The sequence below is a fragment of the Pangasianodon hypophthalmus genome, chromosome 5 (genome assembly GCF_027358585.1).
Source record: "Pangasianodon hypophthalmus isolate fPanHyp1 chromosome 5, fPanHyp1.pri, whole genome shotgun sequence".
NCBI lineage: Eukaryota > Metazoa > Chordata > Actinopteri > Siluriformes > Pangasiidae > Pangasianodon > Pangasianodon hypophthalmus.
In genome coordinates this window covers 10,321,485-10,452,182 of record NC_069714.1, presented here as the reverse complement: position 1 = coordinate 10,452,182, position 130,698 = coordinate 10,321,485, and the positions used below count along the sequence as shown (strand labels likewise).

Genomic DNA, 130,698 nt, shown 5'->3' with positions numbered 1-130,698 from the left:
CAAAGAGCCACCATAAATGTTCTTAAACCCACAGTGAGACGAGAGCCAGCGGCCCACTCCAAACCACAGGCCTTTGTTTAGGAGGGCACTCTGAGCCGCTGAAGTGGGGGGTATGAATACGTCTTGAAACAGGCATCAGCTCTAAGCTGACCTGCGTGGCAACATGACACACTTACACTCATTCTCTCTTTCAGAAACACACACACTGCAGGGGATAGTGTTTGTCCACTTTGTTGTAAGTAAATAGCCACAGTTTCCCGCATTTTGCACTGCTTTGTTGCTTCAGCCTTGTGGCTTGCAGAGATTCCCGGGCAGCAGACGCCATCCGTCGAGCCTATGAATTGCTCGCTTTTTATCCTGAACATGCCCAAGAACTGGGAGAACATGCCGCTATTGTCCTCATACAAACCTTCAAGCCTGCCCCTTGTTAAGAAAGCTCCTTCCAAAATAAATCTCCAGGATCTTATTTCAAACGAATTAATGCTATTTTGACACTTATGCTTAATTTTTTTTTCTTACGAATAGGTCCTATGGAGCTCACTGTTATTTCTTGTCTCTGTCAGTCTTTTGTCTCCCACTGTTGATGAGGTCTTGGCAAGTCAGACCAGAGGGGTGGGAGTATGAGAGCCGGGTGGAGGGGTTGGATGGTTAATCGTTCAGTTGGTCACTATGGTAATGAAGGCCTCAGCATAGTGGTTCAGCTGGATGTGGTATGATCGATCGTGTCTGTGGTGAGAACTTCAGGTTGCAGCTCCGTGCCAGCCAAGGGATGCAGACAAAAAGATGGAGGCCACTGCTGTGACCAGCCCAAAAGGCTGACAGTAAGCTGCCTGCCTGGCATTTGGCCCACACTTCCACCCCACCCACAACCCACTTCTTTTAGCCTTTCACTCATTTATTTTTAATTTGTTAATGGTTTTTACATTGTTTCTCTCTGTCTCGGTTTCTAAACTCCCATCGTGTGTCAGTGATGGAGGTGGCCCGGTGGCTTGTCAGCCGCTGCAGTATTTCCCACACTGAAACAAAGTGGCTGTGTAAGTGAGCTACTCCGACAGAACGCTGGGCATTAAGTCAAACAAGCCAGTGGGTTTAAAGTAGAAATGTAAGATGTGATAGATGCCTGGGTTGAGGATTCTGGCAAAGCTGTCTTAAGTCTTAGAGAGCTTACAGAACCCTTTCCTGCTTGCCATGTCTATTCTGTGTCTGTCAAAATGAAGACGAAGCATAAACACACCTCAATTCAGGGTTCAGATCATTCTGAGCTCTGGGAGCTTGTCTCATGGTCTTTTCCTAGCACTTAGTACTTAGCTAGCCTTCCTTTAATATTTCCCTCTGTTTCCACATTAAAAGGCACACTCTCAGCCATTGATATGACTGATCCTAATATAGCAATATTGTGTCTTTTATGTATGTGGCCTTTTCCTTGTCATTTGTAGTTCATTCACTTTGATCACTGAAACTACTGGCCTACACCTTGTGGCCTGCATTAAAATAAACATTGCTACATATTATAATTCACTAGTTAATATTTTTTACATTGTGATAATTATGACATAGCATCCATATATTTAAGGGAAAATAGAATATAACATATTCATGCTTATATTTTTCTTATATTCTCTCAGCTATCTTCATGGGGAGGCACCTGGGAGGCTACAGCTTTGAACTTTCAATTTCACATGTAATTCTTCTTAAAACACACACGCTCACACGTCTATTCGCGTGTCTGCTTGTGAGTGTGGATTAGTGACAATTTTTCATGACATTTCTATTATGCTTACTTAATATAATAATACTGCATAATCTCCTCAACTCACAAGGCGGAATTATTTAAATACATTTACTGGTATTCCCAGAGAGAGTTCATTACAATTAACGCGATTAGGACCTCAGCAAGGCTTGACTCAATTATAGCTAGACTCTAATCACTTTATATTCTCTGTTATGTCTTTCATAAATGAGCTCAGATATAAATCCGCCGGAGAGAATGCGTGTATGCAAACCACCGGCAGAATGAAATTAAAACGAAACGCTTAGCATATTTTCATTAATGCCAATGGGGCCCGTGTGACAGGGCTCATTTCTCGCCCGGGGATCTGCCAATAATGACTGCATTGTTTTACGAGGCTGCTAATGACAATATGTGACAAACTAATTTCAGCACAGATAATTCATTCCCCTGCAATAAAACCCAATCGTTTACGGCGTGAACAAGGGGCGTCTTAAGTCCGAGGCGATTTAGAAAAATAACACGTAATTGAAATTAAATTCAATCCAGAGGCAGCGAGGATAAAGAGTAGGGAATGAACCTCACTACTGTCCAGCACGGGTCAGTTTTCTGATAGACCTACATGATATAGCACAGTAGAGAAAGAGAGGGAAAAGTAAGGGATACTGCACAGAGGTGCTGAGAGGTGAACATACACACCCAGCAGAGCCGGGAATAAAACATTGTACAGAGTTGTTGTGATGCCTCTCTGTTTTATCCACAGCACTACAGGAAATTCTGTGGAAGTGGCTAATGGCCTGCATTTTCATAGTCTTGAGTAATTTGACTTATATTCAGTTGACTTGTATTCATTTCTTTTTCTCTGTACAGTTTTTCTCCCTGCTTTATAACATAGACTTTATTTTGACTCTTTTTTAAGATGTCATATGCATTTCCTGCTACTAGGTATTGAAGTTGATTTGAAATGAGACAGCTTACAATAGGCCTACAATATGGGATAAAGCACGAAGAAGCCAAGCAGAACGGACACACTTGGACTTGGACGGATTGGAGTTGCGCATTACACCGAGTTGGATTATTAATGGCCTGCAGATTTCGGTTACATAATGTGTTTTGATTTGTTATAGAGGTCCGAATAATAGATTAATAAATGGATTTAATTTTTTGTCATTGTACCTGAGTGTTTCAACAAAAATATTTTACTCTACAGGCAAAAAGGTTAAGCCATGTTTCTTTAGAATATGATATAAGCCTTTTTTTCCCCCTTTCCATGTAGATAGTCAACATCAAGATTATTTCAGCAATGTATTTTTTTTTTTTTTTTGCTAAGAAAGCTTAGACAAGGTGGAAATTCAGAACTGTCCACATATATCTGAATTCACACTGCATGAATGTTCAGTCAAGCTCAAACCAGCATTGATGTTTCAAATCATTTTTATTCATTTTAAGAAGGCTAGAATACAATTTTCAGTTGTCAGTCTCAGCACATAAGGGTTTATAGTCTACTTTATACTTTGTTATAGGTATTTTGTTATGGGTCTGTTGTGATAGATACATGTTATAGGTATGTTATTATTGGCATGTTATAGATACTTTGTTATAGGTATATTGTTATAGATAGCTTATTATGAGGATGTTGTTATGGGTATGTTGTTATAGATATATGTCATAGGTATGTTGTTATGGGTATGTCTTAGATATTTTGTTATAGGTATGTTATGTGAACATGCGTAAGCAGCTCTGCAATTTTTATTTTGGCTTGGAAGTCTTGTCTAACCCACCCCAAGGCATCAACATCAACGCTTTTCCTGTTAAGTGAGGTGCCTCTCTCTGTCTCGGTGGCTCATCTTGTATAAGTCCTGGGTCTTGTGAAACTGGGGGACATTGTGTGTTGCTTCCTTTGGGCAGACATGGCTGTGTGTGAAACACTGAAACAGAGGCAGATCAAAGCAGAGAAACTTTCCCCTAAAGCTCACTATAAAGCCACGGGTCCTTTTGTCTGCTGTTGCTAGGATTCAAGTCAACTAAAGGAAGGGGTTACGCTAATCACACTCCATATATCCCCAAAGGTTTCCACAAACTTGTACATTTTTACTGTGTTGACATACCTGATAGTTACATGTGAGTTATTCACTTCACACTTTCAGTTCCAGTCTGTTGTTTAAATCCATTCTGTCCTCTTCCTATTATTATTATTATTATTATTATTATTGTTATTATTGTTATTGTTGTTGTTAATAATGATAATAATAATAGTAATAATAACAACAATAACATTATTATAATAATTATTATTATTGTTATTGTTGTTAATAATAATAGCAATTATAACAACAACAGTATTATTATTATTATTATTATTATTATTATTATTATTATTATTATTATTATTATTGCTGTTGTAAGGAAAGATCACAAGAAAATACATTCAAAAACATCCGGAGTTAAGTACAAATTGTAAGTTAGTATGCATTAACACAATTTTAGTGTTCATTTAAAAATGTGTCATTATTTTAAACAATTGTTCCTTCAAATGAAAATATGTAGGCTGTAGGCTATATAAAATTATGAGACGGAATATTTCGTTTTTGTCGGTTGTTTGTTTATGTTGCGGGTTTTTTTTTCTTTTTCTTTTTTGTATGTTTATTAATTTGTTCGTTCTGATTTTGGATTATGCTTAGCTTTTTAACAACAACAACAACAACAACAAAATATATATATATATATATATATATATATATATATATATATATATATATATATATATATATATATATATATATATATATATATATAAAATACAATCCTAGCTTGCACGTGCTTTATAAAGCGAAGGTTTTTTAGTTGTGTAAACTGTAAAAATGTAAAAGTTCTTTAATGAGCAGGTGCATTTCCTCCCACTCTTCCTCCAAGCTCATTTTCTCATCCAGCTTTTCTTCAGCGCCTTAAAAACCTGCGGCTGCCCCAATTTCCCTCCCGTTTATTCCAAAATGGCTCGAGTCTCAGAGAGGGAGAGAGAGAGAGAGAGAGAGCTGGTACATCATGATTTTGCGTGTTGTCTATTACAGCAAATTGTAGCTCATGATCACACAGTTGCTGATAAATTAGAGAGAAATTAAAGCGAGACAGCGTTGTTTTTCATGGCGGAGATGAAATAAATACGCGTTGGAGGAGCAGAGAGCTTGCTGTGTGATTTGACTGCTTTGTGCAGCTTCCACCTTCTCACCCACTGATTTTCTGATAAAAGAGGAACAACGCAGGCGCCACGGCTGAAGATGTGTGCCGCCGGATGCTGTCAAAATTGTGGAAGCAAGAGAATGGGTGTTCAGAAAGGAGACACTGAAGGATTCATTGTTTCTTGCTCATTCGGGCTGCTAGACATGTGGAGCAACTCAACTTTACCTGGCCTATGTTTTCGAATACATGCAAAAAAATAAAAAAATTATACATACATATATATATATATATATATATATATATATATATATATATATATATATATATATATATATATATATATATATATATATACACACAGTGTGTGTATATGCATATATATGTATGTACATATATATATGTGTGTGTGTGTGTGTGTGTGTGTATATATATATATATATGTATGTATATATAAAACTGGGTGGCTTAGTGGGATTAGTATGTGCATGAAGCTCTTATCATATCGTGGGCAATAATGTTCTAGCAGATTTAAGTCCTTAAATCTATGAAGCGCGCATTAATTTAAAAATCTGTTCCCTCAATGTCCTACCGAGAAACAGAAGTTTGAGGTTTAATTTATTAATTAATTTATTTGTACTAAAATCTTACTAAAAACCTGGAAATGCAATATTGTAATTTTACTTTTTACATCTATATCACGCACATCTAGGCTTTATTTCACTTGCCTTTAACTTCGTCTTATAGGGTACCATTATTTATGAAATACATAGCATGAATTTCTCCAAGAGAGTGACGTCACAAGTTCATAATCCTGACTATCATGACTGTTATAAATATTAAATAATCATGCTTTTTGAATACTTAGTAGTCTATAATGATCGAATTCGTTTCTGATACTGATTACACACCCTTGCTCATAATATTTGATGCTAAATATGCCTATATGGTATTTATTTATTTGATTTTTTTAAATAGCCGAATTGTACTTAATTAGCCTGGTTGGTCAGATGACTAGTTTTCTCAGGTTTTGAACGGCGCGTGCCGGTGTGCTCGAGTTTTTAATTGTAGTGTGACACCAGATCCTCTAATCCAATTACACAAGTTGGTCCTATAGGCTGTTGGCGGGACTTTCAGAGATCTCCACCTTCAACACCCGCGCAGGGTTAATTGGCTAATTTACACAACTTCTCGCCTCCTCCTCGATTCCTTCTAGTATCAACAATTTTTTTGTCATCTTATAAAAACCTATGAAGCGTTTTGTGTTCTCACTATATCTTACATTCTAGATTTGTGAGTTTTTTTGCTTTAAAATATTTTTCTAAGCATGACTGCCCCGACAATAATAATAATAATAATAATAATAATAATAATAATAATAATAATAATAATAATCTTTACGAATGAATAAGTAAAAAAATCGAATAGATGAAAAAGCATGATGACATTAGTAAAATCCTGCGTGGTAGAGCTGCTGAAGAGTTTTCCTTTGAATCTGTTGCATTGGAAATGATTAATTTCACTCATTCTGAAAGAGAGATTTTGCCTGATTAATTCGTTCTTTCATTGGATTTAAACAGCAGGTGAATCTGTTGGTTTTAAGTTCAACACAGACTAAAGCATGCACGTTTTATTCTGTAGGTTTCAGTACACTGGTTTAGGTTGAGCTTAATTAATTAGCCTAATAAACCACTGCTGAACTAGACATACCTGCATCTAATCTAAAATTATTGTCTTTATGCACTTAGTAGCAAGAGCAGCGAAAGCTTCAAATCAACCCCCCTGTCGGTTTTAAAGCAACTATGAATTCATGGCACTTAATTAAATTGAATGCACACGGTGTGTGAGGCATGGCATTAGAGGAGCACACAAGGCAAAGGAAAGGGGATAGGCCTAATGAACCACTTGACCTCTGAAGTTCCCTCGCGCAGTGTGCAGAGGTAAAGTTTAGCAGCCCTCATCACTTTACTCCAGTCCTCCAGTAACACACTCACAGCAATACCACAGTGCATCTGGAAATACATACACTGAGCCAGTATTTTCTGGTTGTTCAAATGTTTACAAATTGTTCTTTAATTTGTGTTAGTTTTCAGTCTGATTTAATTCTCAGGAATTATAATATGATTTTTTTTTATTTTGGCATATGGAATGATCAGCATTATGATATCTGAATAGGCGATTTGTACAGACTATTAAATGTCAGTTTTACCACGCTATAAAATAAACGATTTGAATAGCTTAGGTGCTGCTTGATTTGTAGCTTTTGTGTGTTTTATTGTGCAATGGCAAAAGCTTTCGGTGTGGTGTGAGTCTCTTACAGCCGCGCAACAATAGTGGAGGAGAGGGAATGTGCTGCGTGAATGGATGCGCCGCTTGTCAGTGTCGGTACTTTTTTTTACGCTTCTTTGCAGCACTGACATCTCTAGCACTCTGCAGACCTGAATAACAAATCTGAACACCCGTCGCCTGCAGCACGCCTTCTACTGCTGACGGAAAATGGGGCAATAATGCAGGCTGAATCTAATAAACACGCTGTTTCGGTGTTGCTTATTGCTGGAACAGTCAGCTGTCCGGTCCGGACATTTTGCGCGCCCTTGTGTTCAGGCTGAGGTTTGTGCGCGCGCACGGGCTTGCGTGTGTGCGTGTGTGTGTGTGTGTGTGTGTGTGTGGGTGTGTGTCATGTATCTGAGAGTGGATGCTCAGGTAAGGAGCTCCGGGAGTCTCAGCCCTAATGAACACTCCTCTGGGGGGGCTTCCTGTGTGGAAAGGAGGCTTCACCCTCCTACTGTAACGGCAGGGAGCTCCTATACAGTCACACACACACACACACACACACACACACACACACCAGCCACTGTGCTGATGCGAGCAGGCCAGTAGAGCAAAGCCCAGCTCCATGCCAGATTTGGGATCTGTCTCACATCAGCACCAGAGATTCCGTAAAGATACTCTTCTCAGCAGTCTGCATCCACATGAAGGTGTTCTTCAATATTCCTTAACGATGATTACAAGCTCTTTTCTGCAGATACCAAAGCAGAAAGAAGCACCAACGTGTGGCGCTGCAATGTCACAATGTGATGAATGGCTCTGTTCAACACCAGTTTCATAAAAGCTTAATGGTCATATTTAATTTGTAAGTAATTCTTTTACAATAGGCTGTTTTCCATGGGCTAAATGGAATACTTTATTTCAATAATATAAATATATAATATATAATATATAATATAAATTCCATTTGAATTATGATAAGCCTATTTCTATCCTGTAAAAATGTATGAAGGAGACTGGGGAACAAAGGAGAAGCAATTAATACTTTCAGAGATTATTACATGTGACCAAGATTAATTTGGCCCGTTATTTTAGTGAAACATTCTGTCATTTACCATTGCAAATGTCAAGACAGGGGCAAAGGTGGCCTTCCCCTAAGAGTTAAGCCTAATTATACAATTTGTCTTGTGACTGGGACAGACCACTGTAAAGTCTCCATTGGGACTACTTCTTCAGCTGGCCGATTCCATCACTGCTGCTGTCACCCCTGGTATATACTTGGGCTCACTGGCTGACTTCATTCATCTCTCCTTCCTATTTACAGGAATTAGAGAAGACTTGAGGCCAGCAAAGTGTTTTGATGGTTTTTACTCATTTCGCTGCAGTTTCCCACTGCTGAGGAAGTAGATTAATGTCACATCATTTGGGTAAACTAACATCAGTGGACTTTGAGTACTGAGGACTGACATGTCTCCACTTACTAAGCTGTTAAATGCTATTTCAATTGTGAGAAGGTAATACACCTGGTTCTCATTAACAGGGTTTCTTAAACAAAGATCTACGGCGCTTTCCCAATATAAAATATAATCAAACTTTCTGACACCTCTCCAGACAGATTTCCGCAATCAAATCATAACACTCAATCAACAAAGTGTGCTTACTATAGGATGATATGAGTATGAACACAGGGACTATTTTCATGCTTCTCAACACACACTTCTTTATCTTTTGCAGATCTTCTTGGATTAGGCTTAATATAAGGTTCAGGTGGAAAGTGTTAGTATATAAAAAGGAATATAGGTATAAGATGTCCAGTAGGGACAAACTGCTATACGTGATCCACCATTTGCATATGGAATCCAAAGTATGAAGTCACAGCTATGCAACTTTGTCTCAATCCTGCAGAGGTGGAAAAGGCCGTAAACTGCGGAGATACTGTGTGCACTGCTTGGATTTCCTGTTCAAAATGCCACAGTGCAGGTATGAAAAGAAGCCATCAATGGCACAGGCAGACCTTAGGTCTATGAGGTATAGTTATTACTGGTTCAAAGCCATGTCTAATGGTTGTTTCAAGGTCAGCTGGGGACGGAGAAAGCAGTCTGTGATGTTTAAGAACATCCAGCCACCTGAGTAAAGCCGTAGCAGGGGGGCACGTGGCCTGTGACGCAATCGGGACAGTTTAGGGGATTCTTCTAAGTAAGCTTATGTGCTTATCATGCTGGGATTAGTGCCCCATTGAAGAGAAGACGGGTTCGAGACATTTATGGATGGTAAACTGCAAACTAGCAATGCAAAGGCTGCATAACAATGCCGTAAGAAATCATACAGGATGTGATCGGATGCTGTATGCAGTATTAGTTTTCTTTTTGATTTGTGATTGTAATTGTGAACTCTTTCTATTCTGACTATTTTTTCAAACTCTCTCTCTCTCTCTCTCTCTTTCTGTCTCTTTCTAACTCCCCTTTATGGTGGTCCAGCTGAGCAGGAATGATTTCTTCACACTCAATCTTGACCTTTTCGTCTATGAGGGGCTTTACAGCTGCATTCAGAGGCACTGCTGTGGTGTGCATGATAGTTTCTTAGAAAGGGGCCTTATTTCACAATCTATGATAAAAAAAAAAAAAATGAGTCATTACAACTACAGTTTCAGAATAAATGTTCATGTTTTTGATGACTTTCTGTAGCATGAAGCAGCCAACTGTATTCCAGGATTTATGATATTTTTCCCTATTCTTTTTTCAAGTCATAATTTATAGTCCATACAGATTCAGATCTTCTGAATATAATAAAATTCACTGAATTTGATATTAAGAGAAAAATAACACACACATACCCCTAGTGGAAAATAACCACAGACTACGTATATCCAGCTATATCCATAACCTAGTGTACATGCGTGCCTGCATTCTAAACTAACATATATATCCACAGTGCTAGTTCAGCTACTAAACAGTGAACATGCAACATCTTTTGAATGGTGTCCTATCCCTGGATATGGCAACGCAAATTCTGCTGAGCGTTTACCATCTGGATGGAAAATGCTTCTGTTGGATGAAGGCCTACATTTAGAGGCTTTTAAACAGACCCTGTCAAACACAAGTCGAGTGGTGAAGTGCTAGTATGGCTCTGAGATTTTCAGACGGATGCTCGATGGGCCAGGTATGAGGGACTGGCTCCAGTGCTTGTCCATGGACGACCTTGCTCTCCTCACCCCAAGCTTTGGAAAACCTCCCAGTCCTGTGGCTCCACATTTGGACATGCACCAAGTTTGGAGGTCCACAGATGTTGCCGGGAGGCCAGATATTATGTCCAGCAGACATGCAAGATGATTCATATGTTTTCAGTATCAAAGGACCCTTGCTTGGACTCTGCGGATGTGATTTTCAAACCACAGTACAATATGAGTGGACACAGTGATCCATTAAAATCATTTTCGAGCATAGGCGTTTTCAGGCCAGTTTTTAAAAATGAATTCATATCTGATTATCTGTATTTGTAAATGATCAAATGTATTGCCTTTGTAATGTATGCAATCCTTATTTCATCTCTAGCTCCTGTAATTCATCTTTATCTGTCTCATTAAAGTGAGTTTTTTTTACACTATCCTGACAGCATTAATAATTTTGTACAAAAGCATTAACTGTATTACATCTTAGAAAACATCTTAAGATCTCCAGGAACCACAGACTATGCAGTCCTTGAAGTATAGCAGGATCCAGATTTTGCAAACTGTAGACTCAAACCAACAAGTTCCCAAGCACATATACATTATCAGTATATAAAATCAGTCATGTCTTTCAGAAATGTTTTAAGGAAGCAATAAAAATAACTATCAGTAGGAAAAAAAAAATTACAACTCTTTAAACTTTATTGTGTTTGCCTGTTATTTATGAAGTCTTACACAAAACTCGTACAAAGCATGGCTGCAATCCTGGTAATGATATGAACCCGATTTTTTGAAGCTGATCTCCAGCCTGCCTGACTTTGTCCTAACATCAGGATTGTTAGCATTATAACTCACGGAATACACCAGACAGGTTTCAGATCTCTTGGTGAGCATGTTAGCATGTTGCATTCCTCCCTAATGAGAATCCTCTCTCCTAGAGTTAAACTAATCAAAACTAACTCTGCAGTGCGCATAGACTGATGATGAGCAGTTTGGATCAGCAGATGGATCATAATATATATACATATATATATATATGTGTCTCAGGAAAAAGCAAGCTAATTGCAAATAAATGGTGATGTGCTCGCTGAGTAATTGATTTAATGAATTTCTTATGAAACTATTAAAGGCGGGTGGAGGTCAGGGAGTGCCCCCCCGGAGAGCCCGGCTTCTCCTAGACCTGGGCTTTGCGCAAAGACATCGGGTTGCTCTCGCAGCTGCCTGAACACCAAACGGACAACTTCTACTCCGAATAATAACTCGACTCGAAAACTTTCCCCAACAGCCTAACATCTGAGATTCCTCCTACCTCCAGAAAGGCACTACAAACAGGACTATCAGGGGGGAAAAACAAGCGCACTACACTTAGCCATCTGGATGTTTTTAAAGAGACAAGTCATAAATATACTCACGGGTTAGTGCGTACAAGCGACGTTTATTCCCGTTAAAATGCTTTCGGTCCAGGAAGAGGCGTAGTGGGGTTTGTTTGTTTTTTTTTTGTTCTTAGTGCTGATGATGATGTTTTCTTTTTTTAATTAAATCTCGATGCCGACCAGAGAGCTAACATGTAGACTACATCTGCAAGTGGATCGGGTTTTCTCACTTATTCGGGAGACTTAAGATAGCAGGCAGGTAGGGTGCATGGAAGAGTTTGGCAGACTGCCTGGATTAGGCAACGTGTGCCCATTTTCTCGGATCTTTCTAACAGCTTCTGTTGTGAAACAGAGAATTTTTTTTTTTAAAGCTTTTTCACATCGACTTTCCCCATTTTAAATTATAATTATAAGCCATCAAGGGTTAAATTATTGTATATCTATTATACACTATTTACAAAGAACCAAATGTGGTAAGCAAAGGCAGCAAAGGTGTTGTTTTGTGTGTGTGTGTGTGTGTGTGTGTGTGTTATCATTATAGATGCTTTATTTACATGCCTGTGTGTAGGTGGAGTTAGACATAAAAACTCTACAATGGTTCTATTTTAATCACGCATTTTGCTATGTTGAATGGCAGGCTTTGTGCACTTTTAATTAATGACTTGTAGCCATTGCACAGGAACCCAAGGGGACCATTTCACACAAGAAGCCCATGCACAAACATTAGAGCAAGATCTTGCAACTTTTGTGGCATTTTTCTTCTTGTTTCTTACTCCACTAAACTCCATTTTATTCATATTCCTGTTAAAAATGTGTGTTAATTGAGCAATGGGCATGGAGTTGTTTTTAAAGTTGTTTTTGTATAAGCCTCACTTGATCTATTTCTCATACACACAAACACACACACACAAAGATGTTCAAGTAATTTTACCAGATTTTTTTCCTTGATGTTCTATGCATAGTTTTCCTGTGAAATGACAGATCACTCATGAGAGCTTGCAAGTGTTATATTAGAGCCATTTAAACTCTTACTGCAAAAAAAAAAAAAAAAAAAAAGTTCAAAAGTGCAAAATGTCTATGACACTTCGGGTCCATGTTAAATGCAATGTGAAAGGGGTGGTGTGAAATGGGACTAGAGCACAGTAAACACGAGCTCCTCCAGTGTGCTTATTCTGTCTAATAAAGGCGAGATGGGAAGAGATCTCGCTGCGTCTTCACAGTCCTTTTCGGCTTTGTCTTTTCACAAGTGGCGTCTGCAAGTCTGACTCGCACAGTTACTGATTTGCAGGCTGCATGTTAACGTGGCCCGTGTAAGTGATTTCCACGGGCAGGAGAGCAAATCGTCGACAAAAGGAGCAGCTTTTCGATTCAACGCCGTCGTTAGGACAACCTGAAAGTATTCCTCAGATAATCAGCTCCACTTCAAAGCGTCTCCCATTCAGCAGAGACTGCTTCAGCTCTTTTATAAACTTCCCCCTTTTTCACTCCGAGGGGACCGTCTCTTTCATTAGTTTTCATCGTGTTTATTTTGCCCCATTCATAAGACACTTGTTTTAAATAAATAAAAGATCACTCTTTCACTTGGCCCATAGTAGTTCGAATACACACACACACACACACACACACACACAGAGAGAGAGTTGGGCCGCACGACTACGCTTGTTTCAAATTAAACCTGAATGTACGCTTGGGATTTAAAGGAGTTTGGGAACAAACTTGTGAGAGTGCTTCTGCTGAAATGCAAATTGACTTGCACTAACGTGGCATGAGACTAAGGTCAGTGCAACTGTATCTTAATAGAGGGTTTCGAATTGAAGGAGGGACCAGGGAGGCAGGGAGAGGGGATTTTTTTTTTTTTCCCCCAAAGTGCACTTGAACTTCACACCATCATTGATACACCTGCTCACAGATGTGATTTCTAGGTTTGCTCATTTGCACTAGACTAAAGCAAGGCGCTAAAAGGCAAATGTGACATCTTCCTCCAGCCTCGCTGCATACATCATACATGTTATTCCATGCTATACCTATAGCTCTTATTGTGTGGTTGCCTACAAGATGCTTACAATTTGTCTACATAGTGTTGACATCAGTGTTTTGTCATTTAGCAATACTTCAATTAAAAACAATTTTTTGCAAAAATCACTGAAATCTGTTTTGTTGTTTGTTGTTGATGTTGTTTTGATGAGCATCCTCCTCTTTCAGGCAGTTTCATGGATCTTCTACAGGACATATTCGGATGTTAGTGTCTGGGCAATCACCATAGAAATCCTAACGCACCATGAAGAGTGTCAAAGCTCCAAAAGGCTTTTGGCTCTGAAGTCTTGTTGGCTTTGAAGTGGTGCAGGACTGGAGTTACTCGATTCGGATTCTGTAGTGTGGACAGGGGGCACTTTGAAAGTGTACTATAGCGTGTTTTAATGGAGGAAATAAGGATGGGGTGAGGGATGGGGGGTTCATATTCACAAGGCAAAATTCCCTTTATTGTCAGACAGCTTTTATGTTCTGTTTCCCATGACTGATTTGTGCATTGGTGACAGTGCCTTTCTTTATAAGATACACCACTGATCAGCTAGAGACTTTTCCATTAGCAGATATATAGGAAGGTTGGATTGATTATTGATTATGAACTTATGAACTTAACTTATATAACTTCTGAAAAAAAAATCATACAAAATTTCAGTACATATTATGACATTATGACAATTCAATTTTTTTTTTTTGTAATTTGTTCAGTATAGTCACCAATGCCTTTTTAATCATTTGTATATCACAATATTATCATCTTATATGCTCTAAAAATATATACAATAAATTAAGATACTATTTTGTTTTTGTTTTGCTAGTTCTCTGTTGTATTAAATCTGTAATTTAAAAAAAATTGGCTCTCCCACACTCAAGTCTAATATCTATTAAAATAAAATTATATATATATATATATATATATATATATATATATATATATATATATATATATATATATATATATATATATATATATATATATGAGACTTTAAAAAAATCATAGATCATAGTTTTCCTGCTTTTTTTTTTTTGTTTGTTTTTTTAATTCAGGTCCATAAATTTATTCATATCAATTTCATCACGAACACCAAAAATCTCGACAATCCTCTTCATTCTTTCCCCCAGCACATTGAACAGCACCATGCACCGCAATAAAAACACACAGTTACTACACAGGGCATGCGAGGGACTCTTCACATTACACATAGGCTAAGTCTATTCAAGTAAAACCTTTTTTTTTTACACAACACGATAAAAATCACTACATTTCACCAAAATTAATCATATTATTCTTTGGTGTATCTGTAATTCCAGACCAAACATTATTACCAGCAAATAAATTACAATGTACAAAATTGGTTGGGACGTTAGCACAACATTCACAAGCATCGACACTATGAGGCTTTTTACACATCATTCAGGGAACAGGCCCGTCCACTTTACATAATTTAGGGTCTCAGAGGACATATTCGTACTCTTAAATTAGAGTTACATTGGATTTTTTTTGCATAAAATACAGTCTAAATAGTCCTTAAATACCACAAAAAATCTCCTGACCACAGTTATTGTATAAATTTTAAAACAAGTACTCAACAATTTCTAGAATAAACAGTTTTCCCTCAGTAGACTCTCAGGAAAAAAAAGGTACTCTCAAGTGGACCCCTTTGTGCCTTTAGTATGTATATTTAACCTGGAAATGTGCATATAGCCTAGTGTACCTTTACTCTAAAAGGTCATTAAGGGTCCAATGATGTACGTTATGTCAATCTTTTTTGCTACATAATTGCTACATAAAATACATTAAATGTACACTATATGCACATTTCCAGTTGAAAGCTACATATTAAATGTTCAAAATACAAGGTGTACCACCCTAGCGACAAAGAAAGGTACAGTTCATTACCCTTTTTTTTCTAAGATTGTACTGATATAATAGAAGTGATAGACATGCCTGTTGGAACATGTTTCTCATTGCAAAAACATCAGGAATGTTTACATTATAGAAACACTTGGTAAAGGACAATCGCCCCACAGATATTCATCAGTCCGTCACTATAAAAGACCTCTGGGGAGAAACATAAGCTATAGAAAACTGTCCAGTCATTGATACAAACACATCAATCACCGGTTATTGTTTCATCTGAACAATGTCGGTGTCACTTAATAGGCTGGATATGACTTAATCAGCTGAGCCCACACAGTCCTTTTGGCAATGCAGGAAATAGTATCTTGGTTCAGAATTGGAAAGCAAAGGGTGTGAAATGATCCCGTGTTTTGTTGATGAGATGCACCCCTTGTATGTCATTAAATAAAATAATTTAGTTAAAAACGACTGTCAAACACATTTATTCGAAGTTATTAATGCGTTGATCATTATGTAATAGGGTCTAGTGGTACATGAACGCGCTATGCGCAGCTTAAAGGCAAAGGGCAGGATAGGGTAGGATAGGGGAGGTTAGGGTAGGTTAGGGCAGGTTAGGGTAGGTTAGGGAAGGTTAGGGTAGGTTAGGGGAGGTTAGGGTAGGATAGAGGAGGTTAGGGTAGGTTAGGGTAGGGTAAATGAGGTTAGGGTAGGTTAGGGTAGGATAGAGGAGGTTAGGGTAGGTTAGGGTAGGGTAAATGAGGTTAGGGTAGGTTAGGGTAGAATAAGGGAGCTTAGGGTAGGTTAGGGTAGGTTAGGGTAGGGTAGGTTAGGGTAGGATAGGGTAGGATATGGACTGATGGCACATGCTCTTCACCATCTGACATCCGCGGCGCTGTTGTGTGTTTTTTTCGCCAACACTTCTGAGTAGACTACTGCGCCTCAAACACATGATGTTACAGATGTATAAAAACAGTGTCTGGGAGGGATGCAACATAAATATATCCCTTGTGCTTCGTATCAGAGCATCGTCCTTGGGTCTGAATGTCTAAAAGAGTCCTCGTCGTCGGATTCGGAGGTTGGCACATCGCTGGAGGGGGTGTGGAGATTGTTGGGGACAGCACTGCCCTGGCATACGTACCACTCGTTGAGGTTGGTGACCTGCGGGGAGAGGTTGGCGGCGCGGCTCCGCTGCGGTTCTGTGGAGGGCGCGAGCGCGTCACCGAGCGCCGCAGAGGAGGAATGATACCCGGCGGCCGAGCTGGAGGAAGGGGGCGGAGGAGACTTGCAGTGCACCTTCATGTGTTTCCGCAGTGAGCTCGGGTGCGTGTAGGACTTGTCACAGCCGCGCACTTTGCAGTAGTACGGCTTGTCGCTGGTGTGCACGTGGGAATGCTTCTTCCGGTCACTGCTGTTGGCGAATTTTCTGTCGCAGCCGTCAAACTCGCATTTGAAAGGCTTCTCACCTGAAAGCATAAATCAGACAGCTTCATAAATCATTTGAACATACAGTAGTTCATTATCATTGTGAGATATTTTGTGAAAGTTTATTTGCGAACCATAAGTATTCAGTTAATTATAACTAATATAGCTGCACAACTAGAAATGAATTTTTACATTCTAAGCTGAAGAGATAAGAGCATGACTCAAATAGAGTAAATTTACACACTGTATTTAGGAGAAATCTTTTTATGCTTCATTATTCCGTACAAAAAAGGGTACTAAACTCTACCTTTCCTTGTGCTACTCAGAAGTGTGCACATTTTCTACTTTTAGTATGTATCGTTTTCCTAGAAAGCTGCATATGTAATGTACCTTTAAAACTTCTAGCAACGAATTACAGACCTTAAATCATTTTAAATGCACACTACATCCATGTTTCCAAGAGAAGGATACATAGTAAAAGTACCACCCCAGCGACAAGGACTGTTTAGTACCTTTTTTCCCTGAAAGTACAGATACTTTAGCAGTCAGCTGAAAACTCACTACACGTGCTATGACTGCCACCTTCATGCAGTAACTTTTCATCTGCACTACGTTGCTTTGTGATGCGTGTAGCTCTTTACACATCCACATATCACTTTCAAACTAAATTATTTTGTTACTTAGCATAACATCCCCCGAGACTGTGGACAACATGAGGGTGTCCCATAATTCCCCCCCCTTCTTTGCCTGTAAACATCATGGTGGGTGATATTGATCTTTGCGTCACTAGCAGCAAAACACTGCAGTCAATTAGGAGGTGAGACTGTCAATCAGGCCTAATGCCTAAATACACAAATAGCACACATACAATATCAGGATTACAGGAAGTGCATGATCCCAATGGCACGAAACATACACACAAGCTAATGCAACCACTTATTGTTTTAATGTAGAATAATTTAAACCTGGAACATTGAACCATTAGTATAAAGAAAGATTAAATTGCAGCCACTGAGTGCGCATGTCATTGTAAACAGGTCTATGGGTCACAGTCTAATTGGGATAGCACATGCTCCTAGCAGTGTTAGAGACAGTAAACACACTGCATATTAAACATCCAAACAAGAACATGCCATTACTAATCCCACACCAAACCCACTCAGGTAGGAACTGTTAGACAGCCTGGAACAAAATAAACTCTTGAAAATAATGAGGCCTTCATGCGCGCTGCTGGATTAGGTAACAGTATGCCCTGTTGTGAGATTTCAGATTAACAAATATCAGGGGGAAAAAAAGCTATTTAATCTCAAACCCGATGTATTTAGTGATGCAATTGCTTTTCACCGAGAACCTGAGCAGGTTAGTGCAAATGCATGAATGATTAAGGCTTTGCTACTATGGATCTATACTTCTGGACATCATGGGTGATGTTTTGTCCAGTGCTATCGTATATTTAGCTTGAATCAGCAAAGCCAGAGGGAAGGAAACAACCGAATCAGTTTGTTATCCTATAAAATCCGAGAACACTTCCGGCTGTATTAGGACTTTTATCAACTTGATACGTGTGGATATATAATATCTCTTTTAAAAGGGAGTCTTTGCTTTGTTTACTAATCCCTGCTTCAAAAGTCCAGGACTCTTGAGGCGCTCGAGTTACTCTTTAAAATTCATTCTTGGAAGCAGAAAGTGCACTATAAAGCTACAAACCACTGGAACATAACCCTACTGGCAACTTATATCCATAAGCATGCCTATATGTTCACCATGTCCCTGTGTAGATCTAGTGTTGGGTGAAACATAAGAAGAAAGAAGCAAAAGAGTGACTGTGTCTTAGTAGCTCCATGCGATTACACCGTTCCCCGTGTTATTCACCACAGTGTGGGCTGCAGCGTGTGGACTAACACAAATCACTACTGCTAACTGTGTAACAACTTCTGTTCCGCTCAGTCTAGGCTAATGACGAATAGCTTCACTGACCTGTGTGAGTCCTCTTGTGAATCTTTAGGTTTTCCGAGCGTGCAAACACTTTTCCACAACCAGGAAAAGGGCAAGGAAACGGTTTCTCTCCCGTGTGAACTCGGATGTGGTTGATCAGTTTGTACTTTGCTTTAAACGCCTTGCCCTCGCGCGGACATTCCTCCCAGAAGCAGACGTGGTTGCTCTGCTCGGGTCCGCCGACGTGCTCCACCGTGACGTGGTTTACCAGCTCGTGCATGGTGCTGAAAGTTTTCGAGCACGGCTTCTTAGACGTTTGTTCCTGGTCAATCCATTTGCAGATCAGCTCTTGTTTGATGGGCTGCCTCATGTACCTCAAAAACGCCCCCGTGGCTCCATGAGGGGCTGAAGCGAGGTTCACATTTAAGTTCATGGAATTGTAGCCGTGAAGGGACGGTCCATAGTGCTCGGGCCTGTGGCCGAAGTGTTCTGGCCGGCCGTAGATGTCTCCTGGAAGACCCAGACGCATCTGTCCGTTGAGAGCATGGTGATGGGCACCTGGGGCTGCCTGCTCGTGGATTCCCGTGAAAAGTGGATGGGCACCACCTTCCGTGTGCCCGTAAGCACCTGTTGGGGAAATGAACATGCCATGGTGATGAGGGGAGGAGGCGGAACTATGCTGGTCGCCAAGTGCATGCATAGCAGAGGCTGAGAGCTCTCTCCTGAGGATGAAGTCCCTGCTGCTTGCGTAGCCTGAGTGGGGGTGAGCCACGGGGAAACCAACTGTGGTCTGAGAAGACGGGAAGGATGCCGCGGTCTGGGCTTCGGGATGGCTTTGAATGTGCTGCGATGGACTAAGTTTGAGAGCATTTGTCTGTGCCATGTGCTCGGGTCCAAATGGAGTGAGAGCCACTCCAGGGTCGTTGCCCATCTCCCCAGGGTGGAGGTGGGCATGGTGGGAGTGAGGGTGATGCCCCCCTATCCCCGGGAAGCCTGTCATATTCTGATGAGGAAGGGGTTGAGTCGCTGCCAAATCCGCTAATCTTATCGCCGAATTCCTCTTGCTCAAAGAGGGCTCCATATCTACACCGTCATGTCCACATTCGCTACTTTTGTTTTTGTTTTTTTTTTCACTACACGCCTTCTAAAACATTAAAATATATGCATATAGCCATCTATATAACTTCTTTTGTCCTGCCTCTAACTCTGCTTGCTCCTTTTCCCACTCTGTCCTCAAGCGATTGGCAGAACCTACAACAGTTGGAGGACACAGTGGGGAATACAGTTTAGAAATGGCACTGCGGGTATTGGACAGATTTCGGTGACTGGCAGTTAAAGGAGCGAAGCGATTGGCTGTCTTTCAGTGCGCAGGCTCAGCGGGGTTCCGCCCCCTCACTCCCATCACCGCTGTCGACTCCAAAAAGTTGTACTCACAAAGTTGTGTGTAAGGCGCTGTTTACCAGGACATCCAAATGTGGACAGAGGCAGTTAATATACAGAATAGCTTTATTTATTTATTTATTTATTTATTTATTATTAATAGCCTAGGGTATAATTAAGCTAAGAAATGAAGCACAATCGACAGGTGAATGTAGGTTACTTAATAATGACTGTGTAAATGAATCTAAATTTTCACTTGTAAATACAGAAAATATATCTAGATTAAATAAATAAATAAATAAATAAAGTCCTGTATTTAATTAATAATCTCTTTGCCTAGTCTCGAAGTTTGCAATACATCTACGTTGTACAAAATAAAAAATATATCATTTGTACAGGATTTTTCTCTCTTTTATCTGCATTTTGTAATTTTTTTTTTTAAATTCTAACATTTGTATTATTGTCAGTCACCATATCATTTGTTGTATATTATTATAAAAGCAAGGGTATTTTTTAATGATTGTTAAGCCCAGATTTAAAGTATGTTAGATCAAAAGAGAATGGCAGAAACAAAAGCTGCGCTAGGAAAAATAAATAAATAAAAATTTATTACCTGCTCAGTAACGTTCAGTTCCATATTTTTAGGCTGATTAAATAACTAAACGCCATATAGCTAATAAGGCAGGTGATTTAAAAATATTTAAAAATTGCCACTGTCTTCACATCTTTACGACATGACTAATCCTGTTAATTGATATTTAATACATTTAATGATATTTAAATATTTAATTCAACGCTTTGGTCTCTAGAGAAATACACGTAAATCTCCACATTTTTTTTTCATGTTGTCTACTCTCTCTCTCTCTCTCTCTCTCTCTCTCTCTCTCTCTCTCTCTCTCTCTCTCTCTCTCTCTCTCTCTCTCTCTCTCTCTCTGAGTGAGAGTGTGCGTTGAACTTTATGATACAAGCCCACACCCTTTTAAGGCTCCTATTGAACACAGCAGGGAGTGCATCTGTCATCGCTTTAATTTGTCTTGATTCAAAATCATTCTCAAAATTGATTTATGTTAATAATTAGACAATATTTGATGAACCTTAGTGAAGTATTTCAGGTTGACTAAAACGCCATCGATGCTAAATTACTCGCCTAAATGAAGGTCATGGGCTTCTTCAGGTTATAACCCTGTAAAGCCATGACTGCTGTATGACTTAAAAATCAGACATTCAAAATTAATTACGCTTTTTTTTTTTTTTTTTTAAATCCAAGTTGGATTTAGCCTAGACATATCAAAACTGGCTATTAGATTAAATTAACTTGCAGTTAATCACTCAGGTTATCATCAGTTATGAAACAGTTCAAATGTTTCATGCGGCCTCCTTTTGATTTCTTATTATTATTTAAATCTGTTAAAATTCCTATATATTTGTTCATATCTATAAGCGATATAATAGAATGCATTATTAATGTATTATTATTATTAGTCCCTATATCGTTGAAGAAACTGAATTATTTCGATGGTCATTAGAAACACAAGAGAATACGCAATATTTAACCTCATTCTGCGATTGCGCCGCGTGCGCGTGTGAGTGTGTGTGTGTGCGTGTGTGTGTGTGTGCGCGCGCGTGTGTGTGTGAACATATTGCTAGACTACATGCAGTAACTCCATGCATGGGTTATTTAGTACAATGTGATGTGCATTAATTTTTTGGGCGCCATTTCATCCTTATTATAAATCTTTATGTAATAGAGAGGTTTTGTTTTAATAGGGCTATTCTTTACATAGTTTATTCAAGGGGCCACATATGAGGTGTTCACAGGCTGGAGGTCAAACACCCATGAAAACCGCCAAGGTCAATGAAAGTAAGCAACAAACCGTCAACATATTGATGATGTCAAATCGGAGGCATATTTTGTAGTTGTGTGTAAAGTGGTGCTGTCACACTGAAACTCCGTATTTATTGTGAGTTTTATGTTGCCTCAGCACAGTAAGAAGTACGGTGAAGAGAGCTTGTGATGGTCAGCATGCCTGTTTGAGTTTTAATACCTCTGTGTGGACGTTGGGAAAAATGTGGTTTACCATTTTCAGCATTTCTTTTTTTTCTTCCCCGCTTTGGAGAGCAACAGAAACTACGACTTGCTGCCCCAGGCCGAATACGTCGCCGCTCTTTCTAATTTCTTCTCCTTCTTTTTTTCCTACCCATGGCAAGGGGGAAAGGTTTTGTGGTTTCCTTGAGAAATAAAGAACTTCTCAGAGAGGTCGGCAGACGTGACTTTGAACTTGGATCAGATCCTGTGTTTCCTGCGGAGAGGGAAGAAATGGTCTTGGGAAGAATGGTCTATAACGTTTAAGCTGCAGGGCTTTGAGCTGAGACGCACACAATCCCACAAGTTTTACACTGCTTCTGCTCCTTCCGCCCTGGCTCTTACCGTTTCACGCGACAAGGAGACAAGATAAAGTTTGAACCGTGTTGGAATGGGACCATGTGGAACTAGAGCTAAATGAAAGTGTAAGTAAAAGCTCACTTTTTTTTCCCGTGTGGGACTTTTAACCCTAAACACATCCCCAAAGAATTTACTTTTATTGGTTTGGGGAACCGCGTGGCAGTAATATTTTTTACACATAGGCTATGATCACTTTTAGTGTGATGGACTGGACTGGGACTGTGTGACTTCACTTGTATATATATATATATATATATGTGTGTGTGTGTGTGTGTGTGTGTATATATATATATATATATATATATATATATATATATATATATATATATATATATATATATATATATATATATATATATAGTCCAACTTGTACGAGATAATTTGAAACTTAAAATATAGCATTAATTTATTGTTAATAATCACTGATAGATTATGTGTATAGAATATGTATGAACATGGTGTTCAGGTACCATGTTACCTGCAAAACAGGCTAACAAACTACAAATACATTTTAGTTTCATGAAATCTAATACACTCCTTGTAACATTTGTTTGTATTTTTGATATATATTTATTTATTTTTTTGGTTCTCTGGTCATGGTTGTCCGGTTGAAACAAAATTCATACCACAAGCAATCATCTAAAAAAGAAAAAGAAAAAAAAAGGGGGGGGGGGAATACTCGTTATCTGAAATAGTGAATATACTTTGTTGTATTAATGCTCATAAAAAAAATCACAGCCAGTTTTCTACTCTCATGTCTGAGCAGTGACAGTACTTGTAATAATTTGTGTTCTGCATATCAGTGCAGTCTGAAAAAGACTCAGTGTGTTATTGCCATTGGCTGCTGCTCTAATAAACCTTTTCCAAACTATGCTTTTAAATCTACACTGAGGCAGCTCCTGTGCGGATACTCACCTACAGTACCAGTCATCGAGTGACACGGCTTTGCATTTTACTCAAGCAGCCCTTGTTTGAATGCTGGATTACAGTTTTTACGCATTAATTAGATTTGCCTATAACAAATCTCATCGGGTGTTTTTTTTTTTTTTCAATTAATTAAACAAAATGGCCCAGCAAAAGCTTGAACATTTCACTGCTGATGGCTGCAAGCAGTATAAAATGGTTAGTCTTCAGTATTCTAGTGTGGACTAATGTTGCAAACGCTATCATAAAACGACAGTAGCTTTTGTTGCTTTGATTTCCGTATATACTCAGAAAAGGCTCGCCGAAAAAAAAATAAATAAATAAATAAATAAAAAAAGTAGGCGGTAATTGTCAGTGGAAAAATGGCGATCGACTATTAGTCGCCAAAGCAGCGCGTGCTATTGGAGGGACCTATGGGATTGATGAGGCTCGGGAGCCAATGAGACAGCGCCAAATGAGTGACCACTCTCCAGTTAAAGGGGGCGTAAGAAGAGGTAGTGCCAGTCCACTGAGAAAGACAGACCCTCCGAGATAAACACAGAAGAGCGAGAGAAATAAACATCCCGATCCGAGATGCTTCAAGAGCGCGCCGCGCGTTTAAAGAAGACACAGTAAGATAATCAGGCGTTTTTTTTCCGGCTCGTTTTAAACGGGAACACGCTAAGGAATCTTTTTTTCTCTCCTTTCCCTTTCACTGGGATTTTAAGTTAGAAGTTATACTCACGAAAAAAACAAATCTAGGCGATCTGAGTAAGAACGCTTCTGTTTTTTTTTCTTTCCCGTGTGTGAGGATTAGTCCATACAAGTTTTACCTCATGTCGTGTTTCCAAATCTGGAAGTTATTACTTCCATAGCTAACAGCCCTCTCTGTTTATTTATCTGGCGTTTATCTGGGCCGTTACAGGTAAACTGCATTGAGCAAAAATTGTATTAAGTGAGAAATAATGTTACTGGACGCTGGTCACCAGTTCCCTGGCTTGGGAGTGGGAACATTTGCGAGGCATCACGCGGCGAGCGACATGCAGGACAGGGACTTGAGTTTAGCGCAGAACAGCTTCGTTGACTCTGCGCACATGGGCGCTTTTAAACTGAACCACGATCTCTCCCCCGGACAGAGCTCGGCGTTCACCTCACAAGCCCCCGCTTACCCCGCCGCGGCACTGGGCGCGCACGCGGCTCATGTCACCTCGTACGCGAGCTCGCCGTTCAACTCGACGCGGGACTTCCTTTTCCGCAGCCGAGGTTTCGGAGAATCGCCCCCGGCCAGCGGCCAGCATGCCATCTTCGGCCCCACTGCGGGGTCCCTGCACCATTCCCACGCAGACAGCCAAGGCCACATTCTGTTCCCCGGGATCCACGACCAGCACGCCTCGCACGGATCCCCAAACGTGCTCAACGGGCAAATGCGACTTGGACTACCGGGTGAGGTATTCGGACGATCAGACCAGTATCACCAGGTCTCAAGCCCTCGGACCGACCCTTACTCAGCAGCCCAACTCCACAACCAGTACGGCTCCATGAACATGAATATGGGGATGAACATGGCAGCGCATCACCACCATCCTGGTGCCTTCTTTCGCTACATGCGGCAACAGTGCATCAAGCAAGAGCTCATCTGCAAATGGATCGATCCGGAGCAGCTGAATAACCCTAAGAAAAGTTGCAATAAAACTTTTAGCACAATGCACGAGCTTGTCACCCATGTCTCAGTTGAGCACGTCGGAGGACCGGAGCAAAGCAACCATGTGTGCTTTTGGGAAGATTGTCCGAGGGAAAGCAAACCTTTCAAAGCTAAATACAAATTAGTGAATCACATCCGCGTGCACACGGGAGAGAAACCTTTCCCCTGCCCGTTTCCTGGTTGTGGCAAAGTATTCGCACGATCAGAGAATTTGAAGATTCACAAGAGGACACACACAGGTAATTATGACAAGTTTGTTTATGTTTGACTTGTGTTCATGAGTTAGTTAGTTAGTTGCTGCGACTCAATGTTTAATGCATGAATTAAACTCTCCAAACTGTTATTATATTACATTTATTAATAATAAGCGCTTGCTATATATATATATATATATATATATATATATATATATATATATATATATATATATATATATATATATATATAAAACTTCAGTGTAATTAAGATTGACATTGCATTTGCATCTTAAAATATGTGAAGAATCGTGTTCAGTGCATATTGCGGCCACGCTGCTTACACTCCTGGAAGCGATTACAGCTCAGTCTAAATAAACGCAATGAATTTTCATCACTGTGATAAATTATGTAAGAGACTGTCGAGGATTTGCTGATTTGCAAACTTGAGCCGGGTCGCTGGCGACGCTGGGGCTCGTGTCGTGTTAGCGCAGCGCGCGCACAGCGGCGCCGTAAATCTCTTCAGCCGCTTTAATGTCTCCGTGGGCCAATGCTCGCGCGCCAAACTCGCTACGTCAGGACTTCCAAATTCAGTTTACTCAGCCCAATGAGCTATTCCTGTTTTTAAAAAGTCTGCCCAATAATTAGCAGAATCGACTACAGATTGTAAACTCGTCTTTTTCGCCACTTTTTGGGAATATCTGAGTTGAAGGCCTATTGCTTTCCTTAATAGCCTGTGCGTGCTTCTATGAGCTGGACAGGCCATAATGCGGAATTTACTTAATTTCTTGTCACACTAATCCACTATTCACTGCAACACTAAACCTTGGCTTTATCGAGCTGTTGACTGAATTTTATTGTTTCTAAAAATCGTCTTAGCCTAATGCTTGTCAGCTTAACCACAGTCAGTGGAATGACTTTGTAGCTAGTTTATGAAGTGAAAATAAGCAGCGCTTAAATGTCATCTATAGTTGGTGCTCATATTTTTTAAACACCACAGCTGACAGTTTAAACTACCATCTTGAAACATTTATCATTAATTTGTGAGAACACAGTCTACTTGTGAGAAGAGTCGATTGCTAGAGGTAATGAAATACAGTCGTCCATGTACTTGTGCTTTAAAAGATCTCATGCGTTTTGACACACTCGCATGCATTAGCCTGCACGGGTACACTGTAGCATTGCAGATGAAGATTAAATCACTTTGGGGGTGAATTTATTTATTTTGAACCCCATGTACACTGCTGATAAGGGTGAGCATTTGATACAAAGCTTTTTTTTTTCCTCACTATTTTTTCCTACAGGGGAGAAACCATTCCAGTGTGAGTTTGAAGGCTGCGACAGGCGCTTTGCAAACAGCAGTGACCGGAAGAAGCACATGCACGTGCACACGTCGGACAAACCGTATTTGTGCAAAATGTGCGACAAATCCTACACTCACCCCAGTTCTCTTCGAAAGCACATGAAGGTAATTCTTTGCAAAAAAAAAAAAAAATTATGTACAAGATACAAACCATGTACAAGTTTCTGCGGCTTGTCATTGTTATTGATGACAATGTTGTGCATGGTGCAGACTAACACACAGCTGATGCATGCCAAGCAGTGTTTGCTCAGGTTAATTAATTGCACGAAATGTTTTTGTGCTTTTTCAGGTTCACGAATCTTCCCCGCCAGGGTCCGACTCGTCTCCGGCAGCAAGCTCTGGGTATGAGTCGTCCACACCCCCCGGGCTGGTGTCGCCCTCCACCGAGACCCAGAGCAACACCAACCTGTCGCCCTCGTCCGGCGTACACAGCTCAAACGCACACAGCGGCCTGTCGTCCAACTTCAGTGAGTGGTATGTTTAGGACTGGATCAGTCCACAAAGAAGTATTTCACACACACACACCCACACACACACACACACAGACCGCTCCAGTAAGACCTGGGGTCTAAATGAGACTTGTACAACTACTAGGCCTAAGCCTGTATCTTGCGCTATTCTCCCGGGAGTGATCCTCATCAACCGAAGAAACGTGCACAAAGAAGCACTCCTTCTTTTGTAAATACTTTGCACCCTTTTCCCAGTTGCTGTAATAGATTTTGTCAAGTTTATAATTTTTTTAATTTTTTTTATTTTTGGTGTATAGATGTCGCTTCAGTGGTAGCTATTTCTCTAACCGGACTTTTAGTGCACATATTACGATAAAAGTTGTATATGGTCATAAATATTGTGCTCTCATTAAGGCAAGCTGATTGTACCTAAAACATCTATTAACTGGTATGAGTGCCAAAGTCAACACTTAACGAAGACGGACACAATATTTGCTTGTGAATGTATATTTTCGTTTGCTGGGCTTAACTTGTGATGTTTTTGTGCTTTGCAAGTTCGAATTGTGAAATATATTTGGAAGATGTGAGGAAAATAAACGTCGTGCAGTTCAATTTTCTGCTACCACACCCTTCCTTTTGTAAATATCGACTGCCATATTTATCCATTTGTAATTAAATTATGGTATTTACTTGCAACAGATGAAACAATATTTATAAAGAATGTTTCTTTACTATAAATATGTACAATTATGAGCTGAACAGGGGCAGGTGTTTTGTTATGTGTTTTTGTTCAAAGTTCAAGAGGTGTTTTCTCCATTATTGTGATAAAAAAATTACTGCATACAAATATAATAAAATGTGGTTCAAGTGTTAAACTGTATATATTTTCTCGTGCTTTTTTTCCCCTCATTGTTGTGCATCTGTACATTTTGTTCGTCTGGTACGAAGTGGCAACCTTTATGTGGTAACCTTTATTATGGTAACATAAAACTATTCGGGTTTTTTTTTTTTGTTTGTTTGTTTTGTTTTTATTTTTTGTTTTTTCAATTGATGAGGTTTCATTGAAATTTTCCTCCTCTACATTACTCCGTCTAGGAATTGGTTGGGTTATTATAAAATGAACATCCATCCATCCAAACTTCCAAAAAAAAAAAAAAAAAAAACAATAAAAAATACAGAGGAAAAAAAAAAACAGTGCATTGTTAATAAAACGTGTTGCTGCTGCTGATGCTTAAAAGCAGGGCTGGGATTGCACGTGCATGTACCAAGGACGTGATTTTGTTTTATTTGGAAGACTTTTGTCCAGATTCTCCCGCTTTACTTGTGTTTATTTGAGGTTAAGCAGCATATCCATGAACATGAACATGACAACACTGCAGTGCTGGGCAAGAAGCAGCCGCCTGTTTATATAGTACTTTAAGATGACAGAAATATGCAATAGTTAGCATTGAATAGATTGTGAATTTGTGTAAACTGCTATTCATATTGCATTTATACCTCATCAGAATGGCTAAAACAACACATTAGCATTTATATGACTAGTGCATTTATTACATTTAGAAGCAGTTGTTCAGTATTTAAGATGTTTCCGAACAACACAGAAGTAGCTGATAAGTGGCAGATCAGTCGGCAAACACCTTTAACGACAACAACAACAAAAATCTCTTAAACTCACCTTCTCTGTACTTTTGGTGACTGAAAAATCTCCACAGTCACATGCTGACTACAGTCGAGGTAGACCAGACGAAACATTTGCGTGTGTTTTTTTTAACCAGCAGTGAAGACCCCTGCTATGAAAAATGGTAGGTTACTTCTAACCCCACGTCAGAACAGCCTAGTACACCAACTCTACTAACTACTATGAAGCGTCACCATTTTTATATGGTCTAGATATAGCCGAAACATATTTATATATTTATGTATGTCAAGCCTGCGGTGTTTCCCAAAATATCAGCTGTGAAAATTACGACAACTGTCACCCAGTGCCTTTGTGAAACCCTACGACAAAAGTGTAAGCGAGAGTGTTACCGAGTGTGTTATCTATACTTAGATAGTATCAAATGATGGGTCTAGGCAGATGCCATATAAAGAAATGGCATGTGTGATGGAGCTGCTGTGTCAGGCAGTCCACTCCACTGGGCTAGATGGACTGCTTGACTGTAGGCTTGTTACTTCCAGCCTCCATGACTGGGCTGTGTGCTGACCTGTTGGAGCTGATCACCTGCACTAAGCGTGACCTGAAGGGAGCGTGAAAGGTCAGTGTCACGCAGAGCGCAGCCGCCGTTTCCTCCATGGCGCACGTGCTCTATTATTGATCCGTGCATGCAGAAACGCAACTCTGCACGGGCCAAAAATATAACTTGGGCTAATAGTTATAAGAATTCAGGGGTGATCAACTACTAGCTTAATGCTGATTAGAATATGATGCACTGTAATAGCAGGCAAAGTTTGTCTCTACCTGAAATAAAAATGAAAAAAAAAAATAAAATAATAATAAAAATAAATCACAATTTCATGTGTTTCCTATAGCGTGCAGGCGTATAGATGTATTATCGCGACAAATCACATTTCCCTTACACTAGTGCGCACTGAGAATACGTGCAGACTTTGCAATGTCAAAATGTCAGATTAGATTTACGTGAATTATCTACGACCAGCTTTGTTTCACTGTCTATCGGAGCAGACTTTTCCTCCCACGCGCTGCGCTCACTAGCATGATGCGCGTACACGGCAGCGCTACATCCGAGCGCGCGCGCACACACGCACACACACGCGTACACGCACACAGATACTAATATACCGTCGTTTAATTATTTATACCAATAGCTCCCATTTTTATGGCACGGCAATAAGTCACCTGTACGTACCCAATATAAAAAAAATAGTTTTCATTATGATGATGTGTGTTTAATAACGTTTTCGAGCCCGTGCGTTAACTTGGACTATAAAAGATCTGGACCATCTGCGATCTGTCCCCACTCTCAATCATTAGAGTAATGGCTGGCTTAATTTTCCACCGATTGCATCCACACCTGCAAGAACATGGACGCGTGTGGCCATGAGCACACACCTCCCCCTACTTGTCTAATACACAGTGTGCACACAGAAAACACTCAATCTGGGAACATTTTAGCATTCATAATTAATTGACAAAAAATGTTTCAATGAGTAATTGTATTATATTTTTCTTTATATTTGTGTAGCTGGATTATCACTTCCTGTTTGAATGGGAACATGACAAAAGATTAAATTATGAGAATTGTTCATGTGTGTGAATTATCTTTTATTCATCCTATATTAGCTTATGCCAAGTTTAACGTAGTAAATAGTTCCTTATCTCAGTAATTCATTTGTAGTCATGTAAAACGAAAAAAAAAAAAAAATTCTACTTCAAACCTTAATACGCAGAATGCGCGCAACTTCAGCACTGTGCATGAGAGCCTACCGACCATGATGTGCCAGCCACACCCAGACAGAAAGCTGCATTTCAAATGTCTTAATCTTTTAATATATAAATCATAAGTCTGATAGCACTGAATGGGAATAAACGCTATTTATAAAACTGTCAGTGCTACACACACACACACACGCAATTCGTGGTTGAAAGCCTCTCTGGATGTCATTTAAATAGGATTTTTTGTTTTTTTATTTAAATTTTTTTTTTTGACAAATCAAACAAACAAACAAACAAACAAGAACAAGAATTTCTAAATTATGTGATTACTCTGTAGTGACCCTCAGAGCAACAACGGACAAACTTGCACAGAACTGTAATTTCACAACACACACACACACACAAACACACACACACACACACACGTCTGACGTTTTAATTTTTTTCCAGTTTTTCCAGTTTTCCAAATAAATAAATAAATAAATAAATAGGTAGTAAAAAGATTTCGTAGGCGTTGTGACCGATGACCTCGGTGACCCTCACTTCAACCCGCGCACAGCTGTATTGTATAGTACGTCACAACCTCAGTCCAGCTGTGCTGTGGTCACTTGAGATGGCGCGCGGGGTTTTGGTATTTATTTGCCACAGCACTGTCCGGTTTGAGACGCACATGGTTCAACACGCAGAGTGGACTTCATAATGCTCTCTGCATCATGTGGACATTTTATATTAATAAAAATCTGTAAAGAAATGAGTCAGTATGGCTGGTGCACATTATGTGTTGAACCACAGCAGTATGTCACTGGCGCCAGTTTATTGTGTTTATTGTCAGCCTCCATTTTGGTGGTATCTCATTACCGTTAGAATGTATGGGAAATAATAGAACAAACAAACAAACAAACAAACAAAACGGTGTACACTCTCACTATACTGTGAGTTCTCATAGTACACTTTTCCCCCAGTAGCTCAGTAACCCTGATTCAGTGATGAAACCTCTTTCTCGAAGGACATTTCTGCTCATATTTGATTGATCACCTGCACTAAGCGTCTATCTCCATGAGGTAAATACACACTGAAATATATCCGTGCTATGCCTATGGGATATCGCAATATTATCAATGCAGCTTTCAAAAGAGTAACCTAATTGTCACGTTTTGGCATCTAACGTTCTCTTCACAATTGATGAGAGGAAAAGAAACAATTTTGTTTGCTTGATGATCATGTCAAAAGGGATATCTGCATGAAGACTAGCAAAGGGGGACTAAGCTATTAATTTAGAGAGAGTACAGTGATTTTAATAATTAGTGTTTATAATAATAAGTGAAGTATATATAGTGCTTGTATTGATTGTCATCTATATTCTGACTGAATTCCATGAAGTCACAGTATATATATATATATATATATATATATATATATATATATATATATATATATATATATATATGTGTGTGTGTGTGTGTGTGTGTGTGTGTGTGTGTGTGTGTGAAATAGTGACACACACAGTGACAGTGAGTAAAAGTGTGCATATCTTAATTTGGATTTGACTATAGTCTAAAATTATCTGTGCACAAAAATGGCCTTTGCTTTCAGTAGTAAGAGGAAAAAATCTCTCCACCAGCTACCAGTCAGTTTGATCATAAACTGTTACCTGCCAAAGAGTAAATGTGAATTGCATAATTTTTGTAGTCTACTTAGCTTATTTTAGGGTATTTAGTAATTATCATTTGCTGTTATTATTTTGCTTTTTATTCTCGCCATTCCCTAAGTGTGAATTACCTGCTTGTTATTATTTCTTTTTATTAATATGTGAAAATAAAAAAAAGTTTTTATTTTCTCTATTCTATTCTATTCTCCTTTATCATTATCACATAAACATTAAGAATGAAATGCTTATTGAATGATCTGAATTATTTTTGTTTGAAAAAATATTAAACCTAGTATTTTCGAATATTATTTTTTCACCTTCCTTTTGCCTCCACAATCATTAAATATAATTATGAATATATAAGAAAATTATTTTATTTTATTACTGAAGATATGAATTACCTGTGTGACTTTGGATCAGCAATAATCGTTCTCAAGCATTATTATTATTTAGTATTCTTTGATAAATTTTGACTTTTAGTCTTTTTTCCAGATTTCTGCACCACTTCCTGATGTTACTCTTTGTATTTGTACAAATAACAGGTTATTATCAGTTTGATAAAGGTTTAAGAATATTCTCCTTCCTGGTTTTTCTAGTGAGTTTCTCAGACAAATGCAGGTTAGTTTCTTCCTTGGACACTTTGTCTTATGATTTCACAAAAAGTGAATTTGTAGAAAGCAGTCATAACTATCTTAGATCACCACGACGCTTTAAATGTGTAGCAGTCGTCTATTCAAAATAACATCTTGAACAGGTAGGTTTTTCAGTGTACCAGTGACAGTTAGGCTCCTTTTTTATCCTTTTTTCCTGAATTAGGCTTACCTCAAGCCCTCTTTCTCTCTCTCTCTCTCTATTGTGTTTCTGTGGAAGTCTACGTACAGTTTTGGCACAGAGCTATGACTTTCATGATGTGTGGCGTGGGTGCACACTGCCTTTCTCTCAAAGCTCAGTGTGCTTTCCCTGAGCCAGTGGGAATAGCCACATGTCTGGCCCAGAGAAACAAAGAAAAAAGGCCAATTCCTGAAGGAAGTGAGTACTGGCAACACCCACAAACATGGCATGAACATGACCATGCCATAGCTTCCAACATGAAACACTCTCTCTTTTACATAGATTAAACTCATACGAGTTTTATGTTTTTTTAAAGCAAGATTTGTGGCTGTAAATCACAAAGCATAGTGAAAACTTTGTTATTTCTCTATTATTAGTCAGAATTCTTGACAAATTTTTTCACTATAAAAAAAGTGTGTGCCTTACCTAGTCAAAGCTCTACAAAAGAAAATTCTTCCATATTGCATATTATAGATTATCTACAGTGGTTTAACTGCTAAGCAGCATTCCAAATTAGTGTAGAGTCATCAGAATTTATATTAGCACCGTCATCTGGTCTTCTTATAAAAAAAAAAAAAAACACTTTATTAGCAGACCAAACATTATATGCTAATTTTGCTAGACAGCTCATTTAGCATAAAAGATCAGTTATTAGCAGGTTCTTACTTGCGTGTTGCGTACTGTTCTGTGTTGCACCATGGTCCTGAAGAAACGACATTTTGTTCCAATGTATACAAGCTATATAGAGGAATGACAATAAAAACTAACATGACTTGACTTGACACACCAGTCCTAGATATGGGGAGCATTTAATCATTTCTATTATGGTGGAAAATCTCAAGGTGTCACTCAGCTATGTAAGGGTGCATTATGAGACTTTGCCCCACTTTGTTAAAGTAGGCCACAACAGATTAAGGAAATTTTCAATTTCCCTGCACCTATAAAACCAGAGTCACACCTCCACTACCTCATGGCTTTGATCCTTAAACACTGCAGCTCTCTGCCTCAGGGAAACATGGGGCCTAAGGATGCTCTTCCAATTCTGTTTACAGGGTCCTAATGACAGAAAGGAATGAGCCCTTTTCTGTTCTTTCTTCTGTTCTAGCCATTTTTTGTTAATGAATCTGCTATTAAATTTGCCCTGGGTTATATCACCAGTACTTTATTTCTTCAAGCAGCCATTTTCATTCTTAATTTGCTCATTATTGGATTTAAGAGGGTCAGTTGGCTATTCTCATAAACTTGGTTTTCCAAAGCAAATATAACCCGGGTCTCCAAAAGCATTACAGCTTTAAGATTAGGAAAGAAAGTGAAAATGTAAGGAAGTGTTATTTGTGAAAATTATATAAACACTACTAGTTTATGACTTTTGGAAGAGTCCAGAAACAAACAAACAAAAAAAATGTGGAATGAATATTTTAAGATTTTTTTTTCTTAATTGTCTTTAAGGGCATTACTGATATCATTGCTTCTCCACAGAACCACTGAAATTGCTGTTCAACCCAGAATGTTGTAGAAAGAAAACTTTTTGATAAGATATATAAGTTCCAGCTTTAATATGCATACCATATTCTTCTCCCATGTGGTTCATCTTTGTTTTAGCTATATTTAAAAGAACAAAAAGAGCTGTAATTCAGCAAGATTTACATGAGTTCAGAGAAAAGAGTGTTGATGGCTGCCTTCGTGATAAGAAGAAGAATCTCAACCTCCTCCCTGGCCTCTCACATTCAAGCCTCTTCCCAGCTGCGTGCTGTTTACTTTTTTCCCCTTGACCACCTGACAAAATCTCAAAAGCAAATGGAAGAATCCTGGTGGATTGAAAGCTCCTTTACACCAAGGATTTGGTTTGATATCCTTGTGAATATCTAATGTCTTGCAACTTTGTGACTTTGCCCACATCAAGAGTTTACAAGTGGCAATCCACAGGTTATTTAAACAGCCAAAAAATGGTTGAAGATGAACATCAAAACAGTAGCAGTCTGTGCAAAATGGATTCCTGTTCAAAAAGTTGCAGAACTGATCCTAATTTTTTATTTTTGCTCTCTGGTCTTCTCAAGAGGAGGCCCAACGCCTGCAGAGCTCTCAGAGTACAACAATAACATCTTTGTCTCATGTAAATATTAGTCCAATTCGATACTTTTTCTTTAAAAACAATACTGAAGGCACTAGGAAGAAAAGATGTATCAGTGACGCTGATCACTACGTTTCACATAGTATGATGTGCTGTAGAATTGTTCATTTCTGTTATATTCCTCATTGTATATTACACCGCATGGGGTGCATTTTAGATCGCTCATCAATGTTATCAGCACAAAGCGATTGGTTTGAAGAGATGCTGCTAGGGTTAGTGGGCTGGAAGGAGCTAATTTGATTGACTTTGAATGCCTAATGTCTATGCTGGAAGCCTGGATTCCCTTGACAGTCTATGCACTCATGGTCAGTGAGCTCATCAGTGGCTAGTCAAGTAGCACCTGACACATGTCAATTTGGAGAACAACAGCACACACAACTTTGAGCTAATGCCCAGAGTGATTGTGATTAGAATGAATGGGACAGATTGTATTTGATGACAGTTCTGCAACGTGTGATGATTCCCTCATGACCTCAGCTCAAACGAGATGCTGCTATTGGGACATATTATTTGCAAGACAAAGTGAAAATGATGGTAATTACTAAATGTTTTACAAAGTCAACAGCTGAGTTTGGTGAAAATTGCTTAACACATCAAATCCACAAGGATCCTAATTCTTAGCATTTATTCCCATAATCTGAAACAAATCTCTTATTTATATACAGTGTTTAACATTTCAAAGGCTTATGATGGTAAGAGAAGTATAGCATTGTTAGCTGTAAATTAAAGTTAAATGAAATATTCTTGTTTGCACACAGATTACTGGTATTATACCAGTGAGAAACAGGTTGAAAGACAACTGGTATGAATTTTCTAAACAAAACAAAATGTACTTTAAAGATTTAAAAGATAATGTCAGCTATACGTAAGCATGCTTATAAGTAGTGCATCATGGCATTGCATCTGGCCTAACAAGATTGAATGAAAGTGTGGCGATTTAGTAGTCTTCTGCCTTGTTTACCAAACTGAGGGACATGTGCAGGGGCTGTGCTCGGTTATTTTACAGTGTTAGTAATCCAATCGATACTGACCAGTCTGTTTTAAGTCAGCAGTGGTGCTTGTGATCTGCTTCAAGGTTTTGTAATTTTACACTCAGTGACTAGATATAATCTCAGTGATTATATTAGATTATATATTGTATAGATTATATTACATATTGATTATATATTGCTTAAGTAAAATGATTAAAATCTTCCTTTAATTCCTCAAATATTCCTACTTAAAAGACTCTGGCTTGTTTACATTTGGCATGTTATTTAGTCCTTTAGTCAATCTGTTTTCGTCTCCAGTACAACCAAGCAACAAACTGTGCATTAGCTCAAAATCTACAGTTTTCTTGATTGATCATTGGTTGAAAAAACAGCCATTACTGAGAAAATTGTGAAAAAGGATGCAAACAGCTACATACTATCAGCGGCACATCATTCAAGGTAGGGCTTACTGCTGCCACTTGTTCAGAGCATGCATGTGAATAAACTGAGGCCCTGAAGAGCCCAGCACGTGCATTGGTAAATGTGTGTGCTGTCTCTTGACTGTCTCATCTCTGAGACATGACCCTTAAAGTGTTGATAAGCAAACAGCATCTGGGTCCAGGGGAAATGAGCGTGCTTATTTCCCACCTTGCTGGCCTCGTGCGGGGAGTGTGGGTCACAGTGGTCTCTGGTGAGTGTTCGGCCAGGCTTGGAGCCGCACACAAGGCCTCATGTCCTCCTCTGTTGGCAAATAAATAGGAAACACAGTTAACCGCTTTTGGCAATAAAACACAAGGGAGAGAGAATTGTATGACAAAAATTTCACACCTGACAGATGCCTTAATCAAGGAAACAAGGAGAAGGAAAGCTTTTTGATGATAGAACAGAATTCAGATGTGTGTAGGTGTGTTTTTAATGCCCAGTTTACTGTGCTGTACATTTACCTACCAGACACTGCACAGTCAGTGCACCCCATATAGCAAATTTTATTCTGGGAGTAATTAGAGATGACATTTTAACAAAATAGTACTAATTGCTTGAAAAACAACAATTGGTCTAGCTTCCTGGTGTTTTGTGTGGTTTGAGTTCAAGTCCATCCAGAGTAAGTGTGCATGTTAGATATCGTCTATTTAATTGAAGGGCCCATGGTACATTGGTGTGAAGCTGAGAGGAATTATTAAGCGTTAAGCAAGGCCCTTCTGGGAATTGGGCCCTAATCAAGAAGCCAGGAAGCGAGCTTGGAGGCTGATGAGAATTATGATGATTATGACATGTCAGCACATGTCTGTAGGACAAGTGGACAGACGATGAGTTAATCAAGGGCTGGATTAAATGGCTCCATGCTGCTCGGAAGCCAACCCCAGACTCCATGTTAGTCTTCACTGGCAGCGTCCCCTTATTAGGTCAGGCTGTGCCTTAATTCTGCGTGTATATGTGTGTTTTGGAGGTCTGAATTATTCATTCTTGTTATATACTCTCTGATCAGTGTGAGGGGCTCCAGGCCATTCTGAACAACTTGGGCTGTCTTGGATTTGATGGGTGCAGATTTAGCTAATTATTGTCCTGAATTTGATTTGATGTGTCTGATTTTGTTTTTTAATGGGACTACACAAATAGATGAGCTAAAACATGATAAGATTCTGGAAAGTATGTGTAAAAATTGTGCTGTGCTAAAACTGAAGCTAAATCTAAGCTAAATAGAGATCCATCAAAAACCTAATCAATTTAAAGACCAATGTACTGTATATTCCTATTGTTACACCCCCATCGTCAACCTCCTTCTGTGTCACCAGCCACTTGACACTTTGACGTAATCATGTGCAGGTCAACCACAGAAGGATGCTCTGTCGTATGTTACTTATTTGGAGGAAGAAAAGATTCTAGGTTTTCTAGATTTTCACAGTTTTGCTTTTTGACAGCTTGTCAGTCAAATAAGTCTGACCCCTAGGTTTGGTGTTGTCATGACATCAGCTCATGCATCAGCTCACACAAAACTAGACTAGCATGAAAGATAATATCAGATGTTTCAGAGAAACGTTTTGTTTCTTTTAAAATCTATTTCACTGGTTTTGCTCTTTGAGTTTTAAGTGAGTTATTGTACATGGTCCTCATGATCACTTGTGTAACGTTTGTCAAGTTTCATTTAGGTTTAGTTATTCTTTTTAAGTTTGACATTTTGCTATCCACATGCACATAAAATTACATGAAATGTAAAATGTTATTACTTACTTGAAATGTAAAAAGCATTCTGGATAAATACGGACATGGCCGTCCTGTCATAATTTGAAGGGGGAGAAAAAAAGGTCATAAGAATCTTGAAAAGAGTAACTTTTCCTCCCTTACAGTATGTTCACATAAGAACTGCCACACAGACTTCAGGTTTGTGTTTATGTGTAGCCGAGACACATATTGATTTGCCATTTGGGGAAAAAGAGCAAACTGATGCTTGTACAATTGCAGTGGAGGAGCAGTGCTATTTTCTGCAGCTTACTCCTTTGCCTAGTGCTTACTGTATAGGTGATTTCATAACTGCTGGCTCCTGCCAGCCACAGGAGGAAGAACTCTCAAGCAATCAATAACTCGAATAGTACCTGACTTCTGGGGTATGGTCTGTAAAGCACACACACCTCTATTTTAAAATGTTTTGCTCTTCATGGAAACTACACTCTTTGTTTTGTTTTGGAGAAGACCTGTTCATTAGCCACCCTGGTTTTGTCTCAGCACTGAGCTAATTGATTGGACCTCACATATGTTAATCCGTCATCGGAGGGAACAATGCCCTGTGCGCTTGAATTTACTCCCCCCTCATCACTAATAAAGCCACCTTCCCTGCTGACGGAAAATTGTCAGTTTACCTCAAGCTACAGGGGGCTCAGCAATCAGACCTTAAAAAAAGCACTGACAGGTTAACCTGCTGTGCACAGGGGTCTCCCAGGAGAGGACTCCTCTACAGTTTTACATGCTACGCTTCTGGAGGCCAATGAGGAACTCACCACATAATGGAGTTGTTACCAGTCACTTGAATTTAACCTTTGCAGACCTTGGGAAAAAAATGGAGGTGCTTAAACCTGCATTATGCTCTTTTCCCCTCCCAACACTCCTCAACCTCTGTCTCCTTCATTTGGTTTTTATTAGCAAAAATGCAAACCATGTTTTTACTATCCAAGGACAGGAAGCACTTAACAATGATCGGAGACTGAAAATTATAGTACTGTGGTTGTGAGAAAACCATGTCAAATGATAAGGAGATAACAATTATGTTATAATCTAATCAACATGAAACTTTTGGAGCAGTTTAAAACTATTGCTGTGAGGAAATCAGTGGAAATGAGTGGAAAAAATCATTAGATGTTGCACAAGTTAAAATGAAATGACAGTTAAGTGTTGGTCTTTGATTGTAAAGAAAACAGATGTACTGAGCAAGAGTTGTTTTGAGTACAGAAGACAATCTTCAGATAAGGTAGCACTCATCTATTCTTAGATCATAAAGTAGAGTTTGAATAGCCAGTGGTGGTAACAGGAAAGTAACAGGAAATGTGTCCAGCTAAAGTACTTTCTGAGCTCCATTCATGAATGTGTGATACATTAAGTATACAAAAGAATACATCTGACCAGGAATTTATCCACTCTGCCCAAGTAATAGGCACTTAGTGGGATTCTTTAGGGTACTTCACAGGTACTTTTGGAGGAACTTCACAATAGACTCCACATTCAGACATAGGTGTACAGCATGCAGACAATGTGCCTAGACATTATCAGGACATCCACCATCATTTATGATGCAGATGTGTCTATTGTCATGCATTATCCACTGCAAACAGCACATCCTACTGAAGGGAGAAATCTGAAATGAGCGCTAGACTTCATTTCCTTAAAGGATTGTACAATTATATTGTATAATGCAAGACATTTCCAGTGACTTGTGCAAATTACATGGCAAGTATGTGAAGAGCTGTACATTTACTGCACATTAAGGGTCAGACATTTGACTCGTAGCCACACTGATTCCTGGGCGTCTGGCAAATCTGTCTATTCCTAGGAATTAAATTAGCATTGTGTTTAAATGAAACATTTGCACAGTTAAATGATTAAGAAAAAGGGGTTTAAAGAATAGATTAATTCTGGGAGATATTTATGAGACTATAGTTATTAAAATTGGATATAGATTTGTCTTTCCCTGGTACAGTTATAGTTTGCTTGTTCCTTTTATCTAATACTTTTTTTCAAGTACAGAAACATAGTAGTGCTTCTATTTTGCATGCTCTAGCTGTCTTTCTGTAAGGTGTTAGTTTTCTAAAAATCACTTATCTGGAGATAAGTTTTTCCTGCAACTGACCAGCTTTTTCCCTTTTGAGATAATGAGGAGTCAGTGCACTCTGGAGGTTGATTCAGTATTGATATCATTCCTATGGATTAAGGTTGACGAGAATATGAGGTACTAATAGATTGTCATTTTGATGGGGGAAAAAAATCAGACAAGAAAATGTGCAGAAACATGACTTTTATCATGATTATAAGCTCCATTCCACTTAAAGACTTTTTAACCAACTGCATTTGTGTGTAATTGAAATAAAATGAACATATAGTACTAAACTATATAAATCGTAAAAGGTAAATTGTATGTTTATGAGTAGGATGTGTTGAACTAAGGCTCTCTTTGTTGGTTTCAATTAACAGCCATCTCTTTATTAAGCTTTCAAAAAGCTGATCTTTAGGACTCCCCTATGGAACATGTTGTACACCACTTAAAGCATGCCACCTCTCCATAAAGGTGGAGAAAGTAGAGGCAGTAAGTCATTTTAGCACCTCAGTGCAAAGTGCTGAACAACTGGCTAATAAACACCTTGTCTTCCCTGCCACGTTGATCCAGTTGTTGATAGTAATTCCCAGGAATTTCTCCCCTGAGTTCAATTGTCTGTCACTTAATTAGCTCCAGTTTTATCACCACATGTTCGTGAGGTGTGAGATAGGTGTCTCTGTTTGTGTGTGTGTTCATCATGTGTGCCAGGCTTTATAAGTAGGTGTTTGTATACACAGCACTTGTTTAAGCAATTGTTTATTTGTTAATGTGTATGTGTTTTGTGTCAATGAACAAATTGGTTGCTCACACATTTGCACATTGTCAGCATTATGATAATTGTTTTTTTCTCCTTGTTAGTCTTTTGAACATAACATTTAAACTGGAAAAAACTGATAATTTCATCCTGCTTTATTGAATTTTCATATATCTCTAACCTTTGAAACATGTTAATTACTAAATAAAACTTTACAATAAATATGTAGAGACATCCCTCAGAAAATCTTTCCTGGTCACGTGAATTGATTAAGCTTTTTGGACTATGCTTGGATGTGTGCCTGGCTTTGACCTGATGGTGTGCAATGATGTTCACTACACTTATTTTAGTCAATTCATTTAATGATCCCTTGCCACCCAGGGGGTCAATTGGAAGCACACCATGAATGTTGTTTCTTCAATCTGAATGTATGTGGTGATCAGACTACTTTTCCAGTCCTCTCCATTAAATCTCCACTTACCTCAGGCATGCAAAACAAATGTCATTAATATGTTTTGCTGTCAGATTAGTCGTAACTGCTAGAATACCATCTTTCCACTATTAATGTAGATAATTGTTTGGCAGTTGGCATAGCAGAAGAAGAATAACATTATGCCATTAATATTTTATGAAAGTATTTATCCTTTCTTTCTATTTTCTTCATCCTCCCAAACATACCTTTCTCATTTTGTCTTTTTTTTCCCTCTCATTTTGCATTTCTTGAGCATTTCAATCAAAAGAAACCAAACAAGCAAAACTTGTTTTGGTGTGTGTATGCCTTTTTTTCTCATGTTCCTCGTCTGCTCTCAGGTGACAGCAAAAATGGCTGCCAGTGGCCGGTACTTTTTGGCTGAGCTCCTGCGAAATAAGCTAGAGGAATATGACGGCAGCCGCCTGGGTCATGGAGCCCAAGCTGTGCTTCTGAAAGGCCCTGTGCTTAGCTGAAGCATAGAATTAACCACAGCCCAAAAGCAAAGCCCCTGAAAAAAAGAACCAAAAAAAAAGAAGGAGAGACAAAAAAAAGCGGGTGAGACAGAGCAGGCGACAGCCGTTTGATATCCCACATTAGCTGTTGGGCTGTGAGGCGGGTGTGCGGGCGTAAAGGCAGCCTGAGCTCATATCAAAGGAGGCCGGCGGCATTTGGCTGAGCTGGTGGTGGCTGCTGCAGGTGGCCCCTAGATTCAGCCCTCACCACGGGGTAGCAGCTCATCCCCTGAACTAGCTCAGAGAGAGGGAAAAAGGGAGAAGGAAAGAAAGAAGGCAAACACAGACTCAAAAAAGAAAACAACAGAGCAAGAGGAGCTAAGAGACAGTCGTTGAACAGGGAGCTGGATAGTGAGGCAAACCAGTGGTTTGGCTTCTCAAGTTCAGAATGTGAAAGCCACAAAAGATCGTCTGTGACCAGATACCAGAAAGTAGATCTTTTCTGACCAAAAAAATGTGAACAAATTTTCATGCATTTTATCAGTGCTTGATCGCAACCTCAACAAAACAAATTTTGAATCCAAACTCAACGATATCCAGCCCAAACCAACAAACTATCAACCGGTGACTGAATAAAGCCCTACACTTGTAATGATACCTTGCAGTGACAATGACACGTGTCATCGGATCATCAGAAAACAAAACTGATATGGATAATTAATATTAAAATTGAGTTTAAATTTTGCTTTAACAGAGTCACTTATCAAAACCATCACAAATCCTCGAACCTTTTTTTTTCAACACACATTTGCTGACCTTCTCATATGAACCATTGCATTAAATTTGATAGATTGTGGGACTCCCTCTTTGGCTTTTGCATATGGCTGGCTATAGATTGTGGGGGGAATAGCAGGGAAGAATTAATTATTTAACAAAACAGGAAACAACAAAACCTCAGCAGGGGGCAACACAGCACATGTGAGAGAGAGAGAAAGAGAGAGAGAGGACCTGCTCTTGTGTTAACTGAGATTATTCCGCCTTGCTAAAATATGGTATGAAAATTTGGCTGCGGCTGAGGCTTCCAGACTCTTGATGAATATTAAATGTGTTGAACTAAGATGTCTGTAGTGGAGCAGTGAAAATATTATCCTGTGAGAAAAAAGATTAAAATGGCTAGACATTGAGGAAAATAATTTTTTTTTCTTTTCCATTTACTAAAATATCCTCTGAAGAGATTTTAAAAAAAATTGCAGACACCATATAAGGCATGCCTTTATATTTAATGTATTCAATAGAATGTTGAAATGTATTCGATATTAATCTATATTAATGATTCATATAGACCATAAATGACCCTAATTAACATCCGGACAGTGTCATGATTTCCTCAAGCAAACAGCATTGCCAAAATGAACAGATTTGGTTTGCCTAAGTCTCCTGCGTACACTGCCAAATACTGAATCCAAAGTTTGCATTTTGTGATTGGGTCCTGTGTTCTGAATTTTAGAGCAATTACTCTGTAAATAAATTCTTTTGTAGATTCTGAGATCCATCTGTGAAATAAGTAGTGTACTAACTGACCTCCCTGGGGCTGGATTCAGTATTTGGCAGTGTACGCAGGAGACTTAGGCAAACCAAATCTGTTCATTTTGGCAATGCTGTTTGCTTGAGGAAATCATGACACTGTCCGGATGTTAATTAGGGTCATTTATGTTAATTGTCTGCTGGAGCGCAGTGTCACACCAATCATACATACTGCTTTTTCCCAGCTGTGCTTCAGTCACCATGCAGTAAAAGAGACACTGTAAAATTCCCCTGGAAAATATTTACCAAGTCTCATATCGCAGCTCTGATTTTGGCCTGAAACCTATTTTCCTAGTATTTCGAAATATTTCCAAAGCAAAGAGCTCTGCTTAAAGACTGCTGAGTTGGTTAAGGATGGATTCATATTTCTTAAAGCTTGCTTATGATATATTCAGATTTATATGTACATAATTGCCATATTTGTGCAAAACTCTAGCTTGTTCAAATTCATATTAGATTAACTGAGTCACCCTTAATTTTTATTTCTACTAGGCTGTAGAAACATTTATCTAAGTTGCGTTTTATCAATAAATTGTGTATTTTCTTCTGCATTATTAGAAAATCATAGCAGATGGTACTAATTATCTCATAAAATATGTAAGTGTCATGGGTGGGAGTGTCATTTGTCCTTTATATAGCTTTTAAAAGTTGTTCTAAAAAAACATACAGACAGCCTCCATGATAGATAATGTTCTTGGATGCCTATGGGTCATTAACCACAACCCGAAAGGAAAAAAATTGGGTGAGACAGAGCAGGAGATTATTGGGGATAATTCTTCCCCTATCTTTCTTGTTATGAGAACTGCAGAAATATATATTTCCATGAACAGCAATATTATGACAGCAGTATTATGAATATTATATGACATATACACTATTATGTTTGCTCGAAAAAGTGTTCCCACTTCTCCTTCCTTATCCTCCTTCCTAGGCTTTCTTGTTGCAGTAGAGTTTTGCAGTGATGCTTCGATAGCAGGCTAGAACACACTGCTTCCTGTATTAACCTTTTGCAGTGATATTTAATTAAAGGTTTAAAGGGCACTAACACCTGCACCTCTCTCTGAGAGTGGGCCACGGTGCTAAGTGCCGGCTCAGTGGTAGAGTGTGGCAATTAGCATGACCTTAAGAGTGGCGCGGCCACCCTGCTGCCCGTGCTGTGCGGAGCCTTGCTTGCCCTGTGCCACGCTGGGCAATCGAAATGGCCCCTGAGCTGACACGCCCCCCTGCCGCACTGTGCCTGACCCTGGCCTGGGGTCGGCCAGGGGTCACAATGGACTCTGATGATATTGGTAGTGATGGAAGGAAAAGGTTGCACTCTAACCCCAACATTAACACCACTTGAATGACCCAAAGGGTTGCCATGCAATGTCCAATTGAGTGTTCATAGGTAAGGAAGATGTGTCTGTTAAATAGTGGCTTAATATAGTTTTGGCTAATTTTGTTTCTAGTCATTGTGGCTGTTTTGGGTCATAAGTTGAGGCGCTTGTGCTATCTTTTTTTGTTTCGGCAGTCTTCCTCTTGTCTCCTTTCTCCCCGGCACCCCTGCCTGACCAGGCCAGGAGCACTGGGGGACCCTAGGCTTGTAAGGCTAGTGCATCATGCTGTGCTAATATTTCAGTTAGCTTGAGTGGCTTGCTGACATGTTGTTTATTGGGATTAGAAAGCTGTTTTCTTCAAAATCAATATGTGGAATGGGGCATGGGAGAGCAATGATTGAAGCTGTTGGCTAACGCACCAATCTGTCTTGACATGAGGAGGATATGTTGACATTGGTGTACTGGAGCAAAGGGGAGAGAGAGAGAGAGAGAGAGAGAGAGAAATCTGCCCTATATGGAAAAAAAAATTCAGTTACTTGATGGATGAATTCTCACAATATTCAATTAAAACTCACCTTTTCTAACATGAACTTGATTAATTAATTAATCCATGATGTGGAAGCCACAACTCTGTGAAAGTACAATATCTCTTTGTTTTAGACGGAATACAGAATAAAGCAAATGCATCATGCAAGTACATACCCAAATGACACGTTTTGATTCATGTGTGGTTGTGATGCTATAACAGAAAAAAAGAAACACTCTGAGCAGAAAAAAAAAAAGACAAGGAAGAAGGAATAGATTTCTGGAATAAACATGAACACAACGCTGTTTTTCTCTGGATCACTTATCATTTAGCAGCGCCATGGGAAAAGCTAATAAAATGTTATCAGAGCTAAATGGAAGTTAAGTGAAGGGGAAAGAACTGAATATTCACATTCATTTGGCTGACAGCTGGGGGAGTTCAGTCACTCATCATGCATTGATATTCATTGTATTCTGCCCCCCTAACGACCCTTCCCCCCCCATCCACATTGAAAATCAACAGCTTTAGCACCTTTGTTTTAATTTAATTAAAGGTGTGATTGCCTGGGTGAAAACTTCATTTGCACACATGGAGGGGAAAAAAGGGAAAAAGAATCGAAAGGGTCATCAAAGGTGTAGCAAGAACAATTAGCTTTGTCCATAATAATTAAAAAATAGTCAACAGCTCAGGGCCTTGGCGAGGTACCAGGAATATCAAACTGTGTGCCTTTAAAAACAAGCCCTCTGCATGCTTGTGGCCCTGGGACCTGCTCTATATAAATTTGAATTCAGACTGCCTCAGCAGAGGTTCAGCAGGTAGGGAATAATGAGTTCTTTGAGATCCAGCCCTGGTTCTGCTCTGTGCCAAGGCCCTCAGGCCTGTCTCTCTCTCCCTCATCTCAGCCAGTTGTGCTGTAAGACAGTTTTATCTGAAAGGGACCTATGGGTAGCCAGAGACCATTGGCTCACTCTGATTAAAAAGGGTTGTACTCCTATCCCATGCTGAGGCTGGATCAATGCTGTGATGATCTCCACCTGCTGCACTGCACTAGTTTTCATAAATTCGTATCTGAACAGTTTAGTCACATTTTGCTTTGTCCTTTTTAGGAGTATACAGCAGGGGAGGAAAACGTCCTGACAAAATATGGATAATATGTCAAAATCTTATTTAAATAAAAGTGGAAATATCCAGCAAAAAATGTATTTAAGTGTAAGTGACTACTTTTAAATTTCCTCAGGGATTAAAAAGTAGAAATTAAGAGGTCCCATCAGATGACAAATTGACATCATTCTTCTTAGTTTTTACACACACACACACACACACACACACACATATATATATATATATATATATATATATATATATATATATATATATATATATATATATATATATATATATATATATGCTAAAATAGTACTAAATTTAAATCAAAATGCAAAAAGTATGTTTTTTCCTTGGAAATGTAATTAAGTGAGAGTATTTTTTTTAGTTTCAGTAACACAAGTAAAGTCTAAATACACCAAAATAATACTTTTAGTAATAGAATATAATTTCTCACCCTGGTATACAGTGTTGTATGCTGTTTATTAAATGAAGTCAAGCTGCACTGGGCTTAATACAGTACACATGAGTGGTACTATCTGATTCTAACATCTCTGAGAGCATATTGGTGTATTCTCTGATGATCTGTAGCTCTGGCATCACTTTCTTGAAGGCTACTCATATTCACATTATTCTTTATTACATTTAATTCTTGGCATATGTAATCTTTACAGTTTCAGCTCTGGTTACTATCTGTGCAGAGTTTTACATGTTCCCCCCATGTCCACAGTTTCCACCTGGACTGGCTAGACGAAGGAATTGAGTCCTATCCTGGGTGTAGTCATGCCTTGCTTCTATTGTTCTGGGGCTAGGCTTCAGATTCAGCAGGACCAGGATAAAATGTTTACTGAAATGAATGAATGAACAATTAATCCTTTTATTGTCAAACAACTTTCCCCATCATATTACACATTACATGTTTATACAGCAAGCCTTAAAGTCCCAATGAGCTCTTCAGCTTGAGGGAAGAACAGGAATGAAGTCAAGAGCATCACCAGTATGACTTGCTCCTAGGCAGCAACATAGTGAGACCATAAAGGGTCCTTGGTATATCAATAAGATCCATAAACAAGGTTTATATGGTAGGTACACACATGAACTCACCCAAGCCATAGCCACTGGTAATGACTGAGGTGATGACATAGCTGATGTTGATATACTACTAAATAAATTAATGAGGTCCCATGGTGTGCATTTTGTGCCACCACCTTTGCTTAATTTGAGCAAAGCTGTCGCTATGACATTGACAACAGTCAAAAAGAGTGGTTGATTTTACTGATTTAACTTCATAACTATTGGAGATGACTTGTTTGACAGAGTTACACTGGTCTTACTATGGCCGTGGTGGGAAAGCATTTAACATATGCCTGGGTAGAACAAGTAGTGGACCACGCTGAGTGTGTAATTTGTATTATTTCTAAAATAATAGAAAATGTGGAACATTCTTGAGCCGATGATTATTGGAGTCACTAATGCAACAGTCTTGTAGTGTTATTAATTAGCATAGCTAACTTTGGTACACATTCCTGAAGGAACAGCTTAGCATTAAGTGTTGTATGAAAAGCTGGCTAAGGTGTGTTATTTGAAAGCGGATTTATGAAAGTGTTAATTCCACGGAAAGTTTTTATGAATGGAAAATTTCAAGGTCAGTGTTCTAATAAAGGGGACAAGTACTTTCCCCAGTACCTGACAGACAATTGCCACCAAAATGTTTTTCTACACAAAAGACCTGAGCCTGATCTTACACTCCAGTGTGTTAATGAAAGAGGGTGTGTTATACTTCAGACTAATCCATTATAGTTGTATAAACACTTGAGCGTCTGTGTGTGGTGAGACAGGATTTTAGACTCATCCATTGAAGTGTTGTTGTGTGTGTGTGTGTGTGTCTTTGTGTGCATAAGTGTGAGCCTGCTGCTGTAATCTCTTAGTCTGTTTAAGACTCGACAAATTTTGAAGGTAATCTTATTTTAAGGTAGACACTAATTTAAGGGGCACTAAGAGTGTGTGTGTTTGTGTGTCTGTGAGTGTGTGTTTGTGTGCGCATGTGTGTGTAGGTTTCTTGACAGTGAAAACTACAGACTCTGGCCTACAGCCTGGCCTGTGAGTGAGCTTGGCCTTGACTCTCCCAGCTGGTCTGGCAGGTCTGGCCTCGGGTGCAGTCCTCACCTACTTAGCCACAGAAATCCTCATTGCCACTGTTCACCACATGGACCAAAGCCCATTTTCATCCATTGTCCTCAAGGAAAGACAAGGGGAAAGACATACAGTGGCTGCAAATAACAGCTAGCATCCAGGTAATAGAGGCTGTATTGTGTGCCTGCCCATTGCTGTTACCTTGTTATCTCTGACTTTTACAGTAATAATCAGACTCTCACCATCCAACCAGATCCTCCTTTCTCATATGTACAATCACTCTTTTATCGAGCCTGCTGAAACATGGCAAGTCTCAAAAGGAAAGTGGGGGTATATTTACCCCTGCCACCTGAGGGGATTTTACCCTACCCTTCACAATTCTCACCTACCTCTGTTTACTCACAGGCCTCTTCAGTATGTCACAACATTTACATGCATTTGGTTTTGCTTCAATTTGTATGTGTTAGATAAGAGAAAAAGAGCGATAGAAAAATCACTAAAAGAAAAAGTCCCCCAGCAACCCGGCAATTGCAAAAAAAAAAAAAAAAAACCCTCAACAACCCCCCACCCCCCAACCCCCCAATCCCCAAACCTCTAAAAAGGAAAAAAAAATCTGCTGCCAGCTGATGGCCATTCACGGCAGGACAAACAAAAATTAAACCGGAAATATGCTTTTAGCTTTTAATTCTAGCCCCAAAAGTTTCCAGCTGCTCACATAATTATTACCTTTTAAAGTGTATGAAAATGGCATGTTAATTCAAACAGCCACTCTTTCTATCTCTCTCTATTTCCTCCACTCGCCACCCCCTCACCACAACAGGTAAGCTCTGCTGCTCAAAGGAGGTCTTCTTTCTACTTGTAATTTAGCTCAGAAAGCCTCTGGCCTGCCCAGCTTATTCTTAGCCAAGCCTGTGTTTCCTGTCAGAGTGGAAGGAGGTGCACCTAGTGCACGGGGAGTGGAACAATGTGCTTCTGTCCCAGGTTCTTCGGCCCCCTGTGCTGTCTGTCAGCCTGGGATTGTCATGCAGGCCCTCCTGCAGAAACAAAGGGGCTGATGGGCTTTGTGGCTCACCAGGACCCCAGTATTGTTATTTTGGTCCCTGGGAGTGTTTGTTCTCGGACCTTATCACTCATATCGTTCTGGCACAGGTAACTGACTTGTGTTAACTTCGTTTTGTGAAGTGATGGACTCTGTGTCTGTACGTATGTATGTATGTATGGATGGATGGATGGATGTATGGGTGGATGTATATCTGTATGAATCATACATCTTTATCGTAGTGTATATTTATTTATATAAATAAATATATTTATATACTGTCATTTTAGTGGATAACCACAACTTCTAGCTGAAGGCTTGGTAAAATTAGCCTCATATATCAAGGTAACATCCTCAATGGAAGGCAATGGCTCCCTTGAAGTCTGAAAATTCAAGACACCTTTCAGACTCATCATACATATCATGACTGTTAATACATTAAAAACACCAGATTAATGTTCAAAGAATAACAATAACTAGCTGGCTAACTAAAGCTACATATATAGTTAGTAGCTTAAGCTAGCTGCATTAGATGTCACATTATGCTAAATGCTTAATTTCAACCACAGAATGATATTTGACAATTTGCCTACACAATTATATCTGTTAAGTAAAACTGTAAATAAATGTTAGCTATCTAAAAAAAAACCAAGGGGTTCATTCCTAAAAACTGCTGCCTACCTGGTAATCCAATGTCTGATTGAAACACACTATATAATTAAGTTTGTCCATTAACCATTTGTAACTTTTCATATAAGTCGACTTCTCATGAACCTGCAATCATGAGGCCAGGTTGAATTTCTCCATCAATCTTGGGTTATGTCCATGTCAAGAGTATGAGTCAGTGCACTGCTATATGTGTGTAGGAGTAAAGATGATTGTACCTTGAGTGTATGCATCCATGTGTCATTGTTTGTTATTGTTCATCACTGAGTGATGGATAGCACTCAGGCTCTTCTGGATAGGGCTGTTGGCCTCCTGGTGCATCTCTTCATATTGTCCCTGTCCCATGTGACAATGAGCCACATATGGGTCTGACACTTATCACCTGTTAGACAGTCTCACTGGTATGAGAAAGGCACCCGGTATTAACCCCAGCCCTTATTTGGACAGTGGCAGCACATGATTTTATATCTCAAAACCACATTTTAGACCTATTGATCCAACATACAAATTGACCAAAAACCATTATTTAACTTATTATAGCCAAGCTTCTAATCATTTATGCTTTTAAACACAATTATAATCCCCTCCAGATAGGATTAGCAGCACCTTCTTATAGCTAAATGTAAGTCATTGCATTTTGCCTACATCACATGCACATGCTAATTCAACTGTCTTCAGTAGGTTGAAAGTCATGGCTGCAGTCTGATCATCCATGTGCTACTGTATCAGGGCTCTTTCCTAAAAGGGAACATCTGTTGGTGCTTTGCGCTGTGCTCTAGCCCGGCTGAGGGGAGCAGGGCTAGATGAGGTGACTGACAGCTCCTCTGACCATGTTGGGACTGGCAGATGCGGAGGTGTCACCGTGGTGATGAATTGTTTACGCTCACCTGTCTGCCGTGTCCTTCAGCATCAAGGGGATAAGCCTGGCTGATGAAGTGTGTTTGTGTGTGTGCGTGTGTGTGTGAGAGAGAGAGAGATTTCTGTTGAGGGGGACAGGCCCAACCGACAGGAGCAGGGTGGTGGCACTGCCACGGGGTTGACACTATCTTCAGGCACATGTAGGAACAACTGCGGCAAGCATGTTAAACACTGCTGTACTCACGTGCGGCGAGCGTGTGTGTGGGGTCGTGTTTTAGCAAGAGCAGACTTTTCCCCATGCTGCGTATGTATGTGTGTGTGCTGCTTCCATGTGCTGCAGTTGGGCTGCAAGTGTTACACATTCTGAAGTGTAATTAAATCCTTTTGTATGAGGGGAAGTGTTTCTGCAAAAGTAATGTATTTTGTGCTACTTTTTTCTGTATTCCTGCTGGGAAAATGAGCATCTTAATGAGCATGTTGTTTACCCAAAAAATGGGAGGGATTTTTTTCTGCCCCCACTATCCCAGAACATACAATATTCAGAAATATTTGATTTGATAAAAAAAAGGATATCCAAGCTTGGCTGCATGATTTATAAGAGATGATGATTTTAGCTGGATAACTTTCCACTGTGGTCTCATATCATTGACACAGAGGAAGACGCAAACGCACCATATCCACCCACACATTCTTCTAGAATGAGCACAGGGAGCTGTATGTACTCATAATTACGCATATATTAAGCATTCAAATATAAAATTTAAGAAAACAAAACAAAGAAAATGAATTGTGCTATTTATAACAGTGAGTTAGATAAGAATTATATACTTGCTTATGAAATTTTTTTTATGTCCTTCAGTTTTTCTCGTACTGTTACAGCCACCTTGAATCTTTCACGTCTTTCATTTGTCATAGTCGTGTACATTTGCACTGCTATTGTCCGTTCTTCTCTTTTATTCACCTTTGCTGATTTTGTTCATTATTAAATACTGAACACCACCTGCACTACACATCTCTTCAAATCAATGTTGCAAAGTGCCCCCTGCACCCCCACACCTGCCCACCACAGACACATGCACACACACACACACACACACACACACACATGCTCAAGCATAGCCCGAAAATGTAGACGAGAGCTTTCTCCGATGCTAGAGGAGTCAGCCATCTGTGCTCTAGCACTCAGCAGTGTCTGCATTACACAGGCCTCCTTAGTAACAAGCTCCATGATACGTTGCAACCTCATTGACTGAGAAGGAGCATCATCAAAATTGTTCTGGATTGCCATGGCAACGGAGACCTAAATAAGCTAATCTTTATATGGCTTGATTCAGTGGTAATGAAGTGTGTGTGTGTATATACTTGCATCAAAACCAACTACTAGCCTCTTTACACCACTACTCATACACATAAGTCTGTGAGGGGAACAGAGAGAGGCCAATATGAAAGCACTCACAGAGCGAGGTATTATCTGTGGATTACTGCGACACATGCTGAATGACCGACACAATGCCATGGGTTTAGCCTCTATGAAATGGGTCTAAATAATTAGCTGTTAGCAACACATAGTGGATTTGGAATTTGAAGCGAGGATCAGATGGTCTTTGAGGAAAGTTGCGCTGGCTCTATTCGAGGTGGCAGCTGAGAATAGCCATAATTGTCCTCAGTGACAGCCGGACACTAGATAGCGCTAACTTATAGTAACTGCAGCATACACAGAATGGAGGAAGGACTGCCAAACAATAAAAAATCCTATACTTCCTGCCCACAGATATTGGAATTTAAAAAGAAAACAGTATTAATATGCTCATAGGCAGCATATGAAAGCTGGGATTTATTGCTTTTCTAATCATCGAGAGTGTTGTTAGCCATGGTGCTGTGTTGTGGCCTCTGTCGAACACAGCTGCGCTAATGTAATTCGGCTGAGATGAAAGGAAATGGCTGCTTAGTGAAGTTCAGCGTTGCTGTGAAACACGGACTGAAAGGAGCCAATTAGATCTGCTAAAGTGACATGATGAAGCAGCAATACTGCGTGTGGTTTTCTTTAATGGCTGGAGCCGGCTCCGATGCTGGATCTCTTTAATGGCTGCCATATGTGGGCTTTTGGGTAGGCTGGCTTCCCACAAGACGTATGCTTGTGTTTGGTGGTGTGTGGGATGGTTAGTTTCTCTTATCATTGATTTACTTTCTTTAATATCAGCCATGTATCTTCTGAGTATCTCAGAGAGCTGAGGGGTCAGACAGACTATTGTTGCAAATTATGGTGCAGTATTAGGTCCAGGTTAGTTTATAAACAAGTAAATAAATATATATGATTAATAAATATATTAACTAACCTGTGTGCATTTGTCAACCAAAAAAAACATCCCCAAAATAAATGTAAACTATTTTGTTAAAAAAAACTAAATAAATAAAATGAAAGCATAAAATAATCATAGACATGATGCCCAGGTCTTAATTTAAAATGCTTCAGAAGAAACAATCCTCATGAAAGCTAAAAAGAAATAGTGGTTATGTGCTACTTATGTGATTAATTCATGGATGTTCTGAGGCTGATTGTAGGAATGATTATTATATCTTGCATTTTTAAGTCTTGGTGGGGATGTCCCCAGGAAGATAGGAATATCTGAAAGTTGTGGTAACATTTGGCTGGTCCCAGCAAGGAAGAATGATTTTTTTGTTGTTGTTGATTGTTTGTTTGTTATTTAATTAAAAAATAAAAATTAAAAGAATGATGTCAATAGATGGTCCTCACAAGGATAGCAAGACAAGTGTGTGTGTGTGTGTGTGTGTGTGTGTAGGCATGTTTTTTATATCTTGGTGGGGACCAAAATACCTCACAGGTACACTAACAGTTTAAACCTTGTGGGGATAGTTGGCTGATCTGATGGCTTTTTTTAAACAAAAGCATTTATTTAAAATACTAAGAAAGAGCTTAACACATGGATATACATGGATAGTAAGACATGCATGTGTGTATGTGTGTGTGTGTGTGTCCATATGTGTGTATTTGCTTGTGGAATCAGAAGTTTATCTTCCATTTCCCGTGTGAATCCCGTTTAGATGCAGGTGATAACATGACCCTTACTTTGGGGTCATCGGATCTCCTACCCCATTGCACCTATTGGGAAAGAGTTGATCATGAATGTGAGTGAGGCTTTTAATCTTCCTGCTCTCCCCTGGAAATGGAGATGTAATGACATTTGCAGCTGAAAGGAGCTCATTCACAGTTTGTACAGTTTAAGGATGCAAATGAATTGTTCTCTCGTGCTGCATGGCCTAGAGGTACAGCCAAGAAAGCAGCAGATTTGCAAGGATTAGTTCTACAGGTTCCCTTTCTTATGGTAAGAGCCCATGCTGAATGGGAATAGAGGGAAAGGTGAGGGGAGGAAGATGACTGGTGGTGGTGGGGGGGAGAGATATTCCCTACACTGCAGTATTTCAGGTGTACATCAGAGTGTTAGTGGACACATCACGGTTTCACTAACAAACACATACACACATGGGCTCACACTTCCAGTGTGACATGTGTGTTTGTTTGCGGCTATTGGCTGTGAAACACCTGTTCAGGGTGTGAGAGCAGCCCTGGCAGCCCCCTCCTCGTGCCCTCGTGGTTTGTTTGTGGTAAACAGAGGCCTGTGAAGGGGAAAGTGAGTGACATTTGGGAGAGCCTGGACTTTTAATTGTGCTTAATTTGTCAAATGTCACAACATTGCTCACTGGAGGTTTTTTGTGCTTGGTTTGGGTTTAAGCTGTTAACCTGGGGAGCAGGATAAAGGCAGCAACTTTGAAATTTTATTATTAAGTTTACTGCTTCAGTTTAAGTCCTTCTTTACAAACTATCATTTGAAATTTTTAGAAATAGATGAGTAATATGCATTTTAATTAAAAAAATTATGTGATAACATTTTCACCATCTTAATCCTTCAGTGATTACAAGACACACTATTATTAATCCCTCATGGGGAAATTAAAGTTTTACAGCATTATGATAAAAGAAAAAACAAAATACATTACACATTGACAATAGCGGTGTCTTAATATGACAAGTATATGATTATATATATATATATATATATATATATATATATATATATATATATATATATATAATATACTAGTAATATAGTATTATATAATAATAATAATAATAATAATAATAGTAACTTTATAGATATATTAAGAAAAAAATGGGCCAAGCCTAAAATGGCAAATATTAAGCTGTTAATGGTCTTAAAAACTTATTTGGTTATCTGCCACACCTGATGCAGCCTATCAAGGGCCACAAGGCTTAAACATTTAAAGAAACCAAAGGGAAAAGCTATACCCATACTAAGTTCCTTTATCTTATTTGTTTAAGTCTTGCTAATTTCCTTACCAATGATTTGTTGTTAAGGCCATTAAAAGCTCAATATTTTGCCATTTTGGGCTTGGCCCTTTTTTTTTTTTTTTTTTGCCCAGGTGTGTGTATATATTTGTATATGTGTATACGTGCATAGAGCAGTTAATTTGTAATGTGTCAGTCTACTTATACACTCAGTAAACACATGTCCTCCTTTTCATGCCATTTCTTTCCTAAGTGTAGAGGCAGAGGCTGCAGGCTGGGCCAAGCACAGCTCCAATCACTGTAAGTAAATGGTCACTGTACTGAGCAGTGCTCCTCGTGACATACATCATATTATCGCATTTTCCCCACTCTGTGTCTTGCCTTTCAGTCTGGGCTCTCCTCAAGGTGTCAGCCTGTAATTAAGTGTCCCCTCTCCTGCCGTCGGACTGAGCAGGATCGCTCTGGCTAATGAGGGTGGGGGGACGACATGATTGCTGCTACATGAATCGGCAGCACGCGTTCCCAGGAAATACGACTCCCTGGCAAATCCAGCTCCCCTCACATGCCGAGGAGCCAGTCCGGGGTATTAGGGTGTGATTCGCCCTCTCCCAAGAAAATAGCAGGGATATGAGTCTAAGTTAATGAATCTAGTTCATTCCGCTCTCCCGGGCACACAGGCCCACATGCGTATACACAGACACACACACACACACACACACACACATGATTGTGTGAGCGTGCTCAGCTGCCATCTGATATGCTTGAGTTGTAAAGTTAAAGCCTTCATTATCTCGGCGGGCAGCAGAAGGTGTCACCTTCATTGCTTCTGACACACGCTTCTCCAGTTGTGGAAATTAAAGGTCAAGGTCGGCACCATGCCCCCATGTGCATGTGGGATGTGGTCAAAGTGTAGGGAGCTTGTCCACTGCACCGGGCACACATACTCTCTCTCTCACTCTCTCTCTCTCTCTGTCTCTCACTCACACTCACACACACAATCATTGATGTTCATGTCTGTCATGACATGACCACAAGTGTGTCTTTGTGTGTTCAGGTAGTCAAAATCCTCCCTTGCCTCTGAATCTCAGATCCTATTATGATTCCATTTCACACTGTTTGTACAAGTGTAGAATAATCAAAGGACTTGTGTAAATATTTTTGGTGAGTATTTGCGTCTGTGTATGCATGTTTGCGCTAATGAAGGATGTTTCTCAGACATTTAAAGCAGGTAATGATGCCCTGGTACAGGCGAAGCCCCTTCCGGGGGCCATGGTTTAAGATGGTTGCAGGCAATGGAAAAATTGCCTCAGCCATTTTTATGCCCTGTGTTCCTGTAGTTAAAGCCACAGCTAGCAACAACTATGACGATGAGGTGAGCCACCCTGCAAATGTGTGTGCGTGTGTGTGTGTGTGCATGATGGTGTATCTGAAAGGTAAATCGATACAGAGAGGCTTAAAACAAGCCAGGAAAGGTAACCTCTCACAGAGAAATTTGGAGATTTTAGCTGCGTCTGGTCCTTGCTCTCTGCCAATTTTCCATCAGTAATCTCTCATTAGCAGATGTTTTTTTGTGAAACGCATACACACACACGCTCTCTCACACCCACACGTCGAAGTGATCTGGTGAACCATAAGTTTAACGAGCACTTATAAGAGCAGACAGGTTAATAAAAGGAAATTACCTTTTCTGCCAGTCTTCCCTGTTTAGGCTAGTCTGCACTTTTTTCAAGCTTTCTTTTGTTTTATGTGATTACTCATTTTTTTCTTCATCAAAAAGGTTTCATGAAAAAATATTTCTTTAATATGCTGTTAGTTTAATTCAAACTAATATCAAAATTTTATATTGACAGTATATTTTCCAATTAATTTTTTTAGCCTAAAAGTATAGACAGTTATTAGTTTAATAGAGATGGCTGCTGCAGGTAATGGTGCCCGTCTGACAGGCTCTACTAGACATCACACAGACGTTAAGAGCTCTCAGGTTTCATTTTAATGTTTGTAGATCTGCCTTCACTGCTTCTGGCAGACTTACCAGCTGTAGCCCACCCTCAGACACTATCTGGCACACACTTACACTGTGCGCCTTCTACACACTCTCTAGCTTTTCTTCCTTCATTAATGAAGCTGTCACTGTCTCTGACTAGCAGAATGATTGATTTATCACCATTTGTAACACTCAGCTGTATGTACACCCTTCCCAAGTTGAGTGGGTGCCTTACAAAAAATGGCAAAAAAATAGCAGAGGAATATAGAAGAATCCTCACACTGAATCCTCTGTGACATAGCAACAAAGCTCATCGTTTCCACCATACAGCACTGAAGTGAGGAGGGGGAAAGAACCCTCCAGAGGCCGCTGACTCGCAGCTTTTAGTCAGGCTTGCTGAATGGCCTCGCTCAGCCAACCTGCAGCAGTCCTGCAACCACCAGCAGCTTTGCTCCAAAATCAATAGAGGAGCTGCTCCCCCTGCTGTCTGCATCCTGCTATAGCTTACGGCCTCCCTTTCCCTTGGGTAAAGCGTACATCTCCCATGCTTACTGTTTGTGTGTGTGTGTGTGTGTGTGTGTGGGTGTGTGTGGGTGATTGAATGTGTGCTGCAGTTGTAACCTTAATCTAACCTTAACCTGCATTATGTACACAAATATGTATATGAACCTGGTTTCTTTTGCTCAAATGTTCCTTTACTTATCCACTCTCCTTCTCCAGCCTTCTTCCCCTTCTCATATTCACTACCCTCTTTCTTTGCAGTAAACATATAATGGCTGTCGAGAGAATCTGGACTATGGATGCCATTCATTTGACAGTGGCCTAAATCAGAGGGGTCAGAGAGGCTGTAAAAACAACCAGTAAAGACAATCCAGGAGACAGAGGGCTGATCCCTGGGTTTACCGGGTGGGACTGATGGGATCACTGCTTGGTTTCATAACCATTCTCACAGTATGAGTGCTTGTAGTGACCTTAGTCCCAAAGGCAGGTCCAAGTTCAGCTGTACTATTCTGAGCTGCTGCTCCTACAGGATACTGAGGAGGTGGTGAGGGCAATGAGGGGAAATGAGCTAAGCTCCAGGTTTACTGCCTTGCTGATAGGAGGCTGCTGGTTCTGTTCGTTTCCTTTAAAAGTCTCTGGATTGAGTTTAGTCATGTTGCTGATTACCTTAGGTTGTGAAAGAGCTTCCAAAGAAGACTATGAGTTTACAATTTCTGTCATGCATTTTTGTAGTTTAACATTATTTATACAGGATGGCTCATCTTAAGTCACTGATAATGAAATATATTTTTTGTAGAAGTGAATGAGGTCTCTGCCAGTTTAAATGTCCACACTTGTTCTCTACTAATAATCTTGGCTTTTTATGGTTCTGTGAGTGTGTGTGTGTGTGTGTGTGAGAGAGAGAGAGAGAGAGAGAGAAAATAAAAAATATTGACTCATGAAGCACTAAGGTGAGTCCACTGACCTCAGATCAGCTACACATGTTTTCTACATGGCCTGTGAGACCGTGGTTGTTAGTTCTAGTAGTTATACAGTCCTATTTTCCTAACCTGAGTTAATCAGCCACAGTAGTATTTGTTAAGAAGGGCTTGTGTGTGAGTCTCTGAGTCGTTAATCTCACACTAATGCCTGTGCTAACACTGAGGCCTGTGTTCACACTGGGGTGCTGCTAGCCCCTGGTACGGATGCCCCCATCACCCGGCTCCCAAGCTGAGCAAGCTGGCTGTATAGGGTATGCAGGGTGGTCATATGGGCCGGACAGAAAGGCAGTCTGCAGTAAACAAGGCTCAGCATGCCTGCGGTTCATGTTTACTCTGTCAGAGAGGTGGCCATTAGAGCAAACAACCAACTTTGCTTCATGTTAAAAATCAGTCCCATTCACTGTTGTTTGGTTCGCTCTGCATTCAATCAGGGAGCCTAGATGACACTGTTATCTGTTATCCACCTTATTATATTATTATGCATTTGCACACTCAAATGCTCTCATGCACACACACACACACACAGTATATACACAAATACACTGACATCTCTTTACCCACTCTCCTCATCTTTGTTAGAAGCATGGTGTGTAAACTTGATGGTGTGTGAGGGTGAGCAGTGAACAATTTAGTGGCATTTAGAGATAAAGTCCTGGCCCTCTTATTTAGCTATTCCAATCTAATCTATGCCTCTATTTTTAATTTTCTCTCTTCAGAGAAGAGGCTAGTGTTAATTAGTTTGCTTATCTCTGGTCATGAATAGCTGAAGTTCTCACAGTGCTTGCATTTCAAATGAAGCCTAATTGGATTCTTGAAAAGAAAAACAAAGAAAAGGAAAAAAAAGGAAATGCCAACAAACACAAGATAATAGATAACAGGGAGTGGAGTGGAGTTTGAGTAGATATAAGAAAGGAGGAGTGCACCATGGTCACAGCTGAGAAAGAGGGACAAATGGACAGAACATGGTCATGGTCAAGTCAAAACAAACTGACCACCCAACTGGTCAGTGTAGTGACTGTTGGGTAAATGCTAAATCCTTTTTATGACAACAGCTAAGCAAAATTTCTTAATAATTTTTTATTTGTTTGGTTCTTTTGATTTGATTTGATTGATCAGATTTTGTCTAACATTGTTTGTAAAGCCATTGAATACTCACTGTCAAATACTTTATCCCAAGGGTATGCATTAATTTCAAACATATTAATATAATATATAATGAAAGTCCAAATATAGTGTTTAAGAATACTGCATATGTCACTTTGTATAAATAATATGTCAAATCCTGTATGTCCTGAATATACCAATCAGGTCAGATGAAGGGAATCGATAATGGAATATTGGTCTGTTCAGTTTTATCTGGAAGGAACAAGGGCAAGGGAATTATTAATAACCCTTTGTTCTCTCTCACTAAGCTGACACGTTTACAAATTAGCACTTCTCAGTGGACTGAGAGCTGCTTTAGGGTTGTGATTTTCTCAAGCAGTCTGATGTGTGAAAGTATTCCAGAGGGCAAAGCATTAGTAATAATGAATAATGGCATTTGTTGGTTAATGTCGTTGAACCTGAATAGTCATGAATGAATGCTTGTGTGCATTTTTTTTTTTAAAAAAGGTGGTAAACTGTTCAATATTTGGGCAATTAGTAAGAAACATTTTGAATGTGTATCTGTGATTGTGATTTCATATTTAAAGACAGTGGAATTAGGATAATAACTTTGGAAGTTTACTGTTGTAATTTAGCTTTGTCTTGCATTGGATTTGTTTTCTTTCTATTTTTTTCTTTCTTTCAAGGTTTTGACCAAGCAGAGCTTGTCTCTGGTGCATTTGTGGCTGTGATGTATAGATTAATTAATTAAGCACATTGATTTCTGTGCCAGCAAAGCTGAGTGTAGATTTTTAATTAGCCCATTCTTGAATGTGTTAAAATTCCCCAATCTTGTGTAGATCTGAATGCCTTGCAGGAAACTGGGCATCATTTTAAAATCATCAATAACTCATTTTTCCTCTGCTTTGAGGTTTAAACACTATCCAAAAATTTTATTGTGCACAAACATTATATTTTTAACACAGGTAAGAATCTTCCATTTATGGTACTGAATTGCTAATAAGGATTGCAGTATTTATTTGCATGTATTTTATAGAGTTACGAATATGTGTTATAGGATTGCAAAGATGTACATTTCTCTTTACAATGCATTTCTCTTTGCAAAAGTAGAACAAACCAGAATAGAGTCTTTATTGTCTGTGTACAAGAACCGTGAAGTTAGGTTTACATCTCCCATTGTTATATCATTAGAAAAGATGTACATGATTAAAGAGAAATAGAATAAAAAATAATTATGCAATATACAAACTTGTTCTAAAACAGAGCATATGTCAGTAGTGCAAATAATAATGTAGTGATATTACAGGAAGTTTAACAGTGCACAATAACATTAGAAATACATTAAAATTGACACTGTGGTGCCAATATTATTTATATGTGTGCATGAAATATGTCAGTCAGTGTAAGACAGATATAACAGTCAATCTACATAAATGAATACATGTCTTTGTTAGTTCCACACCTTGAACAATGTCATTCCTGCACAGCTTGTGATCTGGAGGGCTAGTGGAAGATCTCTGGCTTTCTTGGCAATGTTATGGAATGTTAGGGCATGTCTCCGAAACTCTCAAGACTCTCAGTTGCCTCTCTGCCCTGCCACCCCTGAAATTCCCCCAACAGGCCCCAGCCATCTCATGTAGCCTTTATAAATATTTCACCACGCCGCGATCAAGGCTTAATTCTGTGTATGATCCGGGCTGGCTGGGATATCCTTGTCACCATTTTCACATCTTATATTCAGTGCATGCTTACTGAAGCAGTGTGGACATTGCTGGTTTGGGTGTTAGTGTGTTGAACTTATTCATTTATTTGGTTTGGATGGAGAATTTTTGGCTCTACAGCTGGAGGAATGTGCAGGGAACCAAAGGTGTGTCAGTGGGTGTTCCTCATACATATGCTGTGCACTTGTTTCAATAGCCTTGCTATGTAGCTGAATAGGAACGCAATGCTAGAGAGACCTGTTTGGCATCTCTGACAGACCTGTTCTAACCACACACTTACTGGTCTACTGTCTGTGTACAGCTGGTTTGTGTGGGATTTAACGAATTAAACCTTGTCCATGTGATAACAGTTGATTTGGACCCACTTGGACCCAGGGTAGGTCTATATAACCTGTTTCCAGCATACATGTACTGTAAATCCATTTAATACACATTTTAATGTTAATCCACTAACTGTTTTCACTGCATAGCTGATCTGGAAGTCTTTTTATCAGTTAGAGAGAAAACTTTTCCTTCTTCTGTCCTTATCTTTTCTCAGTGTATGGTTGAGAAGTGCCATAATCAAATCAAATTGCAATCAACTGACCCAAGCCAATTTGCAAATATATTGAATAATTGGTGTATCAGCTGAACACTGTGAAATCATGTCCATTCTACTGTCATCACATCATCATGCAATGTGTTACAAAAATATTGTGTCAGGAGAGCAGTGACAGAGAATAACCCAAGCAACATGCATGTTCACAGATTGTATGTGTCTCATCAAAGAAATGTCTGAAATAGTCATCATGGCACCACCATGTTTTTATCTAGCTGAAGATAACCAATAAAATGAATGAATTCATTCATCTTTAGTGACTTCATCTTTGGTTTTATCCTGGTCATGGTCACTGTAGCTCTGGAGCCTATTCCCAGAATATTGGGCATGAGACAAGAATACACCAGTTCGTCAAAGGGCAACATGCACACCTAGTGGGAATTAAGAGTTAGTAGTCCACCTACTGACATGTTTTTGAGAGGTGGGAGGAAATCTCACATAGACACAGGCAGAACATGTACAATCCTGTACAGACAGTAACCCAAGATCAGGATTGAACCAGTGACCCTGGAGTTGTGAGGCAGCAATGCTATCCTGATACAGATTGAATCCTCTAATTGGAGAGCTTGCTCCGGCATGTGTTCAGTGTTTAATTGTATTATTTGAATGCTTCCCCTTAGCCACCCCCACCACCCCACTACCATAAAGTTACAATGGCCATCTAGTTAAAACTGCTGTTCCAAGCCCCAAAATCTGAACACAATGTTTTTTTTTTTTTTACTTTGAATAGTTACCTTAAATACTAATTGAGGTCCATTGTCTCTGAACTCTGAGGCAGATATGCATGACTTCACTGAAGGGTAGAGTGAGCAAGATCATTTATTGTACCCAGATAAATGCCTGAAGTGTGTTTTTAACTACCATGAAGAGCATCGGCATCTGTGTTTGTGGAATGACCCATCACAGTGCCCTTACCTCATCCATCACCTCTTTTGACAAACGAGCCATAATGGCAGTGTGTTATCTTTATTGGACCTGCTAGCGTTGCTAATTAGAGAGGGTGTTGGACTGTGGCATCCTCCATTCAGCATGGCCAGCTGCAGTGGCTTTCACCTGGGACTGTTGAAAGACTCCATGTCCAGTCCGCTGCCCTGCCTGTTTGTCCAAAGGACATGAAGGGAGGATGAGTGTGTGGACAAGGATGAGTGCACAGCTCTTCCCTTTCTTTCCATGCATGCTAGGCCAGACACACCTGCTCGTGTTGGTTGTGTCTTCATGGAGGGGCCACCCATTGGCAGGCTAGGCCATTGTGGCTCTCCTTTTGGGGAGAGCTGAAGTGGAAAGGCCAAGGTTGGTATGGGAGGCAGGGATTGCAGCCTGCTTTTTCTTCCTGAGTCCTGCCACAGAGCTCGCCCTCTCTTTCTAACTGCCACTTGTCCCCTTGCTAATTACTGTGTTATTTACTGCACCAGGGATCCCTGTTCTGCACTGGGCTCTGTGTGCTAATGAGAAGCTTTTTATAGTAAAATCAAAGCCATGGCATTCACTGATTCATGCATTTCTGTAGTGAAGTCAGGAAGGTCTTCAATCTAGTGGGTGGAGGTTCAGTGGTTCAGTGGATTCCTTAGTGTGTACTCATTGCGTTTGTGTTTGTATTCCCCAGTGTGAATAGAAAGGCCATCCTCAACTTATTACTCAACTGTTCCAGCTCAGTGAAGTATCACTGGCTGAATTCCCAATGGCTCTTACACACTACACTGTGTGCACCAAATTAAGCAAACTCAATTTGGTGATATTTGAATCCCTGGCCTCAGCACCAATCTCAAGTCTGACAAACACAATTTCCTTACCGCCATTGCCAAATAATCTGTGCTAGTGTCCCCTTTCACCTTCTAGATGGCCCCTGTATTGTTAGGCCTAAGAGACACTGACTTGACCATACTGTCACTGAGCAGGTCACGCTCTATGTGAGGCATTCACAGAGCGCCCTGAGTCACCCCAGGTGGCATCTCCCTCTTGCCCCTACCCCTTGACCCTCTCTTGGGGATGGTCCCTGAGATAACTGACCCCCTCCAGACAGCTTTGGCCAGGTGGCTGCTGACAAGCACTGACAAAAACAAGAGGCATGCTTCTGGGCACAGCTATCTCTAATGTAGATCCTTGATTTGCTGCTGACTCAGCACTGCTGCCCAGGCAGTCCTGACCCAGGAACTGGCCATTGATTTGGACAAGATGGTTGCATAAATAATTGGTTGTGAGAGCAATAGGCAATTCATTGCTAAATCAACAAGTTTGCTCTGCCAAGATTGTGGAGGTATTTTACATAAATGTTTATGGTGTTAAGCATCAAGACAGTATGCTAATAGCTGTTAAAATCATATGGAAAAAAAGATAAAGAAATGAAGGCAGGAGTTCTATATTTTGTTATGGATAATGTTTAGAGGTGTGTCATTCATCAGATTATGTCTTATATAAAACATAAGTCTTAAAATATGCATATGGATTGTATCTTTATGTGTGCATACATGTATGTGTGTAGGTTAGTGTCAGTGGTTTGTCAGTGTCATTGTGTGTTTGTGCATATATGTAGCACATGCACCGCTTATGTTAGTTGGGAAGTGCTCAGGCTTGAAAGGGAATAAGAGATATTGCTCAGAGAGAGAGAGTACAGTTCAGTAGAGCAGAGGTCGTTTTACTTCACCCCGCTCTCACTTTCATTTTCCTTTCACCCATTCTCGATTTCTCTCTCTCACTTATAGCAGAACCCATGCTGAGTCTCCTGAGTTCCCCACACAAATTTATGTTGATGTCAGCAATGAAAACAGCATCATATCTCCAAATATTTGCCAAGCAGCAGTCTGCCTATTCTCTCTTTCTCCATTCTCTTCACTTCATTTTCAGCTCTCTTTCATGTCCTTTACCTCTTATTTCTCTTATTCATTTCATTGAATGTTGATTTATAATTTAGGAACTCTGGTCAAGAATGCAGTGGTCTTCATATATAATGCCTAACCCTATTGCAGGGGAGATCATCACCCCACATTTATAATATACCTGTGTGGGATCTGAGGTCTTTGGTGGAAAGGACCAATGTAACAATCCTTATAGGACTATAAATGGAGTATAAATAACAATTCTATTAATAACATATTAGACTAATAAAAATTGATTACCTTAGAGTGGCTCCAACAGGGAGAGAGAGGATTTCTTAATTTTTTCCAGAACCTGTATGAAAAATGTATTCCTCGGGTGACAAAAAAAAAAAAAAAAAATTATTTATTTATTGATTGATTGTTACACACTTGCATTGTGGAAAATTTTTTGAAGTATTGAAAGTACCTACTGTACATTACTAGAAAATGCAATGCAAAATTGTTTTAGTTTTGATTCACAATAGAGAGAAAATTGTGAAAAATTATTTGATTTTCACTGCCACTGTCTGGTTATTACTTTCATGTTTTGTGAGTGTCTGGTAGCGAGTCAGTGGGGTTCATTCATTTATCTTTACAAATACACATCACATTATTTTCACTACAATTATTTTTTTTCCAGCATCTCTAAAATATTAAAATATGGTTACTGTATAAGTGTGAATATGTCATAAAAAGATTATTCTGTGCACAAGTTCTACCAGCTTTATAATGCATAAAGATTCAGAACACTTCAGTTGGTCACCCACAGGACAGTGCTCAAGAAGACAGTAGATGAAGTAGATATTTAAAAAAAAAAAAAAATAGATTTTTTGTGCTATTTTTTATATACTTTAATTATTCTGCCACAACATAAAATTTTTTAATATCTTTCAGTTTCAAGTGATTTCACGTATTAATAAATACATGATTGTAAATTCCCACTTCATTCAGTTTTATACAAAACATTTCAAAAAGTAGTCAGGTTTGCCTTGAACAAAAAATACAAGGCACATCTTGTTTGCTATCAAAGAAAATGAGAATGAAATGAAAGAAAGACAAAATCAATGAAAAATATTTATTAGTCTACACTAATGGCTTTGCACACACTGAGCTTATTTTGTCAAGCAACTTTATTTGATTGCATACAATGGTAACACATGTTTATAATAAATTGACAGTCAAATACAGACAATTTTCCCAATATATTTAACTAATCTTGTTGAGAAAGCACCAAAATTAGAATCTGTAATCCAATAAATGGCGTTGTGGCCCATGCAAACTGAACAATTTGACTTGCACAATAAATAAAGATTATGGCTCTGTTTCTGTAAGGATTAATTTTTGTTTATGTTGGTTGATGTTAAATGTTTTTGAATGTGTTTCCCTCAACATTTGTGCCAAATCATGTACTTTCTATGTTCTGTATGCAGATTTCAGGAAAACGACTATAGAAAACTATAAACTTCTCACTGCTCCTGGAGAAGTCTGATTTTTGGTGATCTATCACCGGTGTAGGATTGACAAGCAATTTTGATACTGCAGGAATAAAATAATCTGGTGTCCCCAGTACGAGATGATGTCACTCGGGTCTAAGACCACCCTCCAGTTTTTTTGTAAATTGTAAGAGAATACTATATTTGTTTAAAGTAAGAAATAAAGTAAGATCAAAATAAAATAATACAATAAGATGTAAAGAGTAACTTCTGACGGGTGACAAGGTTCTCTTTATCTGTTAGTTAATGTCTGTTTTTTTTTTTTTTTTTTTGGTGTTAAAAATTTACCACTAAAGAAAATGTTGATACAAGCCGGTCATTTAAAATCAAGAGGCACAATCATAAATTTTTTGCAGTAATCAACATGACTGAAAATGAAATTTATATATATATATATTTAAACTGATGGATAATAATGATTATAGTAAGAATAAAGTAAGAAAGTTATTGTGTTATTCCATAATTCTCAAAGGATATGATATAAAGATCATTTCCATGCATCAGGGCTCTATTTATCTCATTCAGTATTTGTATATTCCTCCACTTTCTAATGTATTAACTATGATTTTATGTTCACTTCACTTTTTATTATAGCATTACAGTTATGCCATTTCTTTTAAAAAATACCCCTAAATAACTTCATTTTAGTTATTATTAATATGAATTATTTTCTATGTAAAAGATACATACACACAAAATGACTTTTTTATTTGTTATGTGTGAGATGTTTAGGGTTGTTTGATATATGCACAGGAAAGTAGCCAGACAAGGGTTTGAATGACCTCTAAACAGCCTTCTTCTTCAGCCGTGAAAATGTTATCTCCCATCTTGTCCATGCTTTAGCTGAGTGGTGATGTTCAGAGGTGTAGCTTGTGGTCTCCTTTATTGGGCCCAACTCCCCTCCTAGCACCATTGCCTGAGAACCAGTGATAACAGCATACCTGTTCTAACACTGACCAGGGCTACTTTCTCAGGTGCACTTTAGAGGAAAGGTGGCTGTGAATTTAAGATATTAGAACTAAAGCCTTTTCAACATGCATTTTCCTGTACTGCTCCAGATGACCTTTCCTCAGGCCCAGATTTTTGAATGAGTGGCATTTTGTGGTGATCTGAATCCTCATTTCTGAGGAAAGGAGCACAGTGGGTGTCTGGCCACAAGGCTCAGCCCTGCATGCACATGCGTATTTGTGTGTGTATGTAAGTATGTATCGACATGCAGCAAGTAGGGGTAGCGTTTAAGGCTTAATGTAACCTACAGCAGCTGCAGAGATGGAGAATATGTAATTATTTTTTGTGGGCTGGCTGCAGTCATTGTGGGGAGTGCTGTAATTGTAGAACTCCCCCCTTCAGAGGCAGGCTGGTGTAGGGTTTGGAACAGGGCCATGCCTGTAGGCTGGACATGGCAAGCCCCTTCCCCAGCATCCTTCCTTAATCAGCTTCCCTCCACTGCCCTGTATGCTCAACCCCACTGCTCCCACTGCTGGGTGAACTGTGTGAGGATGAGGAAGTGTTTTATCTACCTGATTCTACCTACGAATGAATGTGCCCTTGTGACAATGTTTGGCAGAAGAAAAAAAGACATACCTTACTTTAGCTGTATTTATTGATTAGTGCACACACACACACACACACACACACATATATATATATATATATATATATAGACAAACAATATAGACAAACACTGATCAGCTATAACATTAACTGGTGACAGGGTCATGGGTGCCCAAAGGCTTATTTATGCGCTTGGGGAAGGCTAGCCAATATGGTCCGATTCCACAGAAGAGCTACTGCACATATTGCTGAAAAAGTTAATGCTGGCACCACCACAGCACACCTTCAGAGGTCCTGTGGAGTCCATGCCTTGACGGATCAGAGCTGTTTTGGTGGCACAAGGGGGACCTACGCAATATTAGGCAGGTGGTTTTAATGTTATGGCTGATCAGTGTGTGTGTGTGTGTGTGTGTGTGTGTATTTTCTTTCTTTTATGCTAGCTACTTTACCTTTCTTTAATGCTGCATGTGTGTGTGTGTGTGTAGTATATGAGAGCTCTCTTCTGCATGTTGTGTGATTGTTCATAGGTCCAGCTGTTCAGTGGGGTTTAGCTTCCTTGGCAGCCACTCTGTGCCAGTTGTCAGGAGCCCCGGTCTCTGCCCACAGGCCCTGGGAGGGGTGAGTGTGAATTGTTATACACACTGGCCAGATGCTGAGAAAGAGAGAGAGAGAGACAGAGAGAGAGAGAGAGAGAGAGAGAGAGAGAAAGTAAGAGAAAGAGAGTGAGAGTGAGAGAGAGAGAGCTACATGGAGCAATTAAGGTTTAATATGAGTTTCAGAAGGGTGACAAATTAAAGGAAAAATGGTGGCCGCTTTGCTGTGGAGGATAATTTTGCTGGCCTGGTTTTGGCTTCAGTTTCAAGAGCATGCATATTTATCCCCTTCAGTGTTTAACCTGTTTTAGTATTTCTTTCCACTGTTACTCCACATTTTTTCTCTTTACACTCTCTGTTTGAGATCCACCACTATGGTCAAAGCTAAAAAAAAAAAAAATGAGTGGCTCAGCAGGGAAACTGGGTGACACAGATCTGACAACATGTAGGAATCCCCAGCCCTTTTTTTCCTCAGCCTCTTCGCTCTGTGCATCACACAAACAAAATGGCCATGAGTTATGTCCACCCACTCTCTCACTGCCAGTTCAAAAGGTGCACAGACACACACATCCACATGTATGCACATACACGCATGGCATCTGTCTGCTTCACTAGCTCGCTCTCTCTTGCTATAAATCTCTATCATTTTGTGCTCTTCTTTTAAACAGACATAAACATGCAGTTTCTGTATACCACTTCTACTACATATTCAGTACACTGCACATGGTGTGTTAAGATATGTGTGTGTGTGTGTGTGTGTGTGTGTGCATGTGTGTAAAGTGAAATGCCTTCAGGGTATTGAGAGGCAGAGCTTTAAGGTATGATATGTTAATAAAATGTGTCAAGATGTCTGGATCCCATTCTCTCTTTATAAACAAACTTGCGGCATGAACCAAGCTAATTAGCAGGCCCATCTGCTCACTTGAGCAAAGTTAGTGATATTTATCAGAGAAACTGTAAAAAGACAAGCTCAGTTTGGCCCAGCAGATGACAAGTGTTATATAGCACAATTCAATTTCCTCCGTCTGCTCGCCCCTTCTAGATTGTCAACCAATTCGATTTCAGATTATCTCCTTTCTCCGTGATATGGGTGTTTTGCTGTTTTCCCATTTGTGCCTTTCTTGTTTCATAAGCCTAATGAGGAAATGTGTATACACACAAATACACACATGCAGCTTTAATTGTGTTCGTAAATTGTCAAGCCTTTGCTAATCACTCCTGTATTTTTTAAGGAGGTGGGTGTTTGGCTGAGCATGTGCATGTTTTGTTCCCTTATTTTTTGGAAAGAAGAGAAGAGTACAGGGGCATATGAAGACTGAGCCATGGTATTCCCTGAACAGCATCATGCAAAGCTGTTAGCAGCAATTTGCTGATAGTACACTGATTGCGGCGGGCCAGGCCCCAGCTATTGTGCATGCTAAGCAGTGTGCCAGCGAGCTCGGGGCTGAGGGGGGAGTCGAGCTGAAGGCTCCATCTGCTCTTTCTGCTCCCCTGCACTGATGGAAGACTACGCTAATCTGGTTACTTGTCAGGACAGGTTAGTGAAAGCAGGCAAATGGCGGAGGCTGGGGCTAAACTGGTTGGCTGTTGCCGACAGCGTGGTTCCCGCCCCCCGCGCTTTGGAGTGATACAGTTGGCACAGGCTCTCTGTAATCAGCTGCATGACAGACTGAGTCTCACGCCGAGGAGTATGAGCAGTGAACACCCACACCCAAACTCAACCTTCTTCCTTTCACACAGAAGCTGGGAAAATGGAGGTCATCACACTGACATATATTGTGTTACGGAAATGCAGACTATGCAATTATTCACATAGTTCATTATTCATTTGTCTGAAGTGTACAGCCTCAAACCTAGTCTATATACACATATGTCAATTATTATTCAACACAAATATACAGTATATTTAAAATTATTTTGTTATGAATATCCCACTGAACAATCAACTTCATTTCTGTAGTTCAGTATTTATAAAACTAGATAAGATGAGATAAAGTATACAGACACTTTCCAGCATTAAAGTATAATTTAGCATTTACTTATAAAAAATACAAGTCTTTTCTAAAGTCTATTCTCAAGCTTTATTTGGGTATGCAATATGTGCCGGAAATGACTATAAATTCCCTGGTTTAACGAGCTCTCTACATATTTTGTACCAGGAGAAAATATTACGAGGGAGGTAAGAAGCCGGCTCATTGGAGCATAATTAGAAACACAGAGTGCCAAAAGTTTTAATAAGCAGGCATGTGTGCAGGTCTATTGAGAGGGAGTGAAGCTGTCAAACCAGCAGGGACAGCTGGCTCTCTGGCCAGGCCTCAATCCGGATAAAATATAAACTAACACACAGTCCAGCTTGTTATGACCACCTTTTTTTAATAACTTTAAAATATAAATGTAGTTCCTATTGATTTAGAAAATTGGATTTAAACTTAAACTGTTCCTCTCAGAAAAGGGCACCTTAGACAGGCTAAAGAAACTGGTAATAAAATTTTCAATAATAATGAAAATTAACAATAATAATAATAATAATAATAATAATAATTGTAAAGTGTTTTTTTTTTTTTTTTTTTTTTTTTTAGTAAAATGCATTTTTCATCCGATTCTACCCAATCACTGTCACTGCCAACACATGATTAAGGTAAGAGGTAAAACTGAATGCACAAACACACTGAGCCCCTTCCTCACGTGCCACTGTAGGGCCTCTCGTCTGGAGTGGGTGTGGCTGATGGACGAGCGCTCAGGAAACCTCCCCATCAATCAGCCACACGGCACCTCCCTCTTCCATCGTTCTGCCTGCGTCTAAGCCCCCGCAACATTTTTATTCAATTAAACAGCCCTCCTAAATCCCAGACTACATCCTGTAGGCCTTAGATGTTGTTTGTCTCTGTAAGCAATTTAGGGCCATAATGATTTTGTGACTTGTTATGCTAATTAGCATGGCATTCCCAGTCTGTGAGCTGTGGCTGTAGATTTATTGGCTGGTGGCTGGGAGGGAGAGAGAACAGAAAAGAAGGTGCAGTAATTAATCCTGTTAACCAAGGATAATTGGGCAAAAAATAGCCCCTGCCAATGGCTTTAAATGGAAGGAGTAGCAGTTAACCTTGTTTCCTGTGTTTTATTTAAGAGTTATTGTTTCCTCTTTTTCCCACTTCCTCTTAGGATCCCTGCAAATCCTCAAGCCTTCTACATGTAAAGGGAGAGCTGGAGATGGAAGAGGCTATGCCAGTAAGGTAAACAGCTCCTGTTTATACCACAATGTACAGTATATACACTAATACTGGCAGGAATGCAGCACAACCTTTGCCGTCTCACCACTTTATTTAGAAAACTAACAATTCTAGATAATGAATCATCTGTTGTTAAGTAGCTGATCAGTATTAGCACCGTGAATTGGGCCATGTTTCCTTCTCTGCTGTATATCCTATATCAATTTCACTTTCAAGCTTATTCTACTGAATGGCTTGAAGTATATCTCCCTAATCTGAGTCACACTGAAAGTGAGCAATTTCCCGAAAGTTTGATCCAACGTGGCCTGTCTTACTCATGCACTAAATATATATTTTATTTTCCCCTAGTAAGAAAATGCCTAAGGTTTTGCCTTACAAAAAAGACAGCTCCACACAGAAAAAAGGGCCCAGTTTTGTGATAACATGACCCAAAGTGGACAGGCTCTTTCACTCCTGCTCTCTTATCTTGTCCTTTGAATGTTTGAAGGAGGGGAGGGAGTCAATGGGGGGCTAGCCAGCCCATTACAGCTCAAACGGCTCTAAGTAAACATGTAATTAATAGCAGAAGTTCAGCAGGGACTCACTGTAGAGCTTAGGATCAGCTGCAATAACATCCACAGCTAACTCGTTCCACACGCTGTTCCTGTCCTTCGCAACATGTCTTCTGTCTTCCTGCTTCCCTTGCAGAGAAACAGTTCCTGCTTAATTTGGCATGCCATTATTGATCTTTTGAAAACTCTTCAAAATATATTTTTGTCCTGGTAATAAGTATGGGATACTATAAATTATAAATAAACATTGTGTAAAAGCGTGTGCTAATTGTTGACAGAAATGATACCATCTTTGAAGTATCCTTGAAGAATGTTGTAATGAGGTTTGCTATTTGCAACATCTATTTGTGTTATTCTGATGATATTTCATTGTGTGTTCATGCTGGGAAAGTGATGTGCTGTCACATTTATGGTCACATTAGTATTTTAGTTAGTGAAATTCTGAATGTTCTTTTGGTTTCTTGATGTATTTTGTCACATTAGGTCACATTAATTGCTCCAGAGGACAATGATAAGACGACCAAGCTTTGTTAATTAAAAAAAAAGAAGGGACTAATTTGCTAATGTGCACGTGCGACCAACTTAATTAAAAAAAAGCAAACTCAGATCTTTCAGAGTCTAAAAAAAGTATGTGTGTTTTCTCAGTGTGAACTTGTCTTGCCCCCAGTGTCCTGCAGGATGTAAGTGTAACATCTTTAGCGTGTCTATTGTCAGGAAAGGGCGCATGCAAAGGAGAAGACAAACCAAATCCAAAAGGAGGAAGGTACAATCACTTGACATTCCCTTCTGAAGCAAAATAACCTACAGTAATTAAAGCATTTAAATAATTATTTCCTTGATTTGTTTGTTTTTACTCTTTCCTTCCCCTTCCCCCTTGTCCTCTTTATTTATTTATTTTCTTCTTCTCATGGAGGTTTTCACCATATGGTTGTAGATCAAATAATGTCAAACATTTTGCCCTTGCAAGTTTTTGCAATTTGCAGTTTTTAAATGTGAGACCTGTTGAAGGCACAAGTGATAATGGGCATGCTCTACCCCCCACAGCCTTCGTCCCACCATATCTTTCTTCAATTAATGCTACAGCAGGAGTTTTGTGTAATAACACTTGCACTTGTGGGTTGTCCATGTGGCAGAGAGGTGGTGGTGATGGGCAGAGAGGCCTAAAGAAAGAGGAGGAGAGCAGAAAATGATGTAAAAAACAATATTATATATAATCAATGTTGCAGAAGACCACAGCTGTGCACTCACAGGAATGTTGCATAGTAGCTATTGTGCAAAAAACATATAATGTCATTGGAGGGAGGCAGGAGTACACTAAGCTTTGTCTATCATTATAGCTGGGAGCTATCAGACTGGTGCCAGCAGGATGGAGGACGCCTTGACAGCTCTAATTACGTATCACCATGGTGATCATTTTTGGCCTGTCATGGAGGCTGGACACGACCCACCCTCTCCACAGTTTACTCTGATTGGACTGTCACTTGCCAGGTAACACACATACACACACACACAAAACGAGTAACTGCACTATAGTTATTGTAAACGTAGTAAAGGTTAAGTGTATTACATTAAGAGAAACAGGACCTCTCTGATAAAAGTGCTTCTGAGGCTAAAACAGCTAAAAAAAAATAAAAATCTGTTTTTGACGAAAATATTTTTTCTGCCTATCACATACTATGATACCACATCTTTAAGAAATCATAAACATATTTTGCCAAAATGACATGGATTTTTTTTTTTTTTTTGGTTAACTTTTAAATCTTGTCTAGGTCTAGATCTTTCTTCAAAGATCGTGTTGGGTAAGGAGCCAGTTTAACAAACTTAGTAAAAATGCTAAAAAATAAAAAAAGATGCCTAAAACCTTGCTACATACTTACTTTGATTTCCTTAAACAGTGAATATCATGCTTTGATCAAGTTGGATATCATCAGTTCCATTTGTAATCAGATACCGGCTGTCAAAATGTCCATTATGTTCTTTTGGGGGGGTAACTTTAAAATGATAATACTTTAATTTCTGATTGAAATACATGCAAAAGAGAAACCTATTTCAGTTCAGGAAAATGTCCAGAAATATATATAGTAAAAGTTCACCATGTGAAGTGAAGTTGAAGCTTTGGAATCCTTTGTGATTCAGCAGAGTGTACAGATGTGGAGTTTAGAGAGCTGGGCAGAATGAATGATGAAAGAGCTGCTGCACCTGATTTTTTGCTGCACAAAATTAAATGTTACAGAAAAATGCAAAAAATAAGAAGCAAGTGTGACAAAGTCTCCAGAAGAATTTGGCTGGTTTTGCAAGATGTAAAACTTACAGCTAATTTCCTTATGAAACTGCACAAATTGTACCTGAGACTACTAATTGTTTTGTTGTTGTTTTTTTAAGCAAAGGGTCATCACACCAAATATTGATTTTGTTTCATTTATTACTGTTTACTGCTCTTTACAGTAATTTTTTAATGCAGAAACATTTAATTTCATTATTCTTGAAGGCATCTTTACTCTACAGCATTTCTTTGCATGTGCCTAAGACTTTTGCACAGTACTGTGTATATATACATATATACTTACTTACTACCTACACACATATGTATACACCATTGTATCCATAGCATACAATGCTCATTCTTTACTCCTTGTTTATTCTCTTCTTCTCACAACATACAACCAGCTACCACCAGCAGCATTTCATTCTGGCCCACCCATTTACTCTGACCAATACAACATCACAACAGGCTTCTTCTTCATCTTCTTCTCCTCCTACTGTTTCCTTAAAGAGATCACTGAATTAAAGATCTCAGCACTATTCTCCTCACCATTTCCTTTCATGTTTCATTTGAACTGGTCAGAAAATTAAATCCTAAGTGTGCAAGCCTATATGAAGAATGTGGCTTATTGGCTGAGGACACACTATTAATACATAGAGGAGGGGCATGGAACCATGCATACTCTTCCCTGCCCCACCAGGAAGCAGCTTTTTGTTCTTTTTATTGGGAAGGATGAAAGCAAACAGCATCAGTGGTGTTTATGTTACCTTTTTACTGCTTGCTCATTTATGTTTAGGGTCAGAGAGGAGGAACAAAGTAAACTATACTGTTGACAATGGGGTTCAGATCAGATTTAATTATAGCATCTTATTTATGTACTTCCTGACCAAAACTTTATAAAGCACTTCCTTGAACATTATGTGTATAAACCATGTTTATAATATTATATACTTTATATACATATATAATAATATATAATATTAGTATAACATTATGTATTTACATATTTTCATTTATATGTCCTTTGAAACAAGTCTAATGAGGACAGCTACTATATGCAACATTTGTTCTTTCATTTCCATCTGTTATCTCTGGCATCTTGATAATGCCCTAATTGCCTTTCTGCTATTATCTATATTTGATGATTAAGCTTTAGCAGTTTACTTCTATGCTTTCACTGGGCAGATAGAAGGCAACTAGCTTTTGGTGCTTGGGACTGCTAATGAGACTTTGTGCCATGGCCTGCAATACTCAAAATTGTCTTTCTTTAATACTGTATCAAAGGCTCTATCAAAGGGCTAATTTCCCCTGGCAGCCCATAATGATGCCTCTGTGTTTAGCTGCGTTGCCATGTTCTCTCCAGCAAGCCTTCCTTGGTTCTGTAGAATGCTGTGCTCAAGGCTCATATACTCCCCATGCATTTTTCTATATTAAGTTGGTTCCTGTGAGCGTACCATATGCTGGGTTATTGTTAATTTGGTTATAATTTTCTCCATTTTGTATAATTTTCGAACTGCTTTAGAGTCATTACAGTGTGACCATTACACTATAGACATTACACTGTGGCTCTAAAAGTCACTAAACCTGACTGACACTCCAAAGACAGCAGTTCACTTTAATGTAACAATACATAATCATAAGTGGACATTTAACTATTTATATTCTCTACCATGACACATTATTCAACACATATTTCTAGAATACCAGGAGACATTTTCCCAATCTTGAACTGCCCAGTTTAGGTAGGCTTGTTCCCACTGTAGCCCTAGATTCCTGTTCTTGGTTGACAGAAATGATGTGGTCTTCGGCTGTTGTAGCCCAGCCGCCAAAGGTTTTTTTTTTTGTGTTGTGCATTCTGAGATGCTTTTCTGTTCACCGTGGTTATAAAGAGTGGTTAGATTTACTGTAGCCTTGCTGACAGTTTGAACTAGTCTGGCTAATGTCCTCTGACCTCACTCATCATCAAGGTGTTGCTGCCAGCAGAACTGTCACTTACTGGATGTTTTTATTGTTTGTTTGTTTGTTTCTTGTACCATTCTGTGTAAACTAGAATAAGGACTGTTGTGTGTGAAAATCCCAGGAGATCAGCAGGTTCTGAAGTAATCAAACCTTGCCCCAACAATCTTGCCACAGTCAAAGTCACTGTCACATTAAATTCTTCCACATTCTGATATTTGATGTGAACATTAATGTGATCTGATGTGATATGACCTGTAGCTGCATGATTTTATTCATTGCGTGGCTGCCACATCATTAGATGATTGGATAAATACATGAATGAGCAGGAGTACAGGTGTTCTTATTAAAGTGGCCAGCAAGTGTAATGTGTCATTATTATTATTATTATTATTATTATTATTATTAATGTTGTTGTTGTTGTTAATAATAATAATAATAATAATAATGCTAAGTTGAGCATTATTATTAAAATCTCATCTGAAGGATTTAGAAATGTTTGTCAGCCAGACTGTCTTTGATTTCTCAAGACTCCAGAGAAAATAAAGAAAATTGGTACTGTACTCATATCCAAATTTCAAGTTTTTTTTTTTAATGACTGTAAGCTTTTATAATTTTTGCCACTCGATTATATCAGTACCCTCCAAATCCTATAATAATGCTGACATTTTCAGTGATCATTATCTTCTATCTCTGTTCTTCTGCTTTTAATGCATTTACAGTGACAGCTATGGCAACCTGACTCATCAGGCTAGCAGGTCAGATGAAATTGTTCATTTCTTTAATGAAAGTTAGTTACCAGAGCTGATGAGCTGACGTGTATCCGCAGTTGTCCTCCTGAAGCACAGAATGCATGGACTTCTGACTGACAGGAGACAGCAGATCTTAGCCATGCCAAGCCTCGGGATGGAGTGCAGCAGCAGGTGACCACTGCTGAGGGAACAGCTCACCCTTACACCTTTAGCAGGTGTGATACTGGGACTACATTAATGATACTTAGACAGGAAGAGATCTTCACCATCAGGGAAATAAGCAGTACTATTCTAACTATTCCAGTGGAGAAAGACAGGATACAGAATGTGTGTCACAGAACCCAAATATAATTATTACTTTTCTTTTCTTTTTTTTAAGTGACAAGTCATAGTTTAAAATAAGTGTAGATGTTAAAAGTTTACCTATGGCAAGACACACCTGAGAGATTGAAAATTACAGTTACAAATCCAGCTGCCACTTCAGCTTTATTTTGGCTGGTGAACTTTCTGCCAACTTCTGCTTCATCACTTAGAATTTCTAAGTAAGTAACACAAAAATGTGCGATTCCGTTCAAATGGCTTATTGGGACAGTGTTATTACTGTGGAAACTGTAAGTCCCTTAGCTGGCTTCTAGGAAAAGCTGCTAGCCTTTGTGGACACCCAACACCCATATATGCTTTACAAACATCTCATTCCAGATTTAGTCCCCTTTTAGCTGTTATAATAACTTCCACTCTTCTGGGAAGGTCTGGGGTGCAGTCCCTTCCAGTTCATCCCAAAGGTGTTCAGTGGGGTTGAGGTCAGAGGTCAGTGCAGGCCACTCGGGTTCTTCCACACCAAACTTGGCAAACCATGTCTTCATGGACCTCACTTTCTGCACAGGGGCATTGTCTTGCTGGAAAATGTTTGGAATAGGCCCCATAGTTCCAGTGAAGAGAAATTGTAATGCTACGGCATACAAAGATATCCTATACAAATATGTGCTTCAAGCTTTGAGGCAACAGTTTGGGGAAGGCACACATATGGGTGTGATGGTCAGGTGTCCACAAACTTTTGGCTATATAGTGTATGTATAGTGTGAGCTGATTATCAGCATTCAGTAACATTACATTATTTGTAATATCACCAGTCCTGCTGTAACATGATATAATTATCATATGTAGCCTACTGCTACTTAGGTTAAGCTCTACATTTAAGCACTACATGCCTAGTAATAAGCCATTTGAAATTTAAGCTAAGGCTTCCATAGTTTTAGTTAGTCTCTTATAGAGGGAGCTGCTAGCTTCTAGTTGTGGCTTTTGATTTGGGTAAGATGACAGATCACAAATTGATGTCCCAGTCAGACCATTGATACCTAGCTAACAGTTAAAGTGGGTCACTTGCTAACTAGTTTCAGGATAATTTACATTACAGTTAGCAATAGATATGGAAAATGTAAGTGGATATACACAGGATTTGGACTAGTAGCAGTTGCTACTAGTAGCAGTCGGGTACCACAGGCAGTCCAATCAACTTGAGGCTCAAACATACACTACATTTGGCTATATATGAGTGTTGCCTGACTTTTTTGGTTAATATACAGTTTAAGAGGGGAAGGGGATGGGGTGAAATTTTGGGGACATTTCCAAATTTTATATTATATACACTGTATATGTACACATTATACATGTTGATTTTTAAATAAGGGTATAAATGTATGTATGTTTCTTTGCTAATAACATTAAGATAAGATAAGATAAACTTTATTAATCCCTGAAGGGAAATTCAGGTAGTCTTGTAGATAAGTAAAAAAAAAAAAGTAGTAAGAGTAGTAGAAATTAGTGAGAGTAGTAAAGTAATGAGAGTAGTGATTAGTCATCTGCCATTGGCTAAGGTGTTGTAGAGCCTGATGGCAGTGGGGATGAAGGATCTCTATATAAATACATTTATTATTCAATGTAATATTCAAAATTGACCTTTAAACAGGTTTTGTGTCACTTAAGGAATATTAGACATTTTTGTTCATTTTTGGATTAGCACGTGGCTGAAGTTTTGAAGAAGGTTCAGTCTTAACTGTTTAAAAATAAATTCAGTGGATGGCTTGAAAGGTCTGGGATAAGCAAAAGGCTTAACAACCCTGAGCTCCACTGAGAGAAAGAGCTTCATCTGGACACGAGGCCTGCTTGTTTAAGGAAGTCACCTGATCGCACTGTATGAATTCACTTAAACAGACTGAACAGTTTTGGACTGTTTCCTTTCAGATAACATCTTGTAACTGACCCAAAAGCCACAGCCCACATATGGTTACTAAAAATTCAAGGTCCTCTGAAGCTTCTTTTTTCTTTGAAGGAAATGTCTTTATCCCATATTTCCATTGTTTTATTTTTATCTGCTATGTAACACTATATATTTTTCTACCGTTAATTAATGAACTGACAGTTTATAAAGTGCACTCCACCCCTTCACACAAAAAGTACATTCCAACAAGTCATACGTAACATGACTGTGGTAGGGGGTATTCTTTGGGCAGATCAGCATTTCTAGCATCAGTTATGGTTATATTGAGTGTTGTAATTGGAAAAAATTCGTGAACTTTGAATGACCCTGATGGCAGCATGATAGTTCCAGTATCTCCCAAACTGCTGTCTTTCTGGGCTTTTTATGCACAAATAAGAGTTTCATGGCTTTACTGACAATGGTATAAAAAGCAAAAACCATCAGTGACCAGCGAACCTATGGACATAAGTAGCTTGTGCATCAGAGGTGTCAAAGGAGAATTGCAGGAATTGTGCAAGCAAGCAGATGAGCACAATCAGGGACTTTACATCCAAAATTAATCAGTGGTTTGCAGAATGCCTTCTTTCAAAAGGCCACTTATTACACTTTGTCTTGATTAGGCTAATGTTGGGTTTTGATCATGTCAAACAACAAGAAGGAACATCTCTAGTGGGCAAAGGTGAATTAAAATTGGATGGTTGAGGAGTGAAAATGTTTCTTGATTGGACAATTGCAGGTTACATTTACAACACAGAATTTGGTACAAGCAATACGGAGAAATTCTGTTTGGTGTACATGCCAGTGGTGGCAGAGTGACTGTGTATGAAAAGGCACATATTAGCCTTTTATTATTCTCACTGAAGAAGTTCTGACCAAGTGCATCACTCTATGGCTACAGTTTATCCACATATGGTTGAGCACTTCCAGCATGATAATACACCATGCCGTGAGGCATGCATTGTCACTGGATAGTTCCAGAAACATGGTGAGTTTTCATGGCTTCAGTGATCTGCACAGTCCCCACATTTCCACTCCATCAGTGATGACCTGAAAAGGGTTGTTTGCAACCTGACTAGGAAACCTTGCTAACAATGCTGCAGAATTTATTCACTCCATCTGGAAGGCAATAGGAAGCACAAGAAACTACTAGGTAGGTGTGTCTAATAAAAATGGCCTCTCAACATAGAACTGGCTTCATATTATACATTGTATCTTTTTTTTTTTTTTTTTATTAGTTTGATTAAGCTGCATTGATTTGTAATGATTTTAAAGCACATCAAGCTGTTTGTACACATGGGTCTTCCTCAATTGCTCAGGAATTTAGCTGGGAAATAATAATTCGGTCCTTTTCACTTTTGGCTCTTAAAATAAAGTAAATATAGTATACATTTTCGCTATTATATTACTGCTGTCTGGGATTATTACAGTCATATATACCCCTCTTCCACTCAGTTTTATATTGCAAATTTTTTAAATGTCTCAGGTTTTGTAGATCCTTTTGTAGCTATAACTGTAGGCCCAAATTTCTAGAAGGCATTTAATATCTCTTCACTCCAATACTCCTACAGTTTATCCTGCAGAGGTTAAAATTTTCTGCTTACAGTACTTACCTCACCCCAAATGTGCATATATTTTCTGTAATTAGTGTATACAACATTATTTTGTGGGTCACTGTAAAAATATATTCTACTTAAACTAAATCAGTGAAGTGTCTGTCTCCATGTGTGGTTCACTCTGAGCTTTATGATTCTTTTTCCTGAGCCACAGCAGGCCTGAGTGTCACTTACAGTATACTGAGTCACTAGATCTTTGTCCACCCCTTTGTTTGTATGGTGCGGTTGATGGATGTGCAAGGGGAAGGTTTCTCTTTCTATATTTCACGCCTCCAGCATCCCTTTTCCACAGATGATAATGAGTCTTATGTGTGTATCTGCTGATATGTGGAGACTGTTGTTGAGGTGTGTATGTATAGTATGTGTGTATGTTCTCTTCAGGAAGGTATGGTAGGTTAATGATGGGAGATGAAGGGAGGATGGGATTTCTGATGCAGCTGCGAAGGGCAGTGTGTGTGTGTATGAGAATGAATAATCAATGCTGCATGGGTTCAGGTCCGTGCATGTGAGATGTGCATGGCTTTTACAGTAATTTCACAGACCTTATCTGGATCCTGAGTGAGGTGCACAGGAAATGTGTGTGTGTGCGTTTGTGTGTCTGTATGTGCATGAGTGTATCTATATGTGCGTGAGTGTATCTATATATGTGTGATTCCATACAAAATGGGTGTTACATATACCTTGTCCCAAGGATCTTGATTAGGTGTTCATTCCTACACATTCATCTGTCTCCGCTTTCCTGCCTGTATCTACACATTATTTTCTCTCTCTCATTATATAGTCCTCACTTATGTACCTGATACATATTCCATTCCATGTTATCTATTTCTGGAAGGCTGATTTTATATTCAAGCGCCGTTCACACAGCATCATTCTCTCAGAAGGAGAGGATGAATGGAAGGAGGGAGAATAGAGAAGTATGCACTGGCTGTGTCAGAGTGGTCTGAACGGATAGCAGGGGCCCTCAGCAGGCCTTCACTTTCAGATCTGCTCTCTACACAACCCAGGCTTAGCTAAAGGAGCAGCAGAGCAAAAGCTGTATTTCTGGCACTTGTTCCCTAATTAAAGTATTATAAAACAAATAAAACTTAAAATGTATTATACTACTATCAGCATAAAATTTAACACGGGGTGGGTTACTAAAAATATACACAGTATTTTTTTTTAGGTTTAGTTTTTTGACATTAATGGATGTTTTCTCCTCTGTATCCTTCTTGTTCTATCCCTTAGTGGTCAGTGATGGCCTAAATGTACACTCTGGCCTCACATTTCCCTGAAATAGGCAGTATTCACTGGTCCTGTTTGATCCCTTTGAGTGTGTCAGGCCTTCTCGTCTGGCCAGTATTTTTAAAGCAGCAGGTAGTCACAGGCAAGCTGTTGGAGAGTCAGCATTCTTTAGTCTCGGCTGTTATTCACCCACAGATGGAGACCTTATGAACTTTGACAGAGGTCATTGCTAAATTGCATATTTTATGAATTTGTATCTTAGTTGGACCCTTTGAAAATATATGGTGCCTTAGAGACATTATAGGGGAAGGCAAAGCATAAAAAGACAGTTTAATATCTTTTCCCCAGTTTCGATTTCTTATTTCTAGGGTGTATTTATCCAAGGCTACTAAATATATAATATATATATAAATCTCTCTCTCTTTCTCTCTATCTATATATAATACAGTATTTAGATATAATACAGAAATTTAAATAATTACAAATAAACATTCATGTCTTAAATTGAGAATGTGTTTGGAATGTCTTTGGTGTGGAAGACAAATGCCATAGCTGCTTGCAAGAAGCAGGGATTTATTAGCAGACATTTTGGCAAGTGTCCAGCTTTTTCTAGACCAGTCTGATCTGCCTTTTATGTCCCTGACTGTCTGGGCAGAGACAACAATAACAATGGTGTCTGACCATACTGGAGATGAGACATACCCTGGTGTGCCTTTACAAACATTTCAAAGAAAGGGATCTTAAATATTATTATTTTTTAACCAATGCCAAGACTATAATTATTTATTTATTAATTTCATTTTTTAAATTAAAGTGATCATTTCCTAATAGAAGGAAAATAATTTGGTTGTTTTAAAGCTTCTTTTTTTCCCCTATTTATGAACGAGCTTCGTTCATCTAAAAGCAGCGCTGCATGTTCCCTCAAACATGTTTGAAGTAGCCAAGGAACTAGTTTGGGAAGGCATTAAGCTACCTCTCTCTTCTGTTTGATTCAGGTTCTGCAAGGCTTATCAGTTTTCTCAGTGGAGTCACCAGCATGTGTCATCAAGGGTCAGTTCACAGTGGGAGGCTAGGCTGAGCCCAGAGAATCAAACCTATCTGTTTTTGCACCATCCACCTCGACTGACTTCAGAGCAGTGCTTATGTCCACACAGAAAGATGGAGGCCTCAGTAAATCACTTTCAACACTTCTGCTGTCCCTTTTACTGTTAATTCTGGTATTCAGTATGTTATCTGTAGCAAATACATGGGTGGGCTCATGGTCACTGAGAATACTTGGTCTAGTTCAATAGGATGGTGGTCATAATGATAAGAGGCTTTTTTTATCAGAAGGTTAGCAGAATTTGAGAGAGGCCCATGATCAGCAGGAAATGATGGGTAAGTGGGCCAATGTTATCAATGTGGAGATAAACAATATGTTCTGCAGTGGGTTAACCACATTTTAAACCTTTATGTTACATGGTTAAAAATTTGTCTGCATTGTTTTGACTCAGTAGGTATAGTATAATGTTTCATGTGAATGTCTGATTAAAGTGTGGTGCCAATTTTACACTGTGCGATTCCAGCGGTCTTTTACAATTATTATTGTTACGCTGTACAAGATGATCCCTATAAGTATTCTGTAATAGACAGTGCCATAACATGTGTTCTTCATGTTAGATTAAACAATGAAGATATGCTGTGCCTTACTGGGTGTGCAGCAACACAAGACAGGTTTGTAGCTCATCAACTGGAAAGTTTAATATTGTTATAATAGTAAATAAACTCTATGAACATCGCATTTGCATGCTAATTAGCTAGCTTCACACCTGGAAGCACCCTCTATATAAGCACCCTCTATATCTTTGTCACGTCCCTTTTTTGTCCTGTCGTGATATAACTGTGATAAGATATTATAGAGACATTCTGTCTGCTAGCACAATTCAACAAACTGCTCTTCTTTTAAATCCATATATTTTGCTTACGTTTGTAGTTGTCCCGTGAGTATTGCATAATCATATGCTGCCTTCCTATTGGTGGATTTTATTGCAGTGGTGATATTAAGCAGCGGAGAGATTTTAAGTAACATTTTTAGACACTGCCAGAATAGGCTGTCTTTGGTCGCAGTTGTACTCAATCGGCCGTTGGTGAGCATGTCACATTATACGTTCTAAGATCACCGATCTCAACTCACAACCAAAAATTATCCTTTATGATGTATGATCTGCAACAGCAAAATTGGGCCTGGCTTAAAAGTACCTTTAAGGCATGCTAGGGAAATGCGTGAAGCCTTCTGTTTGTTCAGAGAATAGTCAGTATGCCAAAATTTCTACTTTACATGTCTACTTCCCTAGTGAAAAAAAAAGTATACTTTATTGTATTTGTAATATATTTCCTGTTTCAATAGTACATTGCAAATATACTAACAAAAAATTGTACTAACTTTAAATATATAAAAAGTATTACCACTATGCTTTTACCTATTTCTACCATACAACTTTTAACACACTTTAAAATAATTGTTATAGTACAAAATATTTTATAAATATTTTAGATATTTTACAAAAATATACTTGAATTGATTTATTTTTTTTAAAATGTATTTATTTGCACTTTATGTAAATATATTTTAGTATTATTTTTAACTGTGTGCTGAAAATGACCATTGTAACAATGCATTGAAAGTATACTTTCAAAGTACATTATTTAATAACCTGAAGTTGTAGTGTACTGTATGCACTGCACAAAAGGCTAGTCTTGTAATTGTGATTTAAGTATTTTAATAAATTTATACAATGTCACAGAGAGGTCCAATGTATAAACATCAATCCATGACTAATTTTATACCAGCAGCACACCACACGAACACAAGAAAATGTGTTCTACAGGAAAGTAACCTTTTATCGAATGTGTTTTTGAAATGTTTCAGATGAATTTTGGGCGAAATGAGCAATTAAATTAGCATTAGCCGATGCTATTTTGCTTAGCTCGCTATCAGTGCTGTGGCTGAAGCTTACAGAGTGCTAGCAGTTAGCCTACTAGCTAATCCGATAGACTTAATATTGTTCGGGGAACTTAGTTGGCTTGGTATTGCTAATTTCATAGAGCTAGCTATTTATAAAGGCAGCGTTGCAGTTTACACACTTGGTAGTTGATGTTTAACTGTTTGTGCTCTCGTCTGAGGGGATTTGTGCATTTTTTAAAGTTGCTATTCACACTTCTTGTTTTTGACAGCGATGCCGCGAATTAGCCATCATCTCAGTCTCCAGTTAGCTTAGCCTGTTAGCTAGCTAGGTAGTCGTGTGTGAGAGAGAGAGAGAGAGAGAGACGTTGCTAAAGTTCGGCGCTGTTCCTCGAGATGCCCGCGATGTTGGAAAAGGGTACGACGGAGATTTCAGGGAAGAGAAGAGGCAGAAACTCAGTGAACAACCCGACGGCAACAATAACGCCAACAGTAACAATTCTTGGGAGGAAGGAAGTTCTCCTTCCTCCAGTGATGGCGAGCAGGGTAAGTGACGGGTGGTAGTAGGCCCGGGTTGGCTAATCGGGAGCAGCGGGAGGATTCCCGGTGTTGTCATGCACTGGGTTGAAATACAGATGTCTGTTATTGAAGTTACATGTTATTTATTGTAATGACCCTGACAAGAAGTGCATTCAGCATTGGGGAAAAAATTAGCATATTTTTACTCAAAAATAATATATCTATGGTATATTGCTTGTGTGTTTTGAAGACACTCTTAATTAATTTGTAATGTATTTGTAATACAAAAAAGTACACTTTAATATCATTAATCAAGCATGCAATTATCTTACACAGGCATATACTTAAAGTGTACTAAGTATACTTGAAATTGTTCCAATTTAGCACATAAAAGTACACTAAATACACTTAAAGTTATGCTTTACTACAATTTATTTACAACTAAAATATACTTAGCACAAAATTAGTTTTTCCAAAATAGCACACTTCAAGTTAACTAATCATTAACACACTTAAACTATACTGACAATTAGTCTGGCTGCAAGTATACTTAGCATATTTTTTTTTCACCAGGGTTTAAGTAAAGATTCAAGATCAAGGGCAGTACCATTTTTCCAGTTCCATGACATTGCTCACCCCTTCTTCTGCTAGCCACAGAGTCACTTAAACTGATGTTAGCATTCTAGCTGACTGTTTTTCAAATTTTCATTGTATCTCTAACATTAGCTGAAGTCCTAAGCAGTTTGACTTATTGAGAAACTTGGGCTTAACAAAACCATTTTAAGTATTAGTATTGTATTTTATTATTGCTTCATCTCTTAATCATCTTGTAGACATGTGAAAAACATTAGCATAGTTGAGTAGCTTTTTGTATCTGCCTAATTAACCCTAGCAGTTTACAGGCAGAGCAGAACCAGAGGATGGTGAGATACACTTAAGAAAAACCTGAAAAGAGTAACAGTCTAAACTTGACATCTGTTTATGAAGTAGATGTCCTTTACCAGGCCATTTATATTCTTCATTTGAATCATATTGAATTTCAAATAATGAATATTGAAAATGAAACCAACTTCAGTCTTTATAGCAGCAGCAGTGACAGTGACTTTGGCTTTATAAAGCTGAATACCTTATCTTATAAATAAAGAGTATGCCTCTAGTCACAAAAGCAAGAGTATATAAATCTTGCCTGCATCAAAACACGGTTTGTCCATGATCTCTCTGGCACGACAGACTCCAGTTTTTCTGTCCTACTGTGAGACAGTGTGGTCAGCACAACAGCATCACTTTTTACAGTTCAGCTTTTTCTGATGTCCTGAACAATTTTTTTTTCAAAGGAGTTTTGTTTGTAATTAGAAGGTAGGAGAAGTTTTGGACAGGATGCTATAAGAGACATACTATGATTATAATAACGGAATGTTAGAAAAGAATGGAAAATGTCGTTTTTACATAATAGACTATACAGTTGTCTGAATGTTGCTCTGTTTTTAAATGAAGACCTAGCTATAGCAGAAGGCAATTTCTCTATAAACAGATGAATACAGTGAGAGCGATGAGTATAAGTGAAGTTACATCCTATAATGAAGTGATGTCTGAGGTCAGTTTCGTAAAAGCAAAAGAGATATATGTATATATATATATATATATATATATATATATATATATATATATATATATATATATATATATATATCTTCATTATAGGTGTGTGTGTGTGTGTGTATGTGTATATATATATATATATATATATATATATATATATATATATATATACACACACATATAATTTTGCACAAATGTTCTCATAGCCTATAATAAACTTACAGCCTTCTGTGATATCAATATTGTAAATAACAAATGATTTATGATATGTCGGCTGATGTGAGAGTATTTGCATATGTGTGTGTGGGAGGGTGGGTGTGGGTGGCTTAGGTTGTAATTGGTGCTGCCAAGCCATAAACAAACAGTAGAAAGTGAAGCGGACGTGGGAGGACAGAAGGTTTGAGACTTCTTGGCCTCTCTTGTTTATATTGTTTAGCTAAGTTTTCCTGAAGCTCAGTGGAGCTGTGCACTTAAGCTATGATTTGCACTTTTAATTATTTACTCTGATTTGTTTGGACAGCAGTGGAGTACCACAGAGCAGCAGAGGGAGTAACAGAGGGACCCCTTGTGTTCTCTCTCATTCTCTCACTCTTTCTAACGAATTGCCCAGAAGGGGGAAAAAGAATGATGGAAGAGCAAGGTGGAGGAATTTCGGGCCCTGCCATACCCTGTGTCTTCACCAGAATTCATCATGACACATCTGGCTTTAAAGCCTGTCTGTGTATGTGACCAAATGAAATGTGGAGTGTCCTTCACTGTTACACTTCATTGCACCTGCCAGTGACATGCCCTTATTCCCTATTGCCAGCTCTCAGGTGCATACACCTATGATAGATTGTCTAGCAGTTTGGCATCTGGGACATACATTTCTTTTCATGCATTGGTTGCTTTTACTACTTCCACTACCAACCTCAGTGGTTCACTCACATGTGGCGCCTGATCAAGTTGGATATGGACAATTGAAAGTACAATTCCTGCCAATGATAGATGTGATTATAGAGGAAGCTCTTGTCTGTGTAAATAGGAAGGAAGTGTTTGTTATAGTGGAGGTTTTGGTGGCTCGCTGTGTTCCTTTTGATTCCTGTGGTGCCTTCAACACACTCCATCCCTGTGTTGGGTATTGTTCACCCACGCCACTCTTCAGGAGACAGCAGCCTTTCCTGCTGGGAGGCTACACAGCAGAATCACAACAGTACAGGATTTATTTATCCTCAAACTTAGGTTATCCTTGTTCTCTTATTCTTCATTTTTTTTCTTTGCAGGATTGCTTATGCAAGATTATACCACAGTGAAGTTAAATTCACAAATCTGAGGGGTCAAAAGGTGTTGATTAATTTTCTATAACAGCATGGCTCTGACAGTAGTGCTGGCATTATTTCAAATGATAGGTTTATATTAATGCACTTGTTCTAAAACCTTATCATTTCTTTAGTATCTCATTCACAGGGACTTTTATGGTGGACAATCTACATTAACTAAGGCTAATAATAAATGGATTAAAAAGAAAAATGTATATTCATTGATAGTGAGAAGATTTCTGTAAGGAGATTTAACTATTCAATATTTATGGAAGGAGTGTTAGCTGTGTAGTTGTTAGCTGTTAGTGCTTTGTAACATTCAGTACATTTTCTGCCATGGGAGTCTTTCTGTTTTCTTGGCAACATGACTAGCAGTGCTGTCTGTCTTACTAACTAAAAAAAAGAGATTAAAAAAAAGAAAGGCTGGTAAGAGAATCACTGTTTATAGCTGCTATAACATACAGTGGATATAAAAACCTACACACCCAAGTTAAAATGGCAGGTTTTTGTGAAAAGATTTAACAAAGATAAATCATGTCAGAACATTTCCATCCTCAATGTGAAATCACAATGTATAAAAATTAAGTGAAAAATAATCAGAAACATCCATCCATTCTCTGTATTGCTTATCCTACACAGGGTTGTGGGGGAACATAGAGCCTATCCCAGGGAACTTGGGGCACAAGTTGGTGTACACTCTGGATGGGGTGCCAACCCACCACAGGGCACAGTTGCATGCACACACAGACACACACTACAGACAATTTGGAAATGCCAACTAGCCTACAACACAAGTCTTTGAACTGGGGAGGAGACTGGAGTACCCAGAGTAAACCCCTGAAGCATGGAGAGAATATGCAAGCTCTGCACACACAGGACGGAGGCAAGAATCAAACCCCCAACCATGGGAGTGTGAGGCAAACATGCTAACCACTATGCCATGATGCCCCCCAATCAGAAACATTTTAGGGAAAAATAGGAAAAATAGAAAACTTGCAATAACCTGGTTGCATAGTTGTGTACATGCTTTTATAATTGGGGATGTGGCTGTGTTCAGAATGAACCAATCACGTTCTATCTCATTTTCAAAAGTAATTATCATGCAGCTGTCATCAATGAAATTATTCTGATTAACCCCACATAAAGATCGGCTGTTGCTGTAGGATTTCCTTCACATCTTCTTGGTTTCATCAGACTGCTGAAGCCATGGTCCACAAACGGCTTACAAAGCCTGTACAGGGTCCCACTCTTGAAAGGTATCAATCAGGAGAGGGGTTTAAAAAAATTTCCAAAACAATAGATGTAACATGGAACACTGTGAAAGCCGTCATCAACAAGTGGAGAAAATGGAGCACCACAGTGACATTACCAAGAACAGGACGTCCCTCCAAAATTTACAAAAGGACAAGACAAAAACTTATCACGGAGGCTGCCAAGAGACCTACAGCGACATTAAAGGAGCTGCAGGAATATCCGACAAGTACTGATTACTCTCTGCATGTGACAACAATCTCTCGTATTCTTCACACGTCTGAGCTATGGGGTAGGGTGACTAGACGGAAGCCCTTTCTCACAAAAAACCTTCAAGCTCAAATAAATCACCCCAAACCATGTGGCAAAATGTGTTATGGTCTGATGAGATCAATTCCAAAAGGAATAATAATTTCATGATTCCAAAAGGTATGTTTTGTGCAAAAAAAGCACATCACCAAAAGAACACTATACCCACGGTGCAGCACGGTGGTGGCAGCATCATGCTTTAGGGCTGCTTTTCTTCAGCCAGAACTAAGGCTTTTATCAAGGTGTAGGGAATCATGAATAGCTACAAATACCAGTCAATTTTAGTGAAAAACATTCAGGTGTTTGCTAGTAAACTAACAATGAAAGGGAATTTCAGCATGACAGTGACCCAAGGCACACATCCAAATCAACAAAGGAATGGCTTAACCAAAAGTAGATCAATGTTTTTGAGTGGCCTAGCCAGAGCCCAGACCTGAATCTGACTAAAAAACTGTGGGGTGACCTTAAGCAGGCTGTGCACAGGAGATGCCCTTACAATTCAATGGATCTAGAATGTTTTTGTAAGAAAGAGTGGGAAAATATTGCCAAGTCAAGAAGTGCCACACTGATAGACTCTTACTGAAAAAGACTGAGTGCTATAATGAAAAGGTGTTTCAAAAAAGTATTAGTTTAGGGGTATGCACACTTATGCAACTAGGTTAATTTAAGTTTTTTTTTATTTTTCCTATTTTTTCCTAAAATGTTTCTGATTGTTTTTCACTAAATTTTTATATGTTATAATTTCACAGTGAGGGTGGAAAATGTTCTGACATTATTTATCTTGGTTTAATTTTTTTTTCTTTTTTTTGTGAACAATCCACAATATTAAATGTAACTACATAATAAAAATAGTTAAAAATGCATATGGTTAAAAATTATGACATGACATTCATTAATAAATTATAAAACTTAATCACTGACAAATTGCTGTGCTATGTGGTAAGCTGAAAAGAACACTTCAGAATATGCTGTTCTATGAAAGTAATCAACTTGGGTCAGCTTTATGGAAATGGATCACACAACCTTGTCTTTGATTATTTTCCTGTAACATCGTGGCACGTCGCATTTTATTCTTAAATCACTTTTCTACCTGAAGAAATTTAAAGCAGTGTTCATGGAGTGCTCAGACCTCTGGAATGACAGCTTTTATCAGCAACCCTGCAGGAAGTGGACTGCATTTTAGTGATAGTTATGTATTTTTCCCCCACCTTTTTAATTTACTCCTCTTTCTCTGCTACTGTGGGTCAGCAGCTGTCAGCTGCTGAGTCTACTGGCATGGCCTGCCCGCTGCCGCACCACTCTCCTCTGTCCGCCTCCCAGTCACTTCCGGCCGGGACAGAGAGCTGTGTTAAGTGAACCGAAGCTGATGGTGTGCCACACAGATGTTGCCCCCACTTCCCTCCTGAGTAAGTCTTCCAAATCTCCTTGAGGAAGCTTGGCACTGGGGCCAGCCTCCCCATGATAAAACTTCAGCAACTGAGAAGGCAGGGAACAAGAGCCTGTTTCCAGTGCAGGTGGTCTGACCATCAAATTCACCATGCTAGTGGGCAGGTAGGCCATAGCAAACTGCACTGCCTCCTCATCCTTCATATCCTCTTTCCCAATCCCATTAACTGCATCTGTTAGCTGCTAACAGATTATCAGGTAGCTGGTGACATCTCCACTGGGTACTCTGAGGCTATATCTTGTACATGCAGGACTCTTTGGACTGTTAGCAATGTGCTTGGGCAAAATTGAATTAGCCACCTTGAAACAAAGTCACATCTGGCCATGGAGGTATGGAGCCAATAAGCCAGTGGCCTTATGAGAAAAAAATATTAGTGCAAGGCAGAGCGTGGGCTGAGTTTCTGAAGTCCCAGCAGAGGTGTGGAATTAAAGGCTATGTTTTGACACATGGGCTAATGATGGCTGGCTCTGATTGATGAGGCAGAAGATGTTGACAGGAATGATTCTTTGTGGCCAGCTCTGGGGTGAGAAGAGGTCAGTTGGTGGTCCTTTGTAAGGAGTCACAGGTCAGAGAATGAAAACTTTCTCAACTTGTGATCATCCTGACAAAGCCAGATGTGTTTGATTACATCTCTCTGAAGATGAGACACTCATTAGGTGCATTCCAGACTACAGTTACTTCCTCTAATACTAGTCTGGTTCAGAGTTCCATACTTAAATGCCAACCACATTGGCCTCAGACAAATGGAGGTGTAACTGTGTTATCCTGCTAAGTGACAGGTCCTCAAAGCATCTTAACAGGTCCAATTAATTAAAGGCTACAAATGTCTTTAAGTCCGATAACTCATTAAATCCCCAAATCCCTACTTGAAAAAAAATGCAGGTGTGCTTATTAAGATCTCGAGAAATTTAGTAGTGGGCCTTTGTCTTCACAGAGAAAGGCCTAAAGTTGCTATGCATTAAGGCATCAAAGCTGCAAGCTGTTTGTGGTCCTGAAGCTCTGTATGTATTTCTTGTGTGGATGAGCCTGTTTTGCCCTTAGTCTCTATTCCAATTGCTCTGTTTGTGTTTGATCTGTCACTGTTTCCTGTTGTGAAGGGTGGTGGCATGCACTAAGACCTCATCGTGATGACATGGCCTCCCAAAGGCTTGGTTGTGCCACCCCCGGCCTCTTCCGCTCTGTGAACCCGGTGGCCAAGCATCAGGGGTCTTCCTCACCCATGCGCAGGGACGTCGCTGTCACAGTGAGGGCCCCCCGGGGTCAAATTGGTGACTGCGCTGTGATATCGCTCTGTGCAGGTTAGTGACTGAGCTTGTTTCCTGCAGGAAATGTGTCAGAGTGATTGATGAGGTCTGCATTGTTCAACCTGCGCCCAGATTTTGTTTTACTTTCCTTTACTTTACGTCAGGGATATGTACCATAGCTGACACGAGCCCCTTCACACCCAGGATAGGTCCAGCTGCAGATGGCAGAATGATTAGAGCCCGACGTATGATCTGGGATCATCCTGGCACAAGGCACACTGCCTGGCACAGGCTTTGTTTTCCTGCAGGTGGATTATGGGAGCTTCAGAGAGCCCTTGTCAGGTGGAACTGTGCCACGCGAGCTCTCACAGGAGCACTAAGGCCATGTTGATGCAGCAGCAGGCCACTGCCTCCAGCTCTTCCCACTCCTCTGCTTGTATTGGCAGGCTGGTTGATTTTCCGCACTTTTTCCCCTGTGCAGACTAACTTTCATCTGCTCTGAAAGAGGGTCAGAGGTCATAGCCTCTCCGCACCCTCGGCACAGATCAGAGTGTTTATCAGTGCAGTGATTTACATTTGATAGTGAGGAGCCTCCCTAAACAGAGCTATTAAGCTGAATGGGTGTGCACCCTGATCAAATAACCTCACACTTTTATGTGTTTTCATTTATTTGAAGCCTGGTGTTGTTAATACAGACATTTAACCATGTTTTTTTTTCTTGACCACACATTTTGCTCACCTAAATCTGGCATTAATGCCCACGTTATTGTCTATGCTTTCTTTGCGAGACATGGACTGTCACAGATGTTATCATAACTGTGGCTGTTAATAGTGCTGATTATGAATATGATTTGCAAATTGATATAATTGTGTTTTTGAATAGATGACTCACTTACTCACCCTTAGCCATGTAAGATCATCTCTGCTATCATTGCATCTTGTTAGATCTTTGTCCCTGAACCCCCAAGCCCACCCTCCCCCTCTTTCCCCCATCTTCGTCCCCTTCTCCATCCCTCCTTTCCTCTTCTCTGAAAGGGGTTCTAATTATTAAGAGACCGGTTCAGTGGTGCCCATCAGAGCGTGGGGCTTCTGCTCCTCTCTGACTAGGCCTGGGTCAGATTGAACCAGGGGCCAGGGCTGCCCTTTGCGAGTTTGGAGATTTATTCTAATAAGTACTGCACTTTTGACAGGTTAAAAGCTGACCTCTGCCACCCGCCAGATAGCCCAGTGTCAGCGTCCTTGTGTTCCCTGTCCACTTCTATCGGCGGGGCAAGGAAATGTAAATTAAACGCAGCATAAAAATAGATGATGGGTCATGTACTTCTTGCTGTTTTTCTCTTTTTTCCTTCTTTTTCCCTCTCTCTCTCTCTTTCTCTCTCTCTCTCTGTCTTCCTCATTCTCTCTCTGATAGAGATGTTGTTTGGCGTTTGATCCAGTCAAGCTCTTCCAGGGCCAGGAGAGGACTCTGAATTAATAGCATTATTGAGTTACTGTTACTGGGTTTCCCTGCAATGCCTCTGAAAGCCTCTATACACTTCATCAGTATTATTGTAATGCTTTTGCTGTAGGTTATTTGGCAGCTGCTGCACCCCACTGGCAAACTCTATTCATGCTGCCCTCCCTTTCACCGCTGCCATCTCACAATTGATTTTCTCCTTCTCTCCACTATCCCGGCCCATTCATTTCAGATTGCTCGATATGAAACATTTTAATTTCTCCTCCTCATACCTTCACTTTGATAACAATCATCTCTCCTATTCTTCTCATCACCCTCACTCTTTTTTCCCCATCTCTTCCCCTTTTCTTTTTAACCAGTGAGATACAAAATAAATCCCAGATGATTTGTAGCACTCTACATTTCTTTTCACATCAAAATTCCACAGTAATCTCTCCAAGCCTACATTTAGCTTGTTTTAAGGAACTAGTATTATTCTGTGTTTGTTTAATTTTCTTTAGATGCCTCTTTTGATCCAAGGCTCAGATGTACAGATGTAGAGAGCATTCACAGGGCTGGAGGACTGCCTCTCGTGTTGTATGATGCTGTTTGTTCTGCATGTTAATAGATTTAAGTGGCACATCTTTCAAGTCATAACATCCCACAGATGCCACTGTATACACGAATGTTATTGGTTTAGTGGAGCAATCAGCCGTATCTTTACCGCATGGAGGAGAACACTCATTATGGGAAATATGGCTAATCTGATAGAACCTGACTATGAAGCACATCCATAATGTGTTTCATTTCTAGCCAACAGCCTCTTTAGACATGTTCAGGTGCACATAGTATGAGGATGTCTCTTATTAACTGTACAAATTTTCCATGAACTGTGTAATGAGTCACTTCTTATCTTTTATTTTTTTTAACCTGTGCTACTGTGTTTGTTTGCGTGTTTGTCCAGTTATGTGTTGTTACACATACAAATCAGTCTTACTCCCCATATTAGATGTTTGGGGTGTCCCATTGATTTTTGAATCAGAGTGTGCCTGTAATGTTCTTTGCTAAGTGGTCAGATCAATGACTGCTGGCTTTGACTATGCATTACAAGCTCCATGGGCCTCCTGTGTTTAAGACAAGGCTCTGAAGAACAGAGCAACCGGGAACTGGAGATGAAGACTACAACATAAAAGCTGTTTTACGCTGTCATATTTTGTATGATGACTTAGTTTTTATTTAATAAAAAACAATTTACATAGTGCAGTTGAAGTAATGTGGTTATAGAAAATCAATAATAATAATAATAATGATAATAATAATAATAAATAGTAGTTGTTGCTGGTGGTGGTGGTGTGGTCTTGCATGTGGTGTGTGTTGAAGGATTTCAGGTTACTACTGTGTGTCTCTGAGACTCTGTCTGTTCCCGGCTGGCCAGGTTGATCAGCTCAGTGTGCAGATGTGAGCACTGTGTTTCTTTAGGAGGCCTCTCAATTAAGCCTCTCACGCGCTGGGGGTGGGACGGAGCTTGGCAGCCATTGGACAGGCCCTGATAAAACAGCTCTTCACCCCACTGATGCCATTACCATGGCTTCCATTAAAGCTCATTTTTGAGTCTGAGCTGGTGCTTGCCACAAACTCTGCCAATTCGAGCATCTTTGTTTTGCTATTGATTACATTTCAGCCAGCTTTCCTGTGGCCCCTCACTCCCTGCAGCTCTGGACTGGAAAATTCATTTTGGTATAGTGCAGGAGTGCATCAATCTTTAGCACTGCAAACCAACAGCACACATCATTTTACTCCACCCCTGCAGGCTGACCTTTGACCCCAAAATTCCTTGGCAAAGTTCAGTGAGTTCCCACTGCCCACCTGGAGAGCCTATGGTCTCTGCCAGGCCTCTGTGCATTCATCACACTGCAGAAAGGTTTACAGGCCACAGGTACAGCAACTTAAGGTCCTGAGTATGTCCACTGGGGTCCACTGTGGACTGTGTGGTAATGTAAGAAATCCTTGTTTTAGTAACATCTGAGTAGTAGATCTGGGATGTCCTGTTTTTTTTTTTTAAACTTTTACTCAAAATATAATGGGTTTGAAATACAAAGAAGTAAAAGAGATGTGAGATTTGTAAGAGTGTTAAACCTACCAGAGAGATGAAAAAAGAGAGCTGGAGGAAAAAAGGAGTAAGAGAGAGCTGCCCAGCTCCCCTGATGGTCTCCAATGAATAGGATTCGGCACAGTCCTGCATCAACGCGCTGGGCAATTCTCTGCCATTGAGTCTGTCTTTGTCTCTCCACAGCCCCCACAATAGGATGTCCCCTATTGGCCACTGGATAAATATTGCCTGGAGTGGGGCCAGAGGTGTGTAGCAGCTGTATCGGGCTTAAATGGAAATCAATGCTGAACTATAGAGAAGAGGACTGCGGATGTTGCCGGCTGTTCCCTGCCTGGAACGCAGGTGTTGACGTTAATGGCAAGGCCAGCACAATCGCACAATCTCCCAAAGGTCAGGACAGGGCATGTTTACCTCAAAGCAAGCGCTTCTGCTAGTGACTGAAGTCTTATGTGTGACTCCCCCTTTCCCTTTTCAACTTTACCATGCTGTAGGTGTTGCTTTTGTGCCTCAACTTAGGAACAAACAACAAAAAAGACAGGAAGAGCACATCTGGACCTCACTACTCAGCAAGTGAAAGTGAACATCTAATGTATTTTTCTAGTGTCGCATTTAGTGTTCTCCTAGTATAAAATAAAATATGGACTTTAAATACCCTGTAAGAATACAAATTTAGACTTAATGTAATTAAACATGATAACAGGCAAACTAATTTTAGCTTTGCCTATTTTTAGGCTTCTTGCTATTTTAAGTAATGCTAGTGTGTTATCTCACTGCTTAACTCTCACCTCAGGACTGACTTTAGTGTGCTGAAGCTGCTGATGAATTCTATTACAGCTGGAAGCCTGTCTACCAAATGTTGTTTTTATTTTTCTGTGAAGAACACAGGATCTGATTAATCTGACTTGCAAAAAAAAAAAAAAAAAAACCATCCAAGAAGCCGATGTGCTTCTCCCTTCGCCAGCCAAGCAGAACGGGTGCTGGTTAAGTAGGAGAGTAGTAGCAGACTGGAGCGGGGCCTGTGGATGTTAAAGGGGTTAATAGTGAATTCTGGTGAAACAGCGCATCAGGCTGTTTCAGATAGCACTCTTCTAAAGATCTGATTCGGTCTTTAGTGAACTGCTGCTTATAGTAATTATTCTTCTATTTTCAGTTCCAGATTATTTCTAAGTGAACTACATTAATGCCTATTTATATTTAAGTGAACTACATTAATACTTATTTATATACACTGAGTAGACTTCAGTGTATATAAAATAATTATTATTGTTAATAATAATAATAATAATAATAATAATAATAATTTGCTCATGCACATCAAATATTTGTTCATACAGAGCCTGTCATTAATAATACATGTTTCCTAAATTTATAATACCGTCTTGTCCACAGCAAGTCTACATTTGATATTACATTAAAGGCCTTGAGGAAGAAAAACATTTGCAGAATCTCAGAATCTCATCACTGGCATTTCTAAAAAAAAAAAAAAAAAAAGTACAGGGCAACGTGTTTTACTCCAAGATTTGCTTGCATCCATTTTTCACAGCCCATAAAAGAAAATATGTCTTGAAATGTATTTTCTTTGACACTTTGTTCAGATTTTATTTTTATTTATTTTATTTCAGATTTTTCAAAGTCCCTCATTTGATTCTCTGTCTTTCTCTCTTTCTTTTATGATGCTAATTTAATTCAGTCTGAGGGGCGGCAAGCAGCAGCGTCTTTTAATACTTCTTCAAGGTTCTTCGATAGAGACTTGTAAGACATCACATTTGCTCTCACCTTTCTTGGGGGATAGAGTGCAAGAAGAAAGATCAATGATTTGGTGAATCTGAAGTTTTATTAAAAGCACTTTTTTTTTTTCTTTTCTGTCCTGGCCGTTTTAAGTGGCCCATCTGTCTAAACATCGCTCTGCTTTTTTTCTGATCATTTCCTCAACTTATTCATGAACCACAGGAGTTCGGCTTTGTAGTCTCCATGTAGCTGCTTCAGTCTACCCCCACTGAATACTGCTATGTGCCTGCATAAAATATCTTTTTCACTCACCCTGCAAATTCTCTGAATTATGTTCACATGAATGGCCGATTTTCTGTTTTTCTCCCCTCTTCTTCTCTATCTCCCTTTCTCCCTCCCCCATCTCTTTCTCTCTCATCCTCTCTGCGCTCCCCTTCATTGAGGATTTGTATGCACAAAGTCACTGCGGTGACTACAAAGCATGCCGCATTATTCTTGATCATTTTTCAGCCCCCCCACTGTGCAAGTTATGAAGAAGAATTCCTTAATGACGCATTGCCTATTAACAATGTCAACATGTCCCTCTATTTTTCCTTTCAATTGCTCCAATAAATTGCCCAAAACACTTAAGTGTGTTTAATATTACTTGGTGTTTTAACAAGACATATTTAATATGACGTGTAGCTAACAACATGGTTAGATGCCTCTGATGCCTTGTTTCTTAATGTTTTTATGTTGTGTAAGAGGACCAAATGGAGGGTGCTGTGGGAAAGGATCAAATCTAATTGTGCTGTATTTTGCCGTCGAATTACTGGTTTTTGTGGGGTTGTTTGCATTTCTCCTTTTTGAAAGCCTAAACATACTGTGATACTTTCTATTGAATTGATCAATAGAAAAGCACACACACACACAGACTCATTCATTCAGTTTTCTTGGCACTTCTGTTGAAGTATGACTCATTTGTGACTCTTCACTGCATCGCTGGCTACTGAGTGGGCAGCAGTGTGACTGGCCTCTCCTGTGAAGCCGTAGCAAGGACAACATGTGAGCTCTTTTTTTCTCTCCCCCCTTTGGTTTCGGTTTAGCTCATATTCAGATAATGTATCATTTTCAGAATCACATGCTACCTGTCAATAATCTCCTCTCATTGGTAGTGTGTGGGCAGTTCAAAAATCTGTGCTATGAAGCACACCAGTATCACAGATGCTCAACGTTACAGTAAATGTACCACCACTCCATTCACCCCCCCATGGAAGTGTTTGTCAGTCTGTGCAGCAAGGCTCTAGAACGAAGATGCCACATGGACATGTTCCAGCCAATCAAATTACAGAAGCCATGAGCATGATGGTGAATGGCTCTTCACTAAACTTCTCAGTTCTCAGCATCCCGGCTGCCTCTCCTCCCCACCTTTTCATGGCATGTATGCACTGTTTTAACATCCCGCCTACACTGGGCACGACCCATAGCCGTTACAGGGGTCTGAACCCACTGGCGGTCTGCCAAAAACAGTATTTTTGCAGAGGCACCACATGGACTGCCTGAGGGAGATAGTGTGACGGTGTGGGTTTCACGGGGCTACCCTTGCGCCTGCCCATCTTAAACACCTCATCTGGCTGATTGCACACTAAGCTGACTGCGGATGAAGCCCTGAGCAGCCGGCGTCACATGCTGCCTTCACAATAGCCTGGGCAGCTGCCAGCAAAGCCAATCTGTAAATGCTCTTAGGAATGTTTATTATAATAAACGTGCCCCAGTGCTGAAGTGAAATGAGTCTAGATATGATATTCTTGGATACCAGAAGTAAGGTGCCACTATCTGTATCTGTCTAGTGCTCCAAATATTCTGCATCTGTATCCAGATTTTAAAAAGAAATGTTTTTCTTCATAATTGTCTGTGTACCTGGCCACATTTCTAGTGTACCTGGCCTCATTTCTATTTTCCAAAATATATTAATAATCTAATAATCTAATTTAAACCACAGCTACCCTGACCAGGCAGAATTTGATGCAAATTCATGTTAATGAGCTTGGTTTTTGTTTGTCCCACAAGCTTAATATCTGACTTTCCACTAAAAGTAAAAGTAAATCCTTTCTGCTTGTGTGATGTTTTGTTGCTTCCCACAGGATCCCAGTCCCAACGCACACCTTTAGTCTCAAACAGATATCTTATAAGCCTTTCTAGCAAGCTATCTATTTTTGTATCTGTTTAGAACACATTGTAAATAATGTAGTTATATTATAATGTAGTTATATTTAGGATTTATATGTGAAAATTGAAAATAAATGATAGATAATACTAGATTGTTGGAATTGCTCCTGCTACTCCACAATTTAAAATGTAAAAAACATGAACATATTTTCTCAGCACTCATGTAAACAGAACAGATGTGCTGATAAGTGCAAATCAAAGAACTATCAATATTGTCTTGTGTTCCTGTATAGTCCCATTAAGTCATACAGTAGTGTATGAATGATGGATTTGTCCTGAACATGAGGCCATTGTCAGAGTGCCAGCATTGTGTCTGATAGAAGCAGGGTAGAGTTGAGGAAGCGGAGGCTGCCCTGCTGTCTCCCCCGGGCTGGGGTTGAGGAGCTGGAGCCATTCCAGCCAGCAGTCATTGTCATGATCTAGCCACTACTCAGGAGGCACAAGGAGAAAGAGATCCTTACTGTGGATTTGCGTAGAGGTGTGAATAAATAATCTGACCAAAGGTTTATTCTTAGTAAAGTGGATTTCAGCAGTAGCAGTAAACCTGACAGTGTTGCTGTGTCACTGAATATATCAGCTATGCCTCCAATGCCAGAGACTTATCCCAGAACTAGGAAGAGAAGATGCAAGCTTTGATGTGTGGACTGGAGCGTTACATTGTTAGAGACACTCTCCCTATATCTTAGCTGACTCTTCATTTGCATCTTATTTTGAGCAGTAAGACAGTACGGTTAATATGGAAGCTTTGTCTGACGCAGTGGACTGTGTTACACTTGACTGGTTTGCCCTTTAAAATCTTTGGTAGTCTTGGAAGCATTGTTGTAGTTTATTGTGTCATGAGTAATTCTAGCTGACTTCAAACGATTCGCCCGGACAAACTATTCTGCTGGCAAGAACAGTGAAACTTAAATGACACAAATTATCATGTTTAGGGTCATGAAATGTGAATCAAAAGTCTTTTCTTTCTTCTCTATTTTTTTTTTACTAGCATGATCGTCTTTGTCTTTGCTTAACTCTAAATTTGCCTATGACCTAGTTTAGGTCACATACAGTTATTACAGATTTGAAGGAACTTGATCCTAAGCAGAGCCTCCCAGAAGCTGGTGAAATATCTGCAGACAAATGGCTGCTGGTTCCTAATGTGCTTGCTCCAAGCATGTGGGAACAGCCGTGGTGCAGAGGGAGCAGTAATGGATCGTGTTTGTGTTTCTTAATCAACCAAAGCAATATCTCAGAATTAAGGACAAACGAAGGGTACATCTTCACTGGAAGCTAAGCAAATTTTGGAGATATTATAACGAGAGGATGGGTCCAGGGTGGGTACATTGAGGAAAAAATTCTGTTGCTACTCCTCTTTGTGTGTGTCCTGAATGAGAGTGTTAATTGGCTGGTGCTATGATGCCATGAGCACGCTATACATGGCCTGTTACTGACTCAGTGGTGAGGAGGCCAGGGAGAGATGGCGGATAATGCAGGCATTGTTTCACCAAGTCGCCACTGCTCGGCAGGTGGTGGGAATAGTCAGTCGGCCTGGAGGATGGGGGGCAGTGACCGTGGCTGTCTCCTACTTCGCATCAACCTCCAGTCCATTGCCTGGCTTCATCAGCCCCCTGTGCTCCCTGCACATCCATCCATCCTTGATCCCTTGTTTCCTGACACATTCCTCCCATTCATATTCAATCCCTCACTCCCTTGAGTCACCACCACACTCCCTCACACAGTCACACTTGTACCATCAAGTCTGCGAACCTGGCTAGGTATGCACATTTATGCATGTGAGAGTGACTACGGTGCACCAAAACAAGTTGTTTTGGTTTGTCAGCTGTCAACATGCCCATGAAATGGTGTTTTATCAATGACTGCCAGCTATGTCACATTACCAACAGTAAGTGTAGCTTGGCAGGGGTTGTACAATCCCACCAGCAGAGAGGACTGGCATGTAAAAACAGTCAGGTACTCGGAGGCATCCACTTACAGCCTCAAATACTTCTACACTAGCTTAAATTGAGTACAATTTGTAGACAAAAAAAAGATTTCTTGCAATGGTTAAACCAGTTCATGAGAAAACATGATGCAACACAATAGAGATTTATAGCTGAAGTGCATCGTGGAGAGAGATGCCCTTCCCCAGGTGCAGTGTGTTCACACCTGTGTGTGTGCAGCTGCATGACCCAGGGACCACCTTTTTTCCTGCAGTGTGCAATGCCGGTAACGTCAGTGTGTGATACCTAGCACTTTATCGTCCATGCTACTATACAAGAAACTGGCTCTACATCACACGCTCGTTCTCTTTATGGTGTTTAGTATTTAAACATCCCATTCTAGAACATGCCTTTGTCATTTCTTTTGGCCTGTTTTTACACCCGTAAACATTGTTATATAGCAGCAGGCTAAGTCTGATTTGCTGATGTGTCTACATAATGGTGGAAAAAATGTTCCAGATTGAGAAAACATTGTCATGGACAGACATCAGATAGAAATCCAAAGAGAGTAATTTTTTTATCTGTTGCTCTTACTTGCTGTTGTATTCACAATTACTTGTGAAATTGTATTTCTAATCTTGCTTAATGACAGACAATAACCGTTGACAGCTTTTGTGCATCAAACTCTTCAGGGAAATCTTATGGCCTCAAATTAAACAGATTAGAATTAATTAAACAGAGGCCTTTGTCATCAGAGAAAGCACAAAAAATGTACTTGGAGTATTACCTATCTTAAAGCTCATTACAAAACTCATTAAAAGTTTGGAATTAATAAGGACACCTGATCAAGTGTGCTTTGGTGAGAAGTATGAAATAATTTGTTACATTAAAAGTAATAATTTCTTGATAAAAGAAATCCTATAATTATTTGAAAATTATCACTATAATCAAAATATTCTCCAAAATTTTAAATGAATCTGTAAAAAATGCAATAATCTTTATCAATACACTCACTGAGCACTTTATTAGGAACACCTGTACACCTACTAATTCATACATTTATCTAATCAGCCAATCATGTGGCAGCAGCACAATGCATAAAATCATGCAGATACGGGCCAGCAGTTTCAGATAATGTTCACATCAACCCTGAGAATGGGGAAAAAATGTGATGTCAGTGATTTTGACTGTGGCATGATTGTTGGTCTCCTGGGATTTTCATGCACAGTGCCTCTAGAGTTTACTCAGAATGGTGCAATAAAGAAAAAACATCCAGTGAGCAGTGGTTTTGTGGACAGAAACACCTTGTTGATGAGAGAGGTCAACGGAGAATGGCCAGACTGGTTCAAGTTGACAGAAAGGCTTCAGTACCTCAAATAATGACTCTGTACAATTGTGGTGAGCAGAAAAGCATCTCAAAATGCACAAAATGTTGAACCTTGAGGCGGATGGACTACAACAGCAGAAGACCACGTCAGGTTCCACTTTTGTCAGCCAAGAACAGAAAGCTGAGGCTGCAGTGGGCACAGGCTCACCAAAACTGGACAGTTGAAGACTGGAAAAACGTAGCCTGGTCAATGAATCTTGATTTCTGCTCAGGCACACAGATGGTAGGGTCAGAATTTTGCACCGACAGCATGAAACCATGGAACCAACCTGCCTTGTGTCAACAGACCTGGCTGGTGGAGGTGGTGTAATGATGTGGGGAATGTTTTCTTGGCACACTTTGGGCCCGTTAATACCAATCAATCATCGCTTGAATACCACAGCCTACTTGAGTACTGTTGCTGATCATGTACACCCCTTCATGGCCACAATTTACCCATCTTCTAATGGCTAATTCCAGCATGATGATGAGTTCAGTTTTCTTCAGTGACCTTCCTAGTCACTGGATCTGAATCCAATAGAACACCTTTGGGATGTGGTAAAACGGGAGATTTGCATCATGAAAGTGCACCTGAAAAATCTGCAGGAATTGTGTGATGCAATCATGTCAACATGGAGCAGAATCTCAAAGGAATGTTTCCAACATCTTGTGGAATCCATGCAACAAAGAACTGAGGCTGTTTTGAGAGCAAAGGAAGTCACTACCCAGTATTAATATAGTGTTCCTAATAAAGTGCCTGGCAAGTGTATATTATACAATTGTGTATATATAGGATGTAATTATATTGTCATTTTTTCTTCATAAAGGTGATAGAGAGTGCGAGTCATCTGTAGCTAAGATTTAGAACTATATTTTAACTCCTTTTGACATTATCTGTTTATTCTTCCATTTTTTTCTCTCTCTAAAGTGAGTGTTAGTGTTTTCCACATGACTGAGGTTGTCAAACATTCAGTTCACATTAGCACAGAGAGGAATGCCTCATCAGAGCATGCCTCTCTCTGACCTGTCTCTGTTTCATTGGCTTGTCAGTATTCTGGACCACAGCTATGTAGGGTTCTGCCAGGGCTCATGGTACCTGGGTGATGTCCGTCAACTGCCATCTGAACAAAAGTTCATTACAAAGTCACTGTGGATAGTGGATTTAGTTGTATTCTGCTATTTTTTTGTTGTTGCTATTGTCATAACAAGCCAAGGTTGATCTCGGGAAGGAGGTGTGTGAAGTTGCAAGCAAAACAGCGGGAAAATGCAAACAGAGAGGGGTCTAATCTCCCCCCGAGAAGCTCTCCACACCCACCCCTTTGATCTGCCTCCAATCGAGTCTGCTCCATAACCCTGCCCTCCCTGACACTGCCTTTAATAACACCAAACTCTATCATTTCTACTATTTTTGCAAACTCAAAAACAATAGCCTCTGCCTAATGACGTCCACTGATGAACTCCTCACACCTACACCTAAACTTTGCTCACCTCACCATATTTGATAGACATGACATTTATGAGAATATGGAACAGGTTGCCATTTAAGCTTAGCCAGGGTTTTGTTTGAATTTCCTTTATAACCTACCTTTGTGAGTGTCTATGCTTGAGGCTGCAAAGTGCCAGCTAATTTAATGATAACTACAGGTATTTGGGTCCAGTGCGCTGGCCTTTGACACCTTTAACAGCCTTTAACATAAAACTCAGACGTGTGGCATTGTGGCATCCGGTGTATACAAAAACAGAAAAATTTTCTCACAGCCTACAACAGAGTCCCTTTCAGAAAGGGTTCCAATTTGAACTCCATTACACACACTCAATTAAGTGGAACTCTTAAGCGCACTCCTTTTGTGCCTTTAGTTTGTATCTTTTACCTAAAAAGGTGCTAGTGTAGATGTGAAGCTCTACTCCAAAAGGTAATTGCAATCCAATTATTTACATTTACATTTATGGCATTCGGCAGACGTGTAGATGTGAAACTCTACTCCAAAAGGTAATTGCAATCCAATTATATACCTAAAATAATTTTAAAGGTACACTATATCCTCATTTCCAGATGAAAGATACATTAAAATACATTATTAAAGATACAAAAGATAAGGGTACCACCCCATCAACAAGTAAAGGTTAAAAGTATAGGAATCTAAGAACCCTTTCAATCCAGAGAACGCTTGAGGGACCTTTTTGTAGAGTGTATGGGAGATATCAAAAAAGAGTCCCAAAGCAGTACAAAGAACTAACTTAGGAGCTTGGTGAATTGGGTAAATTCTGAGCTGGACCTTTTGACCTTTAGAAATTTTAATTAACAAATAATACAGTTCAAATACTATTTCTTTCTCTCTCTCTCTCTCTCTCTCTCTCTCTCTCTCTCTCTTTTGGTGGTTGTAGCATCTTTTGCACCTTAAGAACTGCTTTTAAGAAGAGCTTTTAACTTTGTATGTACCCCTCGATTTAGATTAAATGGACAATATTAATGTTTGTTGTGGTGGTAGTTTTATCCACCAGTGTGTATGCTTTACCAATATTTAACATTATATTTAGTCTACAATATATTCTTCAAAATTATTACAATAACAGTTATTACAATAATCACCTTTGCATTAGTTGTTACATGTAATCTAATTTTCTTCTTCTTAAACATCACAGTTATGAGATTAAGATGTCTAGTTTGCCTGATCAGAAACATTAAACCTCCTTTTTTCATGGTACTCAATGTGCAGGAACTCAGTGCTTCACTGTGTAGACTTTGTATTTGCTGGCTTGTGTGAACAGTGTCCAAAGGCCATGATGTTTGGACACATGCACCCTGTGTCTTTGAGCAGCCTCAGCTGCATAAGCTGCCCCACAGGAAGCGTTGTCCACATGCTGCCCCACACATGGTCTCAATCATGGGATCATATGGCCCTGATGATGGTTTGTTGCAACAGAATTCATTCTCCGCTCACCCATAACCAGGGATGCCAAGACTTCAAACGGCATGGTCTCTAAAGGTTTCGTAAAGTTCACAAGTTTTACTGTTGTTTTGAAGTCGAAGCTCCTCTTTGTCTGAGTACAGGCTTGTATTTACACAACTGGCTTAGTGTGGAACACAGCCCCCCAGCCACCAGGCCCCGTCCGTAAATAATGCTAACGGCTTTCAGACCAAGATGTCTTCCACAGAGCAAGTTCTCAAGCTCTACCACAGTGGACATTTGATTGAAAAATTTAACTCAGCAGCTTCTCTCAATCATGGTTAACAATTTGACTTGGAGTTAGAGCAAAGCAAAATGAAAGTGGAGATCAAGATTTCAAGAACATTATTTAGATGCTTGTTCAGCAATTTGCATTATAACAGTGTATCCAAAATCTACTCAAAGCAAATCATGCACAAGCTATTAGTAAAAAATATATATATACTCTCACTGCCTAATTTAATAGGAACATCTGTAAACCTGCTTATTCATGCAATTATCCAATCAGTCAATCATCTGTCAACAGCGAAATGCATAAAGTCATACTGATACAGGTCAAGCGCTTCAGTTAATGTTCACATCAAACATCAAAACAGGGAAAAAATGTGATCTCAGTAACTGACAATGGCATGGTTGTTGGTGCCAGGTGGGCCGGTTTGAGTATTTCAGAAACTGCTTACAGGCTGAAATGTCCTGGGATTTTCACATTCTGGAGATTGCACAGAATGGTAAGAAAAACAAAATACACCCAGTGAGCGGCAGTTCAATGGGCCGAAAAACACCTTGTTGGTGAGAGAGGTCTGATTAGAATGTCCGGATGGTTCGAGCTGACAGAAAGGCTACAGTAACTCAATCACTCATGGTGAGCAGAAAAGCATCTTAGAACGCACAACACATTGAACCTTGAGGGAGGTGGGCTACAACAGCAGAACACGTCATCAGGTTCCACTCCTGTCAGAGAAAAACAGGATGTGTCTGAAAATCTCAAGAGATCAGCAGTTTCTGAAATACTCAAACCAATAACAATGCAACAAAGTCACTGATATTACTTTTTTTCCCACTTTGTATGTGAACATTGACTGAAGCTCTTGGTCTTATGCATTACACTGCTGCCACATGATTGGCTGATTGGAGAATTGCAGCATGCGCAGGGGTACAGGGGTACAGGCGTCCCTGTTAAGGCAGCCGGTGAATGTATATTCGTATGACTTTTAAACTCATATAATTTTTTTTAACCACTTGTACCATTTGACCTCTTTTGTTATTTGTGAGAATGAAGGAACAGTGAGACCAAATACACTAAATATCGTGTTTCTATAAGCTTAATTTCTTTGTCTTCAGTGTATGCACAGTTTTACACTTAACTGTTGTCTTGTGAGCAAATAGATTGAAAAAGTATGTTTTAAGCCATCCTGATGATGTATGGCTGTGTGAAAACACCTTTTACTTAATTTGTTATGAAACACTAGGTCTATACTGTCACTGTCTGACATGTTTTTGGAAACTGGGCTGCCCCTTTTCACGCTCTTTCTTTTCATCTTGTCCTCTCAAGTACCATATCTTGGAGAGCCTTTCAGTTTTTTTGACATGACTGTTAGCTGTTGGCCTCCTTTGAAATCTATTGTGTTGTAATTCTTTGCCCTGTTCTCACTCCCTCTCTATTAGGGCCTGCGACTAATTCATTGGCCACTTGAGACTCTTGAGCTTCTGAGGCCATTTTGAGTTGCTTACTGTGTCGCCACACAGCCAGCACTTACACTCAGTGTGTCACTGCACTCTGGCTTCAAGTGTTTCCTATTAAACATACACACACTTCTCACTAAAGGAGCAAGATTGTGATTTAACTCCATGACTTGATGACTAGTGGATGTAAGTGGAAGTGGTGAAGTGGAACACCTGGGTTTGTGTGTGTGTGTGTAGCTACTTTTTATTTGACATGTTGGAAAGACACAGGCAGTGAGAGCCAAACGGCTGTGCAGGGGTCAGACCACCATCTTGACTACCCAAGGAGAAGGAAAAATGCCCAGTGGCACCTGCTATATTCACGAGCTGCTACCTTTATGTGACGTAACCCCTGCCGACCTCTGGCAGAATATACATTACCAGCGGGCCATGCCTATAGGCCATGCAAACACATTTGTACAAGTTTTTGTTGATTAACTAATTCAGAAGTGAGCTTCATTATCCCACCCTCCTTAATTAAGATCACAATGCAAATTCCTTCATTAATAGTGACACGGACAATTTCTCTCCAGCTCCACGGGGACGCGATTATATGCAGGCCCCGTTGAGCAGGTTGTGAGGTGTCATCGCATATTCAAATGCCGTACTTGTTTAATTGCAGTAAATGTAGCATGTCCGGATAGGTAGAGGAGTTTTGAGGACCGGGGCTGGCACCCCTCCGCTCCCCCAGGCAGCTGTGTGCGGGGTCCTGGCTGCTCCCTGGGGGCCTCTGAAGGACTGTGTTGTTGGACTCTTGTCTTTTATGGCAGCAGCCGTAAACATGACAGGTTGTTTGGGCACCATCTGTTTAAAATGGCTGCCGCATGGTAACAGGGAGATGAACTTGAGAGCTGCTTTGTGTCTGTCTGCACGCTAACAGTCTTGTCTCTGCATCTCCGCAGGTGGATATTTGACGGGAGAGGCACGAATGTGTCCAGCCAATGGAACCTGGCGTCTGCTTGCATGCCCATCAACACTGTGGACTCCTACACATAAACAAATTTTCAAACATGTAACATAGAAAACTAAGCAGTTCTATTTATGACAGATCCATCTGATATGCAGAGACATGTGGTTGTCGGTTTCCTTCTGACTAAATCACTCTCCCTAAAGATTCACACATTTGTGAGGAACATGCATTTCAGATCTTCCTGTGCAAGTATTTTTGCTTTAAGCAATCATACATTTACGCAGTTCTTTTTTATCTTATCTACCTGTGGTTAAATCCAAAAATGTCTTTACTTTTTCCAGCCCATGTCACTTCAAGCGAACTGTCTATTAATATAATCAGACTTTTCTTCCCTTATCAAGCTGTGATGCAGTGAGCGGACGCTTCACTGACCATTAACTGACCTCCTGGTGTTTGAATTTTTAGCTCTTGACTGCTCAGTAATATACCACGTATTTAACCATGAGCCTAAGCCAGATCTCCATGGCTGCATTTTAAAAGATATATTTTAAGGATCCTGGGCCATATTCAGAGTTGACTTATGCACATTGGTATGCAGACCTCATGTAACTGCAGACTTACATGCTATTCAGACAGCTGTGTGTGAGTTGCTTGTGTGAGGCAAACTTTGCCAAAAACAGGAGTTTGTCACAGTTACGTACGATTCTGACCTTGAACTTAAGATGATTTTTCTTGCGTGATATCAGCTTGAGAAAAGAGCAGTATTAAGTCCAGTGTCACTGTTTGACAATTTGTTGTAACCACAATATGTCATGCTTAAATTCATGTTTTGGGCTATATATTAAAAACTATGGAATTCCATTCAAAGCCAATATTAAATACACAAATATGACATGATTAATTAACTAATTGTATCATCCCTTCAAAGTTCACAGTTTTTTACTTTTTCACTGAGTGGATCGGAGCAGAGATGAATGCTTGGTCAGCTTATCATTCACACAGTGGGCATTCTTTATCAAGCAAATAGAATTAACAAAAGGTTGGCATTAGTTTATTAATTTGGAATTCAACATAGTGAGTTATCCTGAATCCTGAATAAGATTATACTGAATATCCTATATCATGCACACATTACATGACTTCAAGACTTCAATTTAATATCTTGTGGCTACATAAAACTGTCAATGCACAATTTAAAGAAATATAATATATTTTTTTGTGGACCACGTCACTGGTTGCAACCCTCAACAGTAGAAACAACAATTTTTACCTCTGCCCAAGCTTCATGCTTTCTGCCACTGCCAAAAAAGAAGTTGTGCTGGGTCAAATAATGTAGTTATTTTGCAGTGGTTAATGTGATAATTACTGTTATAACTATTCATGCAACAATATATTGGTAATAAACCCAGATTTTTGTTTTAATGCTTACCATTTATATATCATTGTATTAGTCTTTCTTTTTTATTTATTTTAAATAAATTATTTATTTATTTGTTTGTTTGTTTGTTTATATTAATCTTTTGTTTATGTTACATCATATTTCATTTGACAGCAAAGGGAAAAAAGTGATCTGATTCTTCAGTCTGCATTAAGTACCCCATTTCTTTCTGTGCTTAAAGGAAGGTGATTTTGTTTAAAGCCGGTGGTCTAGACACTATTGGAAAACCTCATCTCAGATGCTTCTGCTTAAGAAAAATATGGCAACATCAGAGGTGTGAACTACATGCATTTAAGGTTAATAATCTGAATTGGCCTTCAAGAAAATTAGCTGAAAAATTCAGAATTTAAGGCCTGACTGAGCTTGTATGAACATCTAAGCTGAACTGATTTAGGAAGAGAGATTAATTCATTCATCTACAATCACCACTTTATCCTGGTGAGGATGGATTGTGGACCTATCCTGAGAACACAATGGAAATACACTTGAATGGGACACCAGTCAATTGCAGGGCAAGTAACAGAGATCTTTAATAGTATTTCTGTTGAGTTAAATGCCTATATTTAAGCAGCCATCCAAAACCTGTGCGAGAACCCTGGTTACAACGCACTGAATTAACAGTGACAAGGTCATTGCTACCCAATTATGTGGAACTAATTTGGGGTAGAAACATGGTCTGGTATATTCTGGATGATTTTATAGCTGTTGAGCATGGTAACATATCTGTTTAATTTCATTCAAGCATAACATTTCTTCCCTTTTTAAAGTTTTCGATTAGCTTTTTACAGCTAATGCAAATTTAGTGCTGTTATTTTCTGTATCACCCTTCATGGTCAGAATCGTCACAAACAGAACTTAGCATAATATACTTTTCGATAAATATTCATGGGTTGACCCACTCCAAAGTTGAAACTCTTTATTCATGGGTCATGAATACTTAAGCCTTTTTTTCCTTCAGATTAATTTCCTCTTCTGTCTGTGCTGAATGGGACCATTACAGTTGTGCAGCTTTAATTAAGCAGTGGCTCTCAATACAGAAGGCTCTACCATCTGGTTGTTGTCGTGTACACTGCAAACATAAGGGCACTGACAAAAATGAGACGAGCATTACAACACCAAGCCAAAAAAACTCAAACTTCAAATTAGAGATGCCAGCACAAATGTTCCTCAGAATGTCATATATTACAACATGCAATAGCACATGCAACTGTCTTTCATGCAATAGCACTGCAACTTATTTGTTGCTAGGTATAGTGCAAATACAATCCAAAAATGAAAGCATGCTTTAATACATATGTGTGATAGTATATCGATTTATGATCATTTTGAATTTATCATTCAGTCCAATAGATCATACGGGACGTTTTTATTTCTGAGAGTAAAATCTTGACATTATAGTGGCATGATCTGGCATGGCTCTTATATGTGTGCTGAACCTTAAGTGAAACCTGGAGCATAATCTTGTTCAAGATCTCCTGACCTACGCTGCAAACTGAAGCACAGCAGCTGTAAGAAATTTCAGACAGCTTTTTATTACTGTATAAACTCCATTGCCCACAAGTGCCCAGGGATACATGTCAGTCACTGTGAAATATGACTGTTTATCTGGCTAATAACGATTAGAGGTCATGGCAGTGCAAATCGTATTATGTCATGCAGTATTCAATCCTGCTATTTTTCAATGCTGATTCCACTTACTCTACACAGATGTGAAAATGTTTTAGATGCAGTGGATGAAAATATGACACCACTTCAGCAATACCTCATCAAAGTCTCGGTTTTTAAGGGGGAGAAGGGGGTCAAAGGCCAAAATGGTTTTCAAATGGCTAACCGATAACCTTGTATGGCAATGATCAGAATAAATAATGCTAAGCAACAGTACTAAAGCTAAGTGTCAGACAAACATTATTTAGTGGGGAATTTGCTACTAGAGCTGGATAAGTAGGGTTCAGAAACTCCCAGCAGTTCAGGGTCAGACCTTGTTCTTTGCAATGGTCAAGTCAAGCAGGATTAAGTTAATGAAGTCTTTGGGTCATCCTTTATTGTAAATCAGGAGCGGTGCCACCACTTCCAGTGCTGGTTTCTCCCTGCTCTCTTTGCCCGGATTTCCTGCGGCAGAAAAGCCATGAAAGTGAAAGAGGCGAGCTGATCAAAACCAGCCAGCCTTTGCTCCTCATGCTGCCCTTCAAAGGCTCCGTGTTCCGATAGCATCTTAGATAACACCACACTTGGAGGAGGAGAGATTTATTTCAAGGGAAGAAACAGATAACAGGGCTTTACTTAGAAGACTTGCTGAAGTGTGGCTATAAATAAGACCTCAGTTGAGTGTGACTATATATTTTTCCCTGTCTTAGCATGAATTTGGTTAAAAAGGTGTGCCAATACACATGTGGCTGAGCTATGCCGCAAGCTATTACTTGACTAGGCTACAGCCCAGAGGCGTTGTTTTGGAAAGTCTTAACCTATAATACATCAGAAGGCTACAGCAACTTCTCCTGAGAAAATGCCCCACTTCCTCTCAGAGAGACACCAGCCTGTGATGGCTTCATTGCTGTGAAGAGTAAATAGAGTGTCTCTGTGTGTTTGTGTGTGCATGGATGCAGTAATAAGATGTGAATACTTTAACGCACACTGTGTTCAGCTGCAGTTTTCCCATTCTAATTTCAGCCATGCGTATCATGGACTCCTGCATCCATCCTCTTTCAGAAAGGGGGGCTTTTTCGAGGGGCTAAGATCTCCCCTATGGTCCTCTGCAACATAGCCATGGGACTGTTCCCCACTTCATTTATTTTGGCAATCAGGCACACAGAGGCCCCCCTCACAAAAAAAAAACAACATAAAAGCGCCATTTCCTCCCCCCTTTGCCGCGTCCACACTCCCCAATAGCAAGCATTTGCTCCTTGAGAAAGCTACACAGCCATATTGACTGAGCTCAAAAAGTAACTGTCAGAACTCATATTAATTGATTTCTCAGGTGTTCTCAAAGCTTGATTAATCAGCTGTGCTACAATGTGTCAGGACTTGGCAAATCCTACAGTTCTGTGCTCTGGTAAGAGCTGGGATTGTTATGACAACATCGGGCCTGCTTTTCCAAAAGCTGGACTAGCGGAACTAGAGGCTTGGCTGAAGAATAACTGAAAAAAAAAACCTTTTGTTTCTTCTGTGAATGTTCTCATACACTTCAAAATAAGAATCAGTTGGAGCACACATGAAAATAAAAAAGCATCAGAATTCAAGGTATAGCAGTACTGTCTGCTATCTATTAACATATATTTAAAAAAAAGAAGCCATACCTGTCATCATTGTAAACATACAACTGAAGAATAAATCACTCTTTTGTGGGTTAAATGTTTATTACTTTTTGATATTTGATCTATTTTCCTGTGAAATAAACCCAATTTGGGCGTCTTAGCATTTGTTAATTAAGCTATCAAGACTGAAGCTATTGTGGTGTTTTCTGACAATATTGCACCTTCCAGATTGCAGCCCCACTGTGAACAGCTTGTAGAAAAGTCACTCAGTGGTGTGATGGGCTGGTGTGGGTGTGTATGTGTGCAGCGGGACCTTCAGCCAAGCTGGGGGCAGCAGGAAGACTTTCCTCAGGCAGTTTGCCACAACCTGTGTCTTTTCAGGCTTAAAGAAAAATGAATCATGAGAGATGTGCTTATAGGAGTTTGTACTAGGGATTAATGCAAATCTTTGTCAACAATTTTAAAACAACTGTCATTGTATGATTTTTTTTTTTTTGCACTGTACTTATTACACTAAAGCTACTGAACTGATGAACTGAGATGGTTTCATAACCATAGCTCTACTAAATATCAGCTAAACCAAATGTTGTGCATAGCTTGCATAGAGCTCATAGCACTCCTCCACCACTTCAGATGAGTCAAAGGAAACTCTGAAGTGGCGTGCCTGGTACATCCCTGGTCGTCCTGGGCTGAGCTGAGAGCTGTCTCTCCTGACCTTGCTGTCAACTTTGGAGCCAGCCAATCTGACGAGCCCGACCAACTCAGCCTGTCTGTCAGGAGGGCATCAGTGAAGTGGAAATGGTTCATTTGATCCTCTGACACTGGATGGTGCATGCTGGCGGGCGAAGAAACAGGGGTGAACCCCACCATCTGACGAGTGGGCACCAGGCTACACGGGGAGCAGAGAGAGAGAGAGACAGAGACAGAGAGCAAGAGAGCTTATGTGAAGGACGTGGAGCTAGTTCCAAAGCCAGAGCTACACAGCTGTGCATCAACTCTCCAAGATGCAGAGGAGTGGCTTAATTAGAATACATAAGGAGCAAAGTGCAAGGCTATGTGTTTGTGTGGGCAAGCTGTGACAACAGAACATGTTCTTTTGAAAAGATCACCTCAAATGCTCCTGCACTTTGGTTATGATTATGGTATGAGCAGGGCTCGAAAAATAATTTGTTATTTTGTTACTACACCTAAGTAATATCTGGGATATTTATACTTTACTTTAGTATTATTGAAATTAAATACTTGTTCTCTTACAATTCCAAGAAAAAAAAATTATTCCTTACATTTTTCTGTAGGCCATCAGAGTACCCATCATTATAAATCTTGAAGGGCTCTTCTTCTCTCATCCAGCCAGTGACCATACAATATCAAGTAAATGGGCTCAGTTTAGCATCCAATCAGGTTCATCAATGTAGGAAAAAAAATCTATCAAGGCCATGCCTATTTGTCATAAGTTGTGACCGTCTCATGCTACACAATGCTGATAGTTAGCATTATAACTATCCATGTGTGTTTAAATATGGACAAGACCCCAGACTGCAGTGTGAAACTTGAGGATGAGTGTCCCTGGCCTTACCTCAGTAAAATGTTTCAGTATGAAGGAGTAAGCAAAGACTCGTATAAAATGAGCCATCTCCTTTGCCTCCCTAGACAGCATGGACTATATCTAATGTGAAAATGCATGTTGAGGTAAGTTTTGTTAATTTGCTAACATTATCTGGCTATATTTATCTAAGTTAGACTGTTTTCTTTGCTAATGCAAGGTTAGACTAGTATTGATTCCAGTAACTAAGTCAAATTCTAGCTACTGCAAACTTAAGCACAAAATGATATGAATGAATGAAACAAAAATCATCTAACAGTTTTAGGTTTTGAAAAGTTACTTTCCACTTTCAAAACAGGTTTTGAAAGTTACTTTCCACATTAACTTAATTTTATCAGATAAAAACTTTTACTTTTTGCTCATGTGCAATATTCTATGTATTAAATCTTCTCAGCATGTACAGTATTCTTCCAAATTCCAAATTTAAAAATATGTCATCAGTCTGTATACCTGTTTGGTTCTACAGTCCTTTGAGTACTTTTGTGAGCCACTAAAAGGTACAAGGGTAGTAATGGCTTAGAAATCTCTCTCAACCAATGACTGCTGTGCTCAGGTTACAGCACTGGGCTCTAGTGGCTCATTATCCAAACCAACATAGCTTCCAGGGATCTACACAGCTTTGATAGAACAGTGCTCATATTGACATTGGCTACACGAGCACAACCAGGCCAGCCCTGGCGCCACTGCCACTTTTCCTCATAGGCATTACTGCTTACATAAACAGTTTACGCTTTCCAAGGATATCCACAGACATGGCCTGGCACATTGTTTTAAGAAGTTGGTGGAACTATATCCTTGACTCCTGAGTTTAAATGCCATTTTGAGGTTTCATATATGTGGCAATTAAATTATATTTTGTTCCTCTACACATGATAGAAGAATGGAATAATTGCCAAAATATACCCCTTTAAGAAAGTGAATTTATAATCATAAATCATAAATTACTGTAAAATGCAAGATACACTGATGGTCTTTTCATTTTGTGAAATTCCTTTCAATTCACTAACAATTTGGTGTTCACCTGGCTTCTGGCAGACCCCAATTATCTTCTTGAGAGTTTTTGTATATTAACTTAACGGCAATAAGAACCTTGTATGTTAATATGGAATCCCTTTGCCACAAATTAAATAGGGTTCAGCATTAGTATGCTGTTAATTTGACCCTTGATACAGGAGCCCAATCAAATTTGCAGCCAAAGCACTTGGCCTATGGTAAGGATTAATGACGGCCATCTAAAACAATTTGAAACTTAATCGTCTTAACTGAGGAGGGTAAATTTAATATGATAATTGATCTGCTTGAACAGGAGTTGCATGGTGTGAAGAGTATGCAAATGGGCAACCCTTATCTAGCATCTGGACCACTGCTGAGCTGATGGCTGGATCTATTTTCATTAGGGACCTTTGGGGTACTTCAGAGTTTATGGAGCAAGTTCTCTGTGTAGGTTGTGAAGTGAACCCATCTGATCACACACTGGGACCACGGCAGTCATCTGCATTTCCATAACTCACAGCTTCCACTGACATGACAGCAAGGTGCAAATAAGTGTTTCTAATGTTATCAGATGGAGCGAGAGAGGACAGTGTTTTAATGCAGTGGTGGAACTCCCAGTAGGGCTGTTACAGCGACTAAAGAACATCAGTTACACGGTTCCAACAACAGTTTCTTAATTGATTTGTTTAATTAACAGGAGATTGAGTCTTTGTCTTGTCATCCTGTATCATGAAGAAGTAAGGCAGAGTGTCTGTGTGTTCTCTGCCCCTTAATAGTCCTGTCACATCATGTTTTTTTTTTCTTAATTTAATGTAAATGAAAACAATATTAGACTTTCATGGAAGATGAATAAGAGGAAATGAAAAAGCATTCTTAAGTTTTTCCAATATTCTGGCTTCCTGTAATATTGGCAAGGCTCTTATTCCATATTGAGAGATGCAAAAATCCATGCCTGGCTTTGAAGATGATGTTTCCTCTCTCCAAACTCCAGACTTGCCATGACAGAACAGAGATGGGAAAGGGCTGCCCCCTGATTACAACTTCCTCTGGTCTGACCAGTGCAGATGTCCTTCAGATCTTGCTGGAGCAGGACAATACCCACCAAGGCCTCCCACAATGCTGCTTTCTTCACGATCGTGGTGCTTCTCTAATGCCTTTGAGTATGTCGATGCAAAGCAGGTGGCTAACAGAGCTCGCAGCTCTTTTAAGTCTAGCCGGCTGAAGCCATCCCCTCCCTACATGCGACAGCCATCTCAGGCGTGCACTGTGGTCACTAATGGTGTTAGAACTCCTCTGTGCCATTCAGCTCCGGATTAGAGAGTACATTTTCATTTGGGATTTTCTCCCGTTGTTAGCAGTGGTGCCGGTCTGACGCTTTGTTACTTTGTTAGCCTTTGCTGGGGATCGGTGCTAAAGAGTTTCTCTCACACTTTCTCTTTGAACGTGAGTGACTCAGTGACCTGTTCATCAGCAGTCCAGTCTCTGCACTTGATGTGTCTTTTCCTCAATAGAGTGTGTAGAATAAATGCTCCCTGGATTCAATAAAGGCATCTATCGCATTCAACTCCTCTTTGTTGTTCAGCTGCAAAGTAAATCTCTGTCCAAATTCAATACAGATTAATTTCATTGCAAATGCATAAACCTACTGTAGGTTTTCCCTGGACTGATTTGATTTGAAATTGCATTGTAGGCCATCCCTTCTCTTGAGTGTGTGTGTGGTGTGTGTTCACCATACTTTTGTGGATTTTGCCGAGTTAATTAAGTGCGGCCCAGATCTTATGGTGTGTTTACCAGGCAGCCCTGTTCTCCTAGGAGCTGAATAATTTGTGTGGAATTATGGGTGAATTCCCTCAGCCCAGCTGTGCACTGCTGTGACCATATGAAAAAGTGTCACCTGCCACTGGCTCCTCCACATAGGCCACACAAGAGTTAATGATTAATGAATAAATTCACAGATAATGAAGGAGAATGGAGTCATTGCTTCTCCACACAGCTCCTGAGGCAGTGTTTTTGTTGAGGCTAAAACTGTGCAACAAGTCACATTCATTTTTGACCACGCCAATAACATATAATATCTGAGAAGGTGCCGAGTATGGGCTCTGAAGTTAGCATAGTGGTCATATTTCGATAGAGATCACATTACCTCACATGATAAGTGGAAAATATTGCAAAATGTTTTTACTACAGATGTAATAAATGTTGACTCATTTTCCATTTTGTTTCTACCCAACAGCTCCAGAGTGCAAGTGCTAAAATTCCACCAGTCTATTGACTTGAGCGCAGCAGTGTTTTTCTGATAAGAGCAGGGAGGACCGTCTGTTCATTTTGTCCTGGCCTCTATTCTCTTTTTTCACTACCGAGTCATGCTGTGCATTGAGGTCAATACAGGAAAACAGCTTCCACTAACACTGCACAGATAGTTTGTCCATTAATGGACCATACAAGACCACATTAATTGGAAAGAATCGCAGCTACATGAATCAAATGTACAAGAGTATCAGTCTGGCAATCCTAGATAGCATACAAAGAGCTCGATCTTATACAGATTCCACATTCATCCACTCACAGTGTGAGCAGTAAGTAAGGAATAAAACATGACAGGATGTGCTTTTATAGGGAAATAATCGGCAATGACGTGGTGTGACTATGGCCTGACTCAAAGTTTATTTTCTGATAATAGTACATTCCGAGGTGTTTTATTCCACTTTTACTACAACAATTTGCCAACAATTGCAATTTTTGCTTTACTATCATACCTGTGAACAATAAAATTTACTGTCAAAACAGCTGTTAGAAAATTATAGAAAATTAATCTACACCTTCTGACCAATCAGATGAGAGAATGCAACACTGCTGTGGCATAAATAGTTCGACATTTTGAATGGAATTTTTATGGGATTTGGAGAGTAGGAGCTTTGTCTGAGTGGATCTTAATGTTACAGTCAGCAATGGATGATCGTTTTCTTTCATTTCATTAAATACTGAACACAGAGGGAAAATCATTGGAGTGAACCTCAGTGCTGACTCAGCCATTCGCCTGGTCCACCCCTACACAGAATTATGAAGTTCATCAAAGCACAATTGTTCCATATGGTCTGTTTCTGTGTGTTTTGGCCTGCTTATCCTGTCTCACTTACATAATTCATATTCGCCCTCTCATCTGAACATGATAATTATGGCTTGAAAGAGCACTATCTACAGAGGGAGAGAAAGAAAACCCCTGCCCCTGTGCCTTCATCTGCTGTGTTTTTAGTAGTATTGTGTTCAGTGGCTGGGGAACAGAATGGAATTTCCTGTCGGGATAGGCCAACGTGCAGCTCTGCACTCGTTCCCTACTCCACGAAGAAGAGTGTTCGGAGTGGGCTTGGAGCGAGATCAGTGAGCTAAGAATATCCCAGGTCAGAGTTTAATGCATTTCATTGGTGAACACTGTAGCATTTATTTAGAGAGGGGCACAGGGTTTGTCTGGTCGGATTACTATGACCCCGCTTACAGGATATGGGCGTTACCACACTCATTAAAAACACAATCAGAGATTTCAGAAGCAGAAAGTGTCAGACCGTGCCAAATTGGCAGGAGTGAAACAATCAGAAGATATAAAGAATTATATTGTTTATATTCCCATTTTTTTTTCACAAAGGAAGCAACTTGATTGGCCTGTACTGGCATACAATAAAATAATGAACAATTAAAGGCCATCATTATACTCAGTGCTATGAATAGAATTTTTTTTTAATTTTTCATAATCCATGATTATGACTTTAAATCCTGAAACTGTCTCTGATGCTAAAAAAGGTACACAGCTTTCACAATGAGGATTAATAAGCAGTCACAGGATACATCATATGAGCATATGAGACTATGATGATGAAACCAGACACTGTAGAGGGAAGAAAAGACATCTTTTCTGCAGCAGCTTTAATGGAAGAAGAAGGCTAATCCAGCTATAACATATTCTCCCAGGGGTGCCTCCATATTAGCAATCACGCAGCAGGCTCCGCACTATGAGTCCCACTGGTGACTAGGAACATCTATCAGTGACAAGCTCCGCAGTACAGTGAAGCTTGAATCCGCTCTCGTTAGGTTTTTCTATCTCATAAATCATAGACCGACATTAAGTACCGGTTTGGCAATGCATGCGGGTTAATGTTTTCAAGGTGATTGACAATTCATCATAGCAACTGCCTGTCATGGAAGCAGTTACTTTTGAAAATGGCGTGCTGTGCCTGAGTTACAGAGAAGTGGGGCCATCATGCTGTATCAACATTGGAGATTTCAGGCTCGATGAATGTTGACATTTGAGACAATTTAGCTAAGTGTCTCTCATGCTGAAAACTTTTATGTTCTTTCCTTGCAGATTACACAGTTAATTCTGTGATATAAATTCTGTCAGCAACAGAGAAACATTTATTTATGTGTGTTAATCTGGTCATTCCTAGCATGCACCTTTTCCTGTGATGCACACTCAATCAGCTGTAGCATTCAAAAATCTGAATTACAAAGAAAACTTTCTCTTTTTTTTCTTCAGAGAATTGATATTGCTCTCTCTGGGGGTGGTGTTCTACATTCAAGTAACAGAGCATACTCTCTAGTTCTCAAAGAAAATACACATTATACACACACAATTTTACTTTTAATGGAAAAAAGCAGCAATGCTGTCACACTTTCTGAGAGCCCTGGATGTCTGTAATCGCATTTGGTGTACAGAGATTCACAAAAGCATGCCTGGTGTCCCCTGTTGTCTCAAAACATATATCCTGTAGAGAAACGCAGGGTCAAAAGAGTCAAAAGGCAAGCATTATAGTATTGTGTAATGATTTGTGGTGTTGTCCAACATTCTTTACATACACTATGAGGTAAGCCAGTCCCATAAAGTGACCTCATTGTGATTAATGGCTTTGCTTGACCACACTCAGGCAGTTGATGCGTTGAGGTCATGACCTGATAGGTAGAGGAAGTGGCCAGTTGGTGGGTGGTCATCCTTGAGGAGATTCCTTAGGAAAGCCCTAACATTGCCACCTGTGATTAGTCACCACCTGCCTGTGTGAGAGGCACCTGACCCATTTCTCAAGGCCGACCAGCATCCCATAGAACAAACGCAGAGTGTCAGTTTCTCCCAAAAAAATAAAGATTAATTGCAAGAGGAAACAATTCGTTCACAACAGGACACGCGGCGGCGGAGGATAACTTGCCTTCAAAGTTGCTGGCCTGGCCCAATCTGAAAAGTTTAGAAGTGGCTCACTTCAAAGCCAGCCAGGCCTGAGCGGCTTTCCTGCCATTCTTATGTTCAGCCTCAAGTTGCTATAAGCAGCCAGGGCATCCTGTCCCCTGCCGTCTCAGGTGGATTGGCTTTGTTTGTGTAGCTAAAAGCAGGGGGGTCTAATGCTCTTCACTGATTCTAGACCCTGTTGGCAGGCTTGGTGGCCTTGTTAGCAAGTCGAGGCCTTGTTATGTTGTACATGTCATATATCACTTGCATGGGAAAGCATTTTGTGATTTGCTAAGTGTTCACACATGCACAGGTGTGGAGAATTCATTGTGCTGGGAGTCCTGGTGCTGAAATCAAGCCCGCTTTGCTGCATGATCATGTGGGTTGTAAAAATTCTTTTTTTGTTGTTTTGTTGTGATTTTTTTTTTGTCTCAACGCTTGGCATGGTCGATGATTTTCTGAGTTAATTACGTAGGATGAGGCAAAGGGAGAGGGAGGTGGGGGCAGGATAAGAAGAAAAACGAAACCGGATAGTCAACTTCATTTAGGGGGTCCTAATTGCACCCTACAGGCCCGTGGCAGACGGCAGGGGTCTCTCTACGAGTGGGACGCAGCGGTGGCTTTCTGGCACGCACACGCAAACTCACTCCCAGAGAAAGAGAGTAGCGAGAACATGAAACGGGTCAGAGATTAAACACTTTCTTTACACTGGTAATTAAGCCATCATCAGGCTGAGGAGCATTTATTATCAGGCTGGTGCTCGTTTACATGGATGTGAATTCTGAGCAAGCTCTCTAGATGCACAAACACACACACACTCATTTGTCTCAGCATCAGCATAATGATCTCTTACCCCACAGGAAGGAGACTGTGTCAGAGTGATGACAGTTCTAACTCATTTATTAGGGCCTTTTATTTCTCAATATCACTTTATTGGTGCAATGATTGTATTGGCAGGGTGGTTTGCTATTTAATACAAACTAATAACATTTGTAGTCACTGTATGATAATGTTGAATGTCCCTGTCAGATATGATTTGCCTGAATTTTCCTTATACTCATGCTAAATTGAAATTATTGTAGGTTTTCAGACACAAACCTTTGTTGTATCTAAACAGTTCATACTAAACATACACTGTATGTAACCAGTATTTTGCATGCATGTTAGAAGTAGAGGTTACAATCAGATGTTCTCTCTGTAGATTCTGTCTCCTTACAATCCTGCGCTGTGTGTGTGCATGGACTATTTTCAGAGGCGAGGAGTAAGGAAGTACAATAACTTTATAACTGTACTTGGATTTTCTTTCACTTACTGGAAGATATGATTTTTTTACTCACTAAATTTTAAGGCTTTTTAAAACAGATTGGTTGCTGATTGCTATTTTTGGAAGTCAGCTTGATTTCTTTTTTTTTTTTTGTCAGACAGCTTCAAGCAGTTGATTGTAAGCAAAGTGTCAACCAAATGCGGAGCAGATAAAGAGCACAAAAAACACATAGATGTATATAACATAATTTTCTGTTGCTTGTTATCTAAATTTTGCTATATCGAGTCAGTGCTAGCTGTCATTTGAGAGATAAGAGTATGGCTGTAATTAGTTAGCATTAGTTTTTAGTTTATTTCTTGGTGTCTTGACACACAACTTGCAGTCTGTTAACAGTGTGTGATTTAAAGCAAATAATTCTTTCTCATTTGTGATTTCATTTTCCTTTCATACTTAAGTAAATTTAAGTGTTTGTGCTTTTGTACTTGAGAAACATAAGACAAGAATTTGAAGACATACTTCAACATATACTGTAGCTTGAAATGTTGCTGATTATTCACATTCATCTTTATGTGATAGACAGGACACACCCTATATATAAAATAATATAAAGAATATAAAAATATATAGTTGTCCTTTTGGCATGTTTATGTTATCTCTAACTACATATCTATTTCTTTATTTATTTACTGAAATAAAAAAGAAAGAAAGACAGAAAAGGGATTAGATGTGCACACTTGAGCATGCGACACATGACCAACATATGGAGAATTACAGTGCCTAATTATAGTCTCCCATCTTAAATTGGAACTCATTACAGACTTCTTAACGTTGCTGCTCTGTGGACCTGCAGCGCAGATCCTGTTAAAGCCTTGGGGAGGTACACAGAGCACCACCTTTCCTTTTGGACATGTCCATGTGCCAGTGTCACCCTTTGTGTCTCTGTTCAATGTCATCTGTGCATACAGCCTGTGTTCTCCCAGCCCGTGGTCTGAAAGGGACACATGGGCCTTTGTTGGGCCTTGTGTGTAATTGCACACAGTCACACCAACAGGCAGTGAAAGTAGCACTTAGTTCAGTAAATTACCTTAGTGGGGTAATTACCTGCTTGTTTGGTGGCTTTGTGGTCACCTGTACAGAGCACTGCACTACACCTGGACTATTGTCAGAAGCCCACAACAGCATCCCGAACCGCCCCTCCACTTCCCTCCCCTTTTTCTTTCAACTTTGCCTTCTTGTCCCTGTCCACCTGAACTTGCAGGTTGTCTTTCCCAATAATTGCCCCAGCTTTCTAATTACAGGGGAAAGGGAAAGTGGCCAAGGTATGTTTTTTGTATGTGGCAGCACAATACCCGCCACGCCTCGAATCTGTTTCAAAACTGCTTTGTGTCAGTGTTTTTAAATGACCCGCCACTGTGCTTGGGAAACTAGATGGCTGAAAACGAACGAAAAATCTGTCACAATTATTCACGCCCAGCTAAAATGAAGCTGGCTGTGGACAGTGGGAGGAGAGGAAGGGAAAAGTGAGAACTTTGCATTATGAAATATGCTATATGAGTATAATCTTCTGGGTTTTGTGTGTGCTGTGGCGTGTGCCAAGCTCCTAGGTGGGCAATCTCAGAGACAGTAGGGAGGCCCGGTGTTATTTCTGGGCATATTTAGCATGGCCTACATGGGTGTTAGGCTCTAAAACTGGAACACAAGTCATAAAAGATACGAATAAACTTCCAACTTTTTTCAACTGCACATATCTAATGCTAAATACATAAAAGTGGCATATAATCATACACAGAAGCTTTTATTTAAAAAGAAATGCATTCATCTACTATTATTTATTAGTTTTCAATAAATTGTTTTGATGATCATTCACAGAAATTTAATATTTGAGGGGTAAAATCTCTGTTGAACTGAAATGCGATTTGATACGGATTAGGTTTGTAGGCCGCATAAAAATTCAATAGCCATGTCAAATCATTATATTATTTTATCCTTTTCATTTAAAAGAAATTCAGACTGCTGTGTTAAATTGCTGTCTGTGTTGCTCATTACTGTCACCACTAAGTCTCAGGCTCCTCAAAAAGCCTGAGATGATTTGTTCCCTTGAGGCTTGCTCTCACTCTCCCCTCTTTCTCACTCGATCACTGTTGCGATCGGATTTCTGTGGCCCATCTGAGGGCTCTCTGCCCCTTCATCCAGTACCCCTGGCCGTGTTGTGACATGTCTACCTTTATCAGCATGTCTGGCCCCTTACTGTGGTCCTGTGGCCATGTGCTGGGGATGGGAGCAGGAAGGCTCAGTATGGGCTGCAGATGTGAGAAGGAGGTTGAGCATGTTAAACGGGCAACTGGCCATGAAGATACTGCTCATATGGGGCTAACATGACCTCTGAGTAATAGTCTATCTGCCCTCCAGCTTGCTCGATCAGGCCTTGCTGTGTTTTTAGTGTTCTGGAGCTCTCTGGAGGTTCTCGCAGAGTGCTGAGCTCTCCAGTTTGACCTAGAGACCACTACATCTTCTAGACTTTCAGTGAAAGCAGGGTTTGAGGGCACAGTGGTGCTAGGATGACATTGCTGATGACACACAGTTGAAATGGAACTCTATCGAGCTGATGAGAGCTTGGAATTCTACCTGATACATATGGTGCACAAGCACAAATATTTGGGAAGGTTTTTGTTTTAAGCTCAAAGACAAATTTCCTTTTTGAAGAACCCATTTTTGCAGTAGTTGAAATGTAATATAACAAATTCATATAAATAATGCAAAACTTGTAATGTGTCCAAACATTGTGTACATATAGAAATGAGCCATATAATCTTGAGAATAAGATCATATTTATATAGTATTATAAATTATATCAATCATTATTACTCAAAACCCTTGATGGGCTGGCTTTCCATCCAGTCTGTAGTCCTGTCTTGCTCCTAGTGTTCCTAGGATAGGCTCTGGATCCACTACGACCCTCTTGTTGTTCTTCTTTCAGCTGCTCCCGTTAGGGGTTGCCACAGCAGATCATTGGTCCGCATATTTGATTTGAGTTTTTATGGTGGATGCCCTTCCTGATGCAACCCACCCCAGTTTTATCTGGGCTTGGGACCAGCATTTAGAATGCACTGTCTTGTGTAACCCCAGTGGCTGGGATTGGTTCCCTGGCCGGGAATCAAACCCGGGCCATGGCAGTGAGAGCACAGGGGGCTAACCACTAGACCTCCAGGAACCCAGATCAACTACAACCCTAATCAAGATAAAGCACCTTCTGAAAATGAATGAATGAATGAATTGTATTGCTTAAATCTCATGTTGAGTGTCAAGACCTAATCATCCAGTTGGAGAATGGTTATTGTTATGCCATATACTCTGTTTGTGCAGCTGCTTCAGTATTCCGATGGTAGTTATAAATCAGTACACTCACTTGGCCTAAGTGAAACTTTCTGTTTGGTTTCTTATGCACCTCAGGGTTTCTATGGTTTAAGATGCATAATAGCCCTTTCCAAGGTCATGACCACAGGTGACCTTAGTTCAGGAGGATGGAGTTGGGCTTCCTAAGAAGAATAAAAGGGAAATGTGCACTTCCCAGACCTCCCAGTGCCCCCGAAACACAGTGATTTATGGTCCCTAGTGTGGTGTTTTTCTGATTGGGTTTATGGTGGAATTTCCACCTTCTCTTCTCCTCATTGTCATGGGGGGTCCAAGACGCTAAATATAACCCATGGTAAAGTGAAAGAGATGATGCAATATTGGTGAATGATGAGTTCAGAAAATGTTCAGCATGCAATAGGTCATGAGGTCCATCTAATTAAGACATGAGCTTAGAATCATCTCCTTCCTTGTGTTAGGAGTGTGTGAGTTATGGAGAGAGATCATGAGTCAATGACTTTCACACAGACACACACACACACACACACACACAAAATACACACACGCTCAAATGGAGCTATCCATGGGTCACTTACCTCTGCTTGCCGCCCACTGGCTGGCCCCCTTCTGAGCTGCATTGTCTGACTGTGCATGTGTGTGTGTTTGCGTGTGTGTGTATTTGTCACACCTTCAGTAGGCCATGCAGGTTCCCAGCTGCAGCAGCAGAGTGTGATTAGCATCTCCACTGGCCTCCTGTGCTCAGGTAGCAGCCGCCCCTGTCCTGCTGCTGAGAGAAGCCACCGGTGTGCTGGCACACGTTCAGACACACTGTGAGCACCACCAGGCAGCTCTCCTCCGAGGATCTCAGTGAGATATACCACAATGCAGCTCCACTACTATCCTTCAGCCCACACTGATCTACAATTGCCTATCCACTATGATCCATTTTTGTTTTGTGTTTTGTTTTCATAGTAAGTGACCGATCCTAGTTCAGGCCCGAGATCTGTTTCAGTAGCTTTAATAACACACTAATTGTGTTTTCCAATGTAGAAAATTGTAGTGCACATCAGGAAATCCAGCAGCATCTCTCACAGTAATTCTCAGGGTCAGAACATGTAAAGGTTCTGTTCTGACAGCTGAGTTGCTGTGAAGAAAAACACTAGGCATGGTGAATGTCATTTTCAATTGGGGGTAGGGGAATGAGCAGGACCAGTGCTTAACAAAGCCTTAAATGATTATTAAGCTGCACCCAAGTCCTCCAAGCTGCTAATAATAATAATAGTTGGATAAAAGTAGGCCAGAAGCAAGCATGAAATATGTGCAGCCACCATGACGGGTCCTGCTCCATCTCCCTCACTGTGAACCATGCTGGGGACACATGGCAGTCTGGGAGAGCTGCTGCTTGTCTCTGTGTTGCAGAGAGAATGACAGAGCATCATGTGTGATATGAAGAAGGAACAAAAGAGTGTGTCATTTCCCCTCTGTCTGATTGAAAGCAAGCAGCAGTGCTTTAGTAATTAGGCTCCTGTGGATTATGAAGAAAAAAATTGCTGGGGCGCTATCTGAATAGTGTGTATGCTGCCCATGCTTTTGTGTCATAATTCTTTTTTCATGTTGGCTTGACGTATTTTTTGGCACTATTTTTTATATCTTTTATTTAATTCTGTTGCCGATCACTGTTGTCATGGTGCTTTAAATTTACAGCATCATTATTAAGTATGAACTCTAAATGCGTATTGTTTGATGTCGGTTCCTGGGGATTTGCAAAATAAAGAAAGGAAATTGTTCTCAATGAGTTTCAGTGTTCAAGGAACAATAAACAAGACTTTCATTTCAACCAAAGAAGTTTTACTCAGGATCTTATATTACATGCTATCTTTCAAGGAATTGTTAAGAGATATGAGGTGACTTTTAATGAATGGGTGTTTGTTTGTTTTTGTTACTCTTTATTATTATGTTTGAGCCATTCGTTGTAGAGAATAAGGTCTCAGACTCCACTGAGGAAATTAGCTTCTAGAGAACAGTGAGGATCAGACTAGCTGCATCAAGTGCAAGAGTGAAGAAAATTCAGCTCAGGGTAGCAGGTGAATGTGAGTGCTCAGTGACTGTCTAACATTATTATTATCAGCACCACAATTGGTGGAAAAACAAAAAGTGAAAAAAAAAAAAGATCCAGGAAGCTCAAACCACGTACATGGATGGAAATCAGTATCTGACTTGGTTTCACACAGATATTGTGTATGTTTTAGGGGACACTTTAAACATTACATATTACATTACATAAACTTTACATATTACCATTTAACTGGTTTAAAGTGTAATGAAAAAATTGCATAGTCTCACTAGGATTTTTTTCTTTTATTTCTCTTTCATATGGAACGCGTAATCAAGTGCAAATTTCAAAATACCTGTAATAATAATAATAATAATAATAATCCAGTGTGGACACTGACAGAACATTAAACATTAACAACTATAAACTGGAACATTGAAAGAATTTGAAAGAAAAAGGCCCTATATAAAGCATGTATTTATAAAAGTTTAACATATTGGAGTTCAGGGGGGTTTTTTTGTTTGTTTTTTTTTGGGAGGGGGATATATTATAAGAAGTAATATTTCCTTTTCACAATTAAATAATGTGAAGGTTACAAACTTTTGTCACAATAAAGCACACAATAAGCATGTATACATAGATTTGAAATATATACAGTACAGTCAGGGTGCACGTGTAACATTCATCACTATGTGTCACAGAGTGTTACTTTGAGACACAACAAACAGGTATCTACATGTGAAGTAGAATTATAGCAAATCTTTTTATGATACATGTGCGTGCCAATGTGTGTGTGTGTGTGAGAGAGAGAGAGAGATGAAGAACTGCTGACCCACTGTGTAATGTTGGCTAATGTTTCTGCATAAATCCTCTTATCTAAATATCCTTACTTGTGTTTCAAACACTGCTGAAACCAAAATTAATTCGAGCACACAATACGGTCCTTTACATGCAGCTGTCTGTTATTGTGGTAAGATCATTTTAGCAGAAATACAGAATGCCATCATCTGTGAAAGCAAAAAAAATGAAGTAGTTTTTAGATTTTGATAGAAAAAAATGTCATCTATATCATTCCAGCTTCAACATATTAATATTAATATGCAACACTACTACATGTTGACATCTGCCATGCCTGTAGCTTTGCTCATTTTGAATCTAAGCCTTGCTTCCTGTGTCGTAAGTGACCGATGATTCCCTTGGAAGTGGCATTGCTTCAGAGCTACATTACTGAGCCTGCTAATGCTGAGTCCTCTAGTTCTGTCTCTTCAGCAGTCATGCTGTTTTTCTGCCTTCTTCACATATCTGACTGAACATTATTCCCTGATCCTCCCTCTCTCCCACTCTTGCTTTTTCTTGTCTTTCATGTTTGCATGTTTTCTGTCATGTTCTTAAGTATCACTGTTACTGACATCTTCTACCTGTAGTAGACTAGACATGTATAGCGCGGGGGATTGTGTGTG

General features: G+C 39.6%; 2 protein-coding genes and 1 long non-coding RNA gene across 4 annotated transcripts; 2 read left to right on the top strand and 1 right to left on the bottom strand.

Moving 5' to 3' along the window:
- Window positions 1-14,749: 14,749 nt before the first annotated feature.
- On the bottom strand, window positions 14,750-20,214 carry zic5 (zic family member 5 (odd-paired homolog, Drosophila)). The gene is made up of 2 exons (XM_026946702.3): window positions 18,996-20,214; window positions 14,750-17,059 (listed from the first exon to the last, which is right to left on the bottom strand). The coding sequence occupies exons 1-2, from the start codon at window positions 20,032-20,034 to the stop codon at window positions 16,614-16,616; spliced, it is 1,485 nt and encodes a 494-aa protein (XP_026802503.1). The 5' UTR covers window positions 20,035-20,214; the 3' UTR covers window positions 14,750-16,613.
- Window positions 20,215-21,766: 1,552 nt separating this feature from the next.
- On the top strand, window positions 21,767-113,280 carry LOC128318424 (uncharacterized). Of its 2 annotated transcripts, none has more exons than XR_008301849.1 (5): window positions 21,767-22,841; window positions 72,433-72,503; window positions 73,719-73,814; window positions 74,389-74,539; window positions 110,069-113,280. It is a non-coding gene; the product is annotated as an uncharacterized LOC128318424 (long non-coding RNA). The 2 variants fall into 2 exon arrangements; XR_008301850.1 differs by having other exon boundaries at window positions 21,768-22,841; window positions 73,766-73,814.
- zic2a (zic family member 2 (odd-paired homolog, Drosophila), a) lies at window positions 23,461-28,267 on the top strand. Its single transcript, XM_026946677.3, has 3 exons — window positions 23,461-25,620; window positions 26,880-27,043; window positions 27,228-28,267. Exons 1-3 carry the CDS (start codon window positions 24,645-24,647, stop codon window positions 27,420-27,422), a joined length of 1,335 nt encoding a protein of 444 aa, XP_026802478.1. The 5' UTR covers window positions 23,461-24,644; the 3' UTR covers window positions 27,423-28,267.
- Window positions 113,281-130,698: the final 17,418 nt, after the last annotated feature.

Bases quoted from the DNA above. Each gene is read 5' to 3' on its own strand.
- zic2a (XM_026946677.3), top strand. From the start codon at position 24,645: ATGTTACTGGACGCTGGTCACCAGTTCCCTGGCTTGGGAGTGGGAACA. The intron at 25,621-26,879 runs GTAATTATGACA...TTTTTCCTACAG, and splicing joins TCACAAGAGGACACACACAG to GGGAGAAACCATTCCAGTGT. The intron at 27,044-27,227 runs GTAATTCTTTGC...GTGCTTTTTCAG, and splicing joins CTCTTCGAAAGCACATGAAG to GTTCACGAATCTTCCCCGCC.
- zic5 (XM_026946702.3), bottom strand. From the start codon at position 20,034: ATGGAGCCCTCTTTGAGCAAGAGGAATTCGGCGATAAGATTAGCGGAT. The intron at 17,060-18,995 runs GTCAGTGAAGCT...TTATGCTTTCAG, and splicing joins TCACAAGAGGACTCACACAG to GTGAGAAGCCTTTCAAATGC.